The 142,047-nt window shown below is 33.8% G+C and overlaps 16 protein-coding genes and 1 long non-coding RNA gene across 19 annotated transcripts; 10 read left to right on the forward strand and 7 right to left on the reverse strand.

Annotated features, from left to right (window-relative positions):
- Positions 1 to 275: 275 nt before the first annotated feature.
- On the reverse strand, positions 276 to 915 carry LOC129790407 (mediator of RNA polymerase II transcription subunit 10). Its single transcript, XM_055827894.1, has 2 exons — positions 701 to 915; positions 276 to 626 (listed from the first exon to the last, which is right to left on the reverse strand). Exons 1-2 carry the CDS (start codon positions 826 to 828, stop codon positions 353 to 355), a joined length of 402 nt encoding a protein of 133 aa, XP_055683869.1. The 5' UTR covers positions 829 to 915; the 3' UTR covers positions 276 to 352.
- A 614-nt stretch (positions 916 to 1,529) lies between these two features.
- Positions 1,530 to 5,304, reverse strand: LOC129790178 (uncharacterized). Its single transcript, XM_055827552.1, has 3 exons — positions 5,007 to 5,304; positions 3,902 to 4,913; positions 1,530 to 2,764 (listed from the first exon to the last, which is right to left on the reverse strand). Exons 1-3 carry the CDS (start codon positions 5,090 to 5,092, stop codon positions 1,664 to 1,666), a joined length of 2,199 nt encoding a protein of 732 aa, XP_055683527.1. The 5' UTR covers positions 5,093 to 5,304; the 3' UTR covers positions 1,530 to 1,663.
- Positions 5,305 to 9,108: 3,804 nt separating this feature from the next.
- On the forward strand, positions 9,109 to 64,183 carry LOC129790192 (netrin-B). The gene is made up of 7 exons (XM_055827573.1): positions 9,109 to 10,673; positions 54,011 to 54,199; positions 59,517 to 59,666; positions 59,736 to 59,843; positions 60,407 to 60,472; positions 60,818 to 61,037; positions 61,976 to 64,183. The coding sequence occupies exons 1-7, from the start codon at positions 9,509 to 9,511 to the stop codon at positions 62,118 to 62,120; spliced, it is 2,043 nt and encodes a 680-aa protein (XP_055683548.1). The 5' UTR covers positions 9,109 to 9,508; the 3' UTR covers positions 62,121 to 64,183.
- LOC129790430 (uncharacterized) lies at positions 26,300 to 32,201 on the reverse strand. The gene is made up of 2 exons (XR_008750555.1): positions 29,636 to 32,201; positions 26,300 to 27,112 (listed from the first exon to the last, which is right to left on the reverse strand). It is a non-coding gene; the product is annotated as an uncharacterized LOC129790430 (long non-coding RNA).
- An 11,148-nt stretch (positions 64,184 to 75,331) lies between the features above and the next one.
- On the reverse strand, positions 75,332 to 81,219 carry LOC129790442 (synaptophysin-like). The gene is made up of 4 exons (XM_055827915.1): positions 80,901 to 81,219; positions 79,872 to 79,976; positions 79,330 to 79,800; positions 75,332 to 78,586 (listed from the first exon to the last, which is right to left on the reverse strand). Exons 2-4 carry the CDS (start codon positions 79,932 to 79,934, stop codon positions 78,479 to 78,481), a joined length of 642 nt encoding a protein of 213 aa, XP_055683890.1. The 5' UTR covers positions 79,935 to 79,976; positions 80,901 to 81,219; the 3' UTR covers positions 75,332 to 78,478.
- Positions 81,220 to 84,412: 3,193 nt separating this feature from the next.
- On the forward strand, positions 84,413 to 86,265 carry LOC129790444 (WW domain-containing oxidoreductase). The gene is made up of 3 exons (XM_055827917.1): positions 84,413 to 84,715; positions 84,974 to 85,922; positions 86,008 to 86,265. The coding sequence occupies exons 1-3, from the start codon at positions 84,624 to 84,626 to the stop codon at positions 86,191 to 86,193; spliced, it is 1,227 nt and encodes a 408-aa protein (XP_055683892.1). The 5' UTR covers positions 84,413 to 84,623; the 3' UTR covers positions 86,194 to 86,265.
- A 1,215-nt stretch (positions 86,266 to 87,480) lies between these two features.
- Positions 87,481 to 90,590, reverse strand: LOC129790443 (uncharacterized). The gene is made up of 5 exons (XM_055827916.1): positions 90,397 to 90,590; positions 90,057 to 90,258; positions 89,581 to 89,672; positions 88,340 to 89,518; positions 87,481 to 88,011 (listed from the first exon to the last, which is right to left on the reverse strand). The coding sequence occupies exons 1-5, from the start codon at positions 90,434 to 90,436 to the stop codon at positions 87,698 to 87,700; spliced, it is 1,827 nt and encodes a 608-aa protein (XP_055683891.1). The 5' UTR covers positions 90,437 to 90,590; the 3' UTR covers positions 87,481 to 87,697.
- A 1,441-nt stretch (positions 90,591 to 92,031) lies between these two features.
- LOC129790451 (protein grindelwald) lies at positions 92,032 to 94,451 on the forward strand. Its single transcript, XM_055827926.1, has 3 exons — positions 92,032 to 92,639; positions 93,050 to 93,102; positions 93,193 to 94,451. The coding sequence occupies exons 1-3, from the start codon at positions 92,488 to 92,490 to the stop codon at positions 93,684 to 93,686; spliced, it is 699 nt and encodes a 232-aa protein (XP_055683901.1). The 5' UTR covers positions 92,032 to 92,487; the 3' UTR covers positions 93,687 to 94,451.
- On the reverse strand, positions 93,696 to 104,311 carry LOC129790445 (chondroitin sulfate proteoglycan 4). Its single transcript, XM_055827918.1, has 8 exons — positions 104,272 to 104,311; positions 103,795 to 104,171; positions 103,051 to 103,296; positions 102,498 to 102,925; positions 100,455 to 101,924; positions 98,481 to 100,386; positions 97,769 to 98,410; positions 93,696 to 97,372 (listed from the first exon to the last, which is right to left on the reverse strand). The coding sequence occupies exons 3-8, from the start codon at positions 103,151 to 103,153 to the stop codon at positions 94,818 to 94,820; spliced, it is 7,104 nt and encodes a 2,367-aa protein (XP_055683893.1). The 5' UTR covers positions 103,154 to 103,296; positions 103,795 to 104,171; positions 104,272 to 104,311; the 3' UTR covers positions 93,696 to 94,817.
- Positions 104,312 to 106,006: 1,695 nt separating this feature from the next.
- Positions 106,007 to 109,287, forward strand: LOC129790447 (UDP-glucosyltransferase 2). Its single transcript, XM_055827922.1, has 4 exons — positions 106,007 to 106,175; positions 106,248 to 106,491; positions 107,809 to 108,620; positions 108,690 to 109,287. The coding sequence occupies exons 1-4, from the start codon at positions 106,167 to 106,169 to the stop codon at positions 109,215 to 109,217; spliced, it is 1,593 nt and encodes a 530-aa protein (XP_055683897.1). The 5' UTR covers positions 106,007 to 106,166; the 3' UTR covers positions 109,218 to 109,287.
- Positions 109,288 to 110,946: 1,659 nt separating this feature from the next.
- Positions 110,947 to 117,284, forward strand: LOC129790446 (ubiquitin carboxyl-terminal hydrolase 45). Of its 3 annotated transcripts, XM_055827921.1 has the most exons (5): positions 110,947 to 111,160; positions 111,313 to 111,341; positions 111,785 to 112,576; positions 112,645 to 113,333; positions 115,643 to 117,284. In XM_055827921.1, the coding sequence occupies exons 3-5, from the start codon at positions 111,801 to 111,803 to the stop codon at positions 116,923 to 116,925; spliced, it is 2,748 nt and encodes a 915-aa protein (XP_055683896.1). In that variant the 5' UTR covers positions 110,947 to 111,160; positions 111,313 to 111,341; positions 111,785 to 111,800; the 3' UTR covers positions 116,926 to 117,284. The 3 variants fall into 3 exon arrangements, with proteins under 3 accessions (XP_055683896.1, XP_055683895.1, XP_055683894.1); XM_055827920.1 differs by having other exon boundaries at positions 110,954 to 111,428; XM_055827919.1 differs by lacking the exon at positions 111,313 to 111,341 and having other exon boundaries at positions 110,954 to 111,160.
- A 2,928-nt stretch (positions 117,285 to 120,212) lies between these two features.
- Positions 120,213 to 121,824, forward strand: LOC129790448 (gustatory receptor 68a-like). The gene is made up of 2 exons (XM_055827923.1): positions 120,213 to 121,335; positions 121,423 to 121,824. Exons 1-2 carry the CDS (start codon positions 120,268 to 120,270, stop codon positions 121,516 to 121,518), a joined length of 1,164 nt encoding a protein of 387 aa, XP_055683898.1. The 5' UTR covers positions 120,213 to 120,267; the 3' UTR covers positions 121,519 to 121,824.
- A 76-nt stretch (positions 121,825 to 121,900) lies between these two features.
- LOC129790449 (lipid storage droplets surface-binding protein 2) lies at positions 121,901 to 124,874 on the reverse strand. Its single transcript, XM_055827924.1, has 3 exons — positions 123,807 to 124,874; positions 122,370 to 122,807; positions 121,901 to 122,296 (listed from the first exon to the last, which is right to left on the reverse strand). Exons 1-3 carry the CDS (start codon positions 124,039 to 124,041, stop codon positions 122,016 to 122,018), a joined length of 954 nt encoding a protein of 317 aa, XP_055683899.1. The 5' UTR covers positions 124,042 to 124,874; the 3' UTR covers positions 121,901 to 122,015.
- A 1,374-nt stretch (positions 124,875 to 126,248) lies between these two features.
- LOC129790450 (uncharacterized) lies at positions 126,249 to 131,272 on the forward strand. The gene is made up of 4 exons (XM_055827925.1): positions 126,249 to 128,073; positions 129,754 to 129,853; positions 130,003 to 130,185; positions 130,253 to 131,272. Exons 1-4 carry the CDS (start codon positions 127,795 to 127,797, stop codon positions 130,639 to 130,641), a joined length of 951 nt encoding a protein of 316 aa, XP_055683900.1. The 5' UTR covers positions 126,249 to 127,794; the 3' UTR covers positions 130,642 to 131,272.
- Positions 131,273 to 131,805: 533 nt separating this feature from the next.
- LOC129791271 (microsomal glutathione S-transferase 1-like) lies at positions 131,806 to 132,242 on the forward strand. Its single transcript, XM_055829341.1, has 2 exons — positions 131,806 to 131,853; positions 131,922 to 132,242. Exons 1-2 carry the CDS (start codon positions 131,806 to 131,808, stop codon positions 132,240 to 132,242), a joined length of 369 nt encoding a protein of 122 aa, XP_055685316.1.
- Positions 132,243 to 133,123: 881 nt separating this feature from the next.
- LOC129790452 (microsomal glutathione S-transferase 1-like) lies at positions 133,124 to 134,108 on the forward strand. Its single transcript, XM_055827927.1, has 3 exons — positions 133,124 to 133,323; positions 133,642 to 133,721; positions 133,796 to 134,108. The coding sequence occupies exons 1-3, from the start codon at positions 133,192 to 133,194 to the stop codon at positions 134,037 to 134,039; spliced, it is 456 nt and encodes a 151-aa protein (XP_055683902.1). The 5' UTR covers positions 133,124 to 133,191; the 3' UTR covers positions 134,040 to 134,108.
- A 118-nt stretch (positions 134,109 to 134,226) lies between these two features.
- Positions 134,227 to 141,769, forward strand: LOC129791272 (cystathionine beta-synthase). Its single transcript, XM_055829343.1, has 11 exons — positions 134,227 to 134,952; positions 135,074 to 135,247; positions 135,368 to 135,474; positions 135,561 to 135,944; positions 136,313 to 137,149; positions 137,221 to 137,267; positions 137,861 to 137,961; positions 138,029 to 138,138; positions 138,884 to 139,473; positions 139,542 to 140,166; positions 141,428 to 141,769. The coding sequence occupies exons 2-11, from the start codon at positions 135,117 to 135,119 to the stop codon at positions 141,535 to 141,537; spliced, it is 3,042 nt and encodes a 1,013-aa protein (XP_055685318.1). The 5' UTR covers positions 134,227 to 134,952; positions 135,074 to 135,116; the 3' UTR covers positions 141,538 to 141,769.
- Positions 141,770 to 142,047: the final 278 nt, after the last annotated feature.

The raw sequence follows: 142,047 nt of genomic DNA on the forward strand, positions 1-142,047 counted from the left end.
TTGTACGTTGGCTGTGGAAGATTCCACACATCCGGGCACAACATTTTTCCACACTATTTGTTCTCAGGAGAGGTTTTAATGAGGAAAAACATAAGAACGTACGGTTTTATTTTTAGAATCTTTCTATACCAACGCGGTTTCATGATTGAGGTTAGTGGAATAACAAACACACGATACCCATACACGTCTAAAACACAAACAAATCAACTCCCGGACTCCCGGAAAAGCTGCAAGGAGAATTTTTTTGTAAAATAAAGAAAAAATAATAAAGAAAATTCTTTTAATTTATAATTTTTGTTTTATTTTAATGGTTTTATATTAAATAAAGGTATATGATGCTAAAAATGTTGGGTTATTCATCCCCTCGAAGAGCACGGTACTTGTTCAGCTCGTTGGGAAATGTCTTCTGCAGCTCCAGCACCATGTTTGCTTTGAACTTCCTGTACGCATCAATCTTCCCCTTGACCTCTTCATTTTTACTGCGTGCCTTATCAATGCAATCCTTTGTGTACAGCTGGGGATTCTTCCCTTGGTCAATGTAGTCAAAAACTTCAAAGGGAACGTGAACATTTTGCACCTGGCTCTTCAATTTATCAATCTCCTGGAGTCCTGTGACCAAGCCTTGTCTGGAAGAACAATAACCAAGGATTAATTATCATTTTTTACAGTAAAAACTTTAAAAAATAAAAAGAAATCTTACATCTTCTGATTGAGAACATTCTGCCCTTGTGCTTGAAAATCACTCACAATGATGCGAATTTGGCGAACATTTTCAATGAACATTTCCAAGTTTGTCTCAAGATTTTCCAGAGGATTCTTGCAATCCATTGTTTATGCTTAGTTATCACAAAAATCTCATAAAAATTGCAAAAAAAATGTGTAAAGAAAACTTTCCTTTCAAGATGTCAAAAAACCAAAACAAAACCCATTAAAAATTGCAATAAAGCATTGGGAACAAGTTGTGGATATTCGTACGACATGTCCGAAATATGAAAGTGGAATAATTACGGAGTAATCCATGAAACTTCGTCGGAAATTCCACTGGAAACTAGCTAAATCATGATTTTTGAGAAAAAATATTGGTTTCCACGGTTTCCAATATTTACACGGATTTCTAACCTCACATATTCACACAGGGGGATGCCCAACCCCGAGAAATCAGTACTTTTCGTGAGGCAGCAGATTCTTCCGATCAGAAGAAGGGATCAGCTTGCACAATTCCACTTGCAATCGAAAGTACATTTAATTAGCTTTCGATTGATCCCTATCTCATTATCGAAATAACATTATTAATATAAAAAAAGTTAGTGTTTCTCGGGAATCGGTCAAGATTGAGCAAGATTCGAGAATTCCTCATACATTTTGTTCAACAAAAAGTGACTTTCTTCACAGAAAATGAGGTTATACCATCCCCTTGTATTCACATAAATTCAGTACAATTTTGATTCTGTCTCATTCACTCCCATTGAATGTAATGGTAAAAATGTTAGGTTAGAAATCCGGATAAATATTGGACAACCCAATAACAATTTTTAACGATTTTCAACATTTTTTTTATTATTAGAACATTTTTTTTTCCTTTTTTACTGGGTAAACTCACAATTTTTCAATATGAATGGGGGATTAAATGGGCGAAAATGCATTACACAGGAAGCTTTATGAATTACTTTTTCCCACCATCATCTGTGCGCTCACTCCCCTTGGCTTTCTTGAGCCCCAAAATGGAGATGAGAGCCTTGGGGGATGGATCCCGACCACGAAAACGCCTGAAAATTTCAGCTGGTGCACAAGCACCTCCCATTGCGAGGAAGGTATCCCTGAAGCGTTTCCCCACAGTGGCGAGGGCTTCGGGATTGCCGGATGCCTCGTGGAAGGCCGAATAGACGTCGGCGGCAATGATGCGGGACCAAGTGTGGCTGAAGTAGGCTGCTGCCCAGTCTCCGGAGAAGATTGGGGTGAAGGAGCACGGGTGAGCGTCCTTCTTCTCCAGCGGTAGCGTCATATAGCGTGGCCAGAGTTCCCGCATTACATCCACCCAGAATTCCTTGCCTGAATACAGCTCCAGATCCAGGGCGGATAAGTAGAGCTCCTGGCAGAGATCATAGCCCGCCATGTGGGTACGTGATGTCTGGATACTCCTCACCAGGGCATCCGACAGAGGATCCTCAGTGGCATAGTGCGATGAGATGCTCTTCAGCACAGCTGGATTGTAGAGAAAATGTGCCATAACCGTACTAGCTACTTCCACAGCATCCCACTCAATATTCGACACACCAGCTACTTCGGAATAATTCACCGTGGTCAGGAGATGTTGCAGTGCGTAGCCAATGCGTTGGAACAGCATAATAACGTCATCAAATGACAGGAGGCTGGGTTTCCCATAAATTGGAGCAGCAAAATTGAATATTAGAGCCGTTAGGGGTTTGGTATTTGTGACGGAACTGCGATTCCGGATACCAACAGTCCATCCAAAGTTATCCTTTGTCTGCATCTTCACATCTTCGCGCGTGTAGAGATCCAAATAGAATCCCGCCACGGGTTTTCCTTGATCAACAATGTCGTAGTACCGAACATCCTCATGCCACGTATCAACGCCTGTTCGTTCAACAATCTGAATGTGGAACATTCGCTCGCACAGATCAAACATTCCCGTGAGGACTTTGGGCAGCGGGAAGTATTCCCGGATGATTTCTTCTTCAAAATTATGCATGGCGAGAAGTTGTTTTCGCCGGAAGTAGGGGATATCGTGAGCTTCAAGCTGACCCTGGAGCGACAAAAACCAATGTACTGGTAAGCTGACCAAGCTTACGGGAGCTGTGTTTCTTTCAGTGTACCAATTTTGTGAGAGAAAACTAGAACGCGAATTAATTTAAATACGCGCAAAGTCGGGAAAAGTTGAAAAGTCATCTCCCTAGAAATCTTTAAAACGCCATATCTCGGGAACGGCTGCATAGATTTTCGAGTTTGAGCTATCGTTGGAAAGGTCTTAACCTCAACTATAACATATTAGAATATGAAGTAAATCGATAATGGCATTTTCGAAATATTCGAGTTCGAAATTTTCGAAAATTTTGATTTTGACTTTAGCGCCTCTCGCGGTCATTTCTCGAAGTTGCAATGTTATAGACATTTGTAGGGATTCACGAAACCTTTCATTTGCACTTGAGTTGATCAAAATCGGACTAGTAGAACCCGAGATATGACATGTCAAAGTTAGAACTCAATATTTTCAAAATAGCAACATAATTTTTTTTTATTTTTTTTTTATAAATAGATGTTATAGTAGGCTATAATATATCAAAAAATGAAGCAAATCGATAATGGCGTTTTCGAGATATTTATCGAAAACTCATCGAAAATTTTGTTTTGAATTTTTGGCCCCCTAGCGGTCACTTTTGAAACTTCGGATGTTCTAGAAAGTTGCAGGGTTTGTTGAGAGCTTTCATTTGAGCCCGGGTTAATCAAAATCGGTCAAGCCGTTTTCGAATTATGGTCGATTTTCGATGAAAAATTGCGGCGGCCATATTGACTAAAAGGCTTGACCGATTTTCGAAAATGAGGTATTGTTGGAAAAGTCTTGATGGCCCCTACAACATATAAAAATTTCAGATTTTTAGATATTACAGGGGCTGAGATATAGCGAAAACAATATTTTGAGGTTATTCAAAATGGCGGACGGAGGGGTGGGGGATGGATTTGACCTCATAATCGGATGTCTTCCAGTCGATTTTTAAACATTGCCGTTTACCGCAAGTCTCTATCTGTTACCGTTCTCTTGCAATTTAGCCCTGAACTCCGGACGGACGGCCGGGCGGCCGGCCGGAAAAAAAATTTATAGTCTAAAAGAAACACAGCTAAAATTCGGATAAAAAACGTTAATTTTAAGGTAAAAAAAACTCACCTTGAATCCGAAATGTTTAGCATACTCGCGGAGGCTTTCAATTTCCCTATCTTGAGCTGGTTTTGCCTTCTCCCTGAGAGCTTCCAGCATTTTGGTGACATTCTCCTTACTTCCTGCCATCTTTGTCTCCATGGACATGTCAACGAAGCTCTCGTACCCAAGGAGTTTTGCCTGATCACGACGCAGGAAGCGAATTTCCTCAATATGCGTGCTGGTTTCCAGGGATTTTTCACCAAAATTGGAATTTCTCCTTGTCTGAGCCTGCCACACATTCCAACGCATTGTCCTGTCGGGGCAATACTCGAGGAAATTTGCTGCAACTTGCGGATGAAGGGTCACCATCCAGGGACCCTTAGTAGGCTGTGTGGCATCCTTAGCAAACATCTGCAGCACTTCCGGAGGGAAATCCCTCATTATGTTGTAATCTTCAACAACATGATTAAATTGCTTCGTGGAGATATCCACTTTCTTCCGGAACTTTGTTCTCTCCTCCCCGAGTTTCCCAAGGATATAATCCATGCGTCCCTTTGTGTCTCCACTCAGTTCCAGGCCATTGAGCTTCCCTTCCAGAAGGTACTTCTCAATGACCCTCTTCTGCTCCTCCGTCAAACTCTCACTACCCTTCAATTTGGCCTCTTTTATGGCTCTGTAGATGTTTGGGCTGGAGAACTTTGCCATTCGTGCCCGCCGGGCTCTTTCATGGATAGTTATATAACTTTTCGTTGGCATCAGGACACTGTTCCCCAGGTAGAGTGTCTTCGCCAGGCCCCATGTTGTTTCCAATGGTGCCCCAATTTGTTCAAGCGGATCAATAACTTCCCTGAAGATGTCCTTTACTTCATTCCTTGTCTCAATCTTTGTATCCAATTCCTTCACCTGCTTCTCAACATCCACAGCTTGTTTTCCAATAACTGACACGCATTTCTCCACGGTCACAGACCCAAATTCCAGTAGTCCATCCTCCCTCTGCAGGGGATTCCGGTCTGGCAAATCTTCCCCAATTTCCGGGACTCTACAAAAATTCGAGAAAATAAAAAGATTTAAAGGTCAAAATTTGGCAATAACCTCAAAGTTTTAATGGTGTCTTATTTTGCTTTCAACTCACAGAACAATGTAGCCATATCTCTTGGGGCATACATGGAAGTTGGCTCGAGTTAGCAGTGCACGTTTTCCGCAGAAAGACACAGCCATTTCTCACAAATTAACACATTTTTCACAGAAAAGAAAATCAAAATAACCTCCTTCTTCTTCTTCTTTTTTTTATGATTGCTGAGCCGGACGTCTTTTCTTCTGAAGAAACATAAAAATGATGAAACATACCATAAATTGCAAGAGGCTTTTCGCAATTTTATTTCGTTTTCCAGCGAATTTTCAGACCGAAAGTACTTTTTTGCGATCAGGATGCGACGCTGCGTCGATTGGCATGACCATTTCAAAACCTTCCAATATAGCCACATAGGGCACGAAAGGGTTAAAAAACGTTAAAGAATATTTCAAAGATGTTTCATGATTTGGTCTTTTGAAATGTGAAACGGAAAAAAACGATTGTTTTAGTTACAAAAAGGTAAAAAGAGATTAAAAATAAAATAAAGAGATGTAAAATTAAAATATAAATAAATTCATTTTATTTCGCGAAGATGACCGAGTCTTTTAGATATTGTGGATTCTTAAAAGTCTCAAAAATGTGCAAGATACTCACCTGCTTTTGCTAACTCCAACAATCATGAAAGAATCATTTACATTATAAAGAAGATAAATCAGGATAAAAATTGCAGAAAACTTCCCAATAATTTTCCAAAAGAAAGGAATTTTTCTGCAGCACAGAATAACCAAAAATTCTAAAAAAAAAACCTAATTTATTGAAATCTGAGTAGCAGAATCAGAAAATTTCATAAAAGCTCAATTTTTTGACTCCTCCGATAGTCAACAATATCTCAATCAAAATTGGCTAGCAAGAGAAGCAAAGGGAGAGCCGGGAGAGCAGAGCCTGGAACAGAAGAAATTTACTCTTAAAAAAACGACGAGGTTAGACTTTGAGCCACGATTTGGCAATGCGATTAAACGATTTGGTCTCAATACTTCAAGCAAACGGTCAGTCAAAATCAATAGATTGCTGATACCCTCAATTAACTATGAAAAAAAAATATAGCAAATTAAATCGACAAAATGAGCCTCATTGAATTGAGCAGAGATATCTCAAAAGTATTGCTGAAAGTCTCAGATTTTACAATAAACGCTTCACTCTTCCGTTTTCAAAGTAAAAATTGTGAATGAATTGAGTACTGATTCCAGGGATTGATTTAATTAAAAATTAAAAACTTTGGGTGATTAATACTACATATTTTCTTTTCTTAAAAATATGTCTTGTGATTGTTATTTGTGTTGTCTTATTTTGTTGTCCTTAATATTTATTTCTTTTTTTTTTAAATTCTAGAAGAGTTTTTTTTAAATGTATTTTTGTATTTTGTAATTTAATGAAATAAAATCATTATTACATAAAGTATTATTTAACTCAATTCTTTGAATCAAACTCAACGTCTTATTTCTATTTAGCTTTTTTTCATTTTTTTAATTAGAAAAAGAAGATTAGTCACTGTTATTCGGAACATAAACAAAGTTATAAGTACGACAAACAAAAACATATGCTTTATATAGAATACAAACTTACCGTAAACTCGAGATCTCAAAAGAAAAATTCCTATTCCCAAAATATATAAATCTTGAAGAATTGCCAAATGAATGCTCTGATTTTCCCAATTTCCGGTACATATCTCCTATATACATATGTACATTTATGTATAGAAGAAGTAGAAGAATCATAAGAGTATAGGGGAAAAAAGTAGATGAGTAATTTTCGGCGGTCAAACAAGGTGAGAAAACACATCGTGTTTGATCATTACGTAGACGGATTATTAATTCAAGTCTGTCGAGCTGCTCAACTTTGATTCCTAATAAAACGCTTCCGTTCATCCCAGTGAGTGAGAAGAGTCAATTACGAAGAAGATAAAGCGAGAAAAAGACCCACCGCGCTCTAGAAAAAAAAAACGTGATTAGAATACGCATCCCTTTCAGTAAAATTCATGGGAGATGATTATGGTGTTAATGATGGAAAAATGCCACACGGTTTATTTATTCATGGGCAGGCACATCTCCGGAATCACACTTTCACGCTTGCTTTCGCGCCAGGGAGGCATGCTGGGTGCATGGGAGGTTTCCCACAGAGTAGGGGTGTTTGTTAACAAAGTGACCTCACAGATTCCTGAAGAAAGTCAAGGAAAAAAAAATGAAAAATTTATTATACAAGTTGTTGCTAAATAAATTGGCGTCATCAATTTTGGGATTCTGCGTGAGGGATGATCTCGGTTTTTTTGTATGATTCGTCTTTGCGACACAGCGGGTTTGTGCCACTGATCGTTCTCACAACGTTCTCAGGGTTCAAATTGCCGTGAATCTGTGGACAAGGAGGAAAGTCAACTGCAGACCACAATATTTGCCAGTTCGTCCATTTCGTCTCCTGCTGTTTGTTGCTGTTTTCCTTTATTATACACATTCATCGACAAATGAAATCAAAGTGAGAAAAGAAGGGACATAAATCGTAACTCCCATACAAAACTGAAAATTTATTATTTTTTTTTATGAAAATATTTGAATTCAAATTAGAACAAAAAGTATTGAGATAAAAAGCGAAGAAAAATTATTAGCGTTAAGATTTATAATGTTAGGGTTTTTTTCAACACACTAAAAAAAATTTTATTAAAAAATACGAAATAAGCATTTATTGTATTTTTTTATCTTCAACATTTTATGCTTTAAGGGTTTTAAGGTTTTTTTCTGTTACTATTTTAGAGAAATGATTTTTATTCAAGTTTACGAGAAAACCGATTTTTTTATTCCCAACTAAATTTCATTTGATTTTGAAGCCATTTGGCCATAAGGCACAAAAATCTAATTTTTTTTATTACTAAATTCAATATAAGAACTAAATTGTTCGTTTTAATTTAACTCTGAAAGAAATTCACCGATCTTACGTTTAAAAAAGACAAAATTTCCCATTAATGTAGACCTACATTTAAGGGAAATTTAGCAGCTGTTTCCGTAACTTCTTACTACACAGCAGCGCCATCATCGGCAACTTCTCAGTTGCACACAGAATTCATAGACGTCACATGTCGTCTTTGTGCGCTCACCAATTTTACTGAATTTTATAACTTATTCTTTATATTTGCATTTAAATTATTAAATTAGTTAATAGTAAATAGTGCATTCATTCATTTCATCAATTCAAACACAGTGCATTCATACAATCAATCGTGCAACATTCATACATTCATTCAGTCATCAATCGTACCATCGAGCAACCATTAAACAACAAGAAATCCGGTCACGTCGACCCAGATAATTTATATAATCACAATTATTCTTCTCTTTCATACACGACGCCATCAAGGTACCACAATACAGTCACGCCTTCATTCACGCACGGTACATTCAACTAATCAGAATCATTCTTCCATTTCATACGAATCAACACAAGGTACAAGCATTCATTCACATTCACGCAGACTCACGCAACTCACATTCGTTCTTCTATTCCATGCACAATCATCAAGGTAAATCAACACAACAGCAGCAAAATTAATAAAATTATTTTTAGTGTGTAAGCTGAGCCTCCCTAGCGTCCTATATTGTGCACTTTATTTATCTTATTCAAATTATTATTATGTACATTACATAATGCGAGATATTTTTTTTTGTCTATTAGCGCATTTTTCAAAAACTCAAGATATTTTTTAGGGGTAATTTAAGAAAATTCAGAAAAATTGATTTAAAAACAATTACCTATATATTTATATATTTTTATTTTACTTATATATTAATGACAAAGCTCATTTCAAGTCGATAAAAAAATAAATTGCGCTAGAGTTCTTAAGAAAACAAAACTGAATTGATAAGAAAATTTTTTATCTTTCGCTAATAAGAAAATTCTTTTGAATTGACATTGATCCAAAAAAAATCTAGATTTAAAAATTCATTTTATAGAGTGAAATTTACAAATTAAATATGTATACGACCTTACCTTTCCTCCTTTAGTTAGTTAAAAGCAAAACCTCATCCCATACCTTGTGCTATTCTTGAACGGAATGCGCCAACTCCGCTGCGACTTCTCTCGTGGACGAAGCACAGATGCGCCGAGAGTGGCTGCTACACCGCTTGTTCCCTCCTCCAGTTGATTATTTTCGTGCTGTCGAGTCAGTCGTATTCTATCCGCCGTGGAAGTGAGTTCTAGGGTCTCTGCCTCGCCGGCTTTCCCGTGACCACCAGTGTTTTGGGTGTCGTGTGTTCTGGACTTCAAGCAATCTAATCTTGCTCTTTTTTTGGCGCGTGTAGACATTCTGTCGCTCTGCGAGGCACCAGCAAATAATTCTGAATTAATAAGTGGAACCTGTGAGACAATTTGAATTTTTTTGCGACCGTTAAAAAAAACTTCCCCAGGCTGTGGTGAAATGGGGGTTTAAGTGGATGTTTTGGTGGATGCTGGTAAAATAGCGTTCAAGAGGAAAGAAGAAGATAAGAATAGATAAGAATTGTGCAAGTGAGAATAGAACGATGCATATTAGAGAGTGTTTGATTGTGCTCGCAATTGTTGCAACTGGTGTGCAGAAGTGCAATGCAATTCCATCGGACATCTACATGAAGATGTTTGCTGCCCAACCACCTACTGATCCTTGCTACGATGATGACCGTGCGAGGCGGTGTGTGCCGGACTTTGTGAATGCTGCTTTTGGTACACCAATGACCGCATCCAGCACGTGTGGACAGCGAGGTCCGTCACGGTATTGTGAACTCAGTGAACCCCTTAGTCCAGTATCCAGCAACAGTGCAACACCTTCGGGGACAACCACAACTTGCCAGATTTGTGATGACACCAATCCCAAACGAAGATTCCCACCAACTGCCCTAACCGATCTCAATAATCCCAACAACTTAACTTGCTGGCGTTCTGAATCTCTACCAGCTACACCTCCTGGACAACTCGATAATGTTACACTGACTCTCTCCTTGGGGAAAAAATACGAATTAACGTACATCAGCATCCAATTTTGCCCGAGATCTGTTAAACCCGACTCCATGGCATTCTACAAGAGTTCTGACTATGGGAAAACCTGGCAACCCTTTCAGTTTTATAGTTCACAATGTCGAAAGGTGTATGGACGACCAAATAGAGCAACAATCACCAAGGTTAATGAACAAGAGGCCCGATGCACGGATGCACATCGCCATTCAGGAGATAGCGTCGGCAATCAAGGAGCCAGGATTGCTTTTAGTATCCTCGAAGGTCGACCATCAGCATCAGATTACGAATCATCCCCCGTGCTGCAAGATTGGGCAACAGCTACCGATGTTCGGGTGATTTTCAATCGCATCCAAATGCCCCAAGACAATGTGGATGAGTTCCTCCTGATTGGCCCACAGCAAGTCAGTAAGTTCCGCGATGATGTACATGGAGCCAATGCCATAGAAAGTATTTCCGCATCAACATCTACGGCAACAAGCATTGCAACACACCATTATGCCGTGTCAGACTTTGCCGTAGGTGGTCGATGCAAGTGCAATGGGCATGCTTCCAAATGTCTACCAATTGCCCGCGATGGCCAATTGGCTTGTGACTGCAAGCACAACACCATGGGACGAGATTGCGAGCGATGCAAACCCTTTTACTATGACAGACCGTGGGGAAGGGCAACACAGCGTGATGCCAACGAGTGCAAAGGTAAGTGCTTATCTGCCAATTGTCCAAAATCTCTAATTGACCCCCGCGACTCCAATTTGAAAGTACAACGTGCAGAGGAATGAGATAATTTGATACATCCCTTAAAACCCATATTGGTTCACATTCCTCCCACGGAACCTTGCACGGAACACGAGATATTGTGGGAAAAAAAAATTGCCAGTCGGTGTCGAAAAAATGCATCACACAAAAGAACCCAAAAAAAGATCCTCTCACGACAAATTTTACTTAATGCCACAGGAGAGGTGGTACGGGGCTCCTCAGGTATATACGTAGTAGAGGAGACAACCCAGACAAAATATCGCCCAACAAAATACTTTTTATTTGACTAAAATGGGAAAGAGAATGCACAATTTCAAACACCTTTGAGGATACACTGCATTTTTGCCATGAAGGTTTCACAAGAAGTGTGACCATATTGAGAGAAAATATATAATGCAATAAAGGAATGAAATATAGGTAGAATTTATGGGCATAATTTTCAATATAAAAAAAAATAAGAAACCCAAAAGGTAGTTGCGGGCAAAATTAACTCAGACTTGCCCATTGTACTGCATTTAGTTTACTCGGCAATTTTTCTTTGTTGACTTTCAGCATAAAATGACATAGAAATTTTTAATTTTCATGAAAATCGAATGAAATCAATTTAAGGAAGAATTTTAGAATTTTCTTATGCAAAATTTCAAGAATTTCGTTTAAAAAAATGGCTTTTGTCGACAATTTAAACAAAAAAGGCGAGATTTAAAAAAAAAAGAAACACGGCTAAAATCTGGATAAATCTGGGGTTTAATATACCTACCTGTTATTGTAGTTATGATTCTTTATGTATCATGGTGCTTATGAAACGATTACATTGCTCATTAAACTATCAGTGTTCCACCAGATAAGCTCGAAAAATTTTTCTGAGAGTTTTGAATTAAACCCGGATTTAGCAATTTGTTACTCTGTCTGAAAATGCAATTCGATCCAAAAAATGCAGAAAAATATTGCCAAACTTGGTAGTTCAGAGATCAATATAGCTTTGAGGATTAAAATTTTTTAAATACAATAAAAGCCGAAATATTAATAATTTTTCTTTCTTTAAAAATATAACATTTTCCCCATCATCCCCTATAAAAGAAATTAGACACGAGATTTTCCAAGAAACACCAAAGCTTTTCAGTGAGTTAAGGCTTTCAATTTCCAATGAAAACTGATTCATTTTAAATGAAAATAGCTTCCTTCAAGCATAAGTTATTAAAAGATTTTCCAAAAAAAAAAAAAACGAAACAGGTATAAATTAAAAATTATTATAATAAATGAACTCTAAAACACATCCTCAAAAAAAAAACTGAATATTCATCATTATTTTTTAATTTTTCACGTCTCTCTGCGCTCTTCTGTCTCACACCCTCGCATTTCCCCAATTAAAATAAAAATTTCCCTCTCATAGCGGAGGATACATATACAATTTCCCAGCGACAGCAAAGAAATTTTGCCAGAGGCCTTTTAAAGAATTCAAGGGGGTAATTTCTACGGGAGCTTGTGTTTGTGATTAATGAAATTTCACCGTTTCGGGGAGAATGATGCGGAATTGGGTGCGGGTTGAAAAAAAAATGTCGAATGTTGCGATCCAATCTTGTGCAGAGATTTTTCGACATTTTGCTCTCTCATGTGAGGAAAATATGACCATTTGATTTTTGTGTGACTGTCAGGGACATTGTCAGGAGCAAATAAACACAACAAAGGGATTTACTTTAATGTAGGTTTCGGCGAGGGTACAGGAGGGCGTATAGAAACGTTGAAAAAGTATGTGATTTATATTTTGTGGATCCAAATCTTTACATTACGATAAATCCATCTGCTTGTAAATAAGTTCTTGAAACCGTAATACATTATGTATGTAGCTAAAACAATGTATATAGCCCTGTGTATGTAGAAGATGTAGAAATTTTTCTAAAATTGGGAAAATAATATTTCTTTTAAGTATACTTTAAGATGTCTTCAATGTCCTTAAAAAACTAAAAATCAAAGAAAAACATTAATTATTTTAACACGATTTTTACAACAACCTTATCACGACAAATACCTCGTCTGTTGTCAAGCATAATTTTCCAATAAAAAACCACAAAGTGTTGGTGGATGCAGAGAAAAACTTTATTTGCAATTGCTTTCTCTTGCGCAAAATAATTATTTACAAATTTACTCTAAACTTATTGTTCAGTTCGTTTTTTTTTTTAATTTAAAGGCATTATTTCAATTAAAGACAACTTTCTCGTGAAACATTGAAGCAATGAAGAAGGAGAGAAAAAAATGTGGAAGAAGGAACAGAATGAATTTCACTGTGAAATTGAATGACTCGCGGAAATTCTCTGGTGGTCCATTTTTCCATCTTCCATTGTCGGGTTTGTCTTTGGGGTGAATAGCGAAGAGAGGAAATAATATAGCCAGTATAATTCAGTTTCTTTTATAAAATATTGCTATACATAATGTACACATAAGACATTCAATTGACCAGCACACGTTTCTTCTTGCGATACCTTCCTCCTGAGCCTTTTCTCCTTCACATGCTTTTCTTTCGCCATCTCTCCACTGTTGCCGGGAAGACAGCTTCACCGGAGAAGGTAATTCATTGATTTCTAATTGAATAGCCGTTAGGGTCGTGTGCTATAATTTTGTAGTCAATTGTTTGCATTCAGTCAATATTGCAATTTATTTTTATTTCCATGAATGACTCTGTCTCTCCACCTCATGCGCGATATGCACTCAAATGTCTAAAGAAATCTCCCCTTCCTTGTATTCAATCCAATAATCTATATTATGTATGTCCGATTCTCCCTATATTACCTATATACTTTTTCGCATAAATGTTTATTTTGATAAATTGCCTGAATTTCTTCATAATATTATGTTGACTCTACACTACAAAATTTACTACTATTGTGCTCTAAATTGAGTAACTCGATCTCAAGGGGATTGAATCCTACACCGAAAGGCATCCAAAGTGCCTTATAAGATACCCATAAATGTACATAGGTTGATGATTTCTTGATATTTATAAAGTGCCTCCCCAAGTGATCTAAAATTGACATTTTTCTTGAAAAAGTGTACTCACAGATACTTGGAAAATTACATTTAAAAAGACCTGACATCATGTGTGAGCCTTTATACGGTGAGACAAACTAAATTACCCACACATCTTACCTTTGGAGGTTACGGGGCTTGATCGTAAGAGAAATTGCAAAGATACATGTGGGGATGATGTAGAAGTTAATATCATTAAGAGTGTACGAAGTGGTTTTCCTAAAGAGAAGTGATTGTGGTGAGATGGTGTGTCATATCACATCACTTGTCCTCGCATCCTCCTGTATCGACCATACATTTAATGGCATTAAGATATCGCAGGAGCAACATACAAACCCAAGTATATTACACCCTCAGGCAGTGGGTTATTTTAATTCAATTTCCAGGATCAAAATTCTTGCGGACGAAGTGATTCTCACTCTATCATCATCAACAAGTAATTTTCAGTCGGCCCCCATACCACTGTAACCACACTATATGACCACCATGGCGGAGACTTTTAGTAAAATAACAATTTCCCTTCGTTCCTCAACACAGATGTATCTTGACGATTAGTTTGCTAAAATGCCCAATGTACCAATATGATTAATGACTGGAATTAATGGCAGTTTAATAGTTTAGACTTATATGTTAATCATTGTAATTCATCTCCCTCTCATGGCTTTTCATTTAGACATCTAATATTGTAATAATTTATTGATGAAGAAAAGTGTGTGTTTATGATTTCTAAATTTTAATTTTAATAATTTTAATTTACATTCATAAATCTTAAATAATCTCACAGGATTTAAAATAAATCTATCTACTTGTGAGGCCAAGAATTCAATATTTTCTGTGCAATTCGCAAAGAAAGATATCGACATTGTATTTTTTTTTAAATAAATTTTATCTTTTAAAATAAATCTATTATATTTGTAGAAACTATATAGGTACCTACCTACCAACAATAAGGGAATACAATAGAGTTAATTACTATTTTGGTTATTGTTCATTATTACAGAGATAATTAAAATGTAGAAAATGTATCTTTAGGGCAACAAAATAACAACTGCATTATACAGGAAGGTTCAATGTTGAATTTTCCACGATTTATCCATCATTTCTCATTTCTACCGATAGCTTACAGCGTTATTGTTAATGAGTTTAATGTGATTTATCTTGTTTTGCTGCATCTACCTTTAGGAATCAAATTTGTTGATATTTCACTTACATGGCACCGCTAAATATTGGAATTGTCAGTAAAGTTAGGTTGTGGGAGGAAATTTTTTGATAAAAATCTGCGTCCAGTTGATCCAATTCTGGAATATTTCAACTACTTTTGAGCCATAGGAATTAAAATTATGTTGCTTCTATGCTTTCAGCAACGTTTTGACTTTGTAGCTATCATCAGGCTCTATTTTATGTACAAAGAGAACAATTTTGAAAATTACAATTTTGTCAGAGAATACAAAAAAAAATCTTCTATGCTCTGAAGTGAGTAGATTTTTTTTTTTGTATTTTCCAAATCATTTTCTTTGAACGATAGGGTCTGATAATGATAATAAATTAATCGAAACGTTGCTGGAAAGTATTAAATTTCCGTATTCTTTTCTCTTGACTGTAAGGTCGTTTGAAAAATCTATTTAACTTATCATTGTACTATCCTTTTAGAAACTCTGTTAAGTTTTTCTGTAATTTCCTTTTGTTCATTATTTTTGAAATATTATCATTACCTAACCTCTTTCATTAGTTTATGTTTTAAAACTTTAAATAATATTAAATATAAATATTATTTTTACAATAAAATAAATAATGGAAAGATATCCCTCTGATCAGTTTATTCCATAACTTTTATAGTGACGTAATGTACCCATAAGTGACTAGCAAGATCTTCTACGGTTGATTTATCGGAAGAAAGAGAGTGAGTAAACAAATACAGCGAAGATGGGGAGAAGTCTGATCCACGCCGGAGGAAATTAATTATTTTCGGTGTTGCACTGCAGGATGAGACGGAACCCTATAATAACTCAATGAATTGTATTGGGTGGAACGGTATACATAGTTCCCACTTCTCTTATTTTCCCTGATGGTGCATTCTTTCCGAAACACCGTGCCTTGACTTTTAAAAAGCATACAAGCATATATTTATGTATTTATTGAGATGTGCAGATTTAGAATAACGAATTGAACGAGATTCATCTTAAATGCATTTCATTCCATACTGTATATACCAATAACTTCATTAGAAACTCCCTAAGATTAGAAATCACTCATTTTTCTGCAAAGTCAATAAATTCATATCTACATAATAATGCTGAGAAGACACGGCTGTATTTCATTAAAATTTCTGTAAATATATATAATGATGAACATAATCCATGTACATTATGTTATACATTATGTTATTTCAATGTTTTCTATTTAAAAATCCATTCAAACATCAAAAGCTTTCTATATTTTATTTTTTAAATAATGCTCTTCTGAGTTTGTCTAATTCGTGCTTTTTCTCGGGTAAGAAAGCACAGAAGAACGATGTTTGTTGCTTTGTTCTTTGACAACTTCTTATCACAAATCTTTTCTTATTATTTCAACAATATTTCTAAGAATGATGGAGAATCTTTTAAAGATTATTTGAGCTTTCGTTGTTTTTGTAGAAATAGAGAAAGTGGATTTTACAACTCTCTTCAAAAATTGATTGAGTTTTCTTTTGGAAAAATAATTTTAAAAATTCTTTTTGCTTATTTCTAAAATATTTAAACTCCTTAGCTCAAAGATTTTGTAACATAAAGGCTAGGTATTCTAGGTAAACTAAAACCGGATATTTTTGTATGAATGAAAAAAATCTTTTTAATATTAAATTAAAATATAAACTTTACGGGGTCGGAATTAGATTACCTCCCCTACTAGGTCCCTCACATATAAACCTTGCAATATTTTTTTTCTGTTTCAATCTTTGAATCTCCTTTATATAATGTACTACTCAAAGCTTTTCAACTTCATTGAAAAAGGCATGGGAATCTAAAATATTTTTATAAACTCGGTATCTGAACTTTCATCAAAAGGGGGTACTTGAATGTTTGTATCTCTCAATGATATAAAGAATGTGAAGAAAAAATGTTCTAACAGTTGAATGGTCATTTTGTTTTATATGTTAATCCTTTCATCATTTATTCTTTTCACGATTTTAAAAATAGCCATTCAGGATAAAAAAAAAACAACGCGGTAAGATTATTTCAAGAAAACACAATAGGGGAGATCGGGGTTAAAAAAGTCACTTAAGGGTTTAGAAAAAGCTCAAAATATTATATTTCCCAAATAGATAAAGCGAAATGTTTAGCTCATTTCTTTAGGAAATTTACTGCCCTATAACTCTTTCTCAGATCATTTTGTTCTAACTAGCTAGGAAATATGATATTTTTGGCTTTTTCCAAACCCTTAAGTGACTTTATTAGCCCCGCTCTCCCCTACTTTGATAAAATCCGTTAAATTTCATTAATATCTATTCCTTTTTTATGTACACACTATATATTCCTAATGTGAAGATTGAGAAAGGGAGAGGTAAAGAATTACATATTTTAATAAGGGTAGTATGCATTGATTAATAGAGCAACAGCGCAGAGATGGTAGACTCTGAAGGGGATTCCAAGTTCCTTGAATTATATACATTCTTTCCTTGCAGCAGCAAAAAATTGAATACATATTTCCCCTCACTGATAAATTAAAGCTAAAATAGGGCAAATTCTACACTTCATTCTGGGCTTCTGTGGATTAATACACAAAACATCCGAAGGGCGGGGAAAATTCACCCTAAACTGTATAAAGTGAATGTACAAATATTTCCTATATTTGTTCACTTAATATACATTGGGGGTCAATATTTCTCGTTTCAATTCACCACCCCATTCTCCAGAATTGGCCTTTTTTTGATCTTTTCGGTCTCCACAACCTATACTCCCACAGTCAGATTGAGTGCTGTAGAGAAGCGCGATGCTTGGTATGTTCCGTATATGCGATATTGGGGAAATCCTAAAGAGAATTCTATTTCATTTGAATTGCCATGTATGGGATGAAGCGTTGAAAAAATGTCTGGGAAATGGTTGAAAGTACGCTGCAAAATAGCAAAATATTTTCAAAATCAATTTTCTTTTTACACACCCGAAGCACAATCATTTTCCTACCCACCAAACCCTCTATCAAGAATGTATAGGGTTCCCATACTCTGTATATCTGTTTATTCGCAGGGAACGTTTATACCCCCATTCTTCTAGAAATGCCTACAAAAATCCTACACTTCACGACAAGAATTTGAAACATTTTTGTTTAATAAAGATGTATTAAATTAATTGATAAAGCTACATAATTTTGTTACTTTATTATGTTTTAATTGTGTTTGGAAATCATTCTTGTTCCTATTTAATATTTTTATTAATTAATTTTTTTTATATCAAAAGAAGGTTTATTGGGGAAGATTTTAGAAAGGATTTAAACGTAAAAAAATGAAAATAGCTGGTTAAATGCTTGACCACCCTGTGTATAAGCTTAATAACTTTTTTGGAACAAAATATATTTCTCTGAAGTACTCTTCAGCTTTTGGGCAGAATTTTATCCATTCATGGTTAGCCATTAACTATTTCACTGCAGCAGCATCTCAATTGATATTCATATGAGGGAGCTTATAGGCGTGTGTGGATTTATTGAAAGAAAAATACAACGTTATATATAAATAGCTTATTCAAGGAGAGCATGTTGATGCATAAATTGGGTGGCTCTAAATCATCACCCTGAAGTGTATATTCTATGTGTGTGCGCCTCCTCTTTGTCTCTCCTGCCTTTCTTTGGCGCATTATTCAGGAATTTTTTCGATAGTTTCGATACTTGGGCCATCCCCCTTAAGGATCATCTCAATATTTTTTGGGGGGTGTTGAATATGAATAGGTAAGGATCAAGCATTTGTCAGAGGGGAAAATTCCAAGGTACATATCACTTATCATATTTTGTTTTTACACCATAATAGGGAGACCGCCTGTGGAAGAGAGGGTTCTTCGTGAATAAGGTGTTTTTTGAGATATGTATTGTAGGTAGTTACGTACGTACACACATAGGAACTTGAAGGTAACTTGCAGTGGTAGCAATAAAAGTGAATTCACAGCATCATTAAATGGTATGAGCGAGAATATCCCACCTACTGTGGGTCAAATTTGCAACAGAGTGAGATGAACGATTTATGATTCTATTATAATTTTATGGCATTCATGGTCGACTCCTGCTGGCTTGCACCAATTTGGCGTTGTACCGGGGAAAAGTGAGGGATTTGTCGGGTAATATTGCTCTTGCTTCTGTACGCATTTTCTGGGTTATATAATAAGGTTTGATTGCAAATTGCATATCGTCTGTCTGCTGACTTGGACACTGTATTTGTGCATAATGGGTCCCAAGTGAGAGAAAACCGCTCGTAACGTGAAAATGACCATTAGTTGAGATATATCTACAGAGCGGTTCGCCCTCGGCTTTTGGGCTATTTTAATTAGAAAGTGCTGCACGAGAAATTTCTCTCTCATGACTTCTGTGTATACCCGGGGATTGTTATGGCCAAATAGGTGAACATTTCGAGGTGTACCACCGAGGGAGTGTATGAATTTTCAGTTACTGCGATTTTTACTGGTGTATATACTGGTGCGATAGTTAAATATATAACCATGTTAGATACTATGTACACATACATAGCATAGGTTAGGTAGTATAGCACCCTCACACGCCCATTGCGGATTAGATTTGCGCTTCCGTTAGCAATTTTGATTCAATATTCATGAAAGGTGACTACCCATACCCCCAAAATGGGGGCAAAAAGTATAACGGAGACACTGATTATCTCGTGGCTTTTTCACGTCTCGCGTACTCTTCATGAATTTCTGTCTGTCTTCATGCCCCGTAAAGCCAACCACCCCCCCCATTGGAAATTGGTATGTGATCATTTTATATTTTAGTCACGTACTTTTCACTTTCCCAAAAACTTTCCCGGAGATTCACTTCTCTTCTGATTCACTTGTTTGTTTTGCTATTTGATTGGTCGCGACATCTTGGGAGTCCTTCATAGACAATTTTCATCCACCCACATCATTCTATCTATCAATGCCTCAACAAATTTTCTAAAATACAAAGGAAATGCAATTCTTTTGAATATTAACTCTTTTCTTTAAGAGCTTTTTTTCTAAAAAAAAAGTCTTTTAAAACTGTGTAAAAGGGAAGACACAGTTTTTAATTCCACATTAAACGTTTCGAAGTCTTTATTCTTTGTTCATCAGGTCTACAAAGTTTGTTAACATTTTTTTAAGTATTTGTTTTTGAATTACTTTTAACTTATTTATTATTTTTGAATTTTTTAATAACTTAAATAATAAATATTCAGCACTATTTCATTTTTATGTGTAAAATTACACATAAGATTTAGCTACCCATTTTCGCATTGTAGGAAAATCCTACAAAGTATTTTTTGTCATATAAATTTGCTCAATAAATTCTCCTTTCAGACGAAGAGCGTAACTCCCAGGTATACGTGCTATTCCTAATTCTCTTTCACATCAAACCTTTTCTACAAATTCAGCATTATACACTGTGCAGAGAGTTCCTCCATTTAATAGATTTAATTAATAACAAAGTAATTCTAACACGTATACATATTAAATTTTTCGCTGTCTGCATCATAAATTGCTTGTGAAAATTCAAAGAAGAAATTATATGAGGTGAAATGGAAAATGAAAGGGGGAGGTAGGTAATGCTGAAAAATAAATGTGGAGAGATCAACGATTCTACTAAACATGGTACCTACATATTAGTATGGTTTGGTTTGATTTGGTTAAGTGTGTGTACGTACATTCAACACTTGAGGGGAAGATAGGGTGAAAATTAAACCGCTAATTCCTATATTTTGCAACCCTCTCATTTCCACTAGACCCGCACTTCTTTGTGTTTAAGTACTACAGCGGAAATTTGTATGTTGTATAATAATATTTCAGTAAATAAGGAAACCTTGGAAGGTTAGAGTTCAAGTAGATGGTTTTTTGATCTTGCACAAGAGAACTGTTCACATTCTATTCTCAATGGTTTTGTGAAATTGTTAATTTGAAAAGTTGTATAGAATTTCTTTCTATTATATGCATAATATTGTTGATAGAATGAAATACATAAATATAAACAGGATTCAGGATAAACAGGTACACAAAATACCTATCCGAGAAAATATTCACCAAAATCCGATTATTTTCAAGCGGTTTTTCAATTCAGTTTGTTTCAAAACAATCATTTCCTCTCATTTCCCAAACAAAAGGAAAATATTCCAAAATGCTACATATACATATATTTTCTATATATTGTATAAGAATGGAAAACTATACGTTTATTGATTTATAGATTTGTTTTCCTTCCACTTATACATACCTTATGCTACTGCATTGAGTAACAGGTTTTCCCCTTACTCGGTAGTATTATGTAGTTCCGTGGACTTCAGCAATGCTGTGAGAGCTTGCCACGAGATGTTCTCAGTGCGGGAGCCCAAAGACCTTTGAGCGAACTTTGGTATGCTAGGGTAGGTGTAGTATGTCTCGAATTGAAAACTTCCAAATTGGTTTCATCGTCTTTTACCTCTTTCCCCAACATTAAACACTTTTATGTACACATTCCTCTCACTGATGCTGTCGTATCCATAACTAATTTAAAATTAAATTCTCCCCTTGTTCAAAAAGCAAGGGTGAAGGGAAGAATATACACAGATTGCACTTCCTTGTAAATAAAAGATTAATACATATATGGAAAAGAAGGACTTGATTTTTTTAGAGGTCCACGTTGATTTTTAAAGACGACGAAATATATATATATTTTTTTTTCATGAAAAATATGTTTGAATTTTCATGGATGACAAGAAAACTTTTTTTTACCGGAAATTACCTGGAAAAGCAAGAAAGATATTGAGAGATTTTTCTTCCCCATATCCTCTTTCTTTTTTTAGACTTTGATTGATTTTATCTAGAAACTACCCTTCTTCAAACATCAATATCAACTCTAACTCGTAAAACATGGGTAAGATGGAGTGAATAAATATCTGAAGGTAAGAGGAGTTTTCCTAACCTTCTCGCTCCCCATTCCATTTTTCGTTCAATTTTGCAAAAAGCAACGCTCGAAGAAATGAAATGCTACAAGTTGAAGATGCTGGATGATGTAGATTGCAAGAGGGCGACAAACTATATCCATTAAATTTGATGAATTTTCCGTGTGACTTCTCCTTCGTGTGGGTGTTTTCCACAATTTGAGTTTGCTTGTAATGCGGGAGCATTAATTGAATTGAATTTCCTTACATGCGTTGACACACTCCTTTTAGCAAATCCGATGGAGATTGCTTTAAATCAAGCGCGGCTGAAGTTGAACATGAGAAAATTGATGATGAGCAACGTGTCAAATATGAATGAACATCATTTTATTCCCTCTGTCTTCTCATTGTCATCGAAGGCTTAAATTAATCACAAATTCATTGGAAGACAACACCATACTTTAGGTATTTGTGTAATACCATCAGTGGTAACAAATTGAAATGGCCCATTCAAATGAATTTGGATGGAGGTGAGGCGCTAAAAAAATGTCTGTGAATGTTATTTTAACTAATGGGATTCTTGTTTTCTTCACACTCCACACTAAAACCATTTAACAACTCACAAAATTGAATATCTGCCCAAAATAATTCCGCATTTCGGCACGAAGGATGATCATTCAATGGGTAGCAGGTGAGTTTCTATTTTTATTCCCCCCTTTGTCTTGTCTGGTGCATTTTCTCATTGATTGACAGACTTTTCACACAATCCATTCCACTTATTCTTTTTTTTTAACACTAAATTACGCATTTATTCTTTAAAGTATAAAATATGTATAATATTTTTAAGTAAAGAGGTTTGATTAAATAGACAGTGTATCTTCTTACAGGTATCTGTGTAGGTATCTTCAAGGTGTCAAAGTAATGCAAAAAACAAAAAAATTTGAAAAAAAATTTCGGTTTTTCCCCCACACAAAATCCCCCTGAAGTCCCCAACAATATACAAGTGGCAATTTCCCAATAAAAATCTCCAATTTTCCACACGAATTAAATGTGATTCTCTATGTTCATAAAATATTTTACTGTCGCACGTACTACGTCGTAAAAAGGAAAATATTTGTCACTACCTACCTCCAAAATGTTGAATCAGGTTCCTTGAACAATTTGATTTTCATTGGCAATTCAAAATGAAAAGAGAGTGTAAATTTTGAAACAATTCCGATTAACCATCTCAGGTGTGAGATTTTTGGTGCTACAGTTTGTACTCAAAACAACGATCAATGTCTCGTTATTTCAGCGTTAGAAATTGCTGGAGAAAGCAAAAGTTGTTTAATGGGGTATCCACGGTATCCACTATATTTTCACGTGCACGAGCACAAAAAGGAAACATCCTGAAAAACTCGCAGGATCAGGAAGAATAAAAATGAAAAAATAATTTAAGAAAAAAGTAATTAAAAAAATATAAATTCTGTTTTACTTATTTATTTATTTCAATCAGAATTTTACAACAAATTGGTTTAACCTGGAAAGAAATTAGTAATGTCTTTTACAATTAGTGAAATTCCTCCTAACAATCATGATGCAAAAGAACAAAATATTCAAGGAGAATAGTCATAATGTATTCCCAACCGAGTGAATTACTTTGGAAATTTACCCCAATGTGTTGAAAGGGAAAAGCACATTGAGAGTAAATAAAAATGCACCTTGTATATTGATTACTTATTCATGAACCTTGTGCCACTGTGAAGATGGTAAAACGTGAAAAGAACAGAAAACCACACACATGTCTTAGCAATTTGAAAAGCACCCATTTGAGATGTATCCCCATGTGACTAGCGATCAGATGGTGTGTCAACAATTTGCATAAAATGTTGACAATAACAGTTTTATATTGGCAACAGATTAGCCATTTTCCTCGGCAGTATCATTGAATTACCCCCATTGAAACGTGGTTATTTGACGCATTTTACGTGTGATTCAGCACACAGCGGCAAAACACCTGAATATGGGAAGAAATCGGGTGAGATGTAGTTAGAATAAAATCATTTTGATTAAAATTACATGTTATTTAGTAATTTTCATTGGTGATTCATATCAAAAGATTTTGGTAAAAATTCTTTTTTTTTCGCTTAGAATTTACTTCTTCGATGATTGCAAAAATGTCTCAATGATTTGTAAATTTTCATTCTCTTATTATCATAGTATTTATCCACACTGCTGGAAATCACGTGCGTGTAAAGTTATTTTTTACGTGACGAAGAAAATGAGCGGGAAACGAGAGAAGAATTGAGGGCGTTCCTCAGAACACCGTCTCAGTCATGGAGGTTCTGTGAGAAGAAAAATTCTCATAAGCCAAAATCAGCGTCTTTTGCTGTCTTATTCGTCCTCCAATGTTCTAAAATAATCACACATGAATGTGCCACAATGACATGCAATTTAACTAAAATGTGTTCAACACATTTTGGGTTCTTCTAATATTGATTCAATGGCCAGAGAATGTTGGTGTTATTGTAGATTAACTGAATAAATTTGTTTAATGAATCAAGAAGCATGCTGGATAATTAGGAAGTAGGTAGTTACGTAATATGTATGTAGGTAAGTCGTATTTATCTCTTTTGGAAAATCTAATTGATTTTACGGAAAAGAACTTATTGTTGGTTCGGTTCTTAGTTACGATTTTTGATATTTTTTTATTCTTTCATTAAATGTTGTCTCATAAAACATCGAAATATGTCTTTTAGTATACGATTCAATTTTTTTATTTAACAGATGCGCTTAAAAAATTATAGTTTATATGCATTAAAGTTTAATAATGTTAGTTTTAAACATATTAGTGCGAGAGATCGTAAGGTACGAGGTACGAGACAAGCTTAGACCCCCAATTACATGCACCATTAATCAGATAACATCCAAAATAATGTTCAATATCGGGCGATGTTGATCTTACGCGTTCTTCTTTATATTTATAAAATGCCCCAATCCATCCCGTCAATAAATAGACGAGATAATTAAATATATGACGGTAAAGAAATGTGAAACTTTTATATTTGATCGGAGCAAGAAGAATAATCAAACTTCTTATCTCACCTCTTTCTCTTTTATTTCTTCCTCCGTTCGATGTTATATTTTCTCCAAAACACCCAACATCCAATAAATATTCAAATGCCCATCCGATAGAAAATATGGGCGGATCATTCTTCTTTGAAATTTTCTTCATAAATTCTTTGCATTATACTCGCACGAGGTTCTGTATGTAATAACAGTAGTTGACACCTTAACGCCGTGCACGATCTGATTGTAGGAGGGTTCACCACAATCACTCATTTTCATCGCACCATATGCAAGTAATTCCATTTAAAAATGTGTCATACAAGACAACAACATGTGATACAAATCGATGTATAGACATAATTGGAACTAATTGCCCTCACTCGGAGAGAGACATGAAGCTTTGGAAGCATAGAAATTAGACTGTGTGATAAAACAATGGTTTCAATGAACGTCTACAATGAAATATTTATCTTATTTCTTCTGCCTTTAGCTATATATGTACATATGTATAATTAATTAATACATTATATATTAATTATTTTTTAATTATAGGTACGTTTTGTACACTGTCCTCAAAAAGTTTCTGGTTTAGCAAAATTTTCGTATTTTTTGCTCACACGAAAACTTTTTGAGGGTAGTGTATTAAGGGGGGTCTTTTGAGAAAATTGTTAGAATTTACACATTTTTAATATTATCATTTTTTGGAGTTTTTCTTAAACCTGGTTTTCCGATGTTGGTTACATTTGAAGCCTAATTATTGAAGTGTAAGAAAATCACTTTTCGCCATTTTAGGTCCGACGCCATCTTGTGATTTTCCGACTTTTCCGCAGAACTGCCCTAAAACATAAAGGTAGGTTTTTCTCAGGATCTACTGGATGGATTTTGATGGGGTAAAAAGCAAATGAAAGAGGAAATACCAATGCAGATTTTGATGTACCAGAATTTTGAATTTCCATTCTGGGGCTGAGAAAAGTGGAAAAATGTGATTTTTTAAAGATATTTTTGACGTTTTTCCACTTTTCTCAACCCCAGAGTATCTCAAGATGGCGTCTCATCTAAGATGGCGGAAAGTGATTTTCTTACTCCTCAATATTAAGTCTTTAAATGTGACCTACACCGGTGTCTATGACCGCACTACATGATTTTCTAAAAAACCCAATTTCTCAAATTTACTATAAAATTAATTTTATCATGTAAGTGTTAACTCGATGAGATCATCGAAACCCCCAACTGTCCAATCAACGCCCGCCACGGCTCCCCAGCGCCAGCTTATAAATAGTGGTCGGTATTGAAACGGGACTCACTTGTTACTCAATTCTCACTTTGCTCTCAACTCTTACATAACTTGTACGGCTCATTGCCGCCTTGAATTATCTCTGAAATAAATTGTTAATTATTTGATTTTATAATAAAATTTAAGTTGAGAAATAAATTAAAATTTGTGTGAAACAAGTGACAGCAATTTATTCCTTTTTCCACAAAAAATTGCCGCCAAACTCTTCCACAATTCCCGCGTGGACAAATTGAACTTTTCCAAGTTCCACGTGGAACATAAGAGAATGAAAGGAAAAATCTAAGCAATTTTCCAACAAAGTGACGTGCTGGAGAGGAAATCACGTGAAAATTCTCCGACTGAGCATCTACAATCGCGGTCGCTTCGACCCGGACATTTGACGTATAGTATTTCCTCAGCATTCTCATTCACCTTCATTCACAGGTGCGTGTGCGTCGTGACGGTACTGCCAGCAGCAGCGCAGTCATCTCACAGGGTACATCATCATTCACAGGTGCGTGTGCGTCGTGACGGTACTGCCAGCAGCAGCGCAGTCATCTCACAGGGTACATCATCATTCACAGGTAACCATACCGCCAACATCTGGTCCTTCGAGCCGGATATTTGACGTATAGTATTTCCTCAGCATTCTCATTCACCTTCATTCACAGGTGCGTGTGCGTCGTGACGGTACTGCCAGCAGCAGCGCAGTCATCTCACAGGGTACATCATCATTCACAGGTGCGTGTGCGTCGTGACGGTACTGCCAGCAGCAGCGCAGTCATCTCACAGGGTACATCATCATTCACAGGTAACCATACCGCCAACATCTGGTCCTTCGAGAGAAAAACGACGTCTCGACTCCTGGCCATCTACTATCATCCGGTCATCGAGCTTCAAGACGCCAGGCCAATCGTGCCACAGCACCTATTGATCTGCAAGCAACACTGCAATCACCATTTTCCGGCTCCATCTCACCTGTAAGATAAGACATCAAACCGTGAGTACAGCCTAGCATATCAAGCCCATTGTGAATTGCGAGAAAGCCAGAAAACCTTGATTCTCTATGCTTCCCATTTTCCCTTCAGTGTTCCTCGGTATCGCAATCACGTTCAGTCTTTCATTTCAATACCCTTGATTTGCTCAAAAATTACAAAAAATAAACTCCAGTCCACAATAAACACCCATTCACAATAGAGAATATTCTCACTTAAGATAACATTCAAATTCCGAATTAAAGGTGCATTCATAACACAAAAATGCCACTTAAAAGATTTGAATCTTTGGAAGATGCTCAAACAATTTTAGAGGTAATAAGTGCCTCATTAGATAGCACGCAAGTACAAGACCTTAATCGTACTATCCATTTAACAGATCTTAATGAAAAACTGCAAACTCTGGAATCTATAATCATTTTCCTTGCTGACTGGAAAAACAAAAGTACAATTGAGGGTGAAAACTCACGCTTTGACCCAATTACCTTTCAAACTATTTTTACTAAAGCAAAGGAAACCAAAAGTCGATTAGAAGAGTTTATTGATTTAGCTGAAAATGCGTTAGTTCAAACTACCATAAAAGAGAACACCATTCCAGCAGAACCTTTACTAAATCCTAATCTTAATGTCATTCTGTCCCAATTCCTGCAAGCCCAACAAGAAACCAATCAAAAAATGTCTGATGCTTTAATCAATCATACTGTTGCCACTCCTCAACCTCCTAACATGGACCCCATCCTGAACAAACTAACTGAGGTACTGGAAGCCTTGTCCACTCAACAGCGTGCACCCCCCTCCGCTCCTCGTTTACAACCCATTACTATTCCCCCATTTTGTGGAGATTTCGCTGAATGGATCACATTCAAGGACCTTTTCACCAGTCTTGTTCACAATGATGTCCGCCTCAGCAAGGTTCAAAAGATGCATTATCTCGTCACCTCACTTTCGGGGGACGCAAAGAAGTTCGTTGAGAATATGGAACTTTCTGAAAGCAATTATGACGCTGCCTGGCAATCTCTCCGAAATCGCTATGAAGATTCGTACAGCATCGTCAATGCTACTATCAAAAAACTGATGACCATCCCTGCGGTGTCCTCAGAGTCTGCAAAATTGCTAAGTCAACTCCATTCCACAACAACATCGGTACTACGCTCTCTCGAATCCATGGATCTTTCTGGTGGCGACCATTGGATCATTTACATTCTGAAAGAAAAGCTCGACCCAGAATCCCAAAAGTTGTGGGCAAGACAAATTAAAGGACGAATCCCCACATATGAAGCTCTTGATCAGTTCCTTATTGATCGCATCAGAGAATTGGAAAGTTGTAACTTATCCACCATGAAGCCAAAATCTACCAACAACACCAAACCTCCACAACCTCAGACTAACAAAAGTCAAATCTTGGTGGGTACAACCAACGACACATCTCAGTCACCTTGTGCATTTTGTAAATCAGGATCTCACAAACTCTTCCTATGCGATAAATTCAAATCTGCGACTCCAACGGACAGGCTCACCTTTGTCAGGCAACACAAATTATGCAGAAATTGCATCAGCGCTACACATTTCACAAAAGATTGCACTTCCAGAAGCTGCAACAAGTGCACATCAAAACACAACTCTCTACTTCATGACTCATTTGAAGCACTCTCTGCGACTGCGAATTCTCGAACTACTCCGCAGAATTCCAGTCAACCAAATCCGACACCTCCCATCCCTCCAACCCAGGAAACAACTGGATCGGAACCTATCCCTTCTTCAAGTGACACCACTACTCTGGCTACAATCTCTGAAGAAGTCAGCGATGGAAACCCAAAGGTTTTTCTTGGAACAGTGATCGTGAAGGTGCTCGATGCTCAAGGAGAAGAGCATTTATGCAGAGCTGTGGTCGACAATGGTTCCCAATCTAACTTAGTCACCGCAACTCTCATTCAGAAACTCAAACTGCCCAAGTTCATTAGCAAATTCAACCTCGGGGGAGTGCTTGATCAACGCTCTCAAGGCAAATACAAAAGCCACGTATTCATCTCTCCTCGCTCTGGTGGACATTTCGACGAACTGCTGTGCAATATTGTTCCCAAAATCACAGGAAAACTGCCAAATTGGACTGTGAATCCCGACAACATACCAATTCCCTATGATCTCTTCCTCGGTGACCCTACCTGGCACATTCCTCAACAAGTTGACATACTTTTGGGCGGTGGATTCTTTGCCAAAATCGAGAAGGATCAATCTCATCAGCTAGGAAAAAACCTACCTAAATTAAAGGCTACACATTATGGATGGATTCTCCTAGGTGAACACAAACCCGAGCATTCAGACGAGGAAACAAATCTCTCTATCTGCAATCTCACCACAGTCTCATACACTGACGACCCTCCATACAAACCATCGGACCCAATCACCAACGTCAATAAGATCTCTCTCTCCAAAGAACAGAAGGATGTCAAGGATTTGTACACTGCAAATACTCGAAACGAAAGAGGCAAATTCGGTGTCTACTTACCATCTCAACTTAAAATTGCATTACAATCGTTTCGCCCAAAGCAGAAGCCACACCACAATCCGGAATTCAAGACGACATACTTCGACATCTCAAGCAAGAATTTGGACCTGAGTCTCTTGCACATTGCTAACGGTCGGTTTCGCATCGGAGATGATGAGGTACAACACTTCCGCCTTCAAACACTTGCTGCAGACAAATGCGAACGTTTTCCTTTGGCAACCAAACCTCCACTGGATGGCTTCCAAGTCGATGATCAGCTAGCTTCCTTTTCATCTTGCGAAGAAGCTCAGCAATCACAGCAAAAACTCTCCACCACCCAAGGCATTCAGGACAATCATTGTTCTCATCCGGACGTTAGAACCAGGATTCTAGAAATGAAAGGGAACATTTCAACGGATTATTCAACATACAAATTCTGTCTGAAATTTCTATCGGACATCATTCTACGAACCTACCCTGTTCTACTCTGGCCCCCTCTTGACCATCTGTATCTCTTTGCAATTAAGAATGTACCTCAGTTTCATACATTGATCAATAGATATTTCATCCCTCCTCGTTCCCTTGAGTTATCGTTCAAACTCTTTCCCAAAACTCCGAACACAAAACTCACATGGCAACAAGCAATCCCTACAAAACCGGCAATTATTGCCACACGTCAATCCTATCCTCGCTCTCTTGAAACCCTGGATCTCTTATGGTTTGGGCCCTTTTCATTACAAGTAATTGAGCAACGGCCCTTAATTCTTTGCCAAATCCCAGACGTTCATTTGACAAATATCGTGACAGAAACCGTCTGTGGATTAAATATTTCTGAGCTTCACTCAGAACAGCTATTGATATCACGAAGCATCAAAGAGTCTTCAGATTGTGCTGAACGACTTCGCGTCATTGCTATATCACTCCTCTATCCCAACCGGCGTAAGAAAATCTCCTTTCCCATACAAAATCCTCTGCTTCCTCAAACTAACCTCCCCATAGAGACCACTGTTCGATGGTGGGATCAAAAGAAGCATTTGGGGGAGATACGCGAAGCTATGCTACAAGGGGCGATTACTACCGGAAGGAACCTTCCACACTCATCCATAAGCGCACCATTCTTCGCTCAACGCATACGCATATTCGCACCATGTAATGAAAAATCCAATTTATGTGTGGGAGGACGATTTGGAAACGCACCAAAACCTTACCTGATCCATCATTCTTTGAGGAATCGTATTTTCATGGCTGTCATCATGGCTGCCACTCACTTCCGTAGTATCTCACACCTCCAACTATCAAGGTCATCGCATCACAAAGGCCTTTGGGAAACCACAATCGAATCATTCAAGTACCATTGGAGGAAGTATAAGGAAAAATCAAACCTTACCTTTGAGAATCTACGCGCCCTAGAGTTCTTGGCTCATGGACACTACCTCTCAATCCAATCTAGGCTGAAACAATCCGGTTCCTTGAGAATTCATTGGCCTCCACTGAAATCAACCATGTGGCATCAAGGTCATCAGCCATGGAAACCTTTGGCTGAAAGATACAAAATGAAAAATCTCGTAAGTTCTCCAAGATACAACAAATGGTCAGCAAATCGCTCCAACCTGATGACCAAGAAGACAATCCTCATCCACGATGAAACTATTCCTACACTCCACTGGTCACTCGGTCGAAATTCGACCCACACCCGGACGAGACGCAAGTCACACGCTACGGAAACCCAACAGTCAAAATGGCACTTTCCAATCCACAACTGTCAATTTCCCGATCTTCATTGGAAGGACTTCCGCCTTCGCCCAATTGAATCCCACCGGCTTCAATCCCGGGGGAGAATGTCTATGACCGCACTACATGATTTTCTAAAAAACCCAATTTCTCAAATTTACTATAAAATTAATTTTATCATGTAAGTGTTAACTCGATGAGATCATCGAAACCCCCAACTGTCCAATCAACGCCCGCCACGGCTCCCCAGCGCCAGCTTATAAATAGTGGTCGGTATTGAAACGGGACTCACTTGTTACTCAATTCTCACTTTGCTCTCAACTCTTACATAACTTGTACGGCTCATTGCCGCCTTGAATTATCTCTGAAATAAATTGTTAATTATTTGATTTTATAATAAAATTTAAGTTGAGAAATAAATTAAAATTTGTGTGAAACAAGTGACAGCAATTTATTCCTTTTTCCACAAAAAATTGCCGCCAAACTCTTCCACAATTCCCGCGTGGACAAATTGAACTTTTCCAAGTTCCACGTGGAACATAAGAGAATGAAAGGAAAAATCTAAGCAATTTTCCAACAAAGTGACGTGCTGGAGAGGAAATCACGTGAAAATTCTCCGACTGAGCATCTACAATCGCGGTCGCTTCGACCCGGACATTTGACGTATAGTATTTCCTCAGCATTCTCATTCACCTTCATTCACAGGTGCGTGTGCGTCGTGACGGTACTGCCAGCAGCAGCGCAGTCATCTCACAGGGTACATCATCATTCACAGGTGCGTGTGCGTCGTGACGGTACTGCCAGCAGCAGCGCAGTCATCTCACAGGGTACATCATCATTCACAGGTAACCATACCGCCAACAACCGGAAAACCAAGTTTAAGAAAAACCCGAAGAAAAATTAAAATATTTAATTCCACCAGCTCTCAAAAGATACCCCCCTTAATTGATAAAATACCCCATCAGTCCCCTACTGTTAGGTACCTTGTTAGCAATATTGCTGAAAAAGAAAACAAATGGCAATTGGTGTAATTAAATTTTATGAATCTTAACGGTGTAATTAATGGGTAAATCTGTAAAAATTAATTAAAATCTACCCCTGGTTCAATTGGTAGGTCAATAATGGTTCGTATTTCATCATTGAATGGTTTTTGTATTATAATTCCAAGCTGTGGTCACCCCCTAATGTCATATCGTGATAAAAGGCGTATATTTTGAGGTTTGTACGGGAGGTATGATATGATTCAATCAGTGGTTCGCCACTTTTGAGTGACAGCCCTCTTGTTGGGTGATGTAATGAAATTTCAACTCTTGGGTAATAAATTGATTGGCAATAATGGCATAATTTCAATTACATTTCAATTCATCTGCCATTTCAATTTCCATTTGCGTATCACGTACGCTTCTGGGTATAGGCATTGTATTTCCCTTTGATCCTTGTTGACCGTTGAAGGTATGCAAATTGATCCCATAGGCTAGAAACTTCCTCTTACTATTATTAACTTTTTTTTATTTTGAAAAATTCTTTATTAGGTGTGGGTTTATCGCGTGATTTGTGCACGAGATTGCACACTGGCGAAGTGAGAAGTAAATAGTAATAAACGGAAGGAATATTAAGTACCACGACGGTGTGTACTGTAATGTTAGAATATTTCTTAGTTTTTCCATTACTTACTTGTGAGCGCTATATCGAAATATGGGAGTCAGTGATGTACATACTAATGCAATATAGTCATCTCCTCTTCAAGGTGCTATTAAATGTTGTGTGTGCATTTAGTCGCCTCAACATTATGTACGTGACTTCACGCCAAAATCTAATAAGGCATCTAACCCCATTTCACGCTTCACCATAATCATTTATCCACCCATACATTACATGGCTTCTGGGCACAACATAACATTTCGACGTGACATGTGCAAAAATAAACTAATGACGCCTTCGGTGGGTGTTCTTTGGCAAAATTCATAATTCCATAATAAGGAGTCGTTTCAATTTAGTTTTCCCCCAAATGTCTGAAATATTGTACAAATCCCTTCGAATATATTCACAACGCTTTCCCACCTTTGCCCATTATTAAATATCACGACGGTGATTTTTAGACATTATGATGAATCGGGGAGAAAATGCCAGAGGAAAGTATTTTCCTATTTGCGGTGGCATTTTGTGGTTCGCGCTTTCAATTTAAGAACACCTATCAACAGGGGATAGTATGCGATTGCGAACGTATGCAAATATTTACTCGTAATTTCAAAATTTCTTTTACTCGAAAATTTTTACTTTTTCTTGCCAATTAGTTTCTTTAATTTTTTTAGTTAATTCATAAATTTTCCGATAAAAAAGTTGCTACAAACACTAAAAATTAAATAAAATTGTCCCTAAAATTTCCTTACATACTGTAAACTTCCCAATAGGGTATTATTTTGTAGGTAAGCGTCGTGGCGGAAAAAGCGAAACCTAATTGTAATAAATTACCGTGAAATGCTAATTTAAATGGATTAACAGCCCTCCTCTATTCTCACTCTTCTTGCATACACACACCTTCCGCCAGTGACATTATTTTAAAAACCATGTAGTTCTTTTCGTGCTATAAAAATGGATACACTCGTGATCACTAGTCCTAAGGCTGTGTCATAAATATTTGCCAATTTTTTAGGATTTACGAATTGTCAAAACTAGTTTTAAATAAACTAAGAAATTAAATGGAATGATCATGACTGTGTACCTAATCCTTAAAAATCCATTTACAGACTTTTTTAAATGAATTTCTAAGCAGCTGACATGTCTTGGGTTCTATTAATAAAAATTCTTTATTTTCATTCTCATTACATTATTATGAATTCGATTTGCTAATTATTAAACTGTTTTGAATTTTTTGGCCGTTAATTCGGTGAAAAATTATTGAAAATCAAGTAGTATGTGAATAAAAAATTATTTTAAAGTAAAGCGATAATAGGTCATGTAATTAATTTTATATTAATGACTGGAGAGAAACTTCGCGAATGTCGTATAGTGAAATGAGATATATAATTAATTATGCATGATGTTATACATAATAATCTCGCATTCTATGCAACTTATTGACGTGCATGATAAAGAATGGTAAATATAATGTCATGACTGTTGAAATTTCAATTGGTCTCATCGTGAGAATGGAGATCGATGGGTGCTCCAAGGGATGTGTATAAGACATGGAAACATCCCGCGCTGATGATTGTGTAAATAATCCTACGACACCTCAAGAAAAGTCCATCCATGAGTCAGCGATTGAAGGTACTCATCATAATGAGGTGTATAAGTTTCACCCAGACCGTCCCCTTTTGTGGCGTCCCAATTGACAGATCAAACAATCCCTATATATACCCATTTGATGTGCACTAAAAGTTGTCAGAATTCTTGCTCACTTTCATGTAGAAGACGGTAATTGAGAGATTCAAGGGATGGGTGGTGAAGCAATCCGTCTATATAATTATATATTGCATTGCAAGGATATATGCCAAATACATTTTGTTCAAATATTGACACTTGTAGAATCAACAAATTTCACATATGCTTCGTATTTAATGTTCAACACACTCCCTCACACCTTTTTTGGTTCACTCCCTTCTCTATATTTGATGAATCTCACCCATCTCACCGACAGATTTTCATCGTATTTGCTGAGGTTCTCAGTTAGATATTTAAATGAATCTTTATTAATTCTTTACATAACCTGTTCATCTACTAAAATTAATTTAGAGTTTCTAACTTTTACGAAAGATTACAACCAATGTGTAATGTTAGGTTATTTTTTGAATTAAAATAATAAATCATTTAAATATTATTTATGTAAAAAAACCGAAAATGTACATAGGTTATTACGTGAACTTATAAAATTAATTCTCTTATTTGTATGCCTACCTTATACCTATATGGCTAAACGAGGTAAATTGTCGCTTCGCTCCAACTTACCTCGCCCCGCTTCGCGGGGATTTGCTGCGCTTCGCGCAAATTTCAGAGAGAAAATAAATTATGATGGTTTAAAGGCAGATTTGGGCCACTTATCGATCCCAAAAGAAAAAATTTGCAAAGAGAAGAAATCATTTTCATACAACATATCGGGCGCGAAATTCAAAAATTTGCAAAAAATGCATGACTTTTATATGGGGGCTACCTGAAGGGGGGCTTTGGGGGGAAAATGAATACGGCCATTCGAAAGCGCCTGATATAAGGAGTCTCTGTACCAAATTTCATCACGATCGGTCAAACGGTGTAGATTTGTATAGCTGTACAGACACGAAATCCTTTCTTTATTATATAGATGTATCCTCTGCTGAGTTAATTGCTCTCTTACGCCAAATTAAACAAATTTACCGAGCATGGATCCATTCCAGCATGAGTCAGTGTACTTTTCATTCCATTTACACCCCATATATGTATGTAGAATTCTGAGTTGTATTCACATGAAAAGTCGGCAGCTTTGTCGCACTTTTTCGTTCCTAAAGTCATATACACATTGACATAGAGAGTTGGTGAATCAGGTGAGGCCAAAAGATGGGAGTCAGACGGATAAACATTCCACATTGCTGTAGCAATGAGATTTATATATGTACTTCCCTAGTTGCAATGGGATTATGAACATGTGCGAATGCTTTAAGATCTCTCAGTACCTATGCTGCTATGCGTACTGATGTGTTTAATTTAATTACAATTCTCAACGAAGGTATGTCAACGTAGAAAATTTAATTACTACCAACGAACATTGGGTAATATTGTAAATACGAGTATAGGTAGGTACTATGAGCATTTAAATTCTCCAACAATTTCTCCCCCTAGCCCAGCTGAGTCTCAAAATTTTCCCAATTTTGTCAATGTTCTCTTGTGTATTATATAGTTCCCTTCAAGATGAAGATGTAGTACAATACCATCAAACAAAAACATTTCCCGCCTTAATAACTTTCTAATGAAGTCTCCTCACCCTCCTTTCGTTTAACTTTAATGGTATACATGGTACTGGCTGGAATGTAATTAATAAAAAGTCGATTAGGTATATTGGGGAGTTCTTGTAGAGGACACAGAATTTACATTTTTTTCTATTCCATCGTCAGAGAACTTGAGCCTGTGTTTTAGATCAAACAGAAAACTTTCATAATCCACAAAATCCTTCCAATTTCCATGTTTCGTGCTCATTGTTTTTTCTTTCGCCAGAGTTAATATTAATTTGAGGGCTCCTCAACAAAACATTGTATTGAAATTTCTAATTATCCTCAAAGTTTCTGGTTAAACTTTTCAATCAATCTTCGTGTTTTCCTTTGAAAAGTCTTATCCGGAAATCTTTTTGGACTTTCTAAGAAAATTACAGATATTTTCATGATTTTCCTTACCATTCTTCGAATTTATTCTTTTGAAACTTTCAGTAAAAGAAGATACAAATCTCATAAATCTTTCATTCTTCTCATTGAGAATCCCATAAACAAAATATTCCACATTGCATTGCACTTGAAAAAAAAATGTTGTGTAAAAGGTGAAGGAGGGCTAAAGATTAAGAACTGTGTGTAGGTGTGTTTATAGAGAGCCGCCAACAAGACACCAAATGCATGTAATTTTGTTGTTTCATCTCCTAGCTGGATGATTTTAAACAAACATTCACTCTCCTGTGGGATTTATTCCTAAGGCTTCTCGTGACGACAGTCACACTGAAATAAATGATCTAACGTGACTTTTTGCCTCCTGGAAATTTTATTTGTTGCCTTTTTAATTTTTTCACTTCGTAGAATGTAATTTATTACATAAAGTAGGTATGTACTTATTGAAAAGTTTGGTTGTCTTTCATAACTGCGAAGTAGGTATATTTATTTATATGCCAATTACATATTAATTTATGTTTAGTTGAAAACATAAACTATCTTGTAACATACATAATATATTTATCAACTTATGAGATTCCTAATACATTTGTTAGCATAGCACTTCATTAATCTATTACATTAATAAGGCAAGAGGATTAGGTTGATTAATAGATGCGCGATATAAATAGGCTACAACTCAATTTATGTGTGGGAAGTTCTAACATAAACTTTTCCGGGAAATATAAATAAAAAATACAAATTATTCAGGATGTAGGTATCTAATAGTAAAACATTTTGGCGTTGAATATTTTGACATATATACATATGTTTGTACGTCAATAAAGGAATGTAAATAAATTAGGTGCAAATGATTAATTCTGCTGCTAACATTTATCTCAATCCATATCACAAAGTGGCAGGGGCGTGGTTAGAAATCATTTCAAAAAGGTAAAATAAAATAAAATTCTTGAAAATGTTTCAGAAATGCCTTAGAAGTTGAAGTTTATGCAAAGATTTAGCTTATTTTATAACGTTTGTAATTCTACATTATAGCTTAGAAAAAAATGATTTTGATTATTAAAAAAGATCTTAATTTTCCAAGCTGTTAGAGGATCCTAAACTATCCTATCCCTTATTATGTCTTTTGCAAAGTAGGTTAATTTTTTCAACTACAAATTATTTTAATCTGACGATAATTAAATCATGCAATAAGTCAAGAAAAGAAAGAAGTTCAACTGGATGATTTTTTCATCAAAAGAAACGCAAAAGAGGTAGGACGCCAGGTTGCAGTTTTGAATGGTCTTTCATGGCGACCGCACCCATTTTGCAAGCCAAAATAATTCCGGAGAGAAAGAGTACGATTATCCGGGGCTCCGTCTGACCAAATGCTCCTGATGGGGATTTAATTGAAAACAGCGAATTTCAGTGATCACAGCGATAGAGAAGAATCATAATTAAATGTTTCCGATTAAAGTTAAAAAGGGGTGTGGGTTCATGTTTGCTGTACTCTGCAGATTCCTCTTTATGACGATTGTTTCACATTCTTTGATCTCTTACTCAGGCTTCATAATGTATTTGGTTAAATTCCACCCAAAAACAACCAAAAGCACCAAATTAGTTTGCAAACCATTATTTTGTAGTGATATCCAAATGAACTACATATAAAATACAATATAACGTGTTTATTTAAATAAATAGATGAGTTAGATGAACTATGAGAATAAATAGTTGTTTGTGATTATAGATTTTACACACACTTATTCGAATGGGGCGGACATTTTATAGGTAGTCAAAATAATTCCATTTAAATAAAATGTCAGATACGGCTTGGCTTATTTTGCGGTCTTTATCTTCCAGGATTCAGGCACAAAAAAGTGCGGGAATTTGGTACAGTGAGGGCAAAAAAGGAAATAAAATTCTTGCAGGAGCACAACAAATTGATGTGTACACAGAGGGATTTCTCCATGACGTTGATTCATTTCCATTTTATGAAGATGTTTCCACATTTAATTTGCATCATTATTCATTTGTAAATCTGAATTTGCTCATTTTTTATTGTTTTCCCTCCTAAAGAGCAATCGCACCAGAAGCAAAAGACGCTGTAAAGCCATTACCTGCAACCTGTGAGACACCATTATTCATTTTGTCTGGTGGTATTTTTTCCTTTCTATTTTATCTATTTTATTCTAAAATATGTAACCTCGTTTTATGCTAAATTTATTTACTTTTATTAAATAATTTATGTTAGTTGTCAAACAATCCGTGCTGTTGGTTTTTAAAAACTTTGGCCACATTGCTTTTTTATAAAGTATTTTGGGCTTTGCTTCCATATTTGGGTTGATTCCAATCGCTACAAATGTGCATAATTTTGCACCCGATGCTTAATTTCAAAGACTATAAGCCTTTTCCAATAATGCACAACTGGTGAAATTTTGAACAAAAGAAAGAGAAAGAAAAAGGGCATAAAAAGATAATTAAATTGGAAACTCTAATTGATTTTATCCGAAGATCATAATTTTAATCTGTCATTCAATTTGTACGGTCAATTCGCATACATATAGATATCTGTTTACCCATCAAATTTCCGCTAAAAGAGATGATTTTCCACAAGAGATGAAAAAATAATTGTACATGAAGAGATTTTTTACTATCCATGGGGGGATATAGGATGGTTTTTCCATTTCCGGGAAATCATTTGGAAATAATCTAAGAGGAAAAAGCTATCACTACGCGTACCTGCCATGAGAATATTTTTTCTGCCTTTAACTAATATAGGATGCTTAATTTATTTTTTAGAAATTTGCGTGTGCTTTTGATCTCGTCAAAATCAATCATCATTATATCCGTATTGAAAAAAATTGTAACATTAGATTGCCTAATTTTTCAGTAGCTAAGAAAATCTCTTCTGATTTACCATTCAATTTTGGCAAAATAATGCATACTTCTGGTTATGTAGGGAAATTTCTTCGTTATGTATGTACACATAAAAGTTAAGGAAATTGTGCATATGAAGGCGAAAATTGAATTGAAAATCACAAGGCACTTTCCCGAGAGTGCCTTCTGGGATGCAGCGTGTAAATGTGAAAATTGCAAAGAATGCAGAAATCGTTTTGCAACATTACCAATGATTGATGATTTAATTTTGTTTGGTGTGAAGCAAAAGGGCGAGGGTTGGTCAAATATGCTTTCTGGCGGCTTCGTATGCTCTCCTATATGCATCACAGTAGCGAGGCAAAGTTTGGAATGAGGCAAACTGTACTGTTCTATAAGTAAGGGTGTCATCTGCACATGATGATATGACTCTGCAGCTTTCTCATTTTCCATTGAAAAACTAAATCTGAAAATTGTGAGAAAATTATTTTTGATATTCAACGATTTTTCTATTCAAGAAAATTTGGGAAATATTTTTTTAAAATTAATTTTAACAATAATTTCTTAGAAAAGATCAATTAGGGATCAAATGGGATGGACAAAAATTTGCCATGATCATGAAGAATTTGAAAAAGGGCGAGGGAAGAGCCAATTTGCTAACAAATGGTAATGTGAAGTAACATAGAAATAGAATAAATAGAGCTATATTGCCAACAGCAGATGTTTATCGAAAATGGAAAGAGGATGGTTTTGGCTGCAAATTGGTCAACAAATTAATATTCTCACAAGTGCAACCCAATATAAATAATTTGGTGTAATTTTAGAAAATTACTCAAACGCTTTATTTGAACTCATACATTTCGTGTGATGAGGAACTCCTCCTTCACGCAAATGCATTCCCATCCACTTATTAGATAGAATTACAATGTGCCGAAACCGTTTCACACTTCACTGATTTAAGGCAAACATCTCAAAAGACTTTTTTTTCTCTCTCACTATATTGTCGTATTTTCAATTGTAAAGTACACTATGGCGCAAAAAAGGCTACCTCATTAATTTGTGACTTCTTGCGCCACACGCGTGAGGCTTGTTATGCTAATTGTAAGTACTCTTCAAAATTAAGTTTGGAAAGAATAAACATACTTAAACGATGCTCAAATTGGATATTTGAAAAAAAAGAGGATGTGAAATTTTTAAATGATTTTTTGAACATTTCAATTCAATGTTATGAATTCCGATTTAAGTTTTTTTCGGATCACATTAACCTTGAATTAACTCACATTTGTCCATGTTAACTCTGAAAATTTTCTTTGCAGAATTTCAGTGTATCAAAATGACATAAAAGATTCTAATAAGAATTTTAGAACTCCTTAATTCTTAAAACATATTTCCACATAGAATACATTAAAAAAAATTATATAGTGCATCAAATCGAATGCAAAAGAACTTTTTTTTTTAAATTACAAAAAGAAAGTTTTTTTTTCATAAGAATTTCTGAAAATCTCTCACGCATCAGCATTGAGAAAGAAAATCAACAGAAAGTAATTAAATCCGTCAACCATGCTCTTCCGCCAAGCACTTGAAGTGCCTTGTTCAAACTTTTCTTAAAGTTCCAAAACTAAATTTTTGAATGTTGTTTTTTCTTCTCAAACCGTCGCGAAGCATCAAACGCGGTAATTTAATTAAACGGTGGGTTAATTATTCAATTTAGGTAGCGCGTGATTGCTTGTGGTTGTGAATGGATTATGCCGTCCATCAATCATATCGTATGACACTACTGGTATTAATTTTCACAGTAAGAGTCTTCTCACAAGTTTGGTATTCTATTTTGTAACATTGCAATGGACCATTCCGGATGAATCGGCAACTGAGTGGGGCATTAAGCGGCGAGAGAATCATGTCGATTGATTTTCCAAGTGATTCTGCCCATTGAGAGGCAAACACATAAAAGCCAGTTAGCGCAGTTTGATACAAATTGACGTCATAAATCTCGATGGAATTATACTTAAATCCCACACACACATGCCATTACGGGTTATTCGTTCAATTCCATGAGGTTTAGTGAATAAACTCTTCTTCCAATAACTCCCCAAATGCGCTCCCAAAATGTGATATAACTTTTTGTTTTAAGCCATCCATTTCTTTTAGTTTGGCTCAATTTTTTTCTTCAATAGATGACTCATCATGACGAAAATCTTTTATCCTTCGTAATGGGGTCAATTGCATTCCGAAAAGTCGTGAAATTTTCCACCTTTTCATTCACTCTTTAACATCGTTTCTCTTTATCTTTCGCATGTCAATGAGAATGACTTCAAAACTTTCTTCTCACATCATTCCCGAATTCTATTTACATTTCAGCCACCTCCAAAAGAAAACTACAGAGACTTCTTTTTTATACGACTAACCAAAGTACCAGAACATCCCGCGGCGAATTTAAAATAAATAATTTTGCTCAATTACATGGATAATTGGTTTCGCGGGTGGCCTTTTAAGTTGTGTTGAGAATCACACAGAATACGCTTTCACTTTGCATACAAAGTACACCACTTGCGACTTTTAATTCTATCGAATTTATTTACTCAAAAGCTTTTTATAGTTTTCTCAATTTTTTTAGGTCAATAATATTTCTGATGAATTCATTAACTTACTGAAGAAGAAATTTTTGTTTGTAAGAAAACTTGAAATAGATTCTAATATTTTTTTTATTTCCATTCCTGTATTTTCTTGCTCAAAAATATTTTAAACTGTATAAAGGAGTTTATTCAAGCTTATATGGGTTAGGATCTCATTCAAGGAAACTTTAAAGCGAATCTTTAATCAAGCAATAACATGAAATTTTCAAAGAAAGTGTTACAATTTTTTTTCATTTAATCCTGTTTAATGTTTCGAAACGTTCATGCCAATGTTTCGTCGATGACTTTGTCGCTGAGACTTATCGATGAAACATTTATGCGAATGTTTTGAAATATTTTAAGTGACAAAATATGCAATTGCCGCGCACATTTTTACATTTTGTAGGGAAACTTTGCTATCTTATTTCTATATTTCTTTTTTTTTTATTCACTAAAAGATAATGCTTGTCAAAATTATTTCCTCGTATGAGGTTCTTATATCCATAAGCCTAAGTAAGTTGCTTTAGTTAAAGAATATGCAATTCGAAGGATATCTCAAATCCAATGAAAAATTTATTCGATTATAAAACTTAAAGAGATCAAAGTTTGGTTCAACCGAGGGTTCAACGCAATTACATTGAAAGAATTCTGATCAACTGAAAAATTGCTTTATACATTTCACCTGCTGACATTTTAAACGAAAACTTCATACTCATCCCATGTAATTTTGTGGAACCCGAAGAGTTTTCGAGCATATAAAAAAATTCTATGAGAATGGTGACATGCTATATTTATCTGTCCCGGAGCAAATTGAGGGTGGAAATCCCTCAATCGATGACCAACAATTGCTGATGATGGCGATAAGTGGGATGATGTCGCCCCATTCATTTGATGCTTAAGCTCACAAGTGTGATGTTGATAAACTGTTGTAACTCCTTTTGGTCACACATTCAACATTGGGATTGCCCCAACATATATTCCTGAAGAAACACGATAGCGCGCGGGTAACGGGGCCGGCGGGGGGGGGAGGGCTTGAAGGAATGGTTTCAATTTAAATTGATGGCTCTTTGAATGCGGGACACAGAGTTCAATCTCGACGAAAGTGTGCAAGGTTTGTAGTTGCCAATTTCCCAATTGTCGAATTTGCTTCACAGAAATGCTGGATGCGCAAAAGGTGTGTGTGTTTGACTCCCGGTGGGACTTGTGAAAAATGGTTTCTTCAGAAGAATCTTCATGGCGCAGGGAAAATCTCCCCACAGAAATGGAATGTTTTGTCTGGCTTGGAGATTTTATTGGCAAAGAATCCCTCATGCTCAGCCACCTCTTGTGCATGATTCCACCATTTATACCACCAAGTGTTCCATCCACCGATATGCAATGGTGCGATAAGAAAATTCCCCATTCAAATAGTATTACTTGAGATTAGGTTTGCATATTTGGAAACTTTGAGCGTCGCACCCAAAGACTTTTCTTTAGTCCAATCACTCTCACCCCCTGAAGAAAGAAAATGTCGCTCTCCAATAGGGGTGGCTAAACAAGGAAAATTGCTGTAGTGGGACTCATAAATTTTATTGTAGAGGGGGGGGGGGATTCTCAAAACATACTGTCCTGCAGAACTTTTTGCCAAAAGACGATTCCACATCTTGGGGGTAAAATTTATTGCGATAGTTTTCGTGCTCAAGTAATTTACATCTATCACTAACCATTAATTCACACACCGCATCGTACGTTCTCGTCGTCCAGAAATATAACTTTATTTATTTATCCGCTCACCGGTAGTCGAACATTCAAGCAGCTCTTTTGAAAATTATTAACAAACATTTCCTTTCGTTTTCAGCATCTTTTCTTTGTAATTTGAAAATGTTTAAAAGACATTGCTTTATGAATATATTTGTAATATTTTATTTCACAGCGAAAAAATCCTTTTAAAAATAAATACATTTTTTAAAGTTTTTAGAGGTTTAATTTTTTTTTAAAGCCAATCATTGTAGATATCATTTCCATTCAGTCTTATGCTGCTCCACATACATAAATGAACAAACACATTCGTATCAAAACTGCTTATGATTTTTTTAATCGCATCACGCATACGTGTGTATTACATATATGTATATGGTGGAAATCTCAAGATTATATGCTGAGGAGTGTCTCTGATTTTTTCTTTATTTGTGACCACATACATACATATATCTGACTTAATTCTTCAAGTTCCCCAGTGCATAAATCTAAAGATAAAAAGTATTTTAAATCAATTGAATTTTCTTTTAAAACCTTTTACCCACTCCATTACTTTTCCAAATGAAATAACAATTTAAAGTGTTGCGAACCATGAAAATTTTCATCCCCATTTTCCAATTTTATATACCCTTTACCCGAGCTTTTAGTTCCAGCACCTATTCTTGCTATGTAGAACTTCTATTGTGTGTCGTATTGTGCTCAAGAGAGTGTCTTCAAGTGGAAGATTCGGACCATTCTCATGGTCAATGGCAAAGGTGTGGTGGTTCAATAATTCTTGCTATCATAAAATCACGTCCCTTTTGAACGATAAATATAAAATAAAATAGCCTCTATGAAAAACTTTCATTTTATTTAAATACCTGTAGAGAGACTCAAAAACAAAAGCAAAAATGAAAATATTCATGAAACGTCAATCCACGACCTGGCGCATATTTAATATTTTATTTTAAAAACAATAACAATGGTCCATTGAATTAACATCGCGATCTCTTCTGTGTGGGTCATGCAAGCATGAATTTCATGGATTATGTTCAGATTGTACTGGACGCCAAATCTTCTTCAATTCCTTTTTATTCATACTAAAAGAAAAAGATTCATCAAATCCCAACCAAAACTGATTTCTCTTGTCAGAACTTTATTATATTTTTAAAATTATAAAATATGTCAAAAAGAAATAAAAAACTTACAACCATGATAGAGAATTTCAATTTCTTTCTTTGGGAATTGCAAGAGAAATAAAACTTTCTATGTGTGTGAATTGTGCATTATCTGCACATAAAGTGAAAAAGTTACCTACATAAAGTATGTAAATATAATTTCTATGCAAATGTATAGAGAGACATATAAGGGTGATATGTGAGAAAACTTGTGAGACAATTCATATAAAAATTTTTAAGGGATTTAGAGAGGAAAAACTTTAAAATCTGAACTTTCACCCGTCAAAAAGAATTCTAAAATAAAACATAATTTAGAAGTTTACAAGAAGAATCTCTGAGTATTTTGAAAATTAGTTTTTTTGTAATAAAGCTACAAAAGGGTGGAGAAATATCTATATAAACAATGTAATTTTATAGTGCTACAACAAATATAAAAATTGACTAATAAAGAACTTGCTTGTTAAAGAACTTAGCATAGAATCTTTAACAAAAAATAAATAGTTTTAATAAATTTTACAATCAACTTTCATGCTATAAAAAAACTTTTCAAAAATATTAATCAATGCAATTTTTTTCGCTCACATTCAATATCCCAAAATAGCTATGAAAATATCCCAATAAAAAAGTTTTATCGGTAAATAAATCAATATCGGAGACAAATCTTTATTAAATCTTTCCCCTGACCCTCCTACCTGAGTGATTTGCTCCGTGCACTTTTTCCGCACATCCAGGTAAAAAGCAATGTACACATATAACGTAATTACGTCAGTCCATGTCGTCAATACTACACATTGGCTCACTTGAGATATTTACCCCATACTATGTACAAAGAGATTTTTTTTATTACATTATGTATGTACTTTTGTGTTTATGGCTTTTTTGCTGAAGGAAAAATGCTCCCTGCGTTTCTTTTTCTCCAATTCACGTCCACGGAGGCTGCGACGACAACAAAGGCAACTGTATTTATCACGATACATTATTAATAACAATGGACAGACATTCTCAAAGAAGAGGAAATATGCTTTTATCTCTCAATATTTGTACGATTTGACCTTTATATGTTTTTTTTTTGTTAATGCAAAAGAAAACGAAAGAAAAAAGACAAAACAGACGATGAAATCGGAATTATCTCTCCTGGAACATTTTCTTCAAGTGACCGAATTTCATGCTACTTATCAATGCAATTTTTTCTCCTATTTTTGAATTTTTAATTAATTTATTTGCTAATTTTTTTTTTTAATAAAATCGTCAAAAGAATATTTTCTTTCAGATTTCATCAAGAAGATTGATTAAATCTGAATTAATATTATTAACTTTGAAAGATTTTTGACCTCAATAATCTTTTTATAAACTCAGTTTTTATTCTTTTTATTGAAAATTCTTATTTTTTAAATTTCTTTTTAACTATGAATGAGTAAAATACATACCTATAGCTATAGTATTTTATCTCTAGTGAATTCTTTGTTATTTACACTTCTTGGTAAACAAATATCTAATATAGATTGTCTTCCCCATTATTATTTATAACGCATCTTCAAATATGTACTCACAATGTGACAAAAACGACATATTGTCAACAGAGTGCATGGCTGTCGATATCGCACTTGAATGATAGATTAAACAGACCTTCTTTCCTCTTTTCGAAAGAAATCTCCATCGCATAATTTCCTTGTGCATCGGTTCTTCCGAAAAGAGACATAAACATACATTACTGAATTTTTAATTATGTTACAGCTAAACTTTTTTTTAATTCTTCACGTTCCTTTGTTTCCAAGGATGTTTCTATTAGGTTTCTTTTTTTTTCATTTAATACACTTCAAGGACTTTTCCATTTTTCTTTTTACCATCATTAAGTGAAACGATAAAACAAGGTGCTATATATGCTCAATAGAATTTACCCCCGGGTTCACCCTACTAAAACCCTTAAAGCAGGTGGGTCTCATGAAAATGGTTCGGATGAGTGAAAATTGAAGAATAAATCCTGTGTACAAAATGAGCTTCTGCAAAAAAAAAATGAAAATGTCTCATACTGAAATATACTGTATTACATCAAAATATATAACCATTTGTGGTTTTTCTTTTGCTAAAATAAACGACAAAAATACATAGGGGAGACTGAAATGCTTCCACACGTTTGGGGATTCAATATGGACAAGTTGAAGATTTTCTTTCAAGACAAAAAAAAAGAGTTTTGTGAGGTGAGAGGTAATTTAATTTTCGGTATAAAAAATAGTTGTAAAAATTCATTTTTCATTTAAAATCTAATGTATTATTATTTCGGTACGCCCTGATCTCCCCTAGAATTTTATTCTTTAACCCAGATTAAAATTTTTCAATTTACGTTTTATTTCACCGCGAAATTTAGTTGATGCAGAACAAATCTTGAACATTTCTTTATTCCCTGAATTTTCCAGCAAATGTTTTCACAACTAAAAGTCTCTCTCTCGGAGCAAACCATTTATAGTCAAACTAAATTGGTCCACATTTCATCTGTCTCTCATGACAGTAATCCTAATCAGAATCATTCACAGAAAAGCTAATTTCAAAGGGGTTTGTTATTGCAAAAATCAAACTACATTATAATTAGAGAAAAGTTTTTTCAAAAATTCAAGAGTTTTTACACGGAATTTCTAGAATTTAATTTTCTTTCTTAAATAAATTGTGAAATCCTTAAATTTCGTGCTGTTCTATGTGAAAATATAGCTATATACGGATCCATTAAATAAGATGTACAAATAAGACACATCTTTCCTTTATGAGAATTTTGTTCTCAGTTCAGTAACATTTATCCACCCCTCGTCAGTTTATGTTTTACATTGACACGACTATAAAGGGAAGAAGAAGGGAAGTTAATCCCTTAGCGTATACGGCGTTTTCAATCTGAATCCCTTTTGCAACAAAAAAAAAATGCGGGAGTACCCAAATATTCCATTGACGTACCCCGAGTGTATAAATTTGGGATCATTAAACAAACATTTGGCAGGAAGAGAAGAGAAGACCTCTCATAAACATTTACTTTCCTATTCAATTATAAGCTACACACAGGAACTCCCCTTTTCAAATCGATAGTTGAGACAGTTGGCCAAAGTGTGCAATTTAAGCGTCAATAAAATGGATAATTTGCTAATGACCCGCCTGAGAGTTAATTGCGCCATGGATTTGGTCATTGTTTCGAGAACCTACGTTCTCGCATCGTTCCAATCGATCATCTCGTGATATTAAATTGAGACGTTGGAGCACACACATATTGTCTGGTCCATTGTGTAGCATAATACGAAAGAATTGTAATGACTCAATTATGATTTATTATTCAATCAATATTAATCATTGTATGTATTTTCACTTAAACGTGAGTCAATTAAACCTTTTAGTTTAAACACACAACTGCGCCTTCAAAGGCGCCCCTCACATTTTAACCCGGGATTGTCTGTCTTTTACTCTCTTTTTATGGCAACAGTGGCGTAAAGAAGTATTTTACCAGACATCACAATACATTATATCTGTCAGCATGGACTATGAAAAATGTTACATTGCAATGTGTGCCAATGCGTCTGTGAGTAAGCTAATGTGGCTAATGTTACATAGTGCTCAATTAAATTAATTCAAATGGCGAGTGATTAGTATTTCAAATCAATACATTAATGCGTATAAAAGTGTTTTCAAAGTAATTTTTCATTAAATTTATTGGGAAGAGATAAGATTGTGAAATATTTATGCAAATTCTCTAACGTCTAAAATTTCCCATAAATTTTAATTTTAATGCTCTCTGCAAGGATCTGTGAATGATAGCATAACTGCAAACTTATCATAAATTTTAAAGTTTTTTTTTCGTTAAAGAAAAATGTCCATGACTTTTAATCAGTGTCTGTATTTTCCGCCACTGCCCTAACTTGAGTACCTACATAATTCAATAAATTTTCCCATACATAGAGATTTGCAATATTTCGAGGGTTGGAAAATACACTATACTAAGTCGAGTTAGTATAGTATATTTTTAACGCATTTTTCGATAGCTTTTGATGTCCTTCATCTTCCCTCAAAAGGACAAATTCGAATATTTGTTCCCTACAAAGTTACAGCGAAAACTGTAAAAAATTTTACATAAGAAGCAATGTAAATCTCAAACTTCAAATCGCTCTCCTGAAAATCAACAAAAATGAGTTAGTATAGTATATTTTCCAACCCTCGATTTGCCTATTTATAGTTTTCAAGATCATTATATACCCAACACCAAATTAAAGCACCAAATAGAGTACAATACACTTCGTGGTGGGAAGTTTTTAATGGATTATTCCCATTAAAATTGTGAATGTTTATTTATGGAACTGCACTTTCAGTGGTAGCGCATCCTTCTGCGATATTTTATGCCACTCAGTGAGTCATTTTCTCATCATTTCTCAAAAGATTATTATTTTCGCGCCATGCGGCGAAGGAAGGAGGCACACCAAAGGCGATTATTGGAAGAGGATGCAACTTATAAGACACTTGGAAGCAAATTGCCACAGTAAATCCTTAGTGGTAATCCTCCCGCGGCATTAAAGAAACTGACAAAATTATTAATAATGTTGTGTTGAGTGGCGAGTCTTTTCGGAAATGACTCTAATAGCAAATAATATTCTGTGTCTATTCATTCTCTTTCTTTATCTCCTTTGGCTTGCATTCTTGGCCGAGATGGGGAAACGGATGCGAAATCTTTTAAATTTTGTTTGGGTTAGTGCCACAAACCATTAAATGACGATTTATACGGTATTCTTTCATGTTTGCCTCCATTCCTTGAGATTGTTTGATCATCCAATTCTTTCAATGAACTCAATAACCATTTTGTGAACAAGTACACTCCAAAAATTTTCTCGTCTTACAACAAAGACCGTAAAAGTGAATTACGTGAGAGAACAAAATGGTAATTTCTTCGTACATCTCTATGCACTACTTCGTGTAAAAGAAGAAGAATAAAAAGGGAAACTGACTCTGTAAAGCCTTAGTGAGTTATGATTATTCCTTCAATGTTAATTTCATCGCAGACTCTTTACTGTTTACCGCATATCTCTACAGAAGAACTGGCTTATTTTATAACGTCTTTTATGCATAGAAATTTACATTGCGGCATTAGGAAATAAGAGCGAAATTCTAAACACCCTCAGAATTCAAACAGTTCATATTAGTTTTTCTTTATTTATCTATTTATCAAACTACCCCAACTGTCCTTCGAAAATTCATGAGAATATCATCAGAAATGTTCAAATACAAAAAAAACAAAGAAAATTAATGACGTTAGTATAGGTTATTATTTTACTATGGTAGTAACAAGAATGTCAACATTTTCACGCCCATACATAATTCCTATAGAACTCGTATATAGGTACATATGTATAATTTAAGGCTACAAAAAAATATATAACCTCTAACTGAATCTTCCTCCAGAGACATTATCATGGTCCCCATGGTCCCAGAAGAAGGGGAAAATATTATGGTGTGTCATGAAAGTCAAGAAAGAAACAATAAATTTCCACATTTTTCCAGCCTCACAAAACGCACACACCAGGATAACTTGTACCCAGTTGAAGATTATCTGGTGAAAAGTGTGAGGAATGTGTGAAAAGTGTGGTAAAATAAACAAGACGCAAGATGAATATCCACACGGGGTCCCAAACACTCCTAGAAAGTGCTGAAGTGAGACTCAAATTAATTTCTACTTAATGAAGGAGGTGGTACGGTACACATTCACTCTTTTTTTAAGGCTTGGAATAACCCAACCCAGTAAAATAATACCCCCTACCCTACAAACCCTACAAAGTAATAACAAGCATAAGACTAATGGCATGTTACACTGATGACAGTCATCAGTTCAAAAAAAGGAAATTTTTCAAAATATTTACACCCATTCACATTCTAATGATGTGTGATCAACATCATTCACATCTCCACCTGGAATTTTCACCGACAACCATACATACATTTCGTCACGATGAGATATTACGCGCTGAAAAATAGCAATTTGCCTGAATTTCCCATGGGATCCGTTAGAAGGTGAAAAGCTACGCTGGAAAACCACACAGCAGTGTGTAAAAAGTCCAAACGCGCTTGGAAGAGCAAAATATATTTTCCGCACACGGAGAGCGTCACTTAATAAAATTACTGAATTCCCTCAATTCAGTGCAATGAACGTCTGAGGAAATCAATTTCCCATGCTAGAATGTCGTAAAAAAAAGTGGAGGAACGGAGAAGAAATATGGTTGAGAGAAGAATTTATGATTCACGATAAGATTGCTGTTATCGCATTTGATACTGCAAACATAATTGTAGTTTGCAACTTTAGCTTTATTTACTCGCAATTTCCCATGGGTCTCGTGAATTTCTTGGAAAATATTTAAATTTCTATACATAATTCACTTTAGAGGAACGTGGCCCAATTCTGATCATCCAAAGGTCCGCGCAGAATGAAAAAAAATGGTAAAAAAATGAAAAGCAATATTCTTAAAGGCACCATTTTAAAGCACATTTAATGCTCTTTTAACTCCCATTATATTCTACATTTAAAGTTTTATCAATTTTAAGTAATAATGGATTGAAAGAGGCAATGAGAGGTCCAAATCGGGCCACGTTCCCCTATGTAATATTTATAGATACAGTAAAACCTCAATAAACCCTTGAAGAAATTTAAACAAATGAATTATAAAAAATATTATTAGAATAACATTTATTCATTATTGGCAGAGTAAAATATTACCTATAAGTATAGTGTAAAATATTTTACGTAGATACATATATTTGCATAGAAATATACATATAATACATAACTTAACCCTTCATAGACACATTATTCATTTAAACAAAATATATACCAGAAAAATGGTTAAGTTTTCCATGCGCACATAAAAATGATTTTTATCGTCGCGATATCGTTCGCACTGAATGGTTTCATTGAGGAGAATCGTGTTGGAGACAACATTTTATCGCCAATTTAATTGAAAATGCAGCAAAACTGTACCCCGGCTTAATTTAGCGTTTCATGTTTTATATTTGAGTTCATAGATTGTACCAGATTTTTCAACATAAATTACACTGTTATTAAAAATGCTATGGTGGACCCTTTCTGCAAGAGATCTTATGCAATAATGAAACTATTTTGGATAACACAGAGTATATTGGATTAGAATTTAGATACCAAATGACTTCGTCATGGGACATGTTTGCATTAGTTTTTTTGATTTAATCAAATTTCACGATGAATATGAATTTCACGTTCCGAAAAAACAATTTACACGTGTTTAGTATATTGGATGGGTCATCTATTTGTCTCACCTGACACTACCTACTATATGAACTTTTCCTGAAATTTTCTGTATTTTCTGAAAAGTTTGCAATCATTTTTTTTTCAATACGTAATTGACATTCATTTCTACATATCTAACCATCCTGCTAGAGGCAGAGTTGAATTATTATATATTTTAGTTACCTATATACATATACAAATTTATTCAACCACAAAAGAGTTTATCCATTTGCAAGATTGGTTTCTTTATAAAGAATTATTTGCTTTTTTTTGCCAAGACAATCATTTGAATGAAAAACATATCCTCATCAAATATTTAATATTTATTTTGCCGAGATGATATTGTATCATGATTTTCTGAATCATCCACCTACATTTATATTGTTTTCTAATAACATATTCTAGTGACACAATTTATCCAAAAATTGTTCAATTTAAAATAAGGCCTCAGAAATAAAAGAAAAAATTCTATATCGTTCAATTTGCTATATTTACTTAAGAAGAGAAAGAATGTTGATGGGATGATATCTATTAATCTTAAACCATTCACCTTTTCTTCCTTGCTTCTATCGCAAAACTGAGGGGTATATTTCTTACATGGAAAAGTCATTGCTTGATTATTATGTATAGGTAACTAAATCGTAGAGCATAAATTTTGCTTAAAAATTATATTGAATTCAACATGCAATTTTGTAGATAAAATTTCGAATTAAATTTGTTACCTTAAAAGTCCAAAAAACCAAGATTTGATTTAAATAAATTGTCCATAAATTGAATTTTGGCTGATATTTCGTAGAAAATGTTTTTAAAATAAGCGCATATCCCCCCCGTTGGTGGAAGATTAAAATTAAATGTGTGAATTGGAACAGAAAATGTGGCGTTGTTCTCCATTCCATTGATACCGTCAGAACAATTAATTAAATTGTCTTAATAGCAATTCTGTGTAATGTTTATATTACTCGATTAATTTGACGATACCATCCAATGGCTGAAATTTTTGCACAAGACTATAAATGGATTTTTCTGCCTCGGTAATTTGTGTTCAATGCTCACAGTGACTGAATTTATGGAATTGCATGAAGTGAGGCAAGTGTCGCACGTATTTTTGCGTCAACGAAAAGCCCATGGATGGGAAATTCTTTTGGGAAAAGAGAAGAAAATAATATATGAACACGAAGGACATATTTGCCATCGAAATTTTGTACTTGGAGATAAATGATGTTGCTACGCATTTTCTCCATAAATAGATTTTCTTTTTTCTTACTGACTCTTCTTCCGCCAATTCAATGATTTCAAAAATGTATACCTACCTAAAGCCTAAAGGTTATAAATGATAAATTAGGATATTTCGCAAAAATTCCTTCATTCTACATACATATAAAATGATTAGGGTTAAAGTTTTTTTTTTTCATTAAATTGACTTTGACTATATTGGTAACGTTTGTACGTACATATAGCACACAGTTTTTGCCATGTCATTTCACTAACTGTCTCATATATAGGTATGTAATTTGTTTCAACAGAACTCCGTCATAATTTACAAATTTTATTAGTAGCTATATGGAAAGTCTCTTTATGCTGGCAATGATCTCCAATTTATCAAGTTTACTCTCGCTCCTCTGCTGAAGTGATTGTGTTTAATTGCATCATTGCATTACAGCCAGACTGATGAATATAAATCTCTTTTGCAGAATGCAACTGCAATGGGCATTCCAGGCGGTGTCGCTTCAACATGGAACTGTTCAAGCTGTCAGGACGTACTTCCGGGGGGGTCTGTATCAATTGCCGACACGCGACCACAGGTCGTCACTGTCACTACTGCAAGGAAGGTTTCTACAGGGATCCCACAAAGCCACTAAATCATCGAAAAGTGTGCAAACGTGAGTATTCTCCCCATGTGCACAAGCTATAGCATCTCTCTCCCACAGCAAAAAGCATTCTCTTACATACCATGCCCAAGAATGATTCCGCCAACTGCTTGTAACATTTTGTGAAGAACAAGAAAGGAATGTTGCATAAAGAGTTGCAAGGAGATATATGCCGAAAAAAAAACTCACGTCGGTGAAAGGGAAGGAGAGGGAGGCTACACAAACTGAAGATGACCACTGTTGAAAGACTATATCAACACACCGAGATATCGTTGAATGACGTCGAGGTAGAAAACAAATTCGAACAGCGGGATACCCGGCGACTTCTTGAAAATCTCTCCATTGTTGCACATGCATAATTTATTGGGACCACAAGACTTGCATTGAAAATGCACTCTCTGGGTGAATTGTCCCCTTATCATGCAAAAGTGCAGCATAGAGACGTAAGTCAGAGGGAAATGCAAAAGACGAGAAATCCGATTTAAAATATTGCAACAATGAGCATGTAATGCTGCAAATAGCGCGTCCACATACAATTTGATATGTATCTGAAGAATTGTCGGTATTTCCAATTGGGAAACACTTACACATACTTAGTTGGTTGGTAAAACATCAAAGAAACTCTTCATTTTCAACATGAAAAGTACTTTTAGATAAAGGGGTTAGTCAATAGTTAAGTCAAGCCTGATTTGTCTTTATTAAAGCTTCAATTTGGTTTTTTTTTTGAGAGCTTTAACTGTTGCTTTTTCTTCGAACCTAACTTAAAAAGCTCTGGCCTGGCCTAAAAACTAGACTTACCTTGAAAGAAAATTATCTAGTTTGAAAAACTTAAACCTAACTGAAAAAGTTCAGGAATACGTTAAAAATGTAAACTAATTCAGGGCCAAAAAACATCTGTTTAGTTTATTGAATTTAAGTCTAGAATAGAAAAGCCTAGCTTAAGAACTTTAGCCTGGTTAAAGAAAATTTTGGCTGGCCTTAGAAACGACATTTTATATAAAAAAAATCAAATAAAAATCTAAACTAGATAGAATGTTTGCAAAATTCTCTACCACATAACACGGCATGATTCATTCATCTATTAATATTGCATATCACAAATTTTCCGCAAAGTGTTAAATACTTTGTAACACGTCAGGTGCAATAGCAAGCTCAATGACTGACCTTTCTGGAAGACGAAGTGTTTAACTTCTGCACTCACAGTGGGTAAAATGTGAGTAAAATGACAAATTTGCCACACACGCGGCATTGCTGAAAGGCTAAAAACTATTGACCCTATCTACACTTGAGCACGGCAATTTAGAGAGAGGGAGAATGAGATGGTGTATGAATTCCAAAACAGAAGTATTTTGCCTTTGACTCGCCGTGTCTTGGCACATCTCGAATTAGAGCATCACGATTTGCTTGAGTGCAATTTGGAATTCGCATAGATTTGCACTTGAAATTAGCACAGATGATTGGTGATCTTGACTCTTACTCGGTGCACTGCAACGTGTGTTAAGAGCAAGTGTATTAACCTATGATTGTAAAGTGTATTATGTGTACTACTCATCTGCATTATCCATTCATTACCCCATATAGATTTTTCTGCACATTCAATTTGAAACGCTGTTGCTTGAACTTTGTGGCAAGTTTTTCACACAATTTAATTACCATCTCTAGGTATCTTTAAATTTAATTATTTAAATAATGACTTTTTAGCGGAGCATTTATGCTATTTTCCTCCATATAATTCGACACTGTTTACGCGTTTTTTTTAAAAGACTTTTTCATACCGTTTCAAATTTCTTTGAAAGATGAGTACCGCATTGCAATTTTTATTCGTAACGTATGAAATAATAAGCGCAAGTGGGTGCCTTTTTCACTGGCTTTTAATTCATCGTCTTTGCTGGTTATTTTTTGCTTTATTTAAAAAAGCAAAAACACATCTTCAATTAATTAATGCCAGTCAGTCACTCATCTTGGTGTATTTGTTCTTATACGCAGATGGAGCAAAAACGTGCAAGTAAGAGAAATATTATTTCAATAATAATAAACACTGAATAAAATAAACATACATTGGAGTTCTTTTTCATCACAAAAGCACAGTTTGACTTCATTAATGAGATGCAAAAGTCAGAGGGAGGACTGTGTGTGTGCTAAAGTCATTAGAAAGTGAGACACTGGAAGAACGAATGCTCTATTTGCTTCTCTTGAGCAACGTTTGACGCCAAATTACAGTCACTGCTGCAGAGGGTTTTGGGCAAGACGAAAGGGTGTACGCGGTGAAGACGAGGGAAGCTATATTTGCATTGCGGAGATCCAAAGAGAGAACAAATAAAGTATGCAATATGCAATTGTGCAAGAACAAACTGATATATTTGAGTATTTCTGTCTGTACTTATTCGCAGAAGGATTTGCACTTATCTGAGATTAAAGTCGGTAGAATTTGCGGCATGGAATTGTGTGAAAAGCACTTTTAGGACATTGTGCGAAATTGATCATTCTCATACTCATTCTCATGAGCACAGTTAAACTATGAAGACTTATTTATTTTTCATAATTTATTTGAGAAGTAAAAAAACAAGAATTTTTTTAGCTCTCAATTGAAGAAACTTTACATTAGATCAAAATTTTAATAATATTTTAAAAACCAATTACAAATTAATTCTTAGTATCTTTAGTATCAGAAAGAATCAACGTAGAATTTTAAAATAAAGTGTAAGAGTAATACGTTTAAGGGGTAGTAATCTGGGGAAAAATTTGTTTTTTTTTTGACAAATCAACCGAATATTGGCAAATAATATGAATATTTCTTTGAGACCCTTGTAATTCGAAATTTAGTACATTTTTCGGCATTTGCACTTCAATTTGAAACTTTTTAGGATTAAACATTGAAAACATAATTTCGTCTTCAATTTAGTATGTACTTCAAGGCTTGAATTTAGAATAATTTTAAGCTTAAATTAAGAAATTATTAGACTTGACTTTAGTATTTTAGGATTTTCTGAGGCCTCAATTTAGTACTGTTTAGGCTAAATTTTAGTAGATTTTATGCTTGGTTTTAGTGTATTTTAGGCTTGAAAGTAGTGACTTTTTGGGCTAGAATAAAGAATTTATTTTTAAGGCTCTCCTCAATCTGAGCCTATTTATTCAGATCTAAATTCCCAATAATTTTTTTCGATATGAATTTAGTACCTTTTAGACTTTTAATCCTTAATCAGTTTTTTTTTGTTTTTTTGACTAAAAACCAAGAAGTGTTTATGTTAAGAAAATCTTTAAGTTGTTAAGTTGTTAAGGAATTTCGTTATATTAAGCTTCAAATTCAAATCTCAAGAGAGAGCAATTAATGGATAAAAGATTCTTTCATGGGACTCGGTCGCGCTGAGATTCGCCACCCAAGAGACAATGGGGCGCGCTTATCAACTAGCAGTTAGTCGTGAACAATACATGAAGAGAAGAAGTGTGCCAAAATTGTATAAAATAAATTCATTAAATTGCACAAGTTATTTCAATTAAAAATTTGTGTTTTCTTAAAAGTTAATTTGGAATTTCCTGCACCGGAAGAAAAAGGACAAAAATTTTGCTCCTTCAAATCACCAGATAAATTTACTATTAATTCTGTGTGTCTAATTAAAGGTGAGGAAGCATTGTGAGGCATTGTGAGGCATTTGGAGGCATTTGGAGGCATAAAAAGGGCTAATCAATTTTTATTTCCGTGTCATTGAAGGTACGCGGTACGCAATCCGGCCCAAAGGACCAAGCTCATATTTCAATTCTCATTTTTCTCATATCTCCCACAAGGTAAAATTCCAAACAGTTTATTTGCCGAATATTTTGATTTGTTCTTACGAATCGTTGGAATATTTTCATTCGGATAAACACCCCTTGCAAGTACATCATATACGCATCGATTTTTACTGAGAAGACTAGTCCCTTCTTGTATGTGTTTTCGACATTAATCCTCCCGAGGCGGACTATTATCAACTGTGAATGTTGACGATATACATATTTCAGCAGCATAGAGAAAATTATAATTAATAAGTCCCTAAGGGATTGGGGATTTCAATGTCGACAGAATTCTGCAGATGACATCACCTCGAGCACTATATTCTCTAAAGCGGTTGTCTATTTCCTTTAAGAATGTCTCGCAATCGTTGTCACCAACTGTTGCTTTATCGGAGAAGAAAATGCTTCAAAAGTTGAGAAAATTGTGCTTAGGTTGGTTGGAAAATTTGACAAAAAGTTATCCGTTCCGATAAATCCTACATAATTCACCATTGGGCACTGCATTAATAATTCATTTCGAGGACAAACTTACCAGTTAGGAAGGTACCCTACAAGGAAAAGCAGGGAAAATTGTAAGGAATGGTTGGTTGAACACAAAATGTATCATGTTTTTTTTCTATGTTCCTTTTTTGTAAAAGTCAATACAAAAGAATTATAAAAGAAATTATCTATTTATCTTATTTTTTGCTAAATGCTTTGAAGAGATAGATTTGCAATTTGAAGAGATAAGTATATATTTTTGGCGCACGCTTTTCCCTGTTTTTTTTTTAATGGAAAATAATTTTGAAAAGATTTTCTTAAAAAAAAATAGATAAATGGGGATAAGGAAGTAAGATTCCTCTCTACAAAAAAATTAAAAATAAGAAAATTCCCATTTACTACCATTTGGTTTGCTCGTTAGATTTCTGGGAAGTTTTATCTTATTCTTGAATTTCAAAGCAATTCATTTTCAAGAGTGTGGAATGAAACAATCAGCAATGTTTTTGCAAAAAGACACACTTGTCGTCCGAAAACGTGATATTTTGCATTCCGTCGTTCTCTAATAGAGAGTTTCTTTTCAAGCTTTTAACCATATGAGAGGAAGAAGTAGAAAAAAAACACCACAAGAGTGTCTGTCCAATGTGGAGACATGAATCAAGATTTAATCTGATATACAACCTAAAAGTTGTACAAGAAGTGAAATACCGCACAATTTATTCGAACTGACCTATAAGTTGCGAAAGAGGGTAAAATTTATGAAATGCAAAATAGCGTTAAATTTAACCGGGCATCACCTAATTTTTCATTTTGTGCCCCAAAGATGCTGCTCAAGAATAGTACGTTACGATACTTTTTATTCCACAGCGCCGTTGTCTTGCTCCTTCCGCTTCATCCTCAGGCGTGTGTCTGCAAAGTCAAGAGGGAGATTTATTGTGCTTCTTCTGCACCATCGAGAATCTCTCTTAATCATATTTCATGAGTTTGTGGCTACTTTTGCCGCCACGATGGGAGAGAAGCTCAAATGGAGAATTAAGTGTGCACGTGGAGCAATTAATAAAAATGTCGTGTTTTGTCATTTCAGCGTGCGATTGCCATCCTGTGGGATCATCCGGAAGGACGTGCAACCACACATCAGGCCAATGTCCATGTAAGGATGGTGTAACTGGTCTTAGTTGCAATAGATGCGCCAAAGGATACCAACAGAGTCGCTCTCATATTGCTCCGTGCGTCAGTAAGTAGTTACTTTTTTAACAAACCTTTTACAAATTAAACTGAATATCGTATAAAATTTTCTCTTCAGAAATTGTTCCCAGAATCAGTGTGATTCAGCCACAGGTTGCACAAGAGCCGCAGTACGATCAAGATGTATCTGCGTACCGGAAAAGTAGCGATGGCGAGGAAGAAACAGGTGATTTGATAAATTGATGAATTTCATGTAGATAGTCACAGTCACATTTAGCAACTCGTACCGAGGTAAACAATTAAATTAAGTATACTTCCTCTGTTTATCGTGGAATCTTCCCGTATATGCATATACATAGCATTTTATATATACATTTCCCCCACAAAATACGCGGTAAATGGAGTGAATCCTTCGGCACACTGGTGGAAGTTTTTCAATTTTCTAACAGGCACCCAATATCACTGGCACGCCCGAGGGGAGGAAGCTCTGTCTTGCGATACGAACCCCTCTCTTCGTAACATAATCACGCATTTTTACACATTTATCAGGGAAAGCACATGAGGAACGGAAATTATATGAAAATTTAATAGAATTCAACGAGACAAGATTTCATTAAATTAAAAATATATTTATTTATATTTAAAGACCTTTGTTAACTTATTCAGAGAAACTGTGAATAGATATATGCAAAGGATTTTCATTAACTATGCAAATAATATTAATGGATTTTACATAATCCACCGCTGATTTCAAACTTCTGAAAGGAATAATTTTTATTGCAATTTCAGAATGTGGAAAATGCAAAATTGCAACCAAACACCTGACAAAAAAGAAGTTCTGCCGAAGGGATTATGGTAAGTAAAAAAAAATCATTGCAAGAGAAATTTTCACAAAAAGAATTATTTCATGTTAGGAAATTTATTAAATTAACACATTTTTTCATAAAAGAGGAAGTACTATTTCCGTTTCATCTTAAGAACCATCGTATGAGTTTCTTGCACACTTTTAGCTGTGATTCTTTCGAAATTTTTCAGTGCAATTCAAATAAATCTCTTCCGGTTCTTTGTCATTCCCCATATACCCCATGAGGCTTCTCTACAAAAAAATTCTAACTCATCATATTTGCTGTGCCCATTGAAATGCCTTTTATAGCGGACAAATAAAGAGCTTTAAATTCTTTTCCAAAAATCTTCGTTTAGCAATAATGGCCAAGGTTGCGGGGAGAGATGTGGTGAAAGATGAAAATGGAAACAATGAGGACATGATTCAGTTTAATCTTCTTGTACAGGCCGTGTACAAGAAGTCATCAGGAACAAGTCTACTTGCCGGAGTTATTCCTGGACTACGAAGAGCAACAATACCACTTATTGTGCCAATGAGGGACTTTGAGTGCAGATGTCCAAAGCTCAAGATCAATAAGTAAGTCATATTTTTGCTTTTTCTGCTTAAAAATGTTTTAAATTTTAAGGGATGATTTCAATGAGGAAATTCTACGCAGGAATAAATAGACCAAAATATCTCACAAACTGTTTTCTAAAATAAAAATATCAAATTTAATTCTATCTTTGACTCTCTAACGAAAATGTAGGAAAATTTTTAATTATTTTCTTGAAAATTGACTCAAAAATCGCTCAAAAGCTCCCCCAAATTCTTTTAATTATGGGATAATCCCTACCACAAAAAATGATGAATAATCATTTTTTTTAACTTCCTACTTTGACATAAAATTGATTATTTAATACCAACCTATGTCTTTTAAGCGGTAATGGAGGAATCTATAATTTTAAAAATTTGGGGGACCATTTGAGAGATTTTTGAGTCAATTTTCAAACAAAAAATTAAAAATTTTCTTATATCTTCGTTTGGTTAAATTAAAATTTTTAAAATTTAACCCAGATATGGCAATAATTTTTTGAGATTTTCTTCAAGTCTGATTTCAAAATTGTCTAGAGAAGTCAATTCTAGACCAAAATTCTTGAAATTAGGCCCAAAACCTTTTGTAAATTCTTTCTTTAATCAAACTTATTTGCAATACAAAAACAAAGTCAACAAAAATTTTCCGACCGTACTAAATGTAGTAGGATAATGCGAATTTAGGACTAATTATGTGATAATGCAAAAGAAACATTAACAAATTGAACAGAATAAGAGTTCGTATGCAAAATAAAATTTTTGTTTTGGTAAATTTATAGCATAATTATAACTAAGGAATGTATATCCCATATATCCAGTCAGTTAATGCAAGTTTAATTTATCGTATGAAGTGTACATGTATGTGGTAGATTTGCAATAATTTCATGTCTCAGAGGCAAACTTATCGCACAGACTCATAAATCGTAACTTTAATTTCATTGAAGGACTTATTTGATCTTGGGGAAAGACACAGAGAATCCTCCAGGTGCTCTGGGTGTTGGTCCCAGATCGATAATCATCGAATGGCGAGACGACTGGCATAGACGAATGCGACGGTTTCAGAGACGCTCCCGAGATGACTGTGACTAGGAATTTGTAGTTTTTTACTAGACAACACTAAAAGAAGGAAAATGTGAAAAAATTTAAGAACTCAATTGAGAGTGGGGGAAGTATTGAGATTGTGAGTTTGGAAGATTATTAAACCTCAGAGCTCCCAAGAGACCTAAAAACCACTTTGCACAAGCGAATGTTATTTTCTACTCTAACCTTCACAGCAAATTGTCGTGAATGAGGAGAAGATTTAAAAAAGGAAATTGAAAGCAATTCATTGAATATCATTAAAACACAATTAACACTACCTATTTCTCTCATAATAAATTTAATATAAATATACGCAAACTATTCATTGTAATGTAATAATTTATTTACAACAGGACGATAACGACAAATTGTTTATAGCCATTTTTTTTACCATGTAAGTATTTTACATTTTGGTACTCCTTATAATAACACTCCTAGGGATATTACTTTGTAATTATAGTTAATTTATTAAGATTAATTTAAAAAAAAAAGAAATTAAAGGGATGAATATTCCTACAGCAGTGAATTTCAGTCGCAAATGTTGCCATAATTTCATCCAATTAAAAGCTTTTTATTAAAGTATTAATTATAAGGTAAATAAGTACCTATATATACATACCTAATTATTTACCAATTTTACCTGTACGTTTTGTAAACAATTTTTTTAGCCACGAAAAGAACAATTCATTTTTGCAAATATCGAAATAAGTCACTCTGTACATATTACCAGGATGTTAATTTTTCTTATTGATAAAGAAAATGCAAATTTAAAGGAATAACTTAGATAATATTACTGTAATTGTAATAATTTAATAAAGTTAAATAACTGTGTGTGATTGCTTCAGTGTTGAATAAAAACAATTTAACTCATGAAGACCCCTTCCACGATAATTTCTTCAATGATTTTTTTTGCATTGCAAATTTTCAAAAGTCGGTACGACAGATCAAAAAAAAAACCTCGTGTATCTTTATAATGAACTTTGACAAAATATAACTAATAAAAAAATAATATACGGAGAAAATACATATAAATGTATATTTAAAAATTATCACATGTACAATTCGAGAGGAAAAATTCACTGTATTTGATGAAACAAGCACAAAAGAGGCAAAATAAGAAATAAGGATTTCTTGTAGCTCTGCAAGATCATCTCCTACATAATTAAGCTAAAGTTTAAATGTTAAGACAGAGTTTCTAAATATCACTTTTCAAAAAAAAATTGCCCATAGCGAGCAATCATAAATTAGAAATTTTGATAAACATATCAAAAAAGGAACGTTCGCCCAACACAACGGAGGATTTGAAAATAAAAATCAAATAAAATAGATATTTTGATATTACAAGCAAAGTTATAAAAAGAATTTTAAAAATGGGAAAACATCAATAAAAATTGTATCATATCAACGACATTATCAATTTTTCAATTTCCAGATGATCTTTCAGACCTTTTAGATGGTTATTTATACCCAAATTTCTCTACCTTTGGTTAGGGGAGGATGGAGCAAAATGATTTCATATATTAAATTAAATAATTTTCACATAATAATCTAACTTATGGTTTAACTCGAATTAAATCTGTTAAACCTCGCTAAGGTATTTTTTTTTCGTTTAATTTATCAATCATATTTCAAAATTTCAACTAGAATTTTTGTCTTTTTCCTTTAATTAAAAATCGCGATATTATAAACCTTTTTGCTCCTCCCTCCTCCGAATGACTGGAATTTTTTGATACCTCATAGAAAAATAAATTATTTTAAGGCTATTATGCACATCTTATATATAATTTTGAATTAATAATCCTTCAAAATTCTTTATTAATCTTTCATATCGTTCCCACGGAGATACAAACAAGGATAGATTGCAAAGTTTCACAATGCATTTAAAGAAATAAAACCAGATGAAATTGTATTTACAATAAAAGAGGCGCAAAACACCGATTTAAAGGGTAAAAACCATAAATTTAGTGAATGTTGTGAAGAAATCAGTATAAAAAGATGAGAATGAGAAGTATTGATAGAAAGGACAGAAAGAGGAGGAAATAAAAATCACAATAAAATGAATTAAATAACAATTTAACTGACTTTTATATTTTTTTTTTCAGCAAAAGCCTTTTAATCTACAATTTGGAAGGTATCTATCATAATTACGTGTTCTTGTTATGATTTCGATTATATAATTTAATAATAATTGAATAAGGTTTCGTAATTCTTATGGGGTGTTTTTTTGATATAGAAAAGCTTGAAAATACATCCACATTGATGGGAGTTAACTGACTTTTATTGTGTTCAGTACACACAACTCGTATTTATAAGACAATTTTCGTCAACCATGTGATTCCAAATGTCTCGGAAGTATTTCGAAAATCCCATGAAATGAGACATTTTTGAAAATTGAAATGGCAAAAAGATGATCTTGAGCAGCCATTAGGGGAAATTGAAAAAGTTCCCAGCTCTCACTTGATGGCAATTTTTTTCCCGCCAAATCTCAATCTGCATAAATAATGGATTTTTCTTGGATTCCATGGAGATGCTTTATGTGTGGTTGTATTCGCGCCCTCAAACGCGGATAGAAAAAAAAGTGCAAATAATTTGCGTGCGCTTAGTGCGAGAAGCCAAAATGGGGGGATAAATGGATTGGCGTTCTTAAAATTGACATGAAATGTGTCCCCAAGTCAACTTTCTCTCTCTCTCCCCGCCACCCCCGAGAAGAATCGTAATCCGTAATAAAGTGAAATTGAAATGATCCCCGGCAAATTGCTCTCAATTGCAAAATCAGACTTTGTGCAAGAAAACGTTAAATTTGAAACGATTGGGATTAGTCCTAGATTTATGCCTCTTGAGAAAGTTACACACTTTGCAATTTATTGCCAATACAGTTGAATCCTAACTCACACCACCCCCCCACCCTTGTGAAAATTCCTTTTTTGTGCACAGATTTTGCGCGAATTTATCTACGATGTGGAAAGTTTCATTGAGAAAATCCCTGTGTACTTCCTTTAGAAATTCGATGGAACTCTTAATTAAGCAGCATTTCTATTTACAAGTTCTGTATTCATTTAGAAATTACTTTTCAATACATCAGTGAGTTCCTTAAAATAAGGGTTGATAAATAAGGGTGGGAAGGAGGTTGTACCTATCGAGAGTAAGAGATATTTTTTTTCTTATCTTAGCACATTATTTAGGCAGTTAAATCTGTTCAGAACGTCGTTATCACAGCCAAATTAAAGAGTAAAAATCAAAAATCATTTTTTCCCAAAAATTTTTCTCTATTTCATTTTTGTTGTTCTTGCAGTTTTTCCCAACATATACGGAAATGTTGATGTAGGATTTTGTGTCCATCATTTAGCTCCATATATAGAAGACTTTTTTCTTATTATATCCTTAAGCAGAAAATTCTTCATATTGTGGCAAATTTCTTCTTCGGCAAGAGAAGAAGTCGGGGAAGGCTGAGAAAGACTGTTAACTGGTAATGATTGCTTGTTCCCTGAGGGCCCATCAAGCCTCTTTCGCTTAGATATGGTAGAGCTTTTCACAAAGTGCGTCTGAGGGGTCGTATAAGGTTGCCCCAGGGATTCTGCGGAACACGAAATATGAATGTAATCTCCTCCCTGAACATCCTCAGAATCATTTTTTCTGTTCAAATTTACTCTCAGGACCCTGGTTAAAATAAATATAAAAAGTTTAGTTTACAGATAATGTGAAGGATTAAAAATAAATTAATAGGATACAGCTCTATTAGATATTTCAGGAAGAAGATTGTTTTTTTTTATCATACCTGTGCATTCTTGAAATATCTGAATGAAAAGAAATATCTCTAAATGCTGCATAAGAATTCCAAGAATCGCCTTCGCATCTCTTTTTTCTTCTACAAAAAATACACATTAACGTCCAAGACATCTCGAAATGTCGAAGGAACATGAGATATTCGATCATAAATACAGAATAATGTTCCCCAAAAGCGTATGAGAAGAGGAGAAGTGTCAATTTTGCCAAGACAATATCAATAAATTGCCAATTTAATTTCTCGTATTTCTCATGTTTGTGCTACCGAAGTTAAATCTTTCTCTTATCAGATCGCACAAAAAAGACACACTGCTATAAAATTGAAAAAAAAATGTTTTACTAAATAATATACGAAAATTCATATCAAACTTATTTAAAAAAAAAAGAACCTTTAAATGCTGGAAAGCTTTAAAACTTTTAAAAGGAATATTTTGAATTTTACAATTTTGATTTGATTACTGCTTCAATTCAGTCTCTGTGTGTCAGGCTCTCAGTCCTGCGTCTCTTTTAATAACAAATTCAGACGAGGGAAAAGGTGCGAGCACAGAAATACAAATAAACGGCGTTCAAGATAAAGCACTGTCTCGGTAAGATAAATAATTAATATTAATAAACGACACCCGCCCATTCCTTATAAAAGTAATAAAATAATTCATATCTGAATTATTGCAAAATAATTAAAACTTTCTCCCCATAATGAACATTAAGACAATAAATCAGAAAAATAATATTATGATAATTTTGGTTAAATTACTTCAGGATCTTTTCTTGATTTTGCTTTCTATTCTAGCAGGGTTCTTGAAAACGACACTACCACAAAGACACCTGAATTTGTTAGACGTTTGTTAAGTTGTACTAATTATGTTTTATTATTTAAAATTTAGCTTAAATCATGGCATTTGCGGTGAAGTATTTTCTCATTTCAAGACATTTTTCCCAAAGGTGAAGTAACCTCCTCGTCGTAACTTTTGTCAAAAGTCCTTGTCGTGTATGCAAATGAATAGTCATATTTGCAATTTTATAGCTTTTATTTAAGTCCTTATCTCCAAATTTCACTCTTCCACCCTCCTTACGCATTTTGAGCTTTTTTGCGTACGATTCTTAGACCAGAAAATATTTCTTCGTAAAGTTTTCATTAATTTCATAAAAGATTTTTTTTTTTAATTTTTTTAACATAAAATGACAAATGTGAAAGTTCTATTTTAACGGGACAGTTTTTAACAGCTCTTCTCTATATGAGAAATGAATTAGTTTGATGCAATTTACATAATTATTTCGTACGAACTATTTCACCATGCATTGCATAAATATTTGTATCAATGAAATGCAACAGAGAGCATCTGCTATATAGCAGCCACAAAATGGTCTTTTAACTTTGCATCACCGTATGTGATGATTTTAATTTACATGATTTAGTAATTTCATAGTTAACAGTTGTTATTATCAGACATGGGGCTTTTCTGAACTGTGTGTATTATGATTTTAACCCTTTAACGTCCAACGTGAAACATAAAAACATTGAAACATGCGCTCTTTTATCGCGATTTTTATTCTATGAATTTTTTTAGAGGACTTTTCTCACTCAGAACGTCTTCTTTGACCCCTTATGCGTGAATTTGATGCATTTGTAACATGGAAAAACAATTAGGGGAGAGCGGAGTTAAAAAAGTCACTTAAGGGTTTAAAAAAAGCTCAAAATATCATATTTCCCAAATGGATAAAGCGAAATGTATAGCCCATTTCTTTAGGAGATTTAGTGCCCTATAACTCTTTCTCAGATCATTTTCTTCTATCTAGCTAGGAAATATGCTATTTTAGGCTTTTTCTAAACCCTTAAGTGACTTTATTAGCCCCGCCCTCCCCTACATTCATAAATAATTGAAAAAATAAAATGTTTCACGTTTGGGTCAGCGTATGACCCAAAAAACCTTAAAGGGTTAACAGCTATCCTTTGCAGTGTTGAATTAAAAAAGAAATATTTTTTTTTAATCATAAACTTTCTATTAATTGGAATGTTGAAGATTAATTTGTTTTCTAATGTTTTAATAACATTAATAGGACCAAATGTGTCAATGTTCTCTGAACTTATGTTATTTTGATCCTTTAACCGGCTTTCTCCTCATATACCATTAGCAACGTATAGGCGTAGAGTGAGAAGAGTATAGAATACTTATTGCCTCTGGGTATGAGACCAAAGGTATACGGATAAATTTCATTTGGGGATGGATCTTTTGATGAAATAATTCTCATTTATCTCTTGTAATTACGAATGGTCAGTGGACACTTAACCCTTTCCCCATATGTATGAGAAGTGTTCCCTCACTGTGCGATGGTATTGCTTTTAATCGGATACAAGGGGACCATAGGGCAGAGAGGTGTGGTCAATAGTCCTCTCGAAATTGCAATAATACCACCAAACAAATGCCGGAATTTGAGCTTCCGCAAATAAACGTCATATCGTGGCAGTGGAGCCTGCGGGGAGAATGACAGTAGCCAATCGAGGTGGTCTTGTTTGCTAACGTGGACTCAATATTGTCATCAATACTGGTCTCATCACCACACTCACTAGCCCATATAGAGTAGACTTTCAGGCAGTAATTTCAATTTAGGGTAGTCCATTCGTGTGAATTTTATTCAAGCCTTTCCCATTAATAGCATACCTATTACAAACTTGTACCTTGTTGAGTTTTCTGTTAGAATTTGCGTATAACAAATGTACGAATTTACATATAATTTGAGTTATGGCTTATTTATAAGCAGCCTTACATACATAATGTCTAATAGACTGAATAATTCAAAGTCTTTAAATTAAGGAGGTAGAGGTGGTAGATGGGTAGAGTTTTAAGTTTGAAAAGAATATTTTTTTAACCAATTAGTAAAACATATCTATAGATATAACAAAATACATGTACGTACATATGTATTATACATAGCTCAATATCAATATTCTTTACTCAAATGTTCTGATTATAAAATCTTCCACTGGAAATATTAATTGATGATTTCTCAAACGTGTAATTGGTCAACTTTAAATTTGAATTTCTCCATATACAAATTAAATCCTTGGAAATTGTGTTTCTAATTCATTGGTAATTTTCTAAATTTTCTTATCCACTTTAAAACAAACTTTACGTTTCGGAATGACGAAGTTTGGTAAACGATTTTAAAGCTTGTGGAGCTTATGTTTTTGGACATTGTGAAGAGATTAAATTCTCTTAACTAATTCTATGGACCACGTTATATGTAGCTAAACTATATACATTTGTATGTACAATAATAACCTTATGGAAAATATTTAAGAGAGATGTTTTCTATTGATTTCTTCTACGTTATTATACATACTAACAAATTCAAGTCCTAATTTATCCTGTATTATACTGAATTATTCTAATGTACCAAAAATCAGGGTATATTAGAAAAAATTAAATATATTCGTAAAAATTGTTCAGTTTACTATTATATTGTACTTTAAAGAAAATTCAAACAATGGAAAGGAAGAGATGATGTTAAAATAGTTAATTTTTATATATTTCCCAAAACCTTTCTGTAAGAATTTGATGTGTGTAAAATTGGAGTCACGTACTTGTTTGATATGGAAGTTGAGGCGAGGAAATCCACTCAGGAGTTTACTTTCTTTCATACCAAATGAAATGGATGTAGCTGAGAATGTCCAGACAGATTATGGTGTGTTTTCGGAAGAGCTCTGTTGGATTTTTCTGTGAGTATTTTATAAGTTATCTTTGTATACATACATATGTGTACCTAAATATCAATTGGAAATGTGAGAAAAAATACAAGAGTACGTACTTTTTTTGAGATCTTATTTCATTTAAAATGTCATTTAATACCATATAACGTACAATCATCAGTGGTAGTACTAACAATAATGTATAATATGGGTAAGAATTACTTCATGGAATATATATTGCGACACAATGAAGATAATTTTTATAGCAATTTCCCCTAAATGATCCACAAGAGATATCCTAACCATATTGTTTGATATTTTTGGCGCAATAAAATGTCCTGTCACAATGCCAAAGGAGCTTTTGCCAACAATGTGCTTTTATCTCAAAGACCGCCACTTTCCCAGCACAAATCTCTCTTAAAATGACTCAAAAGAGGATTCTCAAGGGTACACGAAGATTCATTTCAGAGGCGAAATAAGCAATTGTGATAGCGAAAATGGGTTGTTCTCCCCTTTTCGTGATGAAATAACGCAGCATTCAATATTTCCCAACACATAATAATTGACTCATCACCCATAAAGACAATTTGCCTCTCTGTGAGAAAGTTATACTGTTATTCACAATGAAATTGCACAACTTAAAGATATGATAAGAAATAAAGGGCGATGGGAAAATGTGGAAAATGTATTCCAATGAAGAGAATTTTTGTGAAGGAGAATGTAATATAATGTATAGAACTTTTGTAAACGATTTCTTTAGTAATGCTGGCATATTCTTTTAAAGTATGTTCTATAATAAAGATAGGGTAAAGTTATTTAAGTGATAGATATTTTGTTAGTTCAAATAACCTCTTTAAAATCACAAAGAATAAAATAGAATTAAAAGAATAATTTTAAAAGAATTTTAAGGAGTATTTGTGTCAAATTTAAGTTTATTTTTATTTAACCTCATGATATAATAAATCAAGGATTGAATTGAGATTGATGTATTCAAGTGGAAACAGGTAAATAGGAAAAATACGAACTTAGAATAAATAAATTGGGATTATTGAAGATTTCGTTTTTTTTTTCACCCCTTATAAAATACTTCTATGATATTAAGGGAATATCTATATAAAATTCCTCAGGCAGAAAGTTTAAGTAAATATGTGTACATACATATACGTAAATATTTAATGTGAGGGTTGCACAAATCTCAGTCAATTTTCCACTTGATTTGACGAGGGGGTTCGTATGAAAATTTATAGGATGACTAAAATTTTCGCAGCAAAAACTGATTGCTAGGCCTAAAATAGGAGATGAAAATACACGCTACGGATTTATTTTCAGTATTTTTTTTATCGTAAAAAATTAACTCAATTTATTTTTGAAAGAACATATTTGATACCTGATAAAAGGCGATCTCAAGGAATATTAATATAATAATTTTATCTTAATCTTAGGGTTGAATTCATGAGGCACAAACTTGCTAATTTAATTCGGATATTCGACCATGTTCCTAAAGATTCCACAGTTGGTTGTCAATTAAATCAAACTCCAACAGAGTTATAGCTTTAATTTCCCATGAAATTCAAAGCAGGATGATAAATTCGCACCGTAGATGCTCTGAAAATGAAATTCTCATAACTTTTCTTCCATTTCTAAAAGTTTGGGAGGCCTTTTTCGTTTGAAAATTTAGCGTCAGCAAAAAAAGATTGCAATATATCAAATATTTTCGTCATAAAGATATGCAAAGTGCAAACTTCTTCAAAAAATTCTAACAAAGAATTATTATTTTCACACTTTTTTAAATTTAATAGTGTTGATGGTAATAAATCATTGAATGGAGAAAAATATGAATGTTTTTTTGTTTCAAAAAGGTGCATTTTGTTGATTTTGTTGAACTGCCACCAGTCTCCGTAATTTATTATCTACATTATCTATATCTACGTTGTCTTATACATACCTATACATATTTTACGTCCAGATTTTTTTTTATTTTACAGAAGATCCATGTCCCGGAAGAATTATCATAATTAAGGAGTGTTAGATTAATGAATAACTGCATGAAAATGATTCTTAATTATAGGGGCAAAATGTCATCCACCTTCTGCGCAACGTCATTGTTTTGATTAATTAACAATATCAAAGAAAAAAATTCTGCTCCCCAAAACATCCCAACAATCCGAAAGGAAGAAGTTTTTTTTCAACAGTGTTAAAAAAAGGAACGACGGGAACGACAATTCATTAAAATTCTACACACCCTCTCTTCTGTACAATGGCAGTATTTCGGCTTTAAACAAATAAATAAAGTCTAAAATATCGAAAAAAAAACATTGACAAAATGTAAATAAAACTTAATTAAAATGCTGCAAATCACTTAATTTTATGCAAGAATTTATTTGTGTTAATTCATTGTTCTTCGGTTGACTTTCCCGAGATTTCACAAAGAAAAGTATTATATACATTATTTCCCTTTCAACCCCGCATTTCCTCTAACCCTTCTTATTTTTTTCTGATTAAAATTCGGCAGAAATTGACACTGTGACTCACTTTTCGACCCGATAAAATGATAATGAGCAAAGGAGTCGTCTCCTTGGAGAAAGTTTCCGTAAGAACCGGTGAGTAATTAGAATCACTCTTTACTTTGAGCGCGAAACATTAAGGAAAATGGAGGGAAAAGTATATTTTATGAATAAAAAATTCAATTAATTACTGCACACCTTTACAAAAGCATCCCCCTCACTCTCTCTCATTATATTATATATTTATATTATATGTACTGTACACGTACATATTTCTCCCCAAAACAGGAGATTTTGTCCCGGAAGTAGTACAAAGACTAAAAGACTCCCTTTCACGAAACTTTCAGAAGTATATTAAAGGGGTGAGATGAGAGTGCAGTGTGTTAATGGACGTGATTAACAAATAATAATTTTAGAAGTTTACCCACTGAGATAAAAAGTGTTTGCAGCATCATAAAGTCGAATTTGATGTGCCATTAACTGATAGTCCCATACTTTATTAATTGTGCAAATATTTTAAAGCCGATTATAAGCGAGAGTATGAAAGAGGATTTTGGGTGCGATTTTTCAATCTATATTATACATATTTTTGTTTATTGGTCCTAAATCGATGAATCTCTAAAACAATAATCAAAGAAGAGTGGATAAAAAATTCCCATCATATGTAGTAGCAAAGCAATATTCAAGGAGGATTCTTAACAGGATCTAATTTACGATTCCTTCTCGAAAATAACGATTATTTGGCAAAATGCATTGGCGAAAAATAGGGAATAGAGAATTTGGTGGATAAAAGAATGTTGGTGCAAAAAAATCGGGGAGAATCCATGAACGCTCCGGAATTGATTGGATATGCGTAGATGATTTAAAAAAAAAAGTGGAACAATTTATTTCATCATGTATTCCGCCTCTAGTTGACCCTTCCTAATATTTCTATCGTTTTTCATCACAGAAATTTACTAAACTGGAAATAGATTTTTATGCTTACCTTTGAGGGAGGAGTGTATGTAATGCCCCTCGTTATTAATGCATATTATATACATTCTATACAATATAGATATGTATCATGGAAATGAAAAATTAGATAACATATTAAGTGGCAAGATTTTATCATCTCTGTTATTTTTAAGTACATATGTATTTATTCTACGATTTATTATTTAATTTCACAATCAGCATTATCCAATGCAGCATTGCGAAACTAATTTTAAGCTAAATTACATATTCGGTTTTATTCAACGACCAAGAAATGCTTGAAATTTCAAGAATTTCTTCTGTTTCAACGATTTCAAGGATTTCTTGATCACAAGGATTAAAGCAAAAAATAAAATATTTTGGGGAAACATTTCACAATTTATGTGAATTTATTTGGCTTCAGTTGACACTTTAAGGATTAGAATTTAATGAAAATAAATGAATTTCTGCTCCTGAAGTGAAACATTGCGAAAATTGAATTCAAAGCGGCTCAATATTCAAGGTAAGTCTCCAATAATCGTGCATCATACTCCATTTATCATAATTTAAAAAAAAATCCCTCTCCTATGTATCCCATAATTTATAGGTAGGTATGTTTTGAGGGAAAATCAGTTAAGAATTAGTTTATTAGAGAAGCACATCGTTATTGTTCATTCAAATGTATAGTTCATCAATTTAATGCTCTCATGAAATTCCGTTGTAACTTAAATTATTTAAACAAATGCATACTTTTTTTATTGATGGCCTAACCAATGGAGAATTATGTTTGAGGTGAAAATTCTCGACAGAATAATTTCGCATTCATCTCGCATTTCATCTAATTGAGATAGAACGCGCGAAAAATGCAAAAGGTTTCGCATGAATGATGAAATGCCACTTGAAAATTTTGTGCTACATGACATAAAAATTAATTTTCTACAGAGTTTATTCATTGAACCATCACCGACACGTCACTCATAAATTCAATCAAATTTAATTAAATTTCACTGCAGTTTTCCCACATTATTGCTACATATTGGCAGTCAAGCTGGATACTCATTCTCTCTCTCTATCCCGAATGCAGAGTCGAAAGCAATTTCAATGGTGAGGGTGGATTTTAAATAAAGCATATATTAGTTGAAAACCACCGGATGCAATCTTTCGTAGAACTAAATTCAAACGAAATTAACGTTTTATTGCAAAATTGTGCAGTCAAACGAGTTAAATTACGTGTAAAATTTTTCATTTTCAACAAGCTTTTAATTTTTTTTTTAAAATATTTTTTGATTATTGAGATAAAATTCAATAAAATGAATTTAAATAATTTATTTAACACTAATAAATATAATTTTATGACAAAAACCAACACTTGAATATCAAACGATAAAAAATCTCATATCTTTGCTTTAATATTTCAACGATTATATAGAGCAAACATGAACCTTGTTGGAGAAGAATGTAGAAATGTTTGTGCTTATGAAAAATTGCCAAAACCATTAACACTGCTAATGGACTCTGTAAAAATTTAATTTATCGAATACCTGGGAGGCAGAGTGGAGGAAAAAAGGCATACACAATTTTCCTCTTTTCGAATATAAATCAGATCTACTCCTGTTCTCTCGCAGTAGAAACATCCTACCAACATGGTCATTTACAATTTCCGTTCAGCCAAACACAATCTTTTGATTTTTTTTGGCACGGAAACGCAAAAAAGTGTCGCAAAGGGAAACAGCATCAATTGTAAAAATCTGGTGTAAATTACAAAAAAAAATATCTCACTGGCAAACACGCGAAAAATTGCCCATCGATTTTTTTTATTCAACCTGTCACAAATGTTTTAAACTAGAGCACTTTCAAATATTCTATGCTATCTTTCATTTTATCTGGAACTCTATCTTGGTTTGTGTTTATGCAAAAAAAAATAATAATTTTTATTTCAGTTGAAAATATGAAATAACAAATCTTTTGGTTATGTAATTATGCTTCGTTTATTTATTTTTTTTATTATCTCGGGTTTCATGTGAAAGATGATTTCCCAACTTCGTTTATTAACCCAAAAACCAACGTACTATATTAGTATTCTCGGGAAATTTTCTTTGCTATCTTCAAGCGAATAATTTTTTTTTTAACTTTTTAGGAAAAATTTTAGAAATTCTTTTGCAAAATTCTAAGACAATTAAAATTTTTTTTTTAAACAGAGAAGCGTTAATTTTAAAGGTAGATTGGTGCATTTTTAAAATATAATATCAGACGATAAATGGCTTTATTGCTGGAACAGGAAAAGTAAAACTCAATTTTTGAACACTCATTTAACTCTTTACTCAAGTTTTAAATATTTTCATTACGCTCTTGTACGTAACATTATAACTAATATTAAATAAAATCTAATTATTGTTATTTTCTTATATACATGATACGTGAAGCTCAATAACTAATTCGTGAATATATTTTTATTTTTTTAATGAATTTATCATACGCATACCTAAAGATACTTAATCATAAAACTACTGGTTAATGTTTCATCTAAATATTACTTGTAGAAAAAATTAAGATAATAAACTTGTAGGTATTATAAAATAATTATACATATTAAAAATTATTATTCACTTGTGTTGGGTAATCTGAATTAAAACACATTTAAGAGAAATTGTGGACAGATTTTTAAGGTAAAAGGTAATTTTAATATTTTAAGGTAATTAAAATACCTGACAAATTTTTAAATATAAAGATTAATTTGATTAAATTCCTTACATAAAATTGTTCAAGACAAATAATAAATTCTGTAACTTACTGAAGGAATACTTTGTATACGATTATTGTGACTTGACTGTTTTATTATTTGGTAGGAAATAAAACCAAAAATTGGTTTTTACTTTTAAAAAAAAATCGTTTCTCTGTAAATTATTGTAAGAAAATCAAGTTATTGCCATATTTTTGATTTATTATTCAATGAATTGACAAAAAAAGTCATCTACAAATTGCATTCTGTAATTATTTGAAAACTAAAAGTAATGATCAAAAAGATCAAAAACCGAAAAGATCTACAATTTAGTACTATATACCTAAGTATACTATATGAATCTACATTTTAATTTCATTAAATAGAATAATTCAAATAATAATGTTAAATTAAAAGGTAAAGTGTTCTTCTATTAAGTAATCATACTATTCTTTCATCTCGCACAATTACGTAAAGCACAACATGAAGCTACGAGTACTTTAATGATTTGCCGTACAATTTTCTTTTACTTGATTTGCTGGAGAATTGATTATTTTTTTGCTTCCAAATTCATGTCATAAAATACAACGAAAAAAATATCTATTGCCAATTTCTAGCCTTAGTTCCTGTCACAAAAGTTTAACAATGTTTTTTTTTTTGTTTGAAATTCCTATGCTTTTCGTCACATAAACACTAAATTGTCACATGATATCATGAAAGCAAAACAGAAAAAAAACCCAGCATTATTTGCACTGGGGCATTGTTGTTACTTCTTCTTTATTTGCGATACATACATAAGGTATACTTTTAATTTCGCTCTCATATTTGTCGCAACATTACTTGCGAAAATACACATTGAATATTTTTAATATATAACTTCTCTTATCGTGTGTGTGTCTCATTTTGAGTTACCTACACTAATTTGTGTTTTAAATCTACAACTCTCTTTATGTCAACATTTTTTCCATATTTTTCTATTTATAATGAACTTTCAGATACATATTTTATGCTTCTTTAAGTTCTCCAAATATTTTTTTTTCTGTGTATGTCTTCAAAGTACGGTATGTATGTACAATCATTTGGCACCAAAAAACCAACAAGTATTCCTATTTAAATCTTTTATATCTTTTAAATTATTTCTCCTTATTAATTTTCTTTAAATACTTTTATTGATAAAATATTCCCTTAACATTGTCTTTTATTAAATTCCGTTTTCCTTTATTCATTTGAACAAATTCTGTCCATGTTAGACAATAATTTTTTTTGTAATAATTTCCGTGAAGAACAAACTCAGAGAATAGAATCTATTATGTATTGAATTATGCAAAAAACGGTGTGAAGAAAATATTGTTAGATATGTAGGAGGTAGAGACAATTGGTGTTATGCAATTTTTATCTCTTTAATTAATTAAAACTCTTTGTTTTTCAGTCCATTCTCTTCTAGCTTATTTAAAAAGATACAATCATGTGCCAAAAAATAGCAAAAAATTTCAGAATAAGGTTATATTCTAAAGAAAAATTTTAATGGGAATTAATTCAAAGAAAAAATAAATTTTAATTCTTGATGATGATAACTCTTCTTTAAAAGGAATAATGCAAAAAAAAAATGTCTTTATACTATTTTTTCGCACATGAATGTGTATATAAAAGAAACATTGAATATTATAGAAAAATGTTTTGTGTTTTCATCAATTATTTTTGTATATTTATGTGTAAATAGTATTATCTTTTCAAAAATTAACTCTCCAAATTTGTAGAAAAATATGTTTTTGTGAGATTATTACTGGTAAGTTTTTTTTTACATATAAAATAAAAAACAAGAAAAATATTTTATTCAAGTTTAATTAATAAACTTTTGTCATTTTAAAAATTCATCTAAATCGTGTGATTGTGTATTGTTCCTTTATATAATAGATGTAGACCCATTGCAAATGCAAAAATGGTGACAATATTATTGTATTCTTCACTCATTTATTATATTTTTTTTTCTTTAAAAGAAAAATATTGATTTTAATAGTAGATGTTGTGTAAAGAATAAGATAAAAAGTTTAAAATAAAATCGTGTGTTTCGTGGACCCGGAGAAAAATTACTCATGTTAGATGACCAAAAAAAAGAAAATACCTACATATACATCAACAATTTTTGAATAATGTTATATACATTTTTTCACCTTCAAATGCGAATCTTTTCAGAATTTTTCATCGCAAAGATTTTTGTAAAGATATGAGCTCATTGTCTGATACTTGATGACATATGACTCACTCTCAATGTCTTCTACCAACAATCAGTTGCGAATAATTAAATTGATCTCTGTGCCATATATACATCGTAATTCAATTGTAAAATTTTCTTGGTCATCCAACAAATTACATATTCTTTGCCATATTATGTCTTAAAATTAATATGTATATTAATAACGAATCACTAAATCAATTAAGTTAACAGCCATGTTGGCAATACAACAACTGACTCTGACTAGTTGATTTTGTGCTTTCGGCAGAAATAAAAAAAAAAATAAAACGAAGAAGAGACCAAAATTACTTACTAAAATATCAAAACAATAAAAATAACTGATGGCTTCTCAAGGTGTACAATAGAATCCAGCCTATGGCATCATACTTCTTTACTCAAAAAAATGATTTTCATTTGTATTCATTTTCATTTTTACCATTGTACTGCCCACAGATATGATTGTTAAGCACGGATTATTGAAGATCCCTCTTAGACTCCTGGAGATGTTGCAGCCTGTCGTGATTGGAACCAAATTGTTTCCTTGTAGAGGAACCACAAATCAGATGCCCACAGGAAGAAGTTGAGAAAGCCAAAGATCTTTGGAAAATCAAAAAGAAAAGTATTTAATTTAAAATTTTGTAGTTAATCCATTTTGTCTGTTAACCCTTTCGTACCCGCACAAAACATAGAAACTTTCGGTCTTTTTATCGCGATATTTTTGTCAGAGGTTGACTTCTTCAATGTAATCTTAAGATATTTTCAGCATGGAAAAAAAATAAATTCGAGAAAGTAAAATAGTTCACGCTTGTGTCAGCTTATGACCCGAAAAGAGCGAAAGGGTTAACCAAAGTTTACTTACATTTAGTATCTACGTTAGAAGTGTCTTAGAAAATTTTGGTTTCAGAATTGATTATTCTAGGAAATTTAAAAAAAAATCGCGAAGATTTCTAATAATTTCATAGATATATAATTTTTATGTAAAAAAAAAAATTCAAAAACATGCCTCTTTTGATTCCGCATTAAATAAACAATATTTCTGCAAAATTTTCCAACTAGAAACTCTATTCTTTTTGTTTAAATTACACGTAGGTATATAACTATGCCTGCATAACACATTAAATAACAATTAACATTTAACTCTACAAGATAACCGGCGTTGTATGTATTTTGCAGAAATAACATGAATTATGTTGATGCCCTGGTTGATGCAATTTAAAAAAAAAAAAGTTTTAATAAATTTTCCTACAAAATAATATTTCGGAGCATAAGTATCGGAGAGTATTGGATAAAACGTTCTGAGTATAGAGAGATAAGGGAAATATGAATTGCAAAAAACTTACCAGAGAAATATTAAGTCGTGAGAAACTACCCACAGTCACCATGCAGCTGTTGAGATTACCGCACAATGTCCTAATATCAGTTGGATCAGTTACACTCTTAAGGGCGTTAGTACCATTTGCCCAGGCAGCACTTCCGGAGAGCCAGAACACCGCGAGAACGGTGGTTAGCATGAAGTCCGCGAGGGGTATCTCCGTCTTACTCTTATACAGCTCATCGATAAAAGCATACACGACAATTATGAAAATGCAGTAAAGAAGCGACAGGACACCAGTGGCCACGAAAAATTGAGCATCTGAAGACACAATGGCGGATACACTCTTATCTGTATCACCAACTCTGCAAAGCGTAGCAGCAAATCGGAAGGGATACTCCAGATCAAAGCTACGAGTTTCATTTTTTAAATCGCAATTCTGCATTGTTAACGTTGTAGAGAAGTTGACGGTGGTGGCAAAAGCGCAAATTGCAAAGATCTAGAAAAAAAATTTGAAGAAGAAACTATTGTAGTAAATGAAAATTTAACATTTTGGTAAGGAAAACTTACAAATTGCAGGATTCTCATTACTCCACGGGGCTCCTGGAAGGGTGCCAGTGTGTAGGATACCATGATTATGCCGTGAGATAGTCTGTCTCCAAGTTAATTCAGAAGCTGCAAAGTGCAAAGATATAAGGTAAAAAATCAAGCTCATTCGATCAATTCTTTTATCGATTTCACAGCCAAAACTCGCACTACGTCATGCATGAAGAAGTTGTATTGTAATTAATATTTTATGTAATATTTTTTAAATCTTATCATTTTTTATTAACTGTTGTTCACCCTGAGGAAAGACTTTTATAGTTCGAAACATCGGTTTTCGAATTGAATTTTTTGAATTGATAAATCCGAATGAAAATTTGACTTTAAAAATTTATGAAATAACGAAAAAAATATACAAAAATTAACTAAATATGATTAAAAAACTAAATTAATAAAAATGATTTACTAACTAAAAGTTAGACCCGAAGACCTTAGGGAGGGGTGGGAGTTTAAAAAAAATTAACTAACTAAAAGTCTTCAGAATATCCCCGTTTGCTTAAAAAAATAAAAAAAATATCTTTGCTCTCCTTTTTTAGAGTTTCTAAGGCTGACAACCACAAATTTATTACTTAAAAAATGGCGAGAATCTTTCATATTGATTTTTAATTAAAAGTTCTTGAGAAGAAAATATGAATATTTTATTCAGAGAGTTCAATGACTTCTTTTCCCAAAAAGTAACCTTTAACATTGTCTACATATCCAATAATACAACAAAACATAATTACTTTACTTCCTCATGCTAAAATTATCTTTTAATTTCGCTTTAGAAATAAAATACTAAAGCTTCTTAATAAATTATTGAAGGTTTAATAAAAGTTCGAGCATCCCGCCAAGACTTTCCCTTTCGTCTACATTCTTATCTTAAAAGTATGGTTTCCACTTGAAATTGGGAATTTTTTGTATTCACAGCACAATTTGGAAAAAAATAACCCAGAAGTCGGATGAAAATATTTCTCGTCTTTCTCGCTTATCTAATTATTCCCCCTGACATCTTACCTTAAATAATAAAGAATATTAGCCAGCGAAAAAAGCCACGCCTCGAATATGTTGCGGAAAATACGGCAAGTGAGTGAAATCACAAAAATTCCGTGAGAATCGGTAGACTGGCTGAATGTTGGTGAATCACTTTATCACTTCACAACGTCACTGATTGTATTATTATTGCTTTTTTTAGGGAAAATTGTTGCACCAAATTCACGATTATTCTTTGAGCAACAACATAACCATCGACAGTTCGTGTGTAAAGGAGATAGGAAGATAAATGTTATTTCGCTCGTTCCTCTTTTATGAGCTGGGGTCGCTTATTGTGAGCACTGTGTATTGTTAAGATGAAAAAATAGATGGCGAAGAAGAAGAATTTCAAATGGAGAAAAATATATATCAGTAATTACACTGTATATATACATAAGTTTCTCTAACACTCAGGGAACAAATAAAAATATTGTAGCAAGGTCAATTTAGAATCGTATGGTTATGCCCTAAATATTGTTGATGTGATGCTGTCCATGCGAAGCAGTAATAGGTAGCTTTCGATATCCAACAACACGAGGGCCTTTTTACGAGAGGGAGTGTATAAGTCTCTTATTTTAAAGAATTTTATTGACGATAAAAATCATTTCTAAAAACGAAAATATAAAATTTTAATCAATCTTTAAAAGTATTTAAAAAGGATACGTGAAAATGTTTGTTTTTTTTTCTTTTTCTAAATTAGTTCAAAAATGCTAGATTTTCCATAATTAATTATAAAACAGTTTCACGTACATATTTTTAACAGATTTTTAATTCAACAAAACTCAGAAAGAGATAGATTATTTAATTTCTTAAGGTCGCTGTGAACCGTTTTTGACTTGATTGGTGATTGATGTTCGTTATATTTTACATCATAAAAGTATTCTATGATCAATGTTGTTTACTCCATAGATGTAGGACTAGGATATTTGCTGATCATTTGTCCTTTTTCCTTTCGGCTAAGTTAATTCGGAGTTCATACAAAGTTATCCGATTTTACAATGTAGCCCTCGAATTGTTTTTTTCTGATCATTCATTCGGTACATTGATCGAGTGTGTGGAATTATATTTAGACAATCAAATATATTTAAAAGATTTACCTGGATTGATATTTAGTCTATTTAGTCAAAACCATTACTTCTAAATGTAGCAGATGCAGTAAAAGCTTAGAACATACCTACAACTTGCAGATGAAAGTAAAATCTTTGAAAAATTGCTGTTGAAATGAAAAACTTTTTTAAATATTGTAGGCGCCGATTTTTTTTTATTAACTGAGAGTGACTGTGATAGCCAACCCTCTTTCAGCGTACCGGTCCTCTCGGCATCAAGGCTCACGAGAGAATGACCAACGCATGATAAGCACCGCTAGGGCAACGCTTATCAACCATCACAGCCCTCTCCGAGAGAGATTACACACATAACGGACCATGGCACGGGATAATATTTTTGGCCTTCGGTCTCAATGCCTACAATTCGGCCAGCCCTGACACTGTTGCCGTCCCTTGGCAACGCCTTAGGTCTATGTAGGGTGGCATGTAGGGTAATTCAAATTAGGGTCCTCACTAATTTCTTTACGTTCCTTCGCATACTAGGGTCCTCACTAGCATATCACATTAGGGTCCACACTAATGTATTGGTCAACCTTATAATCTACTAGGGTCCACACTAGTAGTTCACATTGGATCTCCGACCAATGTACTGACCAATTACTCCACCATCTACTAGGGTCCACACTAGTAGATTGCATTGGACTCTCACCAATGCTTTGGCCATTATCCACTAGGGTCCACACTAGCAGATCACATTAGGGTCCACACTAATGTATTGGCCAACATCCACTAGGGTCCACACTAGCAGATTGCATTAGGGTCCACACTAATGCATTATAGCTACTCTTCAATTATTTCCGTTCTTCTTTGGCCATTTCCTCAATTAATGTGGCCATTAACCTACAGAAATAATTAAAAACATGGAACAAACTCACCGAGTTTTATTTCCCACTCGTCCAGTTCCATGCTGATCCTCTCCTCCTGAGATTAGCATGCCGCCCAAGATGCCCAAGATGGAATCGCCGACCATTCCATCATCCTGCCACTGCCTTCGGCCCTCCCGATCTGCAGCGGGAAACTCCTGACTCTCATGTAGGCACTTTCTCTGTGTCCGTGAGATTGACCTTCACGAGAGCATCCCCGTGCTCATTGAACACGTCTTGATCCTTTAGCGTGAGGATCATTGATTTCCCTTCGGTGAATTCTCTGGCATCATGCTCAACATGCAATTACCGGAGATCATGGGATCCATCGAAGGCTTTTCGTGCCTCCTTCTCATCCACTGAATCCCCTTGAATTTTCTCCTCCACTTCCTCGAGCCACTTCGCTGCCTTTCTGCCTTCTTGCGCAGCTTTTTCTTCTCAATTTTCTCACTTTTGGTGTGAGATTTTTTCCCGTGACGTCCGATCTATGGGCAAAGTTTTTAGTCCCCTGATGTGCTCCTCCTTGGCACTAAAAACCGCTCCAATTGGTGGGTGCATTTGTCGCTGCACGCGACATCACAAGCCACTGCACGATACACTTCAGCTGGAAACTGTTGACGATCACCCTCAAGACCCCCATTTGGGACATCCATGAGCACGTTGTTCCTCCTTTTTCTGCCCACACTATGCCCAAGCCACTGACACGCATTCTTCGAACATGTCTCGACATGTTCGAACGTGTTTTTTCCTTTTTTTTCCTGCTCCTCCAAGATCATGGAGCACTTTAACACCACCGATACGCTGATTAATCCTCCTGCGCCTTCCAGTCCCATTTCATGTTCCGTTAGGGACTCCCAGCAGCACCTCCTTGACGTCCTCCAAGTGCCATCCATGTGGCGCACTTTCTTTTTTCCACATGCCGCCACGACGACTTTGCATTTTTTTTCACTTTTTCACAGCTACGCACTTGGATTTTTTTTATACTCACTTCTATGGATACAATTTTGGTTGTATCCCACTTCTGAATTTGTAGGCGCCGATTTTTTTTTATTAACTGAGAGTGACTGTGATAGCCAACCCTCTTTCAGCGTACCGGTCCTCTCGGCATCAAGGCTCACGAGAGAATGACCAACGCATGATAAGCACCGCTAGGGCAACGCTTATCAACCATCACAGCCCTCTCCGAGAGAGATTACACACATAACGGACCATGGCACGGGATAATATTTTTGGCCTTCGGTCTCAATGCCTACAATATATTAATTTTTCTTCGCTGTATTTCTTTGAGGTCGAATTACAAAGGTTACTGTGATGATATATCAATGATCATATGCATTGCCATCTAATACATATTTAATTGAAAATAAAAAAATCCAGAAAACAGTTTTTCGGCTTTATTTTCTTTTAATGATAAAATGTTAAAAATTGCTAAGTCTTGTGTAAATTGTACAAGAAAATCTTACTACCATTTTTTCCGGTACATAAACAGCTGTGTGTAGGAAATGGTAGTCAATATATTGTTTATGTATCCACATATATACATACATATAGGTATTAAAATTTATTATGCGTACTGTATGCGGTAATCTCCATTGTAATTGACACGTTTTTTTTTTACAAATTGTGAGAATTTTTCTATTTTATCCGCTAGAAATATTTTCGATTATCTTTAGTGTTAAACGAACGTTCAAAGTGTGTAGTATTGTTCCTGATAGTTTACGTGGAATTTTAATAAAGACATGGCTCTAGCACCGGATACGGATTCTGAAGACGAATTGCCTCCAGCTTGGGAAGAGCGGGCCACAAACGATGGATATGTTTATTATGTTAAGTAAGTTTAAAAAAACCGACGTGATTCTCTAATTTTATCATTTTTTTTGTTATGAAGCCACGCCTTTGTAGACTTCATCAGCATTTTTATTTTCTCCTGCGAAAAAATGGATTTGATAAGTTTGCGATATATTTGACAATCTTGAGACTACAAAGAGAATATATTTGGCATATTATTCACATATATATGTGAAGATTCAATAAAATATAGGTATAACTAAAAAATCAAAGTATTTAAATATTTTTTTATTCCTTGTAGCCATCACAGCAAAAGTACGCAGTGGAGTCATCCTCGAACGGGAAAAATCAAGAAGGTAGCTGGTGAGTTGCCAATGGGGTGGGAAAGGAAGATCGAAGAGGCGACTGGAAAAGTCATCTTCATTGATCACAACAACAAAACAACCACATACATTGATCCCCGATTGGCATTTGCCGTTGAAGAAGTAGCACCAAGTGTAAGCGAAATTCGGCAGCGCTTTGATGGCTCAAGTACTGCCCTGCAGATCCTCCATGGACGTGATCTCTCTGGGAAGTTAGCCATCATAACAGGGTGCAATGTGGGTATTGGATATGAGACTGCAAAATCTCTTGCATTTCACGGGTGCACCGTCATTATGGCGAATCGCAATGAAAAGGCAACTGAGGAAGCAATTGCAAAGATCGGCCAGGAGCGTCCACATGCTGCGAAGCTCATGCACTTCCGCCCATTGGATCTGTGCAGCCTCAAGTCATGCGAGAATTTTGTCAAAATGATTAAAGTTGAATTCAAGCACATCGACTATCTGGTCCTTAATGCAGGAGTCATGGGGACGGCACATACCCTCACACAAGATGGCCTAGAGATGACCTTTCAAGTTAACCATCTTTCGCATTTCCATCTTACACTCCTCCTCAGCGACCTTCTTGATCATACATCGCGTGTCGTTGTCCTGTCTTCGGAATCACACAGATTCTCCAACCTTAAGCTCGATGGGTTGTCTGAGCACAATCTCTCGGTTTCGGAATCAAAGTATAGCTCCATGATGGCCTACAACAATTCCAAGCTTTGCAACGTCCTCTTCGCGCGGGAATTGGGGAAACGCTGGCAAAACCGGGGGATTTCTGTGTTTGTCTGTCATCCCGGAAACTTGGTCTCAACTAGCCTCTCCCGACACTGGTGGCTCTTTCGACTTTTCTTTGCCATTGTACGACCATTCACAAAGTCACTGGTAAAAAAAAATGTTGTTCTTCAGTTAAACCAAATCTCAGTTAAAACAACAATTAAAAATCTAATAAAATGTTTCTTTTTTTTAGCAACAAGCAGCCAGTACGACGATATTTTGCCTTGTGGCACCAGAGTTGACGGGGCTTACAGGAATTTACTTCAACAATTGCTTTTTCTGCGAACCCAGCCAATTATCACAGAACGACCAAATGTCGGAAAAGGTGTGGGAACTCAGTGAGAAAATGATTGAACAAATTATCCATCAAAATCAATAGTCAGTCAGCCTCTTTTGTACCTACATGTAAAACGTGGTTGGGAAAAATAAATAATTTTCTTACAGAAAAAAATGTACTGGTAAGCTGACCAAGCTTACGAGAGCTGTGTTTCTTTCAGTGTACCAATTTTGTGAGAGCAAACTAGAACGCAAATTCATTTAAATACGCGCAAAGTCGGGAAAAGTTGAAAAGTCATCCCGCAAGAAATCTTTAAAACGCCATATCTCGGGAACGGCTCCATAGATTTTCGAGTTTGAGCTATCGTTGGAAAGGTCTTAACCTCAACTATAATATATTAAAATATGAAGTCAACCGATAATAGCATTTTCGAAATATTCGAGTTCGAAATTTTCGAAAATTTTTATTTTGACTTTAGCGCCTCTCGCGGTCATTTTTCGAAGTTGCAATGTTCTAGACATTTGTAGAGCTTCACGAAACCTTTCATTTGCGCTTGAGTTGATTAAAATCGGACTTGTAGAACCTGAGATATGACATGCCAACTTTGGAAGGCTATATCTCGAGAACGGCGACATAGATTTTCTTCATTTTTGGCATGGAGCTAGATAATATAGTCAGCTATAACATATCAAAAAATGAAGCAAATCGATAATGGCGTTTTCGAGATATTAATCGAAAACTCATCGAAAATTTTGTTTTTGAATTTTGGCCCCCTAGCGGTCACTTTTGAAACTTCGGATGTTTTGGAGAGTTGTAGGGTTTGTTGAGATCTTTCATTTGACCCCGGGTTGATCGAAATCGGTCAAGCCGTTTTCGAGTTATGGTCGATTTTCGATGAAAATTTGTGGCAGCCATATTGGCTAAACGGCTTGACCGATTTTCGAAAATGAGGTATCGTTGGAAAGCTCTTGATGGCCCCTACAACATATCAAAATTTCAGATTTTTAGCTGTTACAGGGACTGAGATATAGCGAAAACAAAATTTTGAGGTTATTCAAAATGGCGGACGCGGGGGTGGGGGGTAAAATTTGACGTCATAATCGGACGTCTTCTGGTCGATATTTAAACTTTGCCGTTTACCGCAAGTCTCTATCTATTACCGTTCTCTTGCAATTTAGCTCTGAACTCCGGACGGACGGCCGGACGGCCGGACGGACGGCCGGACGGACGGCCGGACGGCCGGAAAAAAAAATTTTTGGCGCATACGTTTTTTGGAATGTGGGGACCCTAATTCGTGCTCATCCCAAGTTTGAGCCCGATCTGACGACTTTCGATTTTGCTCGGTACACAAAAGCTGTGTCTGAAAGAAACACAGCTAAAAAATAATAATTTCTTGCATAATATTTTATTAATTTATTTCAATATATAGATCTAAAAAAAATTGTCACATGTCGATACATTAAAAGGAGTATCGCAAAATGCAACAAAAAATCATCATGAGTGTTTAATAGCTATTTTAAGTGTATAAAAATTATTGAAAAGATTTTTCAAAAAGGGATGAGGAAGTTGATATAATATAAAATACTTATTGGAGTTTTGAGTGAGATTATTGATGAGCACACTTGTCTTTTGATTTCTTCTTTTTATTTTCCAGAGACGTGCTACGGCGCGATCCTTGGATTGGCATGTATGGAGGCACTGGGCTGGAGCTATGATCCGAAAATTCAGGCATCTCCGGAGGCGTCAAAGCACTTCCAGGTGTCGAACTGGAGCTCTGATGGTACGTTGGATCAATCATAGCAGCAATATTATCAATTCCCTCCGGCAAATGAGCACGTGGTGCTGCTGGACGATTTATTGGGCCACGAATATCCAGATGATTTGGTCTTGTTGGACCTTGATGATTGGTACTTGATGATGCTAAAAAAAAAGTAGCAAGAAAGTGGAACACTTCAGTGCATTCATACATGATGTTAATCTGTAATTTCACACCATTCATTGGACAAAGTGGAAAGCAAATCAATCCAATCTTAACATTTCTTGTATGAAGATTTATTTTAATTTGCTTTCCATATCTCTTTTTCTCATTCTCTTTATGCAGTAATATGTATTTTTTTATGCCAGAGAAAGTCTTACTGACAAAGTGCAAGGTCGACGTATTTAGATGAGTCAGACTCATTGCCACCATTGCTATACCTACATTTCTATACAAAACTGAACATTTTCGCGAACTTTTAATTCCACTCACCTGACATGGAATAGTCATGAAGATCATCGTGTTTTTTTGCACCGGCTGTTTGTTTTTTCACATTAATGGAAACCTTAACTTGGTCAGTACCATTGGGTTGTACGAGCATATCCACAGGATTCGAATAGTTTTCATCATTGAGGAAGGAATTCCTCCCGTAGTGATCATATCCCCCTGAAGAGGTTCCTCTTGTATCCTCATAGCATTCCCTACGTTCCCGCGTGTACGCTTGAGGGAGTTGATTGTTCTCGAGAAAATCAACAGGATTTGCATAGGAATCACCATCTGATTCCATGGAGAGTGGCTTTCCCGGGACCTTGGGATCCTCCTCGAGTTGTTGCTGTTGCTGTTGCTTCTTTAGTCGAGCACGCTCTTTTGCCCTCTTTGCCTTTGCTCTCTCACGATCCTGCAACATCCGTGCAAGTTCCTTGTCTTGTGCTTCCATAGCAAGGATACGATCACGTTCCTCTTGAGTCATTTCACAAGTAAGTTGCTCCTGAAGTTGTCGTGCTAGTTCTTCATCCTTCCGCTCCTGGCGGGCTCGCCTATCAATTTCCTGTATTTCTTCAGGTGGCAATCCCAGGTCCCGTAGAGTTTCAATTGGATCATCATGGGAATCGAGGAGAGCATCATTTGATGCTCCTGCGCAGCTGGATGACGTATTACCCATAAGATAGTCAAATTTTGCCGGTGAAAGTTTATGGAAGTTGCAATTGGCTGCAACATCATCCTCAGGAAGGGATCCATAGTGCTTGTGGCTGTACTTTGTTGTATTCCCAATTTCATTGAGATTCTGCTCAAAGGCATCTACGGGTTTTTCCGCAAAGCGATTTTCACGTCCCTGTAGAGCCTCACGACGTGGCAAAAGTGGCGCCAAAATCTTCTCTGGCGTATGAGATTGCAGATTTATCGGACAATCATCCAATGGAAGCACACTGTGTGCCTGAAGAAAATTATTGTCACCATTGTCCTCATACCTGGACCGAGCATTGTAAACTGTGTCATAAGTTGAATTTTGTCCCGAAGTTGATGCCTGTGGGAGGTCCAATTGAACATAATTCAATTGAGTATCTTTATCATTTGTATGTTCAATTGGAGGAGTGTGTTGAATAATATTTGGTCGCTGAGTATTTGCATTCCGTGGTGGAATTGGCAATTCATTCTGAATAGGAAGTTGCTCTACAAAAACAAGAAAATGCTTAAAGAAAAAACAGAATAAATGATTAAAATATATTTTTTACCTTTATTTCTTAAGCGTCTCTGTCCACGATCATCCTCCTTATTATCAACCTTTATCGCTAAATCATATGCCAATTTTGCATCAGCTTCTTCCCTAAAAAAATAATTAAGTCCATTTACTTATTCACAGCATTTTTGTGTTATAAGATAAAATGTTCTGAAGATAAATAAAAAAAATTGTGCTATGATAAATGAGATCTTATTTCACTGACTCAACCATTCACAGAAGGAACAACGTTTAACATTCTTTTCTTTCCCGTCACTTTGCTCAATTATGTCTCTCTTGACCACTTCTTGCGAACTTTAATTATCTCTTACTCAAATGCTAAAGTTGCAGACCTTTCAATACAGTTTATATCAAAATCTTTACTCTATAAATTTCTCAATTTATCTACAAATAAAGCAAAATGAGCACAAGGACATTTTTCCATCTATCAAGGATAATGGATAAATTAAATAAAAAATTTATATAGCTTACTGCTCATTGATCATTTGATGATATAGAGCTGCCTGCCTTTCAGCATATTCCTTTTCTTTTATCTGCTCATGCAAAGCCGTAGGATAGTCCTGACGAACTAGGGCGTTGCGGAAGCGATTCCCACGATAGTGCTCACTAATCTCCTGTGATTGGAGTTGATATGCTAAAGCTCCGTCTTCACGAACAATCCACTCTTTGCACACTTTTTCAATGAAGTAGAAAAAAAATTAAACATTATAAATAATTTCAGTGACACGTTGAAAAGAAATCTCCCGTTTATGGGAAAATAATAAAAAATATAATTGAGAAAGTAATCTAAATTCATCATTGATTGACTTACTTGCATTCACTCGCCCTGATTTTGGCAATTTCTCCGTCATTTTCCACAATATAATTTGATAAAATTCGGCTTTTGCTAACACTACATCACAATTTCACATTATTTTGGGCACAGTTGAGGGACAAAAGCCACACTTTTCGTAGCACTATAAAGAAAATACAAAACTCACAAGAGAACACAAAACAACAGAGATTGGTTAAACTTAGGTGGTTCACGTTAAATGGGAATCATTGGAGGGGAACGTATTTATAAATGAATTTTATAATAATTAATTATTATTTTGTATTTTTCATATTATCCTAACGAATGAGTTTTCACAATACTTTTCATAAAGGAAAATTTATAAGCATGATTTTTCAAATTTTTCAGAATCAATCATAAAAGAAATTAATTGTGTTCTGAAGATGATTCTATATAAAATATAAAAGTACAACATAATTTGCATTAATACAAAAAAATTATTAGCTTAAAAAACAATTAGAAAATGTCCAGTAATTAGTTGGTATACCACAATCGTGGCATAGCAAGTTTAAAATTTTTTTCATCCATTATATAGGAGTTTTTCCTTAAGAAATAATATTTCTTGAGCAAGTCTAAATACAAGAGCTGTGAAAAAATTAAAAGAGCAGTATAGCACGTATATATTCACCATTTCACCATACATATTGGAGACTGCTGAGAAGTAAAACAGCACAAGTAATGTATTCTGTAATGTGATAGGTAAGCTAATACATTAGAGAAATTTAAAAGAACTATATAATTTTTACATTTTTTTTTAAACAAAGATAAGATTTTTAATTAAAAAGTGCTGATATCTACTTTAAAAAAATTCAATAAAATCATAAATAAAACATAGTTCTCATATTTAAAAAAAAATGCGATATTTATGTTAATTAGTCATTTGTTAAGGATTATAACAAAATACTCTGGTGATACCTAAATTAATTAGATCTCCGACTTAATTCTTTTCATCCCAAGATGAATTTATTTTAAAGCAGAATGTAAGGATTATTCTGATTTAGGATTTCTTTCAAGGATCAGTCACAGATTTTGTTTTATTAAGGATTATTTGGTAATTTAACCCAAAAAAAAATATTTATTAAAATTTTAAGAAATGTTTTAAGATAAATAATAGCTGAGAAAAAAAAACCTCAAGAATTTTCATCTTATAAATCTTAAGAAGTTCCGAAAACTGTGATCGTAAATATCAATAATACCTACATACATATCCCTACTACATATTTTACAAATCCTTAAGTAAAATTATAACAAACATATCAAGCTCGAGTTTTTGTATAGTTTTCTATCAGGTCACAAACACTACCTCATTATGTTCGGTTTTTAGAATTTAGAGTTCACTTCTCCCCTTACACCCGCAGGTGCAACAGGTAAACATGGCTCAGGTAGGAAAAGAGCTGAGGAATGCCACAACACCACAACAGAGTGTAAGAGAATCAGAGTCGAATTAGAAGCACTACGGGCAACGTAAAGATTATTATTAAGAGAAAAATTCTGATCAGAAATTTTCTGATAATTTTACAAAATTTTTAATTAAGTATTTAATTAATTAATTAATAGAATGATATCAAACATAAAAAATTAAAAATATCCAATTCGTTCCCATTTTGATGTTAAAACTCATCTCTCAGGTGTACACATCCACAGAAAAGTGTTACCTCTGTGGAGGAGAATTGGTGATCTCAGTCATTCGTGCAATTCATAATGGAAGTCACCGTCCACTAAAATATCTAATTTTATGCTGTTAAAAAGATTTATAAAATGATCTCAGTGCTACTGAACACATTACTTTAATAACAATTTGGTTAAAAGTTAATAAATTATTCTTTTGATTACAAAAAATACCTTAATTGTACACGGCAAAAGACCTGTGAGAAGATGAATCATCACAAAGAGTGTGTTAAATGAACAAGTTTTTATTTATTGTTGAAAAGCATATGAACGTGTATATAAAATTACGGCAGACTGAAAATATCCAGTGTTTAGTAAATAATAGGAAATTTCTTCAATGATTTAAGTGGAAAATATTGTCACTGTCCGAGGGAAAGTTGTTGTTTTATTCTGTGAAAAGACATGAAAATGATTCCTCTTTTAATATTTGGAATTGTTGGTGCATCAGAGGCCACACTCAACATTATTGGACCACAGTGTGGTGCTAGATTCTGCAAGATTGATGAGTACTGTAAAACCGATACCACACAGTGCAACAGTTGTGAAAGAATTTGGTTAGATTCTTATATTAAGTTATTTTCTAAAATAAAAAATTAATTAACAGAAACTAAAAAAAAATTATTATAAAAATAGTTCAATATACCTACCCAAAAACCTTAGGGTTTATTTAGGGAAAGGAGTTTAAGAAAATCAATTTTAGGAGAATAAAGCTGCTATTTTTCAAATAAGTCCTTTAAATTTCTTTTTAAATAACAGTATGGTATATTAAGTAGTTCTGAAGCCTAAATAATTCTGAAAGGAATGAATATCTACTGGTTAGGATAAAAATTTCTTAATAAGGATTTAACGATTTAGAGAAGACGTAGTTCAAATTATCGAAATTTTCATATTGTTCTGGTTTTTAGAGAATAATATTAGTTTTCTTTCTTTATTAATGTTAAAAACTTTTTATTTATTTTTACAGCAACACTACATCGCACAATGCTGATCAAATCGAGTGCCATAAAAGTTGCCACCGTAAGTATTACCTACTTTGTAACTCTTTCATCGTTATATAGAATCTAGAATTAAGAGAAAAAAATATTTTTGTTTGACTTATAATTACAGATTATATCTACAGTTTATTGTACGATAAGATGAATCATCTCTCGACGGAGTTTAATCAACTGCAAAATCGTCAGACTGTGATCATTATTATTACTTTGGTTCTACTTATCATCTTCCTGATCATCCATGGACTCCTTTTCATGCGATGGCTGCATCGAAGGGGTCACTTGGGTTTCACATGCGCCAAGATCTTCAAATCAAAATCAATGAAGAAAAAACAATGTCCTGTCGTTGATCTCACTCATGCAAATCCCAATACTCAAAGTCCCAAATTGCAAATTCGTACGGACTTGGCTAGGAGTTGCAATGCCAAAAGAGACTCATCAATTTTCTCCGTTGACGGATCAACTGTTCAGACTGTAAGTACCCCAATAAGTACCAGATATCCAGCCGAAGATTCTACACTCGATTACTCCTACGACAACAGAGGTATGACCGTGACACCCATTGCGGGTGTTACCGGTCGACCACATGGTCCAGAGACGACTTTCTAAAAAAAAACGTTTTTCACAAAAAAAAACTTTCTATATTGAAAGTCATTACTCCCATCACAAAAATTTGTTAGTTGTTCAAAATATAGTATAAATTACAGTGTAAAGTATTATTACCTACACACATTTTTGCACTACGCTTAAGGACTTCTATCCTAGAAATGCTATCTTTTAAGGAAAAAATGTTTTAGGTTGTATTACTCATTAGTGGCAATAATTTGTATTCTATAAGTAAGAGCATAAAAATGTGCTTTCAAAGTAATATGTATTTGCTAAATTACCTGAAATGCAACTTTTTAATAATTTGACTTTATTAATTCTATATAATATACCGAATATAATCAATATCACAAAATAATTTGATTAAATTATAAAAGAAAATCTTAATTTTGTTTTATATATTTTTTTTGTTTAAAAATAATTCTAATTGCATTGTAAAATAAAACTACTTATATCTTGTGCTAAGTACTTAACTGTTTCAATTAAAAAATCATAAGTAATAAAAATCAGAAATAACCCTTTCAGGTAAACTTAATTAAAATTACTTATTGTAAATTGTTTCAATATGCTCATTTAATAAGTTGGTATTTCACAAAAGTAATAAACCAACTATTTTTAACTGAATTTGTAATATAAAATCTAGGAAAAATCATATAGGTACCTAATGAGTTTTCCTTCAATGAATAGACAGACAAAGTCATTTATTTTTTTAATTACCTAATCTATAAGATCATTCCTTAATAAATAAATTTTATTTTTAGAATAAAATATGTTTGGTTTCCTTTGGATTAGATTAGATTAGATTTTTTTAAACAATTTTCGTTTTCAAATAGCTTTGGTATTATTGGCATTGAAATTTGATTTTGGATTATTCATTGTATGAAAAACTTAAACTAAAAATGATTTAATAATTAGGTATAAAATTAACTAATAAGTAGTTAGTTTCATTTTTGTAAGTATTTTTGGTACGGATTACTTCAGTACAATGCGATTTGATTGACATTGAATATTGTCGATTAAATTACCATAATTTGTTACAAAATGCCAATCTCATAGATTAATTTTTCAAGACTAATTTTTTTTGCTTAAGAAAATAAGTCATTTTCGCCCTAAAAATGAGAGAAATTCATAAAACTACACCCAGTACTGATTTCGCCTAAGTAGGGGATTCGTTCCTTGTGGCGTAGGCGGTTGCTGTGGCTGTGCTAACGAAGTGTAGTTAATGTCATTGCAGACATCGTAGCTAGGGCACCAATTCTCATTGTCATCCCCATATGGATAATGCAGGGAGTGCTGCGGATCCGGAAGGTTTAAATCCGCTATATCAGACTCCGTATCCTGGAAATCATTGGGATCAAATCCAATTGGAATTACTTTGCACTGGGGAACATTGCTCAATCCAGGAAGGGGAGTTGATGCAGCTGTAGCTGGGATTGATTCAGGATCTGACGAAGTGTTCACACGGACGCCGTATGGAAGGAAGTCTGGTGGTCGTGGCAGTGATGGTGGATAGTCCTTTTTGTTAGATTTTGCCACTTTACTGGCAGCTCGACATTTTATGATGACAACAAGGATTAAGGAGAGAACAACAATGGCTGCTACAATACATACGATAAGCACGTAGTTAATTGGTAAGCTAGAATCTGCAACCATTATTCCATTTTCCTCTGTTGCGAGATCATGCGAATTGATCGTAATAATTACTGTCCCCTGAGCAGGTTGAACAGACTTAATGTGCAGTACGTAGTCAAAACTATCAGTAATAGTGTAGAGATCTTCATCAGGGAATTTCTTAGCCACAAAGTAAATGACGCCACTCTTTAGTTCTTTGTACGTAAAGGATGTAATGTCCTTGTCTTTGTAGGATTCACCATCTCCAGTTGTTCGAGTGATCTTCTTCAATTTGCCATGCTTTGCTCTAGTTGTGATGGTAAATTTGGGATTATATCTATTGAGATTTAGATTTGAAGAATGATGCGATATAGCAGATGTACTCAATCGTATCTTATCACCTGCTGTTACTGTAATAGCATTGAGAGCTATGAAAGGATGTACGATCACCTTAACTGTGATCACTCCCCCATAGTTGGTGTCTGAAATATAGGCTGTAACTTGGAATGTATCATTTGATCGTGATAGATCAGTTTGCATGTAGGAGATCTCATGCTCAACCAATTGCATTTGACTAAAACGCAAAACGGGCTTTTCATTGCGTAGAATAAGACCAGCCGTAGGTGTCATTGTTATGTTGTACATAAGTCGGGTTTTATGAACATTCGTCTCAATGTACAGGTGCCTCTGTTCAATTAGTGCTGCTGAAATTCCTTGTGGCACAAGTATGGCGTCATTTTGGAAGCCAGCGGTTATCGTTATGGGGAGAATGTTGATGTTGAAGATTTCATAGGCAGGCTTGAACTCACCATCGGAGACTTTGAAATAGAACGTGGTTGACTGTGCTCTTCCAGAATGGATGTATATTACTCTTCCCTCATCTATATCCAACTGAGTGAATTGATTGCCATAGGTCATGATGTCCTGGGCAATTCCTTCTTCTGACACCTTGAAGAGAACACCAACAGTTGGACCACTTATAATGTCGTAGACAATCTCCGATGATGGCGTATCTGCATCTTGAGTTAGTAGCTCCGACTTGGTTATTGTCTTATTCTCTCCTTCTACAACTGAAATATGCGGAGATTGCGTGATCAACTGAAAAGGTTGATCATTGATTGGATTGATTATGATGGGAATTGTGAGATTGCATAAGAAAATATGCCCCTGTAGTAGGTAAACTGACATCAAGAGACGATCTTCAACTGTATCCGAATGATCGTGTTTGTAGTAAACACGGTTGTTGTTGAAATCTTGAAGAGTAAGACGATTATTGGATGCATTCATCTTCCCATCAATGATCTCTACAACGCCATGATTTGGTACGAAGGGTTCAATGTAGAGCTCAGGATCATGAATACCAGCTCTTGTTTCCAGATACTCAAGCACCTTCGATAGATCCAGCTTTATTGGTGCTAATTCCCCTTCGTCAAGACTTATTCGTGGAACTGGAAGAAATCTCAGAAGACCTCCTGATGACACTGATATGTCAATTTGGAAAATTTGATCAATCAGACTATTAGCATGATTGGAGATGACATCAAAGTAGAATGAATCATTAGTCTTTAGCTCCAGCATTGTGTGCGTATGCTCGTAGAGTATTTTTCCAGCTCTTATATCACTATGTGTGAATTCTGACACTTCAGTTGCCATCCCATTTTCCGAGTACTCATACAGTATCCTTCCAAGTTGCGGCGGGATAGTTACTACATATCTCACTGCTCTTTCTTCGTCTGTACACTTAAAATACAGCTGCTCAGGAAGGATTTGCTTTCTCGTCAATGGGAACACGTGAAGATGTTCATTCCTTACTTGAACGAGAGACACGGGATTAACCGTGATGTAAAGTATTTGCCTTGAGGTGTTATGTACCCCATCAGTAACGAAAAAGGTCAACTGACCACTTGAGAAAGAGCTGTTATGAGTAAAATAAACATTTCCATCATCAATTTGTCGCTGTGAAAAATTCCCAATGACTTTATGGGAGACTCTAGCATCATCCAAAGTTAGGACACCTCCTACCACCTCATGCACTACAAAAATTAACTCCTCCGCTGGAGTATCATAGTCCTGTGCCACTGAAAAAAAAATTTAAAAGCAACATTAATTATCTCTACGTTATTAATGGTCTCGTTGAACTCACAATTGTGTAAGAAAAATTATTGAAATATTAAAGCAAAAAAAATCGTCATTATTTCATTTATTCATGTTGATTTCAATTAATTTGTCATTCATAACAAGCCATAATTAAAATTAATATGAAAAGTCGTCAAAACATTCACACATCAACTTGCTGAGTGAAATTTATGTTATCGCAAGAAGCGGTCAAATGTTATTTTTATAAAACAGAGTGATTTTGCTTTACATTTTCCGCATATTTTCAAGCATAAAAAAAAGTGTTGAGCGTAGTGAAAATAACAGACTATTAGTATATGTATTTTTTTTTAATATATTATTTTAAATAATTTTCTTACTGAGATCAGTCCGTCGAATGGTGCTCCGACCACCAGTCCACATTTGAAGCCCAGTATTTGTGACAACCTGCGGTACTTCATCATTCACCGGGAGGATCGCAACATGGAGATAGAATGGAACACTTTCCTTATTTCTCGCCACAGCAATTAGGAGAATAGTGTCAGAGGAATTTTCACTTCCATTGTGATAGTACATAATGAGCCCAGCCTCTAATTGTTTCTGCGTGAATCTGTTAACTTTAGAAGATTTCCCGGATTTTATATTGCCAAATTGTGGCTGCTGAAGAATTTTGTATTCGAGTATTTTTCCATAGTAAAATTCGGAGAAAGGGATCATATCATCTGGAGACAATGCTACTGCCCCACCTTCTTCAACAAGGATTGTCCGTGTTGAAATGTATAAATTTTCCGGGATAATAATGATCTTTAGTTTGAGATCACGCAACCAAGTGATGCCATTGGTTACATCAAAGATAAAGTAATCAGAAGATTGATTAACTCCTGCTTGGATGTAGAACATTTTTTCAGCATTAATTGTACTCTGATCGAAAACTTTGCTGTTGTATTCGTCGTCCAGTGTAATTGATTGAATTTCCAAATATCCATGTTGGGGGGATGTGGTCACGAGGAACGTAATATCACCTGCAAAAATACAAAGAAAAAGAAAAAAGAAAATTTATGAATTTCATTATAATGAAAATGAATGACTTACCTGGAGATATTTTTGGGTGAACAATCTCCAAAATATCCCTAGATATGATCACACTTGTAGACTCTTCAACAAACAACGTTTGATTCCTTCGGATTTGCAGTAGATCCCAATAAGCAGCTGGATATATTCGAATAAGGAGTTCACCTTCAGTCCAAATTCCTTTCGCTGCCACGCGATACCTTATCTTGTCCATAGATGCAACTTCAGTATTCCAATAAATGATCTTCTCCTCATTCACATTGCCCTGAGTAAAATTCTTAATAGATGTCACATTGAGATTTCTCGGCAAGATTGTTGCATTTAATTTTCTCTTCAAAGCCATAATTGTTCCAAAATTAGGCTCACCCGTAATCCTGTACTCAATTTCATCGGGTTCCGCATTCAAATTTGTCTCAATGGACAAATCATTGTGAGTAATCGTGATGAAGCGTCCCTCCTGCACAACAGAAGCATTTGAGTCACGTACTTTGAGGAATGGCTCCGAAGCTTGAATCTCCAAAAATCCAGGAACTTCAAACACACCATCCGACACAATAAATGTAATCTTCCCATATTCAGCACCGTGATGCGTGATCATAACACGACGATCATTGATGTCTTGCTGTGTGAAGAAATTCGTCTCGACACCCTCCTTGTACATCATTCCATTTGGCACAGTGACTTGAGAATAAAATATGTTATGTGCACCTGTTTCGAGATCGTGATCCCCATACTCGAGATCACTACGCGACAGTGTCTTACTTTCCTCTTTGACAATGTAGAACACTTTATGGTGCACATTATAGGGTTCATTGTCATTAACTAATTTAATCTCAACACTTACTTCGCAGACAAATTGAAAATTTGATTCGGCATCCGATAGAACGAGAATTGTGAAGGTATCCTGTGCTGATTCCGAATCATCATGGCAGTAGTAAACATTCCTCGAGAGTACCTCATCGTATGTAAAAGAGTCCATAATATTTATTTTAATGTTAGCTTCATCGTAGTTGCAAATTGAGCCGTGCTTCGGTGGATGAGATACGTTAAAAGTGAGATCTTTGAAGTGATCAAAGACTACCTCAAAGTGATTAGTCGTTATAAGTGCAGCTCTTCCCTCATTAACGACAATTTTTTCTTTTGTCTGATACATCAGAGAATTCGATTGGCCCTGTAGGGGATTGTAAATTATATTTAATTTCCCGGAAATATCTTCACATTCCGGAACCGAAACGGCAAATTCAAATACATCCACGAAACTTGAATAGGAAGTGTGGAATGTACGATATCTTATGATATTTTTATCAATATCTTGCTGTGTGAATGAGTCCATTTCCTTAGCAGCTTGAGGGTATCCATCTACATAGATAATACCGTAGTTTGGTGGCTTCAATACAATGTAAATAATATTCCGGGAAAATGTTGGAAGTGGGAGAGTTTGATGGTACAAGTTATCACTCTTAATGGCCACATCACTCGTCCCATTTATGTACAAATTCTCCTGACGTTGTATTCCAATTTTAAGCTTCGTGAATGTTATTCGAAAATCGTAGGATTTGGACATTGTTATGGGTGCAAATGAGACGGTAAACTTAAAGTCATCATGCTGTGGAAATTCAGCTGTGTGAAGGTAACGAATTTGTCCCAAAATCATTTGATTGCTCGTGAAGGAATCCACGGTGATCCATGAAGAATCAACGGTTCTGAGCTTTTGAATACTTCCATATTGCGGTGGACGTACTACGTCGAATTTCACATCCAATTGATCATCATCGGAGTTGGAGACAAAAGAAAGATTCCACGGTGTTATGAGAGCATAGGATTTGTGTACAAGAATGAGTCCTGTGTTGTTGATCATGCGTAGTTGAAGGGGTAGTACGGAAACTTTCATATTTGTCGTTGGACTTGTTTCCATGCCATCGGAAACCTGGAATGAAATAAAGGTAGTACGTTACTGCAAAATTTAAGTTTAAAAACTTTTGAAATTCATTCTACCTGTATTGCAATTTCCATTAAAGTATCTTCAGGAGTATCAGACTCAATTGTGTAGGTAACATGTCCTTGATTAACATCCGATTGTGAAAAAGTTGTAACAGTTTTTCCTGCAACTTCCAATTTTCCCACAATTCGATTTGGATGCGGAGACGGTAGAAAGGTATACATTAACGAACTATCAGGACTATCGGGATCTGATGCCAGTAGTAGATCAGATCCAATAACTTTTGGTATCCCTTGGGTGAGTCTCAGCATTCTATTGTGCGGAATGTAGAGTGATGGGGCATCATTAACGGCTGTTATGTTAACATGAAGAACAAATCTATGCTTCCCTTGGATGTAGTCTGGAATGGATTCCCTATTTGGGGATACCAGTTGCATATCAATTGTGATATGATCGATAAAATGTTCATTTCCGGAATGGGTGTACTTCACCTTGTCAGTACTCAAGTCCATAAGTGAGAAGAGTTTACTGCTCGTCTCATTGCCGTCATTTGTGAATGGAGCAATACTTATAGTTCCGTGTTTTGGGGGTTGGACTATGTGGAAGATGACACCTGCCTCCATGAGTCCAAGCTTTGTGTAGTCAAACAATACCTCAATGTAGGCTGGTGAAAGGAATATGCTGTCTCCTTCCATTAACTGCATAGGTGACACGGCTAAGAGTTCTATATCAATGGGAAGATCGGCTCTTGAAAATATCTTATATCGCTCCAAAAAATCATTTTTTATACAAAATGCTTGGCTGCAATGGCAGATAAATTCATCAATAGCATACGGTTGGCATATACTCCCAATGATGCAAGGTTGCCTCTCAATGCAAGGATACCTCCAAACACAATCAACTGTAACTCCTTGAGTTACTTTCATGTCAGGAAATCCAACCAATTGATTATTTACTTTGATATTCTTCATACAGCCACGAAAACTACTTTCAGCTGCTCGTGATCCTTTAACATTAGCCCTCTTCCTTAAATTCATATCTAATCCTCCAATGTAAAATTGCTCACTCAGATCAATTACTTGACTACTCCCATTTGCAAAACTTGCTGCATTCTTAACATCATCCACCATTATTTCCACTATCATAGGGCTATAGAGAATGGACACATTGTGCCATTTTCCATCTGAAACATTACGATCGGGAATCAATTCAACAGCATTTGATCCCTTTCCAACTAAGAGACGTAATTTCGCCTCAACAATTTCTAATGATATAAAATCCATATTCGCCACGTTGTAGAGGACACTGGAAATCACTTCAATTGTACGAAATTCAATATTCCAAATATCTCCCGAATACGACGTTCCTTTTCCTAGAACCATAAAGGAGTCATCTTCGATGAAGCTCACACTCTGTTGGTGATCAGCATCGAATTCTGCAGCACATGCCCAACTAACGCGTACACTTGCAACGTGGGATGTTCTTTCTTTAGCACGTTTGAAGACATTTATGTTGTTGTAGTAGGTCTGTAAAGGAAAGAACATTAACATTAAAGAACATAATTTTCCATTTAAGGGATTTAAATTAGAATTTATTTGAGAGAAAATGTGATGAGAATCTTAAATTTAAATTTTAAAATAATTCAACAGATTTATCAACGTTTAAAGTTAATGGTTTAATACAGTCCCCAGAAAAATTTTCAGAGAAAAAAATATTTTTTAATTTTACCAGACAAAATATTTTTTCTAAAGGACTTTTACATTATTATTGTCGAGGATCTGTTTCTGAAGTTCAGTTTATTTTTAAAATTTTTCAAGAAATTACAAAATGAAGTAATAATATAAAAATGCAATTTGAAGAATAAAAAAATAAATAAAAATTAAGAAACTGTCTAAAATATACAAAATTAAAAAAAGTAACATTAAAAAGCATTAGAATAAATTCGTTAAAATATTAAACATGAAAATTAACAAAGTGCAAAATGCAAGATCATGAAGATCGTCAAACTTGAGCCGTCTCTGTATATATAGCAAACGGAAGAGTCTACATATTTCGTCACAAAATTTCTCTCAACATATTATTTTGGGACGTAGCCGTACATCAGACATGCATCCACGGAAATTATTCACGGTGTTTAAGTACGCCTGAGAGAAGTCTCCAACGCCTCCGAGGAAGACGCCAAAGTGAATATTGAGCTCGCCAATACGTGATGGGACGGTTTTCCGGTTAAAATGCTCATCAACTTGCATTGTGATATTCGAATCATAGCGCTGTATGGCGATCTCGTGCCAGTTGAGATCGTTAAAGATGATATTCTTCGGAGACCACAATTCTGTGATAAAGTCCTCAATTTTGAAGATAAACTTAATGCGACCATTCTCCAAGTTGATTAGCGCATAATCCGTTCGGCCAGCCGCAAGGAAGATGAAGCAATCAGGGAGCATGGTGCGAAATCGCAGACGAATATTTGTTGAACTCTTTGCCTCCTGCATGGGCATGGCAATATGACTGGCACCATAGAATGACACTGCAGAGAATACAGTGTGGAAAATTAATTGAGACGACTGAGGAGTTTTTCTTTTATTTTTCTTTTTTGCTAAATGAAAGGCGAGCATTGGGAAACGTACAACAAAAATATTTACATTAACTTACCTTTCACACAGTCAACGCCACGAACAGCTGTTTGCAGCAGTACAAATAGTACGGCTGGTACCAAAATAGCCACGGCATCTCTCATCTTCAGCATCCTCTTCATGTTGCCACCACAAGGGAGATATGAGCGTCACTGCAGCTCTTGCTAAACTCTCAAAGATCCCACTCCGTGTTGATGCTTCGTTTGATCACTCACACTCCACGATGAGAGTGCTAATACCCATTGATCTTCATTCACAATTCTTACTTTATAGTAACCGGAAGATTTTGCAATGAGGAAATTCAGCAAATATATAATATACAAAATTCCTTAAATACATGCCTTATAATTTTTTTTTTAAATATATTAAGTATAAAATAAAATGGGATAGGAAGTTCAAGGATTTTTTTTTAATCCTTTTAAGATAATAAGAATATTATGAATTTCTTTTCCCAATAATCCAAATGATTTGAAACAAAATAAGAATTTCTTTCATATGTTGCTTTTAACTTGAAAAACTCATTAATTATTATATTTTGTTGAATATGAGAAAGGCAAACTAATGTTAAAGAGCTTTAAGCTTTATTTAAGTTAAAGTTTTCAATTTAATTTTGCACAAATTAATCCAAAAATAGGTGCAAAAAATTGAAACATTTTTTTATGATATTTTGCTATATATTTTTCAATAAAAATTTGAGAGTAAAAAAAAATAAAAACTCGTAAAAATTGAGAAAATCTATTTTCTTATGAGGTATAAAACTTACATCTCAAGAATAAGTGCTTGCAAAGTGGATGAAACAGCAAATATGTATCAATAAATATCAACTGTGAATGATTTTAAATGGATCACTCAGCACTATTAATTCCTCAAGAGCACGAGAAACACTTTACACTTTTTAACAATTTTGTGTGGATGTTCCTCAATTGGGTGCAATTATTTTGGAATGAATTTGTGTTTATTTTTCTGTGTCTCTGCTGTATTTGGTATGATTACAAATTTCCCCGTAATTTCTGCTTAATGCTTCCCTTCCTTATTTTCCGCTACATATATATTTTCCTGGAGAGGAAGAAGAAGTGAGTGGTTTTAGAGAATCACTTCTTGTGTTGCACTAAATATGTATAAAGTGGAGCCGGGATTGAACTGAAGCCGCCACATACAAAATGAAAAATGAGATTTAACAAAAATAAATCGTCAACGAGGAACATCTTTACGCATTACGAGTCTCATCTTATGGGCTCACCAGCTATAATATACACATACGCAATGTTATGTATATTAAAATGAAAAGCGACGAATCTATTCTTGGAAACTTTTCTTCTTAAGCCACAAACTCATACAACATGATTCACTGCTCCTTCATGCATTTGTCCCGCGACTCACTTCTTAGCACACACAAAATTCTACACACAACACTTAAAATAGGTAAGGGATTTTCTTTAGAATTTAATTCGTGAATGAAATCGCCCACTCAATCATCACTTTTTCCGCCATTCCCCTATAAATTATGAATTATTGTCGTTATGCATGAATAAATGCGAGACAATTTGGCCTCACTGACTCTTCCGTTTCACACTAAATAGAAAAATCATTCTCATGTCGTCAAATCCACTCTCATTTCTTTACGAAACAATGAGTCTCAGTTTCAATAAAAAAAAATATTTTATTGAATGGCAAAAATTCCACAATTGCACAGGAACCGTTGAGAAAAGTTAAGAAGAAAAGTTAGTGAAAAAAAAAGAGAAGAAGTAGTAAAGATCACAAGAGACAGCTTGTGGTGATCCACTAATAACGAAAGACAACTCGAGACTAAAATAATCTTGAGAATCTCTTGTGAAGAGAGAACAGAAGATCACTTTGTTGGAGGAGATCGTCGTTTTCCGCACCCGAATTTGAATTGTCTCTCCGAGAGGCGTACAATGTTGTGCGTTCCCCTCATGCTACAATCCACATTCGACTCATAATATTTCGCCCTCGGAATTGAAAATGCACATTATAGTTACATGGTGTTGTATGTTATTTTTTCCCTTCTATGGAAGGCATGCACTTGAGATGCATCGATTGTTGGAGAAGAGACTTCTTATACATTAATAAATGCCTGGAAACTAATTAGGGGGAGTCGAATCGACATTAAGTGAGTAAATATCGTAGGAATGATGAGTATTTTTGGATCATACAAGGAACAGAAAATAATTGAAATTGTTTTTTAAATGATTTTATGTTGTAGATTAACCCAGATATGTCCAGGAATTTTTTTTTAGAATCTTTGCAAAATTCCAGTTTAACCCAAGTTGTCCAGAAGTTTTTCAAAAAATCTAATTTCAAAAAATTCTAGAAAAGTTTTTTTTTTTTTTTCAATAGAATCCATTTGTTTTTTATGAAAATGCAGAAGTTTTTTATGCTATTTTTATGCGCTCAAAAACAACAAAATAAAATTACCTAGCTTACAATGGACTTATCTGGGTTAAAAGTCTGTTATGTAGCTAATAGAAAATACAAAAAAAATTTTCCTTTTTTATTTTCTTCCATTTTCTTATGTTTATATTGTACTGCAAAAAATTATCTCAATCACATTTAACCTTATCTTAAACGAAACTCTTATCTATTTTCTAAAGTTTGACTATCGTGAATCATTAAGTACATTGAACTTTTTTTTAAAAATATTTTTTACTGTAAATGAATACAAAATTGAAGTGCAATTCACCTCAATTTATGAAATAAATAAATGCACGAGGATGACATTAATAAGTTTTATTTGTACTTCTTTAAACTCATCATGCACTTCAAGATTTATTAAATAAAATTGTTTTATGAGTGTAAGAGACCCGTGTGATCCACACATATGTCTCTGGTGGTGCTGTAGTACACACCAAACCAAGTCGCGACTGCTTATCACATACGCATTCACCGCGAAAATTCAATTGTACAGCTGTTATCAATGTCGACTTGCTATTGAATCACTCTCAATTGAGTGAAACGCTCAGTGTAGAGGAGCCATTGACGCGTTCGAGTGCATCTTCCTCACGAAAAATTTCTTATCGACGTTCTCGTGCAATTTGTGATTATTTAACAAAGTTCTTAAAAATAGTGCTTCTTTCATTATTACCATTACCTTCAATCAGAAGAATAGAATAATTCATGAAAATGGTATGATATAAAATGATAACATTTCCTTATCTAGTGATGGTAAATGTGATTGTTAATCTGTCCAAAATGTAGAAAATCACCTCAAAATGTCTTCTTCTGAGCTTTATGTGCTTTTTCGGTGGTGTGGAGCCTCTCAGGATACTATTCATGGCACCATTTCCTGTACCAAGTCACTGGTTTTGGTTAAATTCCATTGTGGAGGGATTGCTAGATAAGGGTCATGAGGTTACAGCAATTACCAATTTTCGTGCAAAGCAACCACACGTCAATTACACGGAAATTATTTTGGATCCACCTTTTGATCTCTTAAAATACTGTGAGTATGGTGATTTGTTCTGATGGCTTTTATTCAACCCGAATTCGACCATTGAACTACATAAAATGCGCAAGGAAAATATTCTTTATTGACTTTTAGTATATAAAAGAATTTTATTTGCAAAAAAGTTAACGAAATTTAGAGAACTTTGGGTGAAAATTGACTTTTTCAAACGATTTTAAAATCAGAATTGGTAAAAATTTTAAGAAAAATAAATTCTGAGAAAAATCTGGGTTAATATTTTATGAGTTATTTAGAATTTAAAAAAATACATAATCTAAATACATACATACAATCAAAAATCAAAATCATAAGAAAAAATATGGTGTGAATCATTATCTATTTTAAATATTTACTTACCATGTAATGTACAAAATGTACATATAGAAACAAGTGGTCTTACCTATAATAATTGAGGTAAATTATATATTGATTCTTATTTACAAAATTTGTTGTAATTACCTGAATTTCAAATTATGTTTAATTTTTATGATTTCACAAATAAAAATTAAGGATATTTATGGTGAAAAAAGAAGATTTTTTAAAAGTATTCAAAAAATCTTTTTTTTTTTTTAATAAAAAGAAAAAAAATTCAAATAAAAAGAAAATCAAAAGCTCTCTCAAGGCACAATAATTTGTTGCATAGGGTAAGTGTTGCATTTCAAACAGATAAGCAGATACTATATCAAATTCAAAAAAAAAGAATTATAAATAAATCTGAAATGCACCAGGAAAATTAGGGTCAATATTCTAATCTTATCTCTCTTAACACAATTTACTACATCTAACCCAAGGTCAGATTTTTATTTTAAACACTTTTGCACATGATTTAAGGGTGTAGTTTGTTGTAGTTTTTCCTCATGAATTTATTTTAGAAACACAATTACTAATGAATTTTGTTAACCAAGTCTGGCAATATTTTATTTTGTATTTTGTCACGAAATGTTATTTTAATGTCTCCGTCATGATTTAGAGAAAATTCATTAATTCTGCAATTTGTATTATTCTTTTGAATTTTTTTCTAAAAATATTTTTTTTTTGCAATAAATAATCAATCTTAGGGTGATTCAGATTATTTTGTCACTAAAACCCCAAAAAATACATAATTTAAAAAATAATGTCAGTTTTAAAAAGAAATATTTAAGGAAAAAGAATTTTAGTTTTGAAGCTTAGTTTAATCCAACCGTAGAGCGTAAAGAGAGGCGCTACCGGCTGAACAAATCTTCAATTTCTTCATATAATATATGAATATACATACATATGTTAGGAAAAACTTATTAACTTAAGAATAAATGGCTTTAAAAATATTTTTTGCAGCACCTGAGCATTTGATTTACGAGCTAAAGTATCGGAGTGATTTTAGCAATTTATTTCTAATCTGGAACGTTGGGCTTCTATCCACAAAATACGCGCTTGAACATCCCAAGGTGGCACAGTTGATAAGAAGCGATTCAGAGGAGTTTGACCTGGTGATATCAGAGCAATTTGGTCAGGAAGCCTTCCTTATGTTTGCCCACAAATACAACGCACCTCTCGTTACAATCAGCACATACGACTTTACGGACTATCTGGATCTTAATGCTGGGTTCCGTGCCCCACTATCATTTGTACCTCATATTCTTTTGCCCTACACCGACAGTATGACCTTCACGCAAAGGACCTACAATTTGTTCTTTACCCTCTTTGATCGGATTGTTCGAGGAATTTTCTATATTCCCGCCCAAAATGCTCTAATTACGAAATATTTTGAACCGTTGGAAAAGAGAATCGGTCCATTGCCTACCGTTCAGGAACTTGAGCGATCTATTTCGGTGATACTATTCAACAGTCACCAGGCTACATCACCACCGAGGCCGGAAATGCCGGGATACGTTAAAATTGGCGGGATTCACATTAAAGAACCGAAAGTTTTACCATTGGAGATTAAGGAATTCCTCGATCAAGCCACTGATGGAGTTATTCTCTTCAGTTTGGGCTCGCATATTAAGAGCTCTCATTTTGATCCCGGGAAAGTTAGAGCTTTTGTCAGGGTCTTTGGGAAAATGAAGCAGAGAATTCTATGGAAATACGAGGAGAATGATATCAAAGATCTTCCTTCGAACGTTTTGCTTCAAAAATGGATTCCACAGGTGAAAAGAATTGCATTTTAACTAGAAAATTGACGAAAATTTATGTAATTTTCTTTTTAAAAATTTCAGGTAGATGTGCTGGCTCACAAAAACGTAATTCTCTTCATAAATCACGGAGGAATTTTTGGTACTCAGGAGAGCATCTATTATGGCGTCCCAATGCTCACAATACCCTTCTATGGGGATCAGTTTCGCAATGCATACCGATCGCAGGAAAGAGGTCATGCCCTTGTCCTCGAATATGATGCAATTACGGAAGAAAGTGTCTCACAGAAGCTCTGCCAGCTCATCACAAATGAGAGCTTTAGAGAAAATGCCCAGAAGGTATCTCATCTATTTCGAGACAATCTCGAAAGCCCACTAAATACAGCCCTCTACTGGATTGAGTACGTGGGGAGGAATCAGGGAGCGGATCACCTAAAATCAGCCGCGAGGAATCTCAACTGGTTCCAATACTTGATGTTGGATGTGATTGGACTGTTTGTGCTTATTTACCTGATCATAGCGACAACTATGTATTTTATGGCTGAGCGATGGTGCGGGAAAAAGTCCACGGAAAAGGTCAAAAATGTATCAAAACAAAAGAAATCAAACTAGTTAGACGATTTATTTTAATTTTATTAAAATAAATTTGAAAAATTAATTAAATGTTTTTACTTAAATTTAATTTGATGTTTTACTAAATATTTTGCTTATTTCTGAAGAAAAGCTTCACTAAATTCTTCACGAAAACACCTACATAGATATTTAATAGAGTATACAAAAATTGAAAAATTAGGGAAGTTAAAAAGTCTGTGCCCAAAATGAATAATTTCAAAGGCGAATGCAGGTGGTTAATTTATAATTAATAGGGGATAAAAAAAAAGCATTCATATAAAAAATTGAGTTTAATGAAAATGTGGATAATGAACTCTGGAAAATAATAAAGTAATAAGTATTTTCAGTCTTTTCTGTTGCAGTTTTAAAGTGAGAAAGATTTTTTACTTATTTTGCATTTTAACCTTTTGTACGCCGTGAAGAAAACATTTACGCGCATTACCATGGGGTTGGTGACCAACCCAAGTAATTTTTTTTTCGCAAATGAAACGAATTTCTTCGGTCAAAATGTTTTATTGACTTCCTTTGTTCAACTCTGAGAAGTTTTCTGACCATTTTATAGCACAAAATTAACTTTAAAACAGATTTTCATTGATATTTTCATAAAGATTTCTGAATAGTTTCTAAACAATCATGTAAGAAAAAGCATTTTTATGTAAATATGCGTATTTTGATTGCTCAAAATTCTTATTTTTTTTTCCTTTTTAGGCACTGAGACTGATCAGTAAAATGTAAATTGTGAAGGTTCTTTTCAGGAAAAATCAGAAAATCCATAAAAATGAGAGCTAAGGAAACGAATACATTTGACCGTATGTAATGTTAATTTTTGAACTCTCACTTTACATTTTTGTTTATAACTTTTGTTCTGTTGGTTAGTTTAGTTTAACCTGAAATCTGTACACAATCTTCCCAAATAACCAAGGAAATTATTTCCAGAAGATTAGCTTCATACCTGCCAGAATTATTGTACAATAACACAAAATAAAGCTCTGGGGTTGATCGTCGATCCTACCTTTCATGGCAAACGGAGGGTTAATTTAATGCAATTTTTTATCACTACAATGCGTAAACTTTTAATTTACTATGTAGTAAAAGAAATTCATTATTTCTATGGGAAAGGAAATAAAGAAATTTAACACCGGAGGACTTTACTGGTAATTGCTACCAATTTGAACCTAAAAATCGTCACAGAATATAATCTATTGGACCTATCTCGATGAATTTAGCATCTATGTGTAGGGAATTTTATTTACTTTAAGATAGCAGAAAGAAAATCTCGAGAAAATTCTTTTCTTTGGAAGATAATTGATACAATTTTTTTTCAGTGACGATTTTTTGAATTAAATATTTAGTAATTAGGTGTAGCAATGCTTGAAGGAGATTGAGAATTAGTGAAACTTTCGATCTTTGTTCAATTAACTGATTATTAATTAATTATTGAGCATATTTTATCAGCTGGTAGTTATTACCAATTTGATCCTCCGCGTTGTGCCAAATGTTGGGTCCTCCAAGTGTTAAGAAAAAAAAGAGGGAAAAATTAAAACAAGAAAAAGACGTTGAAAATTCCACTTTTTATCTTCTAATTTGAGTTCAAAATTGCCGAGAATTTCGTCTCGAAAATCCGCCCATTCATGAGCGGCATGCCCGAATATCATCGAATGAAGCCGATTATTTTGGTCGATTCACGCGTAATGTCAACAATTCGATGAATTCCATTCTTATAAGTTTTTTTGCGAGTGTATTCGTGAGCCTTTGATGTGTTTGTGAAAATGTGTCTTGGCGTGAAAGTTTTCTCGAGCTCATTTAAAATCTATTTTCAATAATTCTAAGGCTGTTTTCTAAATTATAAACTCCATTCAGCCTTGCTTGAAACATTCATTCACATTATTCCACCCAAATAAGTGTGATTTAGTGAAGAATTCTGTGTAGATTTTGAGGAAGAAGTAAGAATTTTGCGAAAAGGTCGATTCGCCATTATTTTTGACAGTGCATCCCAGCTTATTCAGCAATTTTCTCGTTGAAAAAAAATAATGAAAAATATTCACTTTATTTGCATTGTGCCTTCAAAATATTGTTGCCCCGTACAATCCTAAAGACTAAAATGTCCTTTTGATTGAATTAGGGGTGAGTAAAATTACTCTGGAATTGATGAATGTAGTAAAACAAAGAATTTTCCATACACGACTGTCAAAGTGAACAAGAAACCACGAGGTTAAATTTCTTTTTATTATCAATTTTACGTTAGAATGTTCTTAGAAGAACGATATCACATTATGTATTCCATTGAATTCTTTAAGTTTTTTTCTTTAAAATATTTTCTAATTTAGTCTCTGCACAATTTCACCTGCAGAGGTGAATTTAATTCCCGGAATTTCCACTCAAGAACTTTTCTTTTTCTAAGTAGGCTTTGTATTTAATTTTCTTTGTTCATTGATATTTTCCTACAATTTACTTTTTTTTTTAAATAAAATCGTAGTAGGCATAATAAACATAAAAACAAACTTTTTTCTCTATAGGTTGCTTGATTTTTATTAATTTTATTTTCTTTTATCTATTCTCCTTTTTAGCTGGCTTCTAGAGACAATGGGTAAGAATAAAAGACAAACAGATCCCGTCCTTGAAGGTGATGAATCCTCAACGGAGTCATGCGATGAAAAGCAGATTGCTGGCAATCAAGGTGGAGCAACACCTTCGTGTTCTCATGTGGCAAAATCCGTTGATCAGAATCGTCTGCGGAAGTTGCTAAAAGCTTCGGGGCTGGAACTGGAGGACTGCAAGGAATGCAGCAAAAGTTCTTCCACAAATGCAAATGCAGAAAATGATTTTGAATACGATAAATCCCTTTGGATGTGCCTCAAGTGTGGTAGTCAGCTGTGTGGGCGTTCCCGGAATCAGCATGCATTGAAGCATTTTATGACCCCTCGGTCCGATCAACATGCTCTCGTGGTGAATACGACGAGATTCGATGTTTGGTGCTACCTGTGTGATGGCGAAGTGAATCCATCGTGCCCAAAGAAGTTGTTTGACTGCGTAGATTTCCTGAAGAAAGAAGCAGCTAAAGCACAAACGCAGAGCAGCAAAAGCATCAACGTTGAGGAGAAGATTGTGGCAACACTCGATACAATAAGACCCCTTGTGAGTGAGACGCAGGAGAATTTGACGATTTATTCATCACAACCGAAAGTCCCGCCGAAGGGACTTTGTGAAAAGAGTCAAACATTGAATGTAAATGACCTACCTCGAATTCGTGGCTTGACCAATTTGGGTAATACCTGCTTTTTCAACGCTGTCCTGCAATGTCTTGCTCAAACCCCCTACTTGGTTGAGATTTTGAGAGAATCTTCAAAACCAGGAGAACAGTGAGTAATTTTTTTTATCTATTTAACTCCTTAAATTTGATTTCAATCTCTTTTCTATCTCCTACTAGATTCCAACTTCCAGGCGGTCTGTTGAAACTTTCAGACGGAACTGAAGTGAACTTACCCCCAATTAGTGGAACCCTCAATGCGTGGGGTAATTTAACGTCCACTCTGGCTGAAACAATAGATCAACTCCGTATGGGCGGTGGTGTTTACGCCCCAAGGAAGCTCTTCAATCAACTAACAGCAAAATGGCCCCAATTTTCCGGTGGTGATCAACATGACTCCCACGAATTACTCCGACATCTCCTTGAGAGTGTTCGAAGTGAGGATCTCCGTCGCTACCAATCGGTCATTCTCCGTTCTCTTGGCTACAGCAGCAAAGTTGATCCACAAACCGTCGAAGGGGACATGAAGCAGAAAATTAAATTCTACGGCCAGCAGGCAGGAGAGAGAATTCTAAAACCAGAGCGTGTCTTCAGGGGATTCCTCGTTTCAACCCTAATGTGCCAAGATTGCTATCACACGTCGTCGAGGCATGAATATTTCTTGGATATTTCACTGCCAGTGAGTTTGGATAAGCCCCAACCACCGATACGGAGGAAGAGTAGCCCTGAGCCCGAGAATACGCCTGTACCAACGAAATCGCGCATTAAGAAAGACAGGGAGAAGGAGGCAAAAGCGAAGCGTCAGAAGCGGAAGAGGATACATTCAAATCAAGCAGCAGGAGCAGCTGAAGATTCGACTGATAATCTCGGTAAGTTCAGTTAAACCTATTTTCTGTGTTTTAATCCTTTGACACGAATTCAAGGCAATTCTAATTTGGAAAAACAATTAAATTCCTTTAAAATTCGAGAAAATATAATGTTTTATGTTTAGATCAATGTATGACCCAAAGAACGTCAAAGGGTTAACTGATATTTATGAAAAATGATTAATTCATGGAATTTTTCATGGTAAAAAAAGAAATTCAGATCAACCTGTTAAAGATAGCCGTTATCGTTCAAGACGATGGCTTTTGTGTCACATTTCATGATTTTTTATCAATTTTTAAAACAATGGAATCTTTTAATGTTGCCTTTAGGGGATTACGTCAAAATGTAGGTTTTTTCTAGGTGGTGGTGAGGGTATTAAAATAATATCTGAAAAGTTAATTCATGGTAATTTAATGATTTGTACCTGAAGAATCCAGTATTTAGTAACCCGCACTTAGGTCTTTTTTTTAACGAGTTTTCACACAAAGTTCTATAGTCATTTTCACTGGTTTTAAAAAGACTTCATGGCAGGATTTTTGGGTCTTTAAGCTCCCTAAAACTTAATGAAATTCAGGTTTTCTTAAAGCTCCTAAAGAGATCAAAAGAGACTGATTCCAAGCTGAAATACATTAAAATAATTATAAGGGGTAATTTGAACTGATTAAAACATAATTTAACGTTAGAAAAATGCTTCAAATGCTAAAAATAAGTAATCAGACTTTAGAAAAAAAAGTGTCAAACGTAAAAAAATAAAAATCATGCTTTAAAATAAAGCTCTTAAACTTTAAAACTGAAAAAAAGAAAAACAAAAAAAACTTCTATAACTTCACACGTTAGACGAAAAAAAGCAAACGGAAATGAGACTCGTAAAACGTTAGAAAAGAAATGTCAGGTGTCAAAAGTAAGCTGTTAATTCGAATGCGGTGGCCGTTAAAATTACTTTGTAAACTTAATCTTTATTAAGCTTATTAGGCTAGACTTTTAAATTGTTCTTAATCGTATTTCCAACGTCTTTTAACTTATTTAAATAAAGACTCAAAAAACATTTTTAATAATTTTGTGGCTAAGCTCCAGTTTAGAAAGAGACTGAGATAAATCAAAATAAAATATACAGGCATTTTCTTAAAAGAAAACTTTCTTTTCAATATCTTTGCCAGAAGGGTTGGGCGGTTTGTTTACATTTTTACATTTTATATGCTTTTTTCTTTACATACATTTCTTTACATTTTAATTTTACATTAATAATGTAAAGAAAAATAATGGTAGCAAAATATTTCTTTAATTAAAAAAAAATGTAATTATTTTGTAAAATTATGTAAAAAGTTATTTTATTTATTCAGACACTACAAAAATCTTAATCAGAGACAAAATTGTAAAGTAAATTTTTATGTATTTATGATTTTATTAACGTTATTCAAATGTTTTATAAAATACAGATAAAATTAATTTGTTAAAGGTTCGTAAATTCTCATACCTTTATGGGAAAGTTTATTTCTAGTTTTTGTAAAAAATATTTTCAGCTCCATTATAAAGGAGAAAATTTGTTGAAATTGAACTCATTCCCTTTTTTTGACCCATTTTTTCCTATATTCAAAATTCTTAATATGGCATTTATGTACACTTTACCTTTAAAAGATTCGTTTTCTCCATGAAAAAATACGTTTTCATCTCAAATAAACGCGTAATGACCTATCATGGTAATTTTAGCTTTAACTTTTAGTTTTTTTTTTATCAAAATACGAAAAATATCCATTTTAAAATCATTTAGTGGGCTTTAAGAACATCAATAGAATGAAATCAAGGATATTTCATCGATTTCTTTACAAAAAGTAAATTTCTATGTATTAATATTGACCTAAGTTTCTTATTTTAAAATTTTATTAAAAATATTTTAACGGGTTTCCCACCTAAGTTTCTGACCAATCAGTAATTTTGCATACATATTAAGAAATTAAAAACATTTTAATAAAATTGACAAACTTTTTACAAATTAATTTTTCTGTTAATGTAAAACAACTTTTTGATTTAAAGACTAGTTAATTACTTCAAATAAAAATCAAACTTTAGGTTTTTCCGCTCATTTCTCTCTCAAATATTGTTTTTTACAAATTCTTTACATATTTTTTACATTTTTGTATACTTTTTACATGCTTTTTACATGTAAAATCTAAAAATCATGTAAACAAATAATTTTACATGAAATTGCCCAACTCTGGCCAGAAGTTATTTTTTTTATAAATATTTCAGCCGTAAACTGCCTTTTAAGACCTTTTTTATTCTTTCTAAGAATTGTTTTCTATTTATGTTTCAGGAATAAATGAATCAAATGCTGAATATTCCTCAAATGAACAATCTGATGCCGATATTGAAGATAATTGTCTCGATGATGTCCCGAAAGCATCACAAAATGCTACAAAAACTCGATCTCCGATTTATGATAATAATGGGAATAGTACGATAAAATGTTCCACAAATCCGGAAAAAGTTGACGATGCACCGGAGAATCCAAATAAGGATATAACTGAAGATACGGCAAACACCACAACTGACAGCGCAACGCAGCAGGTGAATGAGGAGACAAAGAGTGTTCTTGTTGAAATGGGAATAAGTGAGGAGCGTGCAATGTGTTTAGTGAAGCAAAATAGTAAGACGGAGACGCAGAACTTTGCCGTTCCTGTGAGTCAGATGGAGGACTTATCGCTCAGTGAAAAAACGAAGCTTAATGACCAAAAAGATGATAGCGAAACTGAGGTGGATAAATGTAATGAGATAATTAAGCCCAAACAGACGCGGATTCGGACGTATAGTCATGCAGATTGGAGCTCAACACTTGCACCGAGGTATCAATGTGAGGAGGGTGAATGTTCAGTGCAATCGTGCTTGAATAATTTCACAGCACTGGAACTTATGACTGGAAATAATAGGGTTGGATGTGATGCTTGCACCGAACGGATAAATGGTAAAGGTGGCAAGACAATTAATACAAATGCAACAAAACAATTTTTCATCTCAAGTCCACCTGCTGTGCTCATACTGCACCTCAAACGCTTCCAAATTGGACCGAGATTTATGTCACGTAAATTATGTAAGCCCGTCACTTTTCCCACTCTCCTGGATATTGCCCCATTTTGTGGGTCAAAAGTGAAGAATTTGCCAAATGTTGATCGACATCAGAAGAAGTTAATTTACTCCCTGTATGGGATTGTTGAGCATTCTGGCGGTATGCGTGCTGGGCACTATATTGCCTATGTCAAGGTGAGACCGCAAATGTCCCCTGATGATCGTCGTTGGAAATTCCCACCGCAGGGGAGTAAAGTTGAATTGGATCAGGAAGATGAGGAGAGGGTGCGACTTGAGGAGTCCCTAGATAAAATTAAATACGTATTGGATAATGATAGTGATGATTCCTCATCAACTTCCGCTGATACGGGCATTGGGGAGGAGGAGGGAGCCGTTGGGGGAAGCGATGAGCCCAACGTTGAAGCTCCCCCGGGGAAATGGTACTACGTGTCCGATAGTAGAGTTCAGGAAGTATCTGAGGATGCTGCACTTAAATCTCAAGCTTATCTTCTATTCTACGAGCGCATTTATTAAAATGATTGCATTTTGGGTGAGATAGATGTGCAGTGCGGGGATTTTTCAATCACAAGTAAGGACTCTTTTTTTTTTAAATGTAGTAAGTACTTATAAAAAAATAAATAAATGAAAAAATTTAAATTCGTCCTTTCGTATTTTCTTCAAAAACATTTAATTTTTCTTTAATGTAAAAGAAAATTGCTCCAAATTAAAAAAAAAATGATAAAGAAAATTCCTTAAGATTGATCAATAGTAAGTTATTGATGAAACCATTCTTAAATAAATCCAAACAGAGTTCCTTTTGAATATGTAATTTCAGAGTTAATATCCAGCATTGCCACCTATTAAGAATTTAATAAACAATGTTGAAATTGACATTCTTTTTGTTTGTATTTGAGTCAATTTTTGCTCATCTCTTTCCTTCGAGTTTTTAGGGCGTGAGAAAAACTACACATGAGGTTTAACCTGGATGTTTTACGTGCATTTAATTTCACAATATCGTTGAAATATAGTCTGAAAAAAAATTTGTGACATGGATTCATTAATTGCGAAAAATGTATAGGTAATATTCAAACTAACCTTGCACTGAAGTTCCACCTTTGGATAGAACGTTTTTTAAATTAAGAAAAAAAAATGTTTTAGAGAAGACTTGTGATTTGCAGATAAATTCCATCAAAGAGTTTTAGGGACATTGTCGACTTTAATGAAAACAATTTATCTGGAAATCATTTTCTAAATTTAAATTCTAAAACTAAATTTAACGGTGTTAGTCAAATCAGTTTAATTTTCTTGAAATAGTTTTACTTAACCAAACTTTAGGTTTTTTTTTGACTAGCTTCTGTTTTCCTTATTCTAGACTTAAGTTTTGTTTTAAAAGAGGGTTTTAGTTTTTTTTTTTAACTAGTTTAATTTTTTTAGAGTTAGGCTTTATAGGTTTAAAGATTAGTTCAAGCTAAATCGGGGCTCAATTTATTTTTACGAATTTCAATGTGCTAATTAATAAATTAATTGCCAGCCAGACGTATATTTTAGTAGTTTTGAGTTAATTTTTATCCATAGACGTCTGGCCTTAAAAAAACTTAAGCCTGGTTTAAAAACTAAAACCTGACTTAAAAAACTAACTAAACCGAAATATAGTCGTGAATTTCACTTATTATTGTTAAAAGAAAAGATTAAAAAAGACTTTAAGGGGAGCAGAATTGTCATTAAAGAGATATCTTAGAATTTAATGACATTAACCCTTTAAGGTCCGCGAGCTGATTGAACTAAAAATAAGTTTATGGGTTCCTTTGAGCTCAAATAAGACATTGTCCTGCATGAACCTGTGAGTCCTTGGGGATATCCTTTCTGATCATAAAATGATCAGGGATTGTAAAGACATAGTTTTGTACTAATTTGGACTCAATATTCATAAAATAACTATACAAAATGAAACATTTTCAAAATCGAACCTTTGGGTCAGCGTATGACCCAATGGACATAAAAGGGTTAAACTTTGAGATCATTTCTTAAAATTTTATTCTTTTTCTTTCAAGATTTAGTCGGAAGGAATGGGTAACCTTCAATTATTTATAAACTTATCTATGTATTAGATTTCACTTTCCAGTTATTAGTTGGTGTTCCACTTCGTGGCCAACACCAAGTATTGTAATCGTCGGATTTTCCGACCACCTCAGATCGGGCTCAAACTTGGTATGAACACGTTCTAGACATCCCACATTACGAAAATGGTGGTGGAAAATTTTTGATCCGGCCGGCCTCTAGCCCGAACTTTGCTTAGAACTAGAGAACGGTAAAAGATAGACTGGAAGAAATGTGGGAAAAGAAATGTATAGAAAAGAAATGTGGGTGTAAAATTTCATTTTTTCGCATTTTCAAAATCCAAGATGGCCGCCGTCCGCCATTTTGAACTACCGTCAACCACTTCCCTTATAGCTAGAGGTCTGAAATTTTAGTATGTTGTAGGGCTCAGTGAGACGTTTTCATCGATAATTCATACTTGAAAATCGGTCAAGCCGTTTAGCAAATATGGCCGCCTAAAGCAAAAAGTGTTTTTTCGATATAACTTGAGAACGGCTTGACCGATTTTGACCATCTTGGTATCAAATGAAAGGTATTGAGAAGCCCTACAACTGTTTAGAACATTTCAAGTTCCAAAAATGACCGCAAGAGGCGCTTAAATCAAAAACAAAAATTGCCTAACTTTAAGGGGCAATATCTCCAAACATCTGTTATCGTTTTCCTTTAAATTTTGATATGTTGTAGCCTGACTCAATATCTTTCACCAGTCCGAAAATGAAGAAAATCTATGTCGCCGTTTAGAAGATATAGCCATTTGAAAAATTCTTAAATTTGAAAAGTTCTAAGAGTCATATCTTCTGCACTGCTAGACCGATTTTGCTCATCTTAGTATCAAATGAAAGGTTTTGCAAAACTCTACAATTTTCTAGAACATCAGAAACCTCTAAAACCATTCCTTCGGGACAAAAAATGCGAAAAACTGTTTTGGTAAAACAAAAAGCCGCCATTTTGTATTCTGGATGTGACCTTGAAAAGTATCAAAATTTATCCCATATTATAGCTTATTTTAAGACCTTTCCATAACTAGTCAAGAAATTTCTGTAGGTGTTATAGAACTTGAGATATGACCATTTTTATGCATCAAATTACTGAATTTCACAAAAAAATCAACTTTGCCTACTAATTCTGCTCACAAATTGTATTATAACGCATAAACTAACTGCTACACGTTGTGGAACACCAACTCTTATAACTGGACGCGTTATGATTGACTTTATTTTGTGGGTATTTTCATTAAAAGAAAAACTCGAAAAATCGTCACATTTTCATTGAAAACTTTTTTTTAGAAAATTGTGCTTAAACATTCTACTCGGATAACCAAAGAACGTAGTTTCTCAACCGGAATTAATGAATAATTAACATAAAATATACAAACTTCTGGGGTTGATCACCCACACACAATTCGGCGTATAGATTGGATTAAATATGTATTAATTTCCCTTTGCAATTTATTATTTTACACGTATCTATAGATAATTTTCAATCAATAAAATTACCAATAGCAGCCTTAAGGAAGAAAATATTTTGGGAAAGAAGTGAGTTTAGTGAATTTACATCGATTTTTCAAGTATATAGGTAGACACTTAAGTCATCATTATTGGTGTAAAAGCATGGAGAATGAAGCAAATTAATTAGAGATCTTTTTTTCCTGATATGACGGTATAATAATGTAATTACTTAAATGAGAAATAATTGTGTGTGTGTGCGATGAAAGGTGTATTATATAAGATCTAGTAAACAATTTCCGAAGCTACAAAACTTAAATTGTTTTCCAAAGCAATGGACGTATTCACGGCTCTGTCTGCAGCACTATTTATTCAAAGGATAATTTGTGTTTCTCCCTTTTGTATTAGTAGGGATGGTGCTACCTATTCAAAATGGTACATATTCAACGGAATACTGCAAATTGTTGTAGCCTTCGTGATTTATATAATGAACTTCAATGAATTAATTGAAAGGAATCTTTTTACGCAGAGTAATCTGCAATTTTCACGACAGAGTCAGTTAACAAGTGTCGTTGGGGTATTTGAAATTGGAATTACCTGCATTGTATTTATTGTTGTTTTAGTGGTGATGTATGTAAAAAAGGAAAAACAAGTTGAATTTTTGGAATTAATTCATAAAACAGATTTAATCTTTGAGGAAACATTCAAAATATATCCGAATAACAATCAAAAAGATAGAAATATTAGAAATGGTTCTCTTCTATTTTTCACAATTTATCACTTTATTCTATCAATTGCCCTACAATTCATTACATATAGCTTTGAATTGACTTTTCAGAGTATCCTTATTATTTCTCTGTACAACTACCAAGTATCCGCAGCGAGATTTTCTAATTTAACTTTTGTCTTTTACACGGATTTAGTGAGAAAACGCTTTAAATTGCTCGAACGGTATGTACATGGTGTAAATTTGTCAACGGAACAAGATTACCTACTTATTGTTGATATATTTACAACACTGCAAAAAAGTCATGAAATTTTAAATGATATTTTTGGTTTGATAAATTTATTTACCTCAACGCATGATTTCACATTTATTGTTTCGCAGCTTTTTATTGTAATTTGGATTGCTAATCAAATGGAGAAAACAATGGTTTTTCTCAAATTTATCGTTGTAATCTTCTGGTTTGCCCCGAATGTCGCGAAACTAGTTGTAGTGTCTAACATTAGTGAGGCTACAGCGAGAAGTATTAAGAAATGCAAGAATTTATTGTATAAAGATAAAAAAGTTGATAAGACCACAATGGACATTGTTGAGAATTTTTCATTGAGAATGAAGCACTTTGATGACAACTACACAGCTATTAATTTTTTCCCCATTGATAATACACTCTTATATACGGTACGTACTGTGAGAGGTATTTTTTAATTAAATGCTTGAGAGTTTTCTGATCATAGAATCATTTTAAAAAATATATTTTCTTTGCAGATGATTGGAGCTCTTACAACTTATTTGTTTGTATTTATTCAATTTAGAATGTTTGAAGAGAATTACACCGGAACTAGTAATTCCATTATAAGTTAGAAATAAATAAAAATTGTCAGAAAAATATCTAAATTTTGCTTTGCTAAAATGCTTTGAATATTATTTTCTTTAAAAAAAATCTTTAAAATCCATTTAAATTTTTTTTGTTGCTGTGAAATGGAAAAAAGGTCTTCTTATAGAATAAATCCAAGAAATCAATAACATCACATTTAACTGAAAGAATTTCCCTTAATTTTTGCAAATAATCTATGAGGATGTTCAACTACTGGAAATGCGCGTGAGTGTTCCCCATTCAGCGTACAGATAGTTAATGTAATCCACAACAAATTCACGCTATTACATGCATTGCAAACCCTTGAAGGCCCAATACTACGCCGCCCTCCTCCACATAATGTAAAAACATAAAAAAAAATTCACATGATCCTTTATAAAAATTATTCTTTTTAATAAAATAATCATCAATTTTATGAAATTACAAAAGAAAATGTAGATGATTTGTGATCATTCCTAATCTAAAAGTTTAATTCTAGATTTGATCATTGTTTGTTATTTGCGACCACTTTTTGTGTTTCACTGTTGGATTTGCTCGAACTGGCGGTACTTTGAATGGACGTCACCTTTTCATTAATGAAATTTAAATACTGTGTTAAGCGTAGTACGGCAATTAGTGATGCAACATATTCATGGACGTCCTGCTTCTTTAAATGTTTCATTTGGCGTGACACGGTGTGGTAGACTCTTCGGGCAATTTTATTGGAAAGGCGTCCAACTGTTTGAACGGTGTGCAACACTGGGTCTTCTTTGGCGGAAATTGGAGCTGAAATTAAATTAAAAAATAAACAGAAAATTAGTTTAAATTTTTGTTAATTTCTGGATTTTTTCTGACTCACAATTATCATCTTCAACGTCACTTTCTGCCCTTGGGAAATAGTAGTCCAATAATCGTTCAGCCAAAGTTGCAGTTGTATCAACTCCGGAAACAGCCATACTCCCGTATTGTGTTGCAAGGACTTCATTGGCCTTTGCCCAAGATAATTCCTTAAGGGATGCCGCTTTCTGTTGACTGGCACTTCGCAGTGAGCAAACTTTGTTTATATGCGGTTGCACGCGTTCAATTATCTTTGTTTTTGCATGATTGTAAATTTCCTGTGGAGGTTCCTTAATGATGGGCGCCTTCACCTCTAGTTTGTCCATTCCTCGCATAAGTGTTTGGTCCACAATATGAATTGGTCGATCGAATCTTTGTACAAATGGAGCAGTTATGTGTACAGCACCACGAAGAGCATCTTCAGCGGTGTTGAAGGCCCAATTGAACATTGCATTTGAACCTTTAAAGGAAAAATTGAATTTTAATAAATTAAATTGAAATATTCGAAAAAAAATCTTTTGAGTAGGTAAAAAGAATGATAACATAACATGTGATACCTATAGGTACATAAGTACATAAACTACGAAAATTGTTATCATTGGAGGGCTTTCTCAGCACGAAATTCTTCATGGATGAATAAATAAAGAAAATACGGATTTTGCCGCCTTATCAAAAATTACTTTAAAAAAAATTGAACCATAAAAAACGTAAAAACGAATAAAAAAAAAGATTAAACAAATTTTCCATGAGTTTTATTTTAAAATTAAAATGGATTAATTCAAAGAAGAAATTTATTTTAAAAAAAAAAACCCAAAATACCCGAGTAAAGTGCAATTCGTCCACAAAACGCGGTATAATCCATTTTCTTTCATAGCAATGCTTGACTAATGTGTATTGTACATAAATTTTATATAAGAAAAAATATGATAACAGGGTCGATGTTGGAGTTTATCAAGTGTTATCATTTTTACGACTTTTGTGAAGTTGAGAGTTTGAACAGACGTTCCATTTTGAACGTTTTTTTTTCCATCCTCAGATAAGAATTTAATCATTTTATAATGCTTTAAGTTCTTTTTTTTACGTATTCTAAAATAATATTATAGACTTCATTCACACAAAGGAGATAAAAAAGCTAAAAACTCTGTCATCTCAAGGTGATTGATGCACAGAAAAAAATTTATGTAAGTAATTCACAGAAGCTGTGCTCTTTCACACTGTTCATCACTCTTGAAACACACTTTAAAGTTAGGAGAGAGAGAAAAAAACGAATCTAGCAAATAAAAATGAATCTTAATAGCATAAAAATTAACATCCAATTATAAATTCAGGTTGCCGGTCAAATATTTTAATTTTAGAATCATAATAATTGAGAAATACATGGAAAATGAAAATTTTTGTACATAACTCTGTATATGTTATGTACAAATTCATTTTCATGCTGAGTGTATTATATACTTACTTTTCACTTTTCCATAAACATCTTGACTTTGACTCCATGCTGCTTCCACGACTGGAAGTTTCATCATCCGCTCAAAAGATTCCAAATGCGGCAAAAGGCTCTGATTGTCGTTCACAGCTATTGTGTTATTTTGTATTTCATTGGAGCTTTCGCAATTTTCTTCACTATTTCTTGGGGCACCATTTGAAGTTGATGCTTTTGAGTCGTTTATCGAGTGATCTTCTGATTGATTCATTTTTTTTTCTTTGGGAATTTCCTTTTGAATTCACTTTTAACCACAATTATATCCAATTGCTTTCAATGTGTTGTCTTTCACAAAAATCTTATGCACAGAAGGTTGCTTGACCCAGCATTTAATATATTAATAAATTGATTATTTCAAATGGAGAATGAATGAATGCTGCTGTTCAATCTTGAATTTATTGTACCAACTCTGAATGAAACTAATAAATACACATTTAAACGTAGGAACTCTTCTAAACACTTTGATGACTTCTCCAACAATAAAACACAACTCACTCCGCTGAAATAACTTGCTGACTGATTAGCAATTCAAAGGAACAAGTCTTTTTATATGTACAGACCAGACTGTGCTCAAATTCAATTTGATATAAACTTTTATATAACGTACTTGTATGTATATTATGTACATTGACATGTATGTATATAAAGTCATCACCTCTTATCTGATATTTCTTATGGTTAAAAATTAAACATCTAGAAATGTCTATAGGGGCAAAAATAAAGTGATAAAGTTTAATGTGTGTTGGAGTCGCATGCAAAGATAATTTACTTGAAAGATGATTGAATGGGAGAAAAATGAGCGTATTTAAACCTAATGGAAAAATGGGTATAATTCACATGAGGAGTGAAAAAAAAAAACTAATTTCGTCTCTGGCCTTATAAATGTGCCTCGCCGGGGTCTATTACTCACTTCGTGGACGTCTAGATATGCCACCTATAAGTTATCGTTGTTTTTGTGTGTTACCGGATGTCAGGGATTGGATTTTAATAGAATAAAACTACAACCGTCTAGATATTAGACAAATCAAAAGTCCAATCAGTCAATAGTCATGTGAAAATTTCATGATATGTGTCTCACAGATACATAAGTATGATACATATATAGAGGAGGTGTGAAGATGTTGAACATTTAATAGCAAATATATTCAATATATTATAAGATTTGAGAGTATTCAGAAAATATTTACATAGTCTGTTAGGATTAACTATGCAGCGTGTGAAATAATTAACTAAATTCTTGAATTTAGAACATTTCGGGCTAAATATCTTGTTGGTAGTTTACGTGACTTTATGGTTCATGGAACTTATGCAATTTTCTAATTTTATATGTAAGGAATATGCAAATTGAACTGATGAAAGTTGATCATAGGAAAATTCAGGACCAAAGTTTTGCCGGAAGCTTCATCAAAGGAGATGAATAACCCAAAGTTCAAACTCATCCTTAAAATTTCGCTCAGAACTTGACTATACTGAAGGAACAAGATGCATTGAAGCTTTGATAGCTCTTTCATCAAATCAAAATTATAAGGATGCGTTTGAACTGTTCCTCAGTCTTCTTCAGCTGATCCTTCCAAATGTACTTTTATCCTGTTTTTTCCATATTAATTATTTCTTTTTAATTAAAGTTTTACTTAATTTCTTTTTAAATCATTTTTTTGACATATTCTACGACTAAATGAACCAGCAAATAAATTTCTAAAAAGATTTAGTGGTGCTTCTGTCGGTTTATTTCTTAAATTAGACGTACCTACCTACTTTTAGATATTCGACTAAGAACGTTCTTTTCTAAGAAATATACTTTTCCGGCAATTTTATTGACTTTTTCTTTACTTTCTTAACATTTATTAACTTAATAGTTTAATTTAGAAGAGCAAAGAAAAGATATTGTATCCTACCTATGTAGATGTACCTAATTGTATAGGCACCTATTGGATTCAGTTTAAAATTCCCATTTCAATTTTATCATTTTGACTTTACCTAATCACAACATCACGCTATGCGAGCCAAAGTACACAAAATGAAGAAATCGCGTCCCATTTTTACAAAAGTCTAAAGTTTTAAAAGTGACAAATACTGCTCACGTACATCATGAAAGGTGGGTATATAATGAGAAATTCTCTTGAGCATGACAACAAATCTTTTTAAATGTTTTGCTTTTATTCGCCATTCCGGCGCCTCTCCATGAGTACAGAGTTCAAAAGTATCACCAATGAGTTGGTTGGTTAGATACTGGGTGAGAACGGGGAAATTACGACGAAAAACAACATGTGGACTTTGGCCGGGACAGAGAAATACTTATGATTACGATTCATTGTATATATGTGATTCTTTTTTTGCTTACTATGTTTGATTAATTCTGATAGAGCTTACGTAAACTTTTATTTCTAACCGAGTGGAAGTAAATAAGAAAGTTGTTAAAAGAAGGAGAATGAAGACAGATAAGACATCAAAAGAATAAGCATTTTTACTTGATTCAAGTTCTATACAAAGCAATACTATAATTTGTAGCTCTATCGCAAAAAAAAGAATTTATTAGATAGGAGAATCAACTAGTTGGTCGTGTGATTTGTGCAGTTTTATTATTCCCGGTGTGCGATTTTCTTTGAAATGTCATAGTTTTCATTTTTTTTGTAAATAACAACACCTGATTGTAAACCTGATTTAAATAAGCCACGTTTTTACTTATAAAAAATTAGCATAAGATAAAAGTGGAGACGCCGGGTAGTGGTCACATGTTTGTCTGTAATCGGAAACACCTCACATTAGTGGTGAGGAGTACAACTATAATAGGTAATTAGCTGATTTTTATTCCACTTAATTGCCATGTGAAAAAATTAACAAGCTCATTTTATTAGTTGTGAAATTATGTGATTATAAAAAAATGCTTTTTCTTCATATATAATAAGAAGATATCTCATGAGTCATGATCATTAAGATGGAGAAAAATTAGACTATTCAAAATAACTTGTTTAGAAAATGATCTACAAAAATTTAATTTAAAGCAAAATAATATTTTCTTTTAAATTTAAATTTTTTAAGAAAAATGCAAATTCAAAATTAAAAAAAGAATATGACTTTTCGTCTTGCCTTTCATCCTACATTTAGTAAAAAAAAAAAATCTTCTGAAAATGACCGCCTTTCCCAGCCATTAATTTGCTTAGGCAATTCCTAGAAAGGACTGTGAGTGCACCCAAAAAATAATGTAGGTCAAATTATTTGTGTATAAAAATGCGCAATCTGAATTGACCGAGTGAGCAAGTTTTTTATGAGGTACATTTAGTGCGACTTCATCATATGAACCATATAGTGTAGCATAAACCATTCCACTTACTTAACTTCAGTTTATCCATCACACAATGTACAAAAAAACAATTTACCCCCATCCATCGTCGAAGAAAAAACTCAAAATATTAAAGAAGTAATGGTATATACCCATATAGTTATAATCCAACGAAAACTGAAGGTTGGGTTCAGTTGCATTTATGCCATCGTACTACTCTGAATACATTCAGCAGTGCTTTACAATTTATTTCCTAAAGGAATTATAGCAAACAAACTAAATTGTAGTTCTTTTTATTTTTTTCTTGTGTGATCGTTAAGTGTCCTCTTGTGATTAAAAATGGTATTAGAGCTTAAAGTTTAAAATGTTTAAAAAGTTTAATAAGAAAAGTTTAATAAAATTCCTTACAAACAATTTAATTGTGATTTTTAATCAATTAAGTGAGAAATGTAAATATTTAAATGTACATATGTAGGTGTGATTATATATAATACGTACCTACCTACAATAATCAGTGCCTATAAGTGGAGGTTTTAAAAGTGAATTTGTCCCTAATGATGTACTAACTTTCTCCCTATCGCATACTTTTTCTATGCCTATGCTATTACATAAAGTGAGAAGAATGGTGATAGTGATTTTTTAAAGAGCACGAAGATACTAAATAAGTGCTTCAATGTAGTAATTATGTTGGGTAAATTGACAACCGACAATCATATAATGAACAATAAAGTTTGTGTGCTGTATTTTTTATTTATGTTTTCTTCCTCAATCATTCGAGCAACGCTCTATGACTTATTGCACTTCATTGAGAGGGGAAACATTGGTGGAGATCTTTTTGATAATAACGAAAGACAAGAGAAAAATTTAACAAATTATTATTTTCCAAATATAAAACGCAATGAATGGAATAAATACTCCGAAAATCTGCAAAAACATACACCATTTGGTAAACTTTTACAACAGGTAAGGAAAAAAAGTAAATATTTTGTTTTAAAATCAGTTGCTTAACCTCTGAAAGAGCAAATAGACTTAAACTTTACATTATGTATGTCTCGCAGATGCAATGTCAGCATTTCAAAAATATTATATAATAACAATTTCATGTTAAAGAGTGAATATCTGGCAACTTGCAGTCTGATTGAAACGTGTAAAAAATTAAAACAAAAATTAATCAAGAAAAGTTAAAATATTAATTTTTTATTAATCTTTTTTTTTTGTCTAAAATATTTCTCGACCAAAAAAAAACTGCACAGTCAACATTAATTATAAGAGTAGTAATAATTCACATGGGGTTGTGCAAGAAGACAGTCGAAGGCCAAGCTTTACATTGCAAGTCTTGTAAAAATGAAAATGAGATGCTACTTGACTAATTTTGAGTGAATATTCACCACGCCTTCATTGCATCACAATGAAAGCTTATTATATTCATGGTATAGAACGCTTTAATAAATAAATGAGCTCAAAATAAACTGATAATAATGAACACAATAAATTGCCAGGAATAATTGGGAAAGAGGAAGTTAATCGAAAAGAAAAAAAAGCTCAGAAAATGCTTTTCCGTTGGAGGTAAAAAAAATTCTGTGAAAGAGTTTTGGAAAGGAGTTTATTCACTGACGAGGTAAATTGTCGCTTCGCTCCAATTTACCTCGCCCCGCTTCGCGGGGATTTGTTGCGCTTCGCGCAAATTTTGGAGAAAGAAAGAAATTTTAACGGAAGATAGATATCGAAAGAATATCTAAAATATTAGTAAGAATTAAATATCTTACATGAGAAAGAAGTTTCAAATACAAAAAATAATAATTTTCAATTTTTCCCTTGAAGTTTAGACATATTTTTGACTGAAATCAGTTTTTTGCATTTTCTGGCTCTCCTGTTGATTTTAGAGCAAATCTGAATGGATTTTTGGGTCATCCCGTACCCGTAGGTTTGTCGATGAGCCTGATCGATATGTACCAAAGGGAAGTTTCAAATACAAAAAATAATAATTTTCAATTTTTACCTTGAAGTTTAGACATATTTTTGACTGAAATCAGTTTTTTGCATTTTCTGGCTCTCCTGTTGATTTTAGAGCAAATCTGAATGGATTTTTGGGTCATCCCGTACCCGTAGGTTTGTCGATGAGCCTGATCGATATGTACCAAAGGGAAGTTTCAAATACAAAAAATAAGAATTTTCAATTTTTACCTTGAAGTTTAGACATATTTTTGGCTAAAAGCAGTTTTTCGCATTTTCTGGCTCTCCTGTTGATTTTAGAGCAAATCTGAATGGTTTTTTGGGTCATCCCGTACCCGCAGGTTCGTCGATGAGCCTGATCGATATGTACCAAAGGAAAGTTTCAAATGCAAAAAATAAGAATTTTCAATTTTTCCCTTGATTTGTGTATTTTTGGGTAAATCTTTGCTGGCTCTTCTCTGGCTAGTACCTAAAGTTTCTTTGACAATTCCTTATTATTTTGATCCTTTACACTACGATTAATCGTATCACATTTGTTCCTCGAAAGAAGATTTTTTTCATTTCTCAGTGACTAAATTCCTTTCTTGGAAAACTTCCTTAAGGAATTTTATTATTAGAATTCTAAAAGTAATTTTTTTAAATCTAAAATTTTAAATTCTAATGTAAATTCCTGATTTTTATTTTTAACAGGCACCTTCAATTCCTTTGGCAGTAACGGCAGTAAAGACAAATATTCATAATATAAACGGGTACAAATATCAAAATCGCAATCCACCATTCATTTTTATAGGTAAGAATTTCTCATTATTCTTATTCTTCTTCTGCACTTTAAATTTGGATTCCTTGCGGATCCACATAGCCCCCTTCTCATTATTACCTATTATAAATTTTCATATATAAAACATTCTTTTGGATAACTTAATCTCGTTTAAATTCCAGAAAAACTGACCAACAATCTAAAGCAAAATTATGACTACAAAAGCCCATTCTCGATACGAAATAAACCTACTTTCAAATTCTTTGGCCAAAAGTTTTCCTCCACTGCTGGTCTTGATGTCAACATACCATTTACAAATGAATTGATTGATAAATTTAAGGATCACATTAAAGCAATTTATCCTGGTGGGTGGACTAAATAAACATTTTTTTGTCAATAAAAAAATTTACTAAAATAAAATTATTTTTATAGGAACACTTTGGTGTGGAGGAGGTGACTTAGCCAATGGAACATCTGATCTTGGATTCTTCGCTTCAACAGACAACTGCTGCAAAATGCACGATATGTGCCCATTTTACATTAAGCCCAGAAATCAAGATTATGGTTTACAAAATAGTGGTCTTTTCACGAGATCTCACTGTGATTGTGATCGAGAATTCTACTATTGCCTCAAAAAAATTAATACATTTGTATCAAATAAAATTGGCTATACATATTTTAATATTTTAGGACCACAATGCTTTAGGGAGGAGTATCCCATAATTTCATGTGCTATGAGCTATCGAAATCGTTGCTATTCATACATCGTGGACGATGGCAATATTAAGACGTGGCAATGGTTCGATAATAAATTGTACTAAAAACCAACAATATATCATCTGTACTATTTCCCATAGGTTCATCAATAAAAGACCATTATATTGATTTTTTAGTCACCTTGCAAATTAAAGAGAATTAGGTTAAGTCGATGGTGGATATTTAAAATAGGTAACTAGAATAAAAAAATCTTACGAAATTTTAAAATCAATTTCAAATGAAACAGAAAATATATTTTTATTATGAAAAATGTATACCTATACAATTTAATTAAAATAGAATAAAATAAAATATAAATTAGTATAGGTAAAATACAAACAACCTAGTGAAATATCAGAAGAAAATACAAATATTTTTAAAAGGAAAACAAACAAATAAATAAACTTTCGAACAAATGACTTGTGAGTTGAAACAGATATGAAAAAAGATATTTTTAGAGACTATCATGATATTAATTAGAGCTCGAGGGTTTCTTGATATGCTATGGAAATTAAACGACATACGTAGTTTCATAAACACTACGAGGAGACGTACGCATGTGTGTAGTTGTAAATGGTTCGTCTTCCTTTAAAAAATACATGAATTTGTTTCGTTTCTTTAACTACATAGTAGCATATCTCCATATTTATGTTCTGTGATATTTTTTTTGAACAATAAAAAATTTAATAAAAACGATATCCTACCGATTTGTATGATTGATTAATTTTTTTTAGATCATTAACTTCAATATTTCTGAATAACAAGTCAAGTATATATTTGATCTAAGATTTTTAATCATTTTATGTTGATTTTTTTAGTACTTCTGTGAATCCCTTGTTTGATCCTTTTTAGAATACATATTCATAAATGTTTGTAAAAAATGCTCATATATTTAATTTTTCATTTTGGTCAAGCATTTTCATTAATGGAAAAGGATAATATTCCACTATGAAGGTAAATGATCTATATATTTTAAAAGTAGGGGTGAACGACTATTTCTATTAAACATTTTCCCTGCACTGCATTGTTCTTTGGAAATCCAAGCACAGTACTTGTGAGAAATCGAAGTGGTAAAGTCGTGTGCTAACAACTTAAATATCCTTAAAGATTTATTGATATTCTAAATTTAAAAAAAAATGAATAAAACTATACCAGCTTATTCGTTGATCTCTAGCGATAATCCAGTGTTTTCGGCATATGTTACGTGGATTTGTATTTTAACCTTAAAAATGCTTTTAATGTCCGTTCTCACAGGAACCTTTCGTGTTAAAAATGCGGTTAGTTGTATTTAGTACGACGCGATGAAAAAGAGAATTTAATTTAAAATAAGTGTTCAATTTTGTAGGCTTTTGTTAATCCGGAAGATTTACCTAAGCAAGAAATGGAAATGAAGAGTGATCCACAGGTGGAGAGAGTTCGTCGTGCACATCTGAATGATATGGAAAATATTCTACCTTTCCTTACCATTGGGCTCCTTTATGTACTAACAAATCCAAATAAAGTAATCGCCAGTAATTTATATCGAGTTGCAGCAACAGCTCGAATTATTCATACAGTTGTATACGCTCTCTACCCCATTCGTCAACCAGCTCGTGCTATTTGCTTCTTTACATGCTACTTGATTGAAATATATATGGCAATAATGTGCATTATTAGATTTTGGTGAAATGTGCACGTGAAGTTGTGGAGGATGGCCGAAATTCCACCAAAATTGCAAACATTTTGCACTAAACTTTTCTCTTCTTTTAGTTATGAAAACTTGAGGAAATTTGTGAACTTTTCGAGTCAACTTAAAAAAAAAGTCAATCGCTTAAGTTTATAGGTAAAAGTAAAGGTTTTATGTAATTAAAAGATATTTCAATATATACTATGGTATTAAATGAAAATTTTTTGATAAATAACCATCCTCCCACTCATACATAAAATGTTACAACTTTATGTGAAAATTGTTGCATTTGACAAAAACGAGCATAAGATCCTTGTTAAAAATTTTATAATATAAAATCAGTTTCATTGTTTAAGAAAACCTAATTTAATATAAAAAAAATTTATGAGTGAGAATATTTAAATTTATTTTATTATTTATTATGTAATAATAAATTTCTATTATGTTTCATTCAATTATAAATCTATATCTCTCATACATGAATGTGTAATTAGAATGCACTGAATTACATGGAAGAATAAATTCACATCAATAAAGTTTTTATTTTATATCTTTTAACCTTTACATAATAGACATGACTATATTAATTGGACAAAATATACAAAATACGGAACCTAAAAAAACAGGACTTGAGGGACTATTGAAAAGGAATTTTAAATGACGATCCTTACTGAGACTAATGACCAAAACGACCTTCAAGAAATGTTGCGTTGAAAAAAAATAGATATCAATGATACGTGTAGATTTTAGTATCACTGTACGGTACAACATATTAAATGCATACAAGTACAAGTTATATATGTTTGTAATCAGTAAACTTCGGTGATTAAATGTATAAGTACGTTTCTTTAGCTTCATATACTCAAAATCTATCAAAAACATGGGCAGTGTTTGAAGAGTAGAGTCAAGTGATAGGTGTATTTTTTACGGTCTCGAAAAACGACAAATCATGGTGGACTTTTCTGATATTATCTCTAATGAGAATGTTGTATTCAGAGCATATGTCTTCTGGTCAACTGTCCTTATAGTCAAAACTTTGGCTATGTCCTTTTTGACAGGACGACAGCGTTTCAAGAATAAGGTAAAAATATTTCTTTTTATGGATGTAATTACTCGCATATTAAGACATTCAATACCTATCTGACCTTTCTGTACTTTTTTTTTTCATAAAGATGAATTATGGTGATTTGTCGAAATTCACTTTTTGCTTAAAAAACTAATTCCCTGTAGGATTGAATGTTTTAGCAAAATAATCATAATTCTATTTTATGTTTTATTACACAACCAACGATAAGAATTATCTTATATATAGGTACATAATATATTTATATATAGTATGTGATTCGTTTTTGTATTTATTCGCCATAATGTAGTCTTTTTACAATTATTTTTGTCTTAGGTCTTTGCCAATCCTGAAGATGCTGCTGGAAAAAAATTGAAGGTTAAATTCGATGATCCTGATGTAGAACGTGTAAGAAGGTATACTATAAACCACCTATAATATACTTTTGTGTGCCAGTTCTACATACATATTTTTTATCATCATTTTGCAGAGCTCATCGCAATGATTTGGAGAATATTTTCCCATTCGTCCTTGTTGCATTTTTCTACGTATTGACCAATCCTGAACCCGCCCTTGCTATCAATCTATTTAGAGCTGCAGGGATTGCAAGAATAGTTCATACTCTCGTTTATGCAGTCTGGGTTGTGCCTCAACCTGCAAGGGGAATTGCATGGGTTGTCTGCCTAGGATCTACCCTATATATGGCTTTTAAGTCAATTGTATTCTTCATTTAAAAAAAATTGAAGCAATATAAAATATGAAAAATGATGAACTTTACAATAATTTTTTATTGATGTTTGAAACATCCTGGGATTAGTTAAAAATTCAAAATGACTAAGCAGATTTTCCCTATTAAAAATTCAAAGAATGAGTTGTCACTTTGCAATCGATTAAATAATTGTTTTATATCAGAGGCCTTATATTTTCTATGGGTGTTATTTTACCATTTGACGGAGAAGTCTCAAAATGCATATTCAATAATCTACATACTAGAATATTTCACGTTCTCTTTTACCCTTTTCTTAGAGCGTCGACAATGATACGAGTTTTTTTTTTTAAACTGACCTTTATCCGATTTTTATTTTTTTAATTTACTTTAATTTACCATTTTATTGATTTAGTAAAAAAAATTACAATGAGTTCACCCAAAATTTCTCAGTAGGGCATATTGTGTCTTATCTCCCTTTTGCACAGGTGTTCAAAACTATAAACAAAAATAAATAATAAAAATACTTTTTCTACACCCTGTATCTGCCAGCTTTAGTGTATGTGGTGGTGTATGCATACATAATGATTGTATGCCTTATATATATTTATATACTGATTATATATTTTTACACATACGTTCACAACCGGCATTAGAGAGAGGTAGAAAATACAAAATAGTGTATAAGTGTAAAAGAGAAATATTCACTGAGAATGAGACAAATATAGGTACATAATATTTAGTAAATGAAACAAAAATGAAGTACAATCTAGTTAAATAAAGTTAATAAGCATTCGTTTTGGTCATCAAACCTCACTCTCTATTTATCCGTGAACAGTGTTAAGCTGTTGGTTTTTACTTAAAGTGTTGCGCTTATCAGTGGTAATCATAAATCTTTGTCAAAGTGTATGATTAATTAGTTGTGAACAACAGATTATCAGGTTAAGTATTTTTAGCAATTTTTAATCTATATTTTACACTTAAACTAATATGAAGTTGTAAAATTGAGAGCAATAAGTGTGAAAATATACTTCTTGTGAATTAATTAATTCTTTTATTTAGATTTGCTGAAAGTTGAGAATTTACAACACAACAAGTCATCAAGATGCAGAGCAACAATCAGGAGAATGACATCTCCAAAGTAATGCCGTACTTTGTGCGTCCGGATTTACCATCTAAATGCACATGGTTGGCTGGAAAAGAAAGAGCTGAATGTCCTCATACGCAGTGGAAATTGTAAGTTTTTTTTTTCTAAACATATTTAATTTCATTTTTTAAATATTTTTTATTCTAATAAATTCTGTTCAATGAGAATTAAATAAGCAAAAAGTAATTTATTTTAATTTTCTCTTTCAGAACTGAACGTCCTAAAGTTATGCCAAACATTTTACATGCTATTGGTCATACACCTCTCGTTAAGTTGAATCATATTCCGCAAGCTGAGGGCATTGAATGCGATATGTGTGAGTTAACTAATCTAATTTTAATTTACTTAAAAAAATTAAGAATCCAAAAGACTTATTCTAAAAAACTTAATTTCCCATTTCAGATGCAAAATGTGAATTCCTGAATCCTGGTGGTTCAGTAAAAGATCGCATTGGCTTTCGAATGGTAGCTGATGCCGAAGAGAAGGGAATCCTAAAGCCCGGTTGTACGATAATTGAACCAACATCGGGAAATACTGGAATTGGTCTGGCGATGGCTTGTGCGGTAAAGGGCTACAAATGCTTGATTGTTATGCCCGAGAAAATGTCCAATGAAAAAGTAGATGCTCTGAAGGCTCTCGGTGCAAAGATTATTCGTACCCCAACTGAGGCGAGCTTTGATTCACCGGAAGGACTTATTGCTGTCGCGCAAAAGCTCCAAAAGGAAATTCCGGATTCAGTGATCTTGGATCAGTATCGCAATGCGAGCAATCCAGTTAGCCACTATGGTACGTACAGAGAAGATTCTCAATTTCGTACATTTCGCGTAATTTAAGTCAGTATTACGTAGTTATATAATGAAGCAAAAAATATTATCAACATAAGTATGATTTACTTATATAGCCAATGAGATAATAGAACACGTAAATATGTTTTTACTATATTAATTCCATTTTCGAGATTAAATTTTGCATGTCATCCGAAGATTTTTCATTATGGGCTTTTTTGCTTATACTTACAATTGTCGCGAGATTATGAAGTAATTAATGTAGTTATATACATAGAAATGTGCTTCCCGTGCTTCCTATACTATGAAGTTAATTTTTTAATTCAAATTATTTTCTTGATAACTAAATTAATCAAACATTTGTTCTAGATGGAACTGCTGCTGAAATTCTTCATCAACTAGGTGGGCATGTGGATATGGTTATCTGTGGTGCTGGAACAGGAGGAACAGTTAGTGGAATAGGACGAAAAATGAAAGAGGAATGTCCTTCGTGTGTGGTGGTTGCAGCTGATCCAGAAGGATCTATTCTATCACTACCGGATGAGCTAAATAAGACCGATGTGTCTTTCTACGAAGTTGAAGGAATTGGCTATGATTTTATCCCAACTGTTCTAGATCGTTCAGTTGTGGATTTATGGGTAAAGTCCAACGATAAGGAGGCCCTTCCTCTGGCACGAAGATTAATTAGCGAAGAAGGACTCTTGTGTGGCGGATCAAGTGGTACAGCAATGTCCGTTGCATTGAAGGCAGCACGAAAGCTAAAGAAAGGTCAAAAATGCGTTGTTATCCTACCTGACGGAGTAAGAAACTACATGACCAAATTCATCTCAGATAATTGGCTAGAAGCAAGGAATTTGAAGGAAACCGAAAATGTTCATAATCACTGGTGGTGGAATAAGAAAGTAAACGAATTGGATTTAACAGATTTAATTAAATTTGTTTCTACGGATAAAATTCAACAAGTGGTCAATGTGCTGAAGAAGAACAATTTTGAGTATGCAGTGGTCGTTGATGAGAAAACGGGCGCACTCAAAGGTGCTGTAACATTGGGTGAATTAATGCTAAAAACTGGAACATTCAACGTCCAGGCAGATCAGGAAATTGGAAAAGCTATTTTCAAACAATTTCGTAAAATTAAAAAGGACACTCACCTGGGACTTGCTTCTAGAATCCTCGAAAAGGATCCTTTTGCGGTTATTGTTGAATGTGAGGAGTGAAGATATATATTTTTTTATTAATTTATTCGGTAAAATTTAATATTTTGATCATTTTTTCAGATCGTGACAACGTAGAAATTCCCGCTGGAATTGTTACACGCATGGATGTACTTTCTTACATTACGAGCAAATCTCTCTGAGAAATATTTAATAAAACATAAAAACAAAACAAGAAGGGAAATGTGTCAAGAAGGGAAGGATAATGAATTATTTAAGCAAATTTTGTGGAAGATAAAAAATTAACATATAGCAACCCTATACTACTCCATATTATGTACGTAGTATATTACATAACTCCCGTAAATTGTAACCACAGAAGATAATTTTTACTATTTTTCATATTTGCTTGGGAGATCTCACACGTAATATTATACGTATATTACATGTGTCTATGGCAGCTGATAAAATTGTATGCATTTACCTTTTTTAGAAGTAAATAAAATGATTTTGGTTATTACAGAGAATATATAAGAAACCGCATTACAAAAATGGTATCTTCACCATGATTTTTTTATTCAATTGAACTTGTGGCTTACTGGTTGGACTTCCTGTGATGCTTGTAACTATAAAAACTGTCCAGCTTGGCCTTATTACTACTCAAAGTGTTTCAAACAATCGGCAGGAAAACAATAAAATTGTGAAGTGTTTAAAATTGTGCTTCTGAAATAAAAAAAAAGAATAAAAAATGGAAAGCAATAAGTGTCCTCATGTGCAAACAATATGGGATATAGATCCTAATTTTGAAAGTCCGGATACTGAATCGAGATTGTGGGAAAATACTGAACCTCCAAGTAGACCATTGTAATGATTTAATTGTGATTTTTCTTAGTTCCTTCTCTAAATCCTAATATTTTTTTTTATTTCAAAGTAAACCCGAACTTAAAAAAATCCACCCAAATATTCTTCATGCTATTGGATTTACACCTGTTGTGAAACTCAATAAAATTCCTCAATCGTTGGGAATTAAATGTGACATGTGTAAGTGTTAATAAAATAGTATTTTATTCAATAAACTTTAGCAACATTCTTAACTTCTTATCCAGATTTGTTCGGTTAAAAGAAGAGTTTTAGGACTTTTTGTGTAACATTTCAAAAATGTTGCTTGAGAAATGATTTTTGTAGACAATTTTGAAGTTGAACGTTTCAAAAATTCCAAAAGAAAATCTTGGGCAAATCTGTGTTATTCTATGTTGTGCATTAAAATTTTAAAAAATATCGAGATAGGAAAATGATCATTAAAAGTAAAAATATCTTGGAAATAAAGACTTTTTTCTTCAATTCGTTAATCGTGGATGATGACGAAATCTTCAATAGTATTTCTAAAAATTTCTAATTAAAAAAAAAGTTTGTTGACCAATTAGGTCATTCGTTATCGTAAATTGTTTTATTTACTGCATGATAGGTGACCGCAGGAATTTGATGCGGTAAAGAATTAAAGGAATTAGGTCAAATAATTTTGAAATAATTAAATAGTGGTCAATTGGCAGGTCAATTGGTCAAATGTTTATGAACTAGACTCAATATATATTATAAGAAAATTAAACTAATAAATTATAGCATTTAATATAATTATTTTTAAAGTAGTTGAATAATTTTCTTATGCTAGTACATTTACTTTTGAGTCAATTTTTTAATTTTATAGACATTTTCTTTTTTTTTTAATTTTGAATAATTAAATAATTATGCCAATTTCAAAATATTTCTAATTCATTTTCCACACTAGATGCAAAATGTGAATTTCTCAATCCTGGTGGATCTGTGAAGGATCGCATTGGCTACCGCATGGTTTTAGATGCCGAAGAGAAGGGTCTCATTAAGGAGGGTTCAACGATTATTGAACCAACTTCTGGAAATACCGGAATTGGCGTTGCTCTTGCATGTGCCGTAAAAGGCTATAAATGCATAATTGTCATGGCGGAAAAGAATTCAAATGAAAAAGTTGACACACTGAAGATCCTGGGAGCTGAAATTATTCGTACTCCCACGGAAGCGGGATATTTATCACCACAGGGAATTTTCGCGGTGTCTCAGGATCTCCAGAAAAAAATCCCAAATTCCGTAATTATGGGACAATATTCGAATCCAAGTAATTGGTTGGCACACAAGGAGGGAACGGGATCTGAATTACTTTGGCAATTTGATAATGATATCGATATGGTTGTGGCTGGTGCAGGAACCGGAGGAACGGTCACGGGTATTGGGAAGGCATTGAAGGAGAATTGCCCAAAATGCAAAATAGTTTCATTTGATCCTGAAGGATCAATTTTAGCAAGACCAGAATTGCTTAATCAAAGCGATACAACTTTCTTTGAAGTAAGAAAAAAGATTTTTAATTATTAAAATATTATTTCCTAACCTTTTTTTAAAATCCTAACTTGCAGGTGGAAGGTATAGGATATGACTTTATTCCTACAGTACTCAAGCATGATTTTGTCGATAAATGGTACAAGAGTAACGACTCTGATGCATTCCCTATGTCAAGACGCTTAATTGCCGAAGAAGGTCTTCTTTGCGGGGGAAGTAGTGGAGCAGCAATGAGTATTGCTTTAAAAGCTGCCAAGGACCTGAAAGAGGGGCAGAAGTGCGTTGTAATTCTTCCAGATGGAATAAGAAATTACATGACAAAGTTCGTTTCCGACAATTGGATGCAAGTGAGAGGATTTCTTCCGCTAGAAAATAAGTGTGAACTTTGGTGGTGGAACAACCATGCAGATCAAGTTCCAACTGCTGATTTAAATGCCGTCAAATCTTCGCAAACTCTTCAAAAAGCAACTGCGACCCTCCTAAACTTGGGGGTTGATCAGCTTCCCGTTGAAACAGATGAAGGATACCTCTTAGGAATTGTAACAACGGAAATGTTAACGACTAAACTATGTGAAGGGTCAAACGATGATTTTCCTGTTGCGAAAGCTCTATTGAAGACTTTCCGAAAAGTACAAGGTTCAACTAATCTTGGCCTAATATCATGCATTCTACAAAAGGAGCCTTTCGTTGTTGTAACAGAAGGTAAATATAATTCAGAACTATGTTTTAGCTGTGTTTCTTTCAGACACAGCTTTTGTGTACCGAGCAAAATCGAAAGTCGTCAGATCGGGCTCAAACTTGGGATGAGCACGAATTAGGGTCCCCACATTCCAAAAAACGTATGCGCCAAAAATTTTTTTTTCCGGCCGTCCGGCCGTCCGGCCGTCCGTCCGCCGTAGTTCAACCATAAATTGCAAGAGAACGGTGATAGATAGAGACTTGCGGTAAACGGCAAAGTTTAAATATCGACCGGAAGACGTCCGATTATGATGTCAAATTTTACCCCCCACCCCCCCGTCCGCCATTTTGAATAACTGTCAGATTTTGTTTTCGCTATATCTCAGCCCCTGTAACAGCTAAAAATCTGAAATTTTGGTATGTTGTAGGGGCCATCAAGACCTTTCCAACGATACCTCATTTTCGAAAATCGGTCAAGCCGTTTAGTCAATATGGCCGCCATAATTTTTCATCGAAAATCGACTATAACTCGAAAACGGCTTGACCGATCTTGATCAACTCGGGGTCAAATGAAAGCTCTCAACAAACCCTACAACTCTCTAGAACATCCGAAGTTTCAAAAGTGACCGCTAGGGGGCCAAAAATCGAAAACAAAATTTTCGATTAGTTTTCGATGAATATCTCGAAAACGGCGACATAAATTTTTTTCGTTTTTTGATATGTTGTAGCTGACCATATTATCTAGCTTCATGCCAAAAATGAAGAAAATCTATGGATCCGTTCTCGAGATATAGCCTTCCAAAGTTGGCATGTCATATCTCGGGTTCTACAAGTCCGATCTTGATCAACTCAAGCGCAAATGAAAGGTTTCGAGAAACCCTACAAATGTCTAGAACATTGCAACTTCGAGAAATGACCGCAAGAGGCGCTAAAGTCAAAAACAAAGTTTTCGAAAATTTCGAACTCGAATTTTTCGAAAATGGCGACATAAATTTTTTTCATTTTTCGATATGTTATAGCTGACTTCAAGACCTTTCAAACAAAAAAAATTTATGAAAATCTATGGATCCGTTCTCGAGATATGGCCTTCTAAAGATTTCTTAGGGTATGACTTTTCTACTTTTCCCGACTTTGCGCGTATTTAAATTAATTCGCGTTTAGGTTTGCTCTCACAAAATTGGTACACTGAAAGAAACACAGCTCTCGTAAGCTTGGTCAGCTTACCAGTACATTTTTTTGGCATTCAGAATGAAGTTCTTAAGTTTTAATCAAATTTTATTTGCAGAAGTTCCAGTTCCATGCTCAAAACCAAGAGAAAAAATACAAAAACTTATAACTAGATCTGAGTTCTTAAGTTATATATCAAATTCTGACAATTCTAGAAATAAATTATAATGATATTGTGCTGAAAATTTTAGTTAAATGTGTGTATTAAAATAAATTATTGTTCTTTTATAAACAGAAATGAAAGAGAATTTAAAAATTTGTATGATTAACATTATGTTCCACCTAAATATAATTTTATTTGAATGATGTGAAACATTCTACGTATCATAGTATATTATAAGTGCTTTTTTGTATTACATTATGAATTTTAATTAATAAATAAAATCAGCAGTTGACAAAACTTGTTGAATTTTTAGTTCAGAACCTTAAACGTATTTAACCTAAACTGGTGTTTCAAATCTACCTGATTATGTATTTTGACGAAAATGTAAAAACTTCAAATAAATTTTTTCAAAACCTAAAATATAAAATTCTAATCAACATTTGGTCATTAAACGAAAATGTAAGAAAATTTTAATTTTTTATTTCAAAATTCTTGAAAAGCGCTGTAAAAATTCTTCAATGCTGAAAAATTATTTGACCATCCCTTAGATTATGCTTGTAAATATCTGAAGACTC

This window comes from Lutzomyia longipalpis, chromosome 2 (genome assembly GCF_024334085.1).
Source record: "Lutzomyia longipalpis isolate SR_M1_2022 chromosome 2, ASM2433408v1".
NCBI classification, from domain to species: domain Eukaryota; kingdom Metazoa; phylum Arthropoda; class Insecta; order Diptera; family Psychodidae; genus Lutzomyia; species Lutzomyia longipalpis.

Coding starts and splice junctions, on each gene's coding strand:
- LOC129790178 (XM_055827552.1), bottom strand. CDS start 5,092: ATGGCTGTGTCTTTCTGCGGAAAACGTGCACTGCTAACTCGAGCCAAC. Junction 4,914..5,006: donor AGATATGGCTACATTGTTCT/GTGAGTTGAAAG, acceptor GAATTTTTGTAG/AGTCCCGGAAATTGGGGAAG. Junction 2,765..3,901: donor CTAAACATTTCGGATTCAAG/GTGAGTTTTTTT, acceptor TTGTCGCTCCAG/GGTCAGCTTGAAGCTCACGA.
- LOC129790442 (XM_055827915.1), bottom strand. CDS start 79,934: ATGGTATCCTACACACTGGCACCCTTCCAGGAGCCCCGTGGAGTAATG. Junction 79,801..79,871: donor TAATGAGAATCCTGCAATTT/GTAAGTTTTCCT, acceptor TTTTTTTTCTAG/ATCTTTGCAATTTGCGCTTT. Junction 78,587..79,329: donor CACGACTTAATATTTCTCTG/GTAAGTTTTTTG, acceptor GATTTTCCAAAG/ATCTTTGGCTTTCTCAACTT.
- LOC129790450 (XM_055827925.1), top strand. CDS start 127,795: ATGTTGGGTAAATTGACAACCGACAATCATATAATGAACAATAAAGTT. Junction 129,854..130,002: donor TCCACCATTCATTTTTATAG/GTAAGAATTTCT, acceptor TTTAAATTCCAG/AAAAACTGACCAACAATCTA. Junction 130,186..130,252: donor CATTAAAGCAATTTATCCTG/GTGGGTGGACTA, acceptor TTATTTTTATAG/GAACACTTTGGTGTGGAGGA.
- LOC129790448 (XM_055827923.1), top strand. CDS start 120,268: ATGGACGTATTCACGGCTCTGTCTGCAGCACTATTTATTCAAAGGATA. Junction 121,336..121,422: donor ATAATACACTCTTATATACG/GTACGTACTGTG, acceptor TTTTCTTTGCAG/ATGATTGGAGCTCTTACAAC.
- LOC129791272 (XM_055829343.1), top strand. CDS start 135,117: ATGCAGAGCAACAATCAGGAGAATGACATCTCCAAAGTAATGCCGTAC. Junction 135,945..136,312: donor CAATCCAGTTAGCCACTATG/GTACGTACAGAG, acceptor CATTTGTTCTAG/ATGGAACTGCTGCTGAAATT. Junction 138,139..138,883: donor GGGAATTAAATGTGACATGT/GTAAGTGTTAAT, acceptor TTTCCACACTAG/ATGCAAAATGTGAATTTCTC.
- LOC129790452 (XM_055827927.1), top strand. CDS start 133,192: ATGGTGGACTTTTCTGATATTATCTCTAATGAGAATGTTGTATTCAGA. Junction 133,324..133,641: donor GACAGCGTTTCAAGAATAAG/GTAAAAATATTT, acceptor TTTTTGTCTTAG/GTCTTTGCCAATCCTGAAGA. Junction 133,722..133,795: donor GATGTAGAACGTGTAAGAAG/GTATACTATAAA, acceptor ATCATTTTGCAG/AGCTCATCGCAATGATTTGG.
- LOC129790449 (XM_055827924.1), bottom strand. CDS start 124,041: ATGAATCAATCAGAAGATCACTCGATAAACGACTCAAAAGCATCAACT. Junction 122,808..123,806: donor TGTTTATGGAAAAGTGAAAA/GTAAGTATATAA, acceptor TTTCCTTTAAAG/GTTCAAATGCAATGTTCAAT. Junction 122,297..122,369: donor TGACGTTGAAGATGATAATT/GTGAGTCAGAAA, acceptor ATTTAATTTCAG/CTCCAATTTCCGCCAAAGAA.
- LOC129790443 (XM_055827916.1), bottom strand. CDS start 90,436: ATGACGGAGAAATTGCCAAAATCAGGGCGAGTGAATGCAA. Junction 89,673..90,056: donor CATCAAATGATCAATGAGCA/GTAAGCTATATA, acceptor TTATTTTTTTAG/GGAAGAAGCTGATGCAAAAT. Junction 89,519..89,580: donor GAGACGCTTAAGAAATAAAG/GTAAAAAATATA, acceptor TTGTTTTTGTAG/AGCAACTTCCTATTCAGAAT.
- LOC129790445 (XM_055827918.1), bottom strand. CDS start 103,153: ATGAAGAGGATGCTGAAGATGAGAGATGCCGTGGCTATTTTGGTACCA. Junction 100,387..100,454: donor TAATGGAAATTGCAATACAG/GTAGAATGAATT, acceptor ATTTCATTCCAG/GTTTCCGATGGCATGGAAAC. Junction 98,411..98,480: donor TCACCCAAAAATATCTCCAG/GTAAGTCATTCA, acceptor GTATTTTTGCAG/GTGATATTACGTTCCTCGTG.
- LOC129790444 (XM_055827917.1), top strand. CDS start 84,624: ATGGCTCTAGCACCGGATACGGATTCTGAAGACGAATTGCCTCCAGCT. Junction 84,716..84,973: donor GGATATGTTTATTATGTTAA/GTAAGTTTAAAA, acceptor TATTCCTTGTAG/CCATCACAGCAAAAGTACGC. Junction 85,923..86,007: donor GACCATTCACAAAGTCACTG/GTAAAAAAAAAT, acceptor TCTTTTTTTTAG/CAACAAGCAGCCAGTACGAC.
- LOC129790407 (XM_055827894.1), bottom strand. CDS start 828: ATGGATTGCAAGAATCCTCTGGAAAATCTTGAGACAAACTTGGAAATG. Junction 627..700: donor AATGTTCTCAATCAGAAGAT/GTAAGATTTCTT, acceptor TTGTTCTTCCAG/ACAAGGCTTGGTCACAGGAC.
- LOC129790192 (XM_055827573.1), top strand. CDS start 9,509: ATGCATATTAGAGAGTGTTTGATTGTGCTCGCAATTGTTGCAACTGGT. Junction 10,674..54,010: donor TGATGCCAACGAGTGCAAAG/GTAAGTGCTTAT, acceptor TCTCTTTTGCAG/AATGCAACTGCAATGGGCAT. Junction 54,200..59,516: donor TCATCGAAAAGTGTGCAAAC/GTGAGTATTCTC, acceptor TTGTCATTTCAG/CGTGCGATTGCCATCCTGTG.
- LOC129790447 (XM_055827922.1), top strand. Junction 106,492..107,808: donor TTTTGATCTCTTAAAATACT/GTGAGTATGGTG, acceptor TATTTTTTGCAG/CACCTGAGCATTTGATTTAC. Junction 108,621..108,689: donor TTCAAAAATGGATTCCACAG/GTGAAAAGAATT, acceptor TAAAAATTTCAG/GTAGATGTGCTGGCTCACAA.
- LOC129790446 (XM_055827921.1), top strand. CDS start 111,801: ATGGGTAAGAATAAAAGACAAACAGATCCCGTCCTTGAAGGTGATGAA. Junction 112,577..112,644: donor TCTTCAAAACCAGGAGAACA/GTGAGTAATTTT, acceptor ATCTCCTACTAG/ATTCCAACTTCCAGGCGGTC. Junction 113,334..115,642: donor AGATTCGACTGATAATCTCG/GTAAGTTCAGTT, acceptor TTTATGTTTCAG/GAATAAATGAATCAAATGCT.
- LOC129790451 (XM_055827926.1), top strand. CDS start 92,488: ATGAAAATGATTCCTCTTTTAATATTTGGAATTGTTGGTGCATCAGAG. Junction 92,640..93,049: donor AACAGTTGTGAAAGAATTTG/GTTAGATTCTTA, acceptor TTATTTTTACAG/CAACACTACATCGCACAATG. Junction 93,103..93,192: donor GTGCCATAAAAGTTGCCACC/GTAAGTATTACC, acceptor TTATAATTACAG/ATTATATCTACAGTTTATTG.
- LOC129791271 (XM_055829341.1), top strand. CDS start 131,806: ATGCTTTTAATGTCCGTTCTCACAGGAACCTTTCGTGTTAAAAATGCG. Junction 131,854..131,921: donor CCTTTCGTGTTAAAAATGCG/GTTAGTTGTATT, acceptor TCAATTTTGTAG/GCTTTTGTTAATCCGGAAGA.